General features: G+C 38.1%; 1 protein-coding gene across 1 annotated transcript; it reads left to right on the top strand.

Moving 5' to 3' along the window:
* Nucleotides 1-35,992: 35,992 nt before the first annotated feature.
* On the top strand, nt 35,993-129,387 carry MEI4 (meiotic double-stranded break formation protein 4). The gene is made up of 5 exons (XM_080387721.1): nt 35,993-40,653; nt 50,454-50,702; nt 63,613-64,172; nt 76,753-76,884; nt 119,965-129,387. Exons 1-5 carry the CDS (start codon nt 40,611-40,613, stop codon nt 120,214-120,216), a joined length of 1,236 nt encoding a protein of 411 aa, XP_080243847.1. The 5' UTR covers nt 35,993-40,610; the 3' UTR covers nt 120,217-129,387.
* The last annotated feature ends 14,792 nt before the right edge of the window (nt 129,388-144,179 follow it).

Below are 144,179 nucleotides of genomic sequence, written 5' to 3'. Positions count from 1 at the left end.
GCTTTAGTTGTTTAGAATGATCCCAAAGCTCTGCACAAGTGCAGCTGAGTTTGGTTTTAGGGGAAGGTTCATTTTCCACTGAATAATTATATGATGCTTGGGTCAGAAAATAAAGACTAAACCCTGGATTTGTTCCTCCTAAACTGAGAAGTTAGGTGTCAAGATATAATAGGATTGCAACCAAAGAGGTTTTTCAGCCATTGCTATGCCTTTCCAGCTCCCGACATCCAGGGTAGGGACCCTAACCCACCTATCTTCCCCAAGATCTCTTGCATTTGATTGATTCCCTCTCATGTGAGGAATGCGATCATCTGTACAAGAAGACCTCACCTCATCCTCACCTTTGGGCTAGTGGGGGGGGAAGAAGCAAGAAGGGGCTGAGCGAAATGAACACTGAAGGTTGACTTTTTTAATGGGCAAGTCTGAGGATAAACTAAACTGGAGTGGGTTGGAAGGTATCAGCAGGTTTTAGGGAGAGGGATTAGAAGGGAAGTCAGCCCTGTATGTTTCTTCAAGAGTTTGTCAGCTAGTCGCGCTCTCTATGGGATGCTGGCAGAGAAATGGCCTAGGGGCAGGAAATAGTGTGTAGGCCTGTACCAGGAGGTTCATGTGGGACAAAGATCTAGCCAAAATATACAGGATCAGCTCTGTGTAAAGTTGCACGGTGCAACCTTTCATGGCTGTGGGTCCCTGCTGTGATAGTTCTGCATGGTCTAAGATTTGTTTCTCCACCTCCAGGGAATTTCCCAAATAGGCAGCTACTTCATAAGCAAGTCCTAATGGGGACTCATCGTATTTTACACTTAATGCTGCTTTTGTGTGGTGCTTACTACTATATGGACAATGATTAAGTGTTCTTCTGAAGGAAAAGTGCTGCCTTCTGTATCAAAAAAAATCCAATTTCCTTATGAATCTGGATTTAATATTTATAGATCCTCACATTGTTTTCCTTGTTTAAAAAGCATATTCCTCCTCCTCCTCCAAAATCTGTGTCAGAAGCATGAAGGAGAGAAGCACACTTATTTGTAAGATTAAATACCTTTTGTCTTCCTCACCACCCGTCTTCACTTGGATCAGACAAGGTAGGTTAGGAGGTCTCTGTAAAGCACAAAGTTCCAGTTCTCAGCTTGGTACAGGCTTCTGCGTTTCTTCCTAATCTTCCTTACTACTCCCATCTGCACCCTTAGAAAGACTATATTTTGGGACAGGCTAATCTGAGGACAGTATTCCTAGCACAGCAGATACATCCTGATTTATAAATGGGCTTATGATCTTTATATTCTTCACACCGACCTTTTGTAGCCTAATACTTACTTCCTGATTTTCATCTCTGTTGAGCAGTGATCCTTCGAGAGATGTGATTAGTAATTTAGGAGTGCATCCAGACTTATTGTAGCATTGAATTTCATATTGCCAGCTCACTACACTGCCTATTTCTCCACATTAGTCCTTCTGGGTTTGCTTGACTTACATAATTTTGCTATCTTTCTGTTTATCACCCTCCCCAGAACACTGCTACACATATATAACTGTGAAAACCTTATGAATATATTTACTAAACCTCAGCAGTCACCTTTTTTTGACTCAGCCAGTTTCTAGTCCATGGCAACAAACTGCCTCTCACCTTGTTCCCGCTGAACAGTCTTTATCTGTTCGATGCGAGGGATTTTGTCAAAGGCAGTTTCAAAATCTAAATAAATAATGTCAAATAATTTTCCTTCTCTTATAAAATGTTGTCCTGGAATTTTCAAAGACTACTTTGAAATAGGTAAGAAGATATGATGTCCCTTCTAGCATATGAGTCTATGGTTATGAGGCTTTAGAGGACATATAATTATGTTTATAATTATCTCCATAACCAATTCACAAAGTAAAAATTCAAGAGATTAGAATTATTCTAAGAAAAATATATATTTCTCAGACATTAACACTGTATTTGATAAGAGTAAATACTTTTGAAAATCTAATGCTTTTGATTTATTTCTCAATAGAAAAAACAGTAGGCACTGTGGAATCTTACCACATTCAGAAGATAAGCTTCCCCTCTGCAAGTCATTTGTGCGGTCATTAGAAGGGAGGCCACATGGTGTTATGCTGATCTTTTAGAACAAGATATCCATATGGGAGATCTCAGTACTTCTGATGTGTTCAGTTACAGCAGTCTTGTTTGGCAGAAAAAATACTTCTGATATTTAGGTGAAATCTTGTTTGTGACCCCTCCGTTGTTACATGGGCCTCTCATTTCTCTTCATTTCTCAGAGAATGTATTAAAGCACACTGGCATATATAAAACACCCTATAAAACAATGACTCTTGATGCTTTAGTGCTGATTTGGCATTTTAAGTACTTAGACTTATTTATTAATTTAAATAAAATTTTGTTAATGAGTATAAGCCTTCAGTTTGAACAGTCTTAAAGACTAATAGAATGGCTTGTCAGACTAAATAAAAATCAAATTGTTAAGTAGCAAATTAAAACATTAACCACACTTTTCCTTCAGTTTACCTTTAAAATTCTGTGTCATTTTCACAAGGGGCAACAATTGTCCATATTCCTTGTTTAACTGGTCAAAACATGTCACCCCAGTATGCTGATCTCTACAGGTCTCTGCTGTGTTCCTGTCCAATTACCATTTTTCCCCATTTTGAATTGCCAGACCATCTTATTACAAAAAGCTCTACTCCAACTCATTCTAAGCAATGAATAATCTTCTGCACATCATTTCACTTCCTTTCAAATGGGATAAGCATTCCTAAGATTTGGAAAGGTCCTGGAGGCCCCAGACTGAAGCACAGCCTTTGAGAGGGCAATTCAACCCATCTTGACATAAGCATGAAAACAGATAATGTGCATTGCCTTTGAGAAGCACCTACCTCTGCCCGTTTACTGTTGAAAGTAAATAATTCTACACTGCTCAGTGCAGTGCTACATACAGATACCTGAGCTTAGTGTACAAGCAGAGGCACTGTGGCCACTCCACCATCAGGAATTAGTCTTTCTAAAAAAGCACCAATGTGGCTGATCACAGGATCTGAACAAGCACCTCTGCTTGACAGTGGTATTCAGAAGTGCCTGGTGATCTTTCTGTGGCAATACACTGCACTGAGTAGATGTGCCATAAAGGCACAGGCAAATGTCAGATGCAGATGGCAAGTCCAGGCCCAGAAGCAGCCAGGAATGGGGATGTGTTTTGGTTTTGATGTCACCCACAGAAACATCAGGGTCTTGCATAAAACCTAGGATGATATACTAATACTGGAAATCCTAAAGGGAACCTTCTGTGTTTAAAATTATTAAAATGGAATCAAAGAGAGAATATAATTTCTCTAGCAATTCAAGGATTTTGCAGTTTTAACTGATTATACAGATTTCCCTCTTTTATGAATTAAATTCTTTCCATCTGAATGTGTAGATTTTCTCTGTATGTATAGAAAGGCAGCTTAAATCAACCTTCATTTTTTATTCTAACAGAGTACTGCTCTGCATAAATATTTCATTTATTCAGAAGACTTCCTGAAGAAAAACAGATTTTCATGATGGAAGGCCACTAGAAGAAAATCCAGTGAAGAACATGACTTTTAGTAAGTTAAGACTGCTACTTGTTTATTAATGTTGTCATCATGGATGTCTTGACAAGATTAGGTGCAACAAAAGTGGAAGCCTCTCTAATCTATCCCCATATGCCATTTTATTCAATTACAACATGCTTGCCTTTTTTTCTCTCTAGAGCATAGGTTAGCTGTTTGCTCAAGCCAATACTGGATGTAGTCTAAACCTGCTTTTAACCAGATGGCTGTACAGATAGCTCTTTTCCAATTTTTTTTTTCAATATTTTCTTCTTGGATCTCTTATCTATATTTATCTTGAGGTTTTAGCACCATATGTCCATTTTATATACCTTTTAATTACTTGGACTTGCTACACAACATTTTCTTTTTGAATGACTCCACAAAACAGTGAAATAACAGCATTGTTACAACTCATGGTTGTTTTCAGACTAATGTCTTTTTTCACAATCTATTTAAAAATAATTCTGGTACCTTATCCAACTAATGCTGCTTCCTCTGAGATGTTCCAGAGATATTCTCAGAAAAAACAAAAGGTTTGTCCATTCATTGAGCAAGATGTTAATGAAGACAGAGTTCTGCATCTATCACATTCCTGCTTTTAGATATGCAAATCTCATCATCAGATGGCAAATTTAAGTCAGCTTGTTTCTATATAGCAATACCATCATTTTCCTTTATAATGGAAATCTGTGTGAATGAACACTTGATTTTGCAAGTAATTTTGGTGACTGCACAAATATGTTCCCAATTTGGGACTGTATTTTCCACTCAGATGTTTAAATTTACTTATGTAAATAATGTCATGGAAACAGTCTTCTTTCTTTTTTGTAAATTTAAACATACTGCATGTACAACATCTCACTAGGGATGTCTATACATAATGGTATTGGCTCTAGTCTGTGTACTGAACAAGAGTTACCAATACAATAGCAAGAAAATATTTTTCATATGTGTAACCAATTTCTTCAGCAAAAATCACAGCTTTTATTGTAACTAGCTATTTGTAGTTAAGTGGCCTGAACTGGACCTAGATGAAATTGATGCAATACATCTTCCTGGATGTCACATGTGGTGAGTCTTTATTTCAGGGAGACCTCTCAGTCTTTGAGTCTTTTGTTCAGTGCCTCCTTCCATGAGCACCATCATTGCTCTCATCACCTCCAAGCTGCCAGTATGATCATCAGTATACATCTACATTATTTTTCTCAGTTCAGGCAATTTTCTCTGTGGTATTTTGAATGAAATTGAATTTTTTTTTCTCCTTTGGAGGTGACAGCTCTTAAACTTTCTCCTTAATTTGTTGCTATAAAAATGGTACCCACTGAAAAGTCAAAATTTATCATGCTGATGTAAAAACTGTTAAATATGTCGAACACAGCTTAAATAAAGTCTTTAAACTTCCAAAAGACTCTATCAGAAAAGCTTCTTAGAGAAAAAAACCCTCACACAGAGGAAAAACTAATTAATTTTGGCAACGGATTCACGAACAGGAAACAACATTCCTCTCATATACTCAAATAAATTATACTTTTCTACTCACTACATTGGAAAGCTGTCATCTTGCCAAACAATATAGCTCTGAGGGCCAAATACCAGATTCTAAAACTAAATAAATACAGATTGTGGCACATGTGCTGGACAGTTTGTTCCCAGATTGCTGGTAATGTGATGTGCCTTTCAGCAGAGAGTAGTGGGCTCAGGTGGTGCCTCCACAGGGTTGGGAGATGGTCACCAGCCCCAGAGGATGAGAGTGGGTGAGTCATGGCAAGAAGGCAGGAGCTGTAGCTCATGAAGATAGTACTGAAAGGAGCAGGGACCTGACTCACCCATAACTCAACCCCCACAGTGGCAGAAAGAAACTTTTTAGGGATCAGAGGGAGCTGGCTGCAAATCAAAACTTACTGTGATCACAGTAACCAAGCAGAGAAACAAGAACTTGCCTGTAAGTATATGATGGGTGAAGGAGATTTTTTCATATACGTTATTTCTGCTCTGCCTTACTAGTCACTCTAAGTTTTCTCTCTTTAAAATGTTTATTGTTTTTGTTTATATTTTAATAAAATCTGGCTTTGAGTTGAAATAGATTTTTGGTCTTTGGGTTTACATCCTAAGGCAAAGGTCAAGACATGCATCTCAGAGCTTTACCTGCCTTTCCTCTCACACTATTGAACACACATCCTTTGCTTAACAGCATGCAGCACTTGAATTTATCAGAATTGGATGCAAACGAATACTTACTTCTTGTCAAAATGCCAGGGTTTCAAAACTTGCGTTGTGTCAGACAAAAGAAATATTGACACTTTTTTTACATGGCAGTAAAATTTCACAGCATCCCATTCTTGTCATTCTAAGCTAAACGACACTTCTGGACATTTCCAGATACTGGGTTTGGGTTCCCTGTGAGCATGACTGAAGCCTTTAGTGTCAGCTTCCTCCAATTTACTCTGGGTTTTGAGCTGCTGCACTGACTCCTGAAGAGCTGGTCTTTGTGCCTCCACTCTATTTTAACTCAACTGATGAAACTTAGCCAACTCTGCTGTGTAACCCGGCCCCAGACTAAATATTTCATCTCCCAGTGGTAAGCTGAATTTTATTTTACCTCTGAATTTTAACCTCTGCTTTTGGGTTTGGACATTGTCATTTGTTTGGGTTTTAATTTTGAAAAATTCCCAGTCGGCTGTACACATAATTTATAAAAATACTGGGTTTAATTTAAGCAAGAAGTTCCCAAGGAAGAAAACCCTCAAGTTATTTAATAGTCCTGTATTTTTTTATCCTGGCACTATGGGGCACTATGGTTGGGACTGATTTATATCTTCTTGCATGGGCTGCTTTCGCAATTTGAACTTATTCTTAGATCATCCAGAAGCTTGGGAAAAATCTCCAAACATCCTAAGTAAGTGGTTTTGACTTGCAGAAATGCCTTTTTCCCCGCCCTGTTTCACTGTAATAGTATTGTCTTTGTAAAGTACTAAGTTATGAACATGGGTCTGCTCTTAGGTATGTAATGGTGACCTTAGATTTCAGTACTACTATTATTTTGAGTACCTTCCTGTAGCTAGAGACGTACTTCAATTCCTGGAAAACCCACTGTTTTTAAATTCTGAGTCCCTGTTTTGCTGTTGGTGCTCTCTCCTTATCTGCCCTTTCACAGCATTTCCTTTCTCTCCCTCTAGCTTTGCACAATTGCCTCCGCTTACCACAAATACTACTCTGGAGAGCTGGGCAGGGTCATCTAAAGAGGTTCCTTGGTATTGTGGGAAAAGCACAAATATTCTCGGGTCATCACAATTTGTTACATGCTTATTTATTTGCAGCTTGAGATCCTAATTCTTTAGTCTGAATTGATTCAAAGTGAGTTAAAGGTCATAATCATTTTGGCCGGGCAGTTCAGATGATTTATAAGTCCTGTTTCTCCAGTTTTAACCAGGGTCAAATACTTAAGAGAGCCTTTAAGTCTAAGACGTTAACAGCTTCCTCATCTAAGCACAAGGGAATATTTTTGGTATCCATTCTTTTTATTTTTAAAAAAATATTTTTGAATTTATAATGAAGACTATACAGCAAATTATTAGATTAAGTATTTTTCTGTTTATTTTCTTTCTGCCTTTCTTCTTTTAAAAATTGAATATTAAAATTGTGCAATTGTATGTCTTTCCCACTAGGACTTGTTTTACTTCTATATTATTTTTCTCTTCTTTTAAAAATTGAATATTAAAATTGTGCAATTGTATGTCTTTCCCACTAGGACTTGTTTTACTTCTATATTATTTTTCTTTTGTATCCATAATCACAGTGAAATTCTATTCTGTCCAAACATATTTTCTAGCTGATAATTTCATGACTACTACACCAATCTTTTATTACATGTGTTTACTGTTTTGTTCAAACACTAATAGTTTCTATAAGTCTACATGCCTTGCGTGTTACTGTTTACTTCTGATTAAAAGGTAAACGAGACCATCCCAAAGAACATCCTGTTTTCTCATTCACACACATATATAACTCTGTGTGTGTGTACACACAGACATACACAGACATACATACATATATATATATATATATATATATATCTCCATCCTAAGTCTAAAGCAGAGGATTTCATAACTGTTCCATGGCCATGAGTGAATATTCTGAAGCTATTAAATAATGCATTTTTACACCGATATTATGTCAAGTAGTCCTAGTTTTTGTGACATTTTCCATTCTAAGTGTCTAGAACTCTAAAACCACTGTATATAATTACATAATTATTTGTGTATAAAATGTTGTGAATACTATGTTGCCCACAACTCTGTTTAAACCTGGGGAAATGCAGACAAATAATTAAAAAATCTTTTGCTGTAACCCTTTGTTTCAATGTGTTGATAATTTGACTATAATTTTTATGTTATCTTTTATTTTCACAATATCAATTTATACTAAACTCTAATTTATTGTATATCAAACTGTTTTCTTGGAACCTCTGTTACCAATGTCTCTGACTGAAATAATGTATTTTTAATATTTTTTATAGAAAAGAAATTGTATCTTTCAGAATGTGAAGCTCTGAAAACTATCCCGATGCATAAAGTGCCTTTCAGTGGACAGGTGCTTCAATTCAAGTAATTTCTATCTGTAATGTGACAGGCTTGCAATAACGGGATTCCTTGTCTGGTCTCATTTGAAACCCCAGAGTTAACCATGAAAACCACAGGAAACAAGACTTAATTTGACTATGTGACCTTGCACCTTGATCTAGATTAGTTGTGTTATGGCTTCTGAAACCCCAATCAGTTTATTTAACAGCCACCCTGTAATAAGCACCTTGTAAACAATACCTCTGCCTCAGTCTACCTATTTTTATTTTGAAGGTAAGAGTTGTGAAGATATGGAATGGAAACTAAAAAAAACAGTAAAGCAAATACACAACTAGATGGGAAATAGCAAGCACGTTGTCACACAAGCCAGATGGCTTATCCTGTTTTGATAGCAACTCATACATCTAATTTAAATGCAGAATAACTACCTACAGAGTTACGCTACGTATTGCTAGTTGAGAATTGTTTTCACAGTTTTGCAAAGAAAGCTCCTTCGTATTTCTTATTCCACAGGAATAGATGTGTTCTCTTGTAAACAAGGTGTTTTCTGTTCTTTTTCTAATCTAATGCTAAGAATCTTAATATATTTAATCCTCACTTGATTTATTCATCTGCCTGATTGGTTAAACTGTGATCACACATGTAGGTGTCTTTGGGATGTGCTTTCTCTTGGTTTTTTATGAACTTGCAATCCTGTGTGCTGGATACTTATCAGAAGTAGTCATCTTAGTTAGGACTGTATTCAATTATAGGGCTGTTGTGTTTTACCTTCCCTATTTGTGTAAGGTGATTTCATCCAGAATGTTATTTGGCTTGTCCATTATCATGCAAAATAGTATTTCCAAATAACTTTCTTATTTTCTTATCTATAATTTGCTTTCTTGTGGCCCTTTCTGACAGCTTCAAAATTTCCTGATTTGAATTCCCATGAACTGACTCTCCCTTCAGCATAAGAACAGGACAACTTGGACAATATATCTAAGTATTTTGAAGCTGCTGGGATTGCTGATACTAGCTTTCTTTCCCCCAAGCTCAGCTTTACCTCCCTGTCTTGCCATCACTTCAGCAATCTTCTTTCCTTTGGACATCTTGCAGAGCAAGCATCCTGTGAGTAATATGGGGCTTTGTGTTCCTCTAATGCTGCTCCTCTTATCCTATTTCTTATCCTATTTCTCCACCCTGGAAGACTTCCAATAGTACAGTTCTGCCTCTAGCATGGCAGTTGTCATTATACTTAAAGAGCAGAGAGGTTACATTTTAGCTCTTTATACTTGTAAACGAGGCTATCTTTGCTGCACTTCTTTGTAGATTTTTTTAAATACAAGGAAACTTTTGCAGGCTCTGGAAGTCGTTATACAAAGGGGTAGACTCCACAGGCTTCTGCACTACAAGCAGGTTGCCTGTATGCCAATGAAAGGTGAGATATGGGGACACACAAATTCTAATTGCCAGGCATAAATCTCTGTACTTCAAGAGCTATAATCTTGCAAGTTCTTGAACTCCCAGACCTTCTGATAGCTGCAAATAGAGGTTTTGACACTACTTTTAACATCCAACCCTGAGAAGGGGTAATTCTCAGGAGCACAAAGGAAAATGCACATATATGGGTGCTGTAACTGAAATATAAGGGTATGGGCATTTTTGCAGCTGTCTTCAGTGATAATCTAAACTGATGCAATGAAATGTATGCACAGATGAATCGTTAAACCAGTCCCTGGCACATTTTGAACTGAGTGAACTAGTAGCCTCCTGAGCAGCTCCACAGCACAGGCTGGCCCATGCCAACCAGCAGTTTGGAAGTGGCTGCTCTGTTTTGGAGGCTGAGAAAAATGAACAGAACAGGCACAGCCAGTCAAAGCTGGTTGGCCTGGGGATTAGTGGGAGGACCCTGGGACTGGTGCATTTACTTGTATAGACATAACCATCTTGTCTGCGGAGTGCTTGGGTATGCATTGCAGAACTGCAGCTGGACTAAATCCCCGGGGAGGGGTGGGGGAGTGGGGTTTGACAACCCCAATAGATGCAGTTTAGCTTTTTGATGGTAGAAGCACCTGAAATGGGCATGAGAGTGCCTGAGAGCCAGGCTTTTTGCAGTTATAGTCCATATACAGTTAACAAGTAGGATCTGCATGAAGGGGCAGGGAGTGGACCTTATAGAGAGTCCCAGTATTTGGGCAATGAGCACTAGGAACCTCAGGGACAAATCACCACAGAGAGTTCAGAAAACATCTGTAGTACTACACAGAGAGGGAGCTTTTGGGTTAACTGCTGGCTGGTAGTAGGACTAGCACTGTAAATTTTCTTGCTTCGTGAGATTTTTACTCTGTTTAAGAGGAAAAAACCCACCCTTTATGGACCACAGTAAACAGAGATTCAACCAGATTCCCCTGTAAACAGTGACAAGGAGACAGCAAAGATAGCCAAGAAGGTGTGTCATACTGGCTAACTATACAAACCAAAATGGGAAGCACTGTAATTTCAGGCATTATACCTTCTACATGGTTATTTCACCTCTGTTACCCTTTGCACCTAGGTAGAACAGGATTCTTATTACTGGGATTGCAATTTTTCAGGTATATGCTGGAGGACATGTATAAATAATAATGAAAAGGCTCAGTTGTTACACAGCCACATGTACAGGTATAATAAGCATAATGGAATAACAACCATAACTGGGATATAGGCTCCTGCACCATGATGGGTTGAGCTGATGGTTGAGTTAGTAAAAACTGGACAACATTCAGTAGTGCAAAATGCAAGGCCAAGGATTAAGCAGTAGTTTCTAGAGTTTCTTCAGTAAATTACCTCACCTGTTGGAACAATAAACCAAGAAAAAAAATATTGATAGCTGGTAGCTATCCTGTGACAGACTGATGTGATACAGCCATATAAAAAGAAAACATACCCTCAAGGACAGGGAAGTACTAAAGAGTACTCCAGCAAGAGTTTACCTGGAGTGTAATTTACATCTGGTTACACAAGTGAATTAAACGTGCTGAAAATCAGAGAAAGACTCCAAGATAATTAGGGTAAAGAAAGGTTATGAAACGATCAGAGGGCTGGAGCACCTCTTCTATGAGGACAGGCTGAGAGAGTTGGGGTTGTTCAGCCTGGAGAAGAGGAGGCTCTGCGGAGACCTTAGTGCAGCCTCCCAGTACTTAAAGGGGGTTTATGAGAAAGATGGAGATTTTTTACCAGGGCCAGTAGTGACAGAACAAGGAGTAACTGTTTTAAACTAAAGGAGGGTAGGTTTACATTAGATATAAGGAAGAAGTTCCTTATGATGAGGGTGGTGAGACACTGGAACAGGTTACTCAGAGAAGTTGTGGATGCCCCATCCCTGGGAGTGCTCAAAAGCCAGGTTGGATGGGGCTTGGAGCAACCTGATGTAGTGAAGGACGTCCCTGCCCATGGCAGGGGAGTTGGACTACACGACCTTTAATGGTTACTTCCAACCCAAACCACTCTGTGATTCTGTCTTCTGAGAGGAACTCAACTTTCACAGTCCAACAAAATGTTGCGTGTCTATAATATTGCATGTTATTACACCAGATAAAAGCTATTTGAACTAATAGCCACTGCTGGCACCAGAACAAATGGATATAAACTGGCCATTAATAAATTTATCCTGAAAAGAAGGTTTCTAAGCATCAAAGCAACACCATTTTTGAACAGCTTTTCTAATTCCAGCACAATATATAATGTGGTTAAACAGCATGATTGCAACCTGGATTAAATGATGTGACCAAAATAGCAGAATTCTGATGCTTTCCTGTGGCTTGAGGGAAACATTATACAAAGTTTTGGGCAATAGAGGTATAGATCCGATATCTCCAGATAAAATTTCTGAATTCACTGCACACTGGAAAACACATTTGCTGTTGCTGATTTTTTCTTGCCTTAATGCTTAGTTTCTGTGCCTGTTGTTTGTGAACAAGATTTTGTGAACTTGACTATACATTGTTTTGCTGTTGTTACAGATATTTACATCTCGGTTGTTAAATATACATTAATCCTTTTAACAATATAAATAAAATATTTTATTATTTCAGCAATTTGATCTTTGCATTATATTGTTAATCTTTTAGTCATATTGTTACATTTCAGTTTGGCGTGCTGATGTGTAATGTCCATTCCCCTCTCCTTAGGGTTTTATTGGTTGCTATAGTTACTGGCCATTGCTCCTCTCATGCCATTTATGTAGGCTAAATTCTTAGTGCCCCTACATCTGTTATGACATACCTCTTGTTGTTTCTGTTTTGTGGGATGGTAAGGTACCCAATTTGTTATGAGGAAGACTTCCAAAGAGGTAAGTATCGCTTGTCTGCTTATTTGCATGACAGCCTGGACTCACAGGGCTGAATCCCTCCCTGCACTGCCTCATCTTTTAAATCCACATCAACAATAATCCAGCAAGGTCTTGTACATGCTGTAACAGTCTATCTTGATATTTATTATTAATCTATTAAAACATTTGGCTCTTTTCACACACAGTTGGGATACCAATTAAAAGTCCAGAAAAACTATACAAAGTTTCTCATGTAATTAGACATTTCAGGGCATGCTATTAAGCCATCTGTTCACCTGATTGACTGAGTATGACTGAGAAATGAGATGTTTCCTTTTGTACTTGGGGTTCCATCTGCCTTGATTCTATATTTGATTAAAGCAGTGTGGGGGCTGAATTTATTTATAATGGTCTTAATTTGTGTAGTCGGTTAAGTATGGTTTATTGGGTAGGATGTTGAACTATTTAGCATTTGAGATGCCCTTTTTTGTTTCAGTGCAAATAACTCTCTTGAATTTTTTTGTAAGAGAATCTTCATTGCTTTTTCTTGTTTATACTCCCCCATCACCTGTTTTTTTTCCTTTTCTACCAGTAATCCAATTTTGCCGTGGAGTAAATTGTTACAAATAGAAAGGAATCATTGACATTTAATGTATTTTGAATGTGGCTAGTAAAGCCAGGCAGATCTGAGCAGTACAGCAAAACATATGCTGTAAAGTTATGAGAATTGGCTTACTGTCTCCTCTGTAACATCTGTGCGGTCCCACTGAAGGCAACTTAGAATATGTCAGAATGCTGCACAACATGGAGATACCCAAATTAATGTTTAATTTAAGTATTTCTGCTATTCTGCTAGCCGTGATGTGTCAAAACCATTAGGAGGAGAGTTCATTCCCTTTGTATCGGTGCAGCTTGTGGTCTACACTTTTCCCCCTAAGTGCCTCTAAATCCTGACAGAGAATTGACATGCAGCAATACTTTTGTTTAACATTTCTGATTGCTTCAGCTAGATTTTTGCACTAGCACAATACATATTTAAAACCTAAATCTGTCTCTAAATTTGTGCAAAAAAGATCAAAGGTCTCGTAAGCTCTGCATATAGCAAAGTATCCACAAATCTGTGCCAAGCCAAGCCATCTGGTCATTCCGCTTTGGTTACAGCACTGTGTTTTGTAACATCTACTGTGCTTTGATGTTTCATCCACTTTAGGTACAGCAGCAGGTACAGTTATAGCAATATTCAAACAACACATTCATTCAGTCAGTCAAATGCAATATTCTATGAAGATTTAAACCTGAAATATGAGTTCATAATACACTGTTGCTGCACACTTAGCACTGGTAATGTCATTGCTCTAGCATCGCCCTTAGGCATGTAATGCCTGGAACGTGCCCAGGCTGGATGCCTTCCTGTTGATTTTAGGAATGGCTATCAAAATCCATAAGTAGATTTTAAAAAGTATTTTAAGATAACTGTAGGCACTTAGGGTAGGATCATCTCAGCAAAATTTAGACAAAGTTAGTTATCAAGGACTGAATTAGTTACCTTTGGCTCCCTTTAGTGTCAATGGAGAATAACAGGAATTTCCAATTTGCAATTATTTTCACTGACTTAGTGAAGGTGTATAATTAGGTAACTCATTTGGAATTAGATGAATCACCTAGGAGTCCATATCTCTCATCGCTATGAAGAGCTCAACCTTGACTTCTCTAACTTCTAGCACCCTGAAGTTAACTTCGTACCTTGCTCAATGTGTGTTTCCCTGGCCTGCAATGTGACAAACTCCTCATTTTACATGTACTAGTAGCTGAGCCTAGAGATGTCCTTCCTCTTTCCTGAGGAGAAAAGGCATGTGTTTTTCTACAAAGAAAATATAAGTGCAGCCACTATGACTGTGATGCTACAGCTCTTCATGATGCACACCACAGTGAACATAGGTAATACAGCCATCTGGAATTTGTTACCTACTGAGAAGGAGATGTGCATACATTTGGGCATAATTGGAAAAATAATTTAACTTCCTTTTTAAAGCATTATCCCTGGAATAAAGGGATTTATGTATTTATTTATTTTATTAAAAATAAATATTTATTAAATACATATGTATTTATGTATTTATTTATTTTAAGTGACTGAAGTTGCTTAAGGAACACAACAAAAGCTATTAAAACTTTGACAGATGTTTTGCTCTGGTGAAATGTGAAACTGTCAATTTTAACCCAAATAACATAGAGCTAGATTGAGCATGTCAGAACTTTTTGTTACGATACTTTTGCAGACTGAAACATTTATATTTTTTCCCTTCAGGAAGTACTTTGTTTCAAAATTGTAATTGTTCTACAATCAGAATACTGGAAATAGGAACTCTGATGGAATTTTTTTTTCTTTCCCCCTAGAACAGTTCTTTCACAAAGTATCTGAAAGCATCAAGATTTGGGGAGAAATTTATTTAATCATCCAAGAACTGGAATTTTCATCCTCATAGGAGCTCTACTTAAAGGGTCATCTTGCAAAGGTGTTTTCAACTTGGGAATGGTCATGTTGGCTGTCTGCTCCCTTGATGATAATAATGTACATCAGTTCTCAGAGTTTTCATAAAATGGAGGGTGGTATATCACTGCAGATTATGTCATTACTAGATAGTAAAAATATTTGGATTATAGATGGTTTTATATAATTTCCTATGCTTTAAGACCTGGATCTTCCAGGTGTTACAGTAGTGCCTGTCCTGTCTCAAAATTTAATAATCATCAGGAATCCTTAGCCTGTTCCTTATCATTTTTCCTCCATTTTCTTGCTTTATAAGAATGCACATTGTGTTACAGAAGAACTGAAAAAAAGATGTGCACGTGAAAGTCAAAGTTTGAAAAATGGCTATGCTACAAGCAGGATGGAGAAAGGTGAATTTTATGGCCCTCTTGGCTTTTCTAGGCCCTGGCTACCCAGCCTCCACCCCAGTCTTGTTTATAAATACCTACAAGGAACATGTTTTCCTATAATTGAGATTGAGCCACCAGAGATTTAGTAAAATCTCTGGTATTCAGTGGTGAGTGTAATTTTCCATTTCAATACTTTGCCTAGAGTCACAACGGTTCCTTTGTCTCTCAGCATCTAAATGAAGGTCAGGTTTTTATCGTATGCAAAAATTCCTTAGTGATACCTGCTGGTTTGTGTGCTGCAGAGGAGGTTACAGGAGATCACTACAGCTTGATCTGGCTGCAAGAACCTGTGAAAAGTTTAATGCTGTTTTCAGTGACTATCCTGTCCATGGGATTGCTCCTCCTGCCCCTTCCCGAGCAGAGGGAACTGCATATAATGTCCTTTGTCCCCACTCTGGCACACTCCCGAAGCCCTGTGTCCCACACACCTCGGCCTGTGGAGCTGTGAACAGCCTGGGTGACGGGTGTCTGTTGCAGTTTCCTGCAGGGGTGGGTCTGGGCTGAAGCAGCAGTAGCCACAAACGGGGTGCTCCCGCTTTGGGGAGCAGTCGTCCAAAAGACACTTGGGCAGCTTCTGCATTAGTGGGGTTAGTAGTGTTTGGTTTCGTGCGGGTTTTAAATCTTGTTTTACAGGAGACAGGAATGAAAATGGATATGTGAAAGCTCTCCTTTTAAGCACAATATTTTAGACTCTGTGTTCGAGCTGTATTTTAATCAAATACAGAAAGGGTTTGTCGTACAGACTGAATGTAAGGGATATTTTAACAGGCAGAAAGAAGGATGAGGAAGAGTTTAGCAAACTAATATAGGCCTGGAAAATAAGATTTGATGACCTTTTAATCACTGGCTTTCTCAGTATGTAGAGGAAGGTCATTTATTTTCCCAGTGCTTCAGTTTCATTCTGTACTGTGGGGATAATAACACTACCTGAAATAAGCCTCATAGGGAGAAATGTTAAATACTGACACTTGCTTAAAGGTTTTGATCAAAGAATCACACTAGCTATTTACTTTGGGCATGTAAATGCTATGTGTAGATACAGAATTTCAAAGTAAAATAGGTCATCAAATCATGACAAGGTAAGGAACTCCTCTCGGGCTCTGACCAGAGGGTACCAGAGGACCTGTGGTATTTTATGAAACATCTGTTCCGTGCGCTAAAAGAACACTGGACATTAAAAAGCCTTTGACAATCTTCAGAGGAAAAGACGAGTTATCACCTTTAAATCTGACATTATGGATAATTACATTTTCCTCCCTTAATCTCCCTGTTGTCCCAATTAGGGATGCTATTTCTCACTCCCTCTCCCAAAGTGTGGCGCAATGCCACTATGCATTATTGAACAGCTGCTTTACTTGACCCCAGAGGTGACTGCTTCTTGGCGGTGGATGAAACAAGCCACAGATTCCTTGACTACATCACAGAGATATTGTGACTAGCTTAATTAGGTAATGCTCAAGAAGTATCGTGAGATACTTGGATTAAAAGCATTATGCAAGGCCAAATTAATTATGAGTAATAATACAATCTTGATCTAAAGATTAATTTGAATAAGGGATAAAATAATAACAGAATCTCTGAGTCATGTACAGAGTGCTTTGCTTCTCCATATAAAATTTCTCCCACATCATTTAAAATGTTTCGGTGGAGCAGAGCAGGGCAGTGCTGCTCAGAAGTGACAGGAATAGACACTTGCCAGATGTGACTCATCGCTGAACTCCAGCACTCATTTCTTCATTCACGTTTCAAGCACAAGACACCCTGTTCTCTACGACAGAGTTGCCTGCAGATGCCTTAATGGGACATGAAATGATGAACCTGCCAGACAAGGGGGGGGGGGGGGGGCGGGTTATTTGGCTTTGTTTTTGAAGTTTGGGGGATTATCTTCATTCCCTGTGCAGATCCGTGGTGACATGGCACAACCATTCTTGTCCCTGGGTGAAATCCTGGCATTTCTGAAATCAAGGAAACATCCCCTTTGACTTCAGCGTCATCAGGATTTCCACCACGTACGTGTTCCAGTGCTGTATTCTTTCAGGTAAGGAAACATGGAAATGCTGGAAATGGTGTGATTTTATGTAGCCATGTAGTCAATTTCCCTACAAAAATAGAAAAATCAGACTGAACTGAACTGACTGATGTCTTAACAGCTGAGTAGCCATCACTGCAGCTTTTTGCTTGGTAAGATTTATACGTTTTGCGGATATCTAGAAAGTCTGGTATCAGATGTATTTTAATGAAATTTGAACACATGGAGATTGGTTTTCTAAGTCTAAACTTTTTATATTGTTGGGGTAGATTCTTTTGATTAAATACACATATCTACAGTATATTTAAGACATCTGCTCTAGGATGAACTGAGTTGCTCCCTAGATCTGCGCTGACTCTAAGAGGAGTCTACAGTAACTAACTACATTTAGCCACATCAATTTTATAATTTTATACTTACTTTTTAGTAAATGCTTTAGGATTTTAATGAAAAATGGCTGGAATATTGAATTATTTAATGTTACTGAGCTAGTTACTACAGAAATGTGAGCACAGAATTGTATTTTAACTTTAGAAGCAGTGTATCTCTGCAAACTTCTCACTTTGATTACTACCTAATGAAATATTTGAACTGAATAGCCATTTTCTTTTCAGGTATTGGACAAATATCTCTAACAACTACTCTTCACACGAACTCCACTTATAAGGCCAGATTTCCACATGCAGACTTCCTTGTTATGTAAAACCTGAGCTGACTGACTAAAGCCGAGCATATAAATGCCATCCTGAATATTTATTTCTAGGCCTTTTTTTTTTTTTTTTTTTTTTTTTTGTTTACTTCTGTGTTTCATTATAATGAGATACATGGGTTTGTGTATTGGGAATTATAATTACTCGTGTCCATAGAGCAGCTCAACGGAGAGTATAATTATTGCTCAAATATTGGCTTAAGGCAAGAATTAGACTAGAAAGTCTGACATGGTCATGGCTCTTACATTTTAATTTGTTCACCTCCTGGTAGCACCTAACAAGATCACCTATGCCTGTCCTAATATCTCAATACACAGAGATTAAACTTCTTCTCCTATACCCCTTTTTGTGAGGAAGATAGTCATACCTGAGAAAGAAGTTCACCTTCCTCACAAACGCACAGAGCTGTCTGAATTGCCACCTGGTGCAGTATGGGGATGGCACACAGGGCAGCAGAAATGTCTCAGGCCACAAAGACATGACAGACAGTGCTGGGTGGACAGGGATGGAGGGCATTCTCATTTTGGGGAGAATTCCAGCAATATTTTGGGACAAGCTATGTATCTGCCACAGCTGGGGAGATCTCTTCAGGCTGGAGGTGACATATCCATTGCTCATGAGCTACATGTAGATTAAGGATCAGTTGGACGTGGCCGCTGAGGACTTCTTCAAGACAGGGGCTACAGCAGGGATGGCCAGAGAGCCTGCACCACATGCCCTCTGTAGGCACTGTGCATGCCCATCTATTCCCAGATGCAGCTTGGTCCAGAATTCAAAAGCACTTTTAGCACAGGAAGACACTGGACTGCCCCTTCCTCACCTGTGGAAGAGGAGCAGAGAAAGGCTGCTGCTGCCCAGCACAGGTACCTGCTCCTTTGCTAATACAACTGTGCACCACTGACACTTCTGGTTTCTTGTATTTTCTGTCTGTTGCACAGTTTAATTTCCTGAGAACTCTCATGCTTCAGTACCACAAAAGTCTCCAGGCTTTAACACAGCATACCTGGTAAGGTGTTAGGTTTGTGCTATATGTTGGACTAAACCAAAAAAATCAAGCCCTATCAAGCAATAAAAACCTAAAACATCTCTTCTTTGCCTATTATCAGTGAATTCTGGGCCTCCAAATCACTGAAAAATATGTGGTACTCAGGCTTTCCTGGGCTGGATTACTCTGAGTTTGCATGAAGGTTTTCCTCTACAGCAGAGGCCTGACCATCTCCTCAGAGATATATTGCAGGGCATGTATGCAGAAGCTTGTTTGGGGAACTACAGACCTAGCTACAATGCTAGAGTTGGCCAAAATTTCTCCATAAGGCCTTGGTAAAGTACATGAGCCTACACAGAGATGCCCATCCCGTTCTCCATGCTACAACTGGGTGAATAGAGGAGCTGCTTTTTCCTCTGCACTCATACAACTCATTACAAAACAATAATAATTTTCCAGAAATTTTTCCAGAAATTTATCTCTGTTATAGAAATGCTGGAAGTGGTTAAGAGGTGACTGAGTGAACCAGTTGTAAACATCATTCGTTCCGTTTTAAATGTCTCTTAGTAATAAATGTTCACAAACAAGCACAAATTAAGTTCATTCTGCATATTTTAAATTCATTGTACCTGTTTTATTTCTAAGTCTTATGTCTCACTATATGATTTTAAGTGGTTTTATAAAATTGCTTTAAAAGAGATGATTCTGTAGAATTTGTATACACTTGATATATATCTTTGCAATGATTTGGTTTTGTGCATCCTTTCATTTACAGAATAAAGACTGCTTAAACTTTTATTAAGACAACTCAAGTAATTTCCTTCCAACAAAGTGAATGAAAAACACATCATTAAAAGAAGATTTAAAGATGAGAAAAAATCCTTTTCATGACAGCACAACTCTTGAATAATAATTTCAGCTCTGACAGTAACTTCTTAGTTATTTAATGAAATCTTACTAAGCAGCATTTTATCCCATATGTGTCAAGATTTTTTGGTGAAATAACTTTGGTCCCAACATGTGCTTTGGGGGCAAGAGGCACTGGGAAAACATTTTTTGAAAAGAATGTAAGTAAATACAAAAAATTAAATTTTTTCAAATAATAAAAAAGCAGGGCATTTCAAACAATTTTTTCAGTTGTCTTTGAAGGTAGCTTCGGTGGTAATAACAGCAGTTCTTCGCTCTCTGTCAAGCCACGCATGTGTGCAGGCAAAAGTGTGTCACTGTCCTTTCCTTCCCCACCCGCTGGTTATGACCATTTGTGCTGATACACAACCTGTCTCCTCAGCTCTCTCCCCAGCATCACTAGCTGTGACCCAGCTGCATCTCTCCACCCGCCTGCCATGTTCACCCCAAGCCCTTCTTTGCCATCACACCAGCCCCACGCTCGGCCAGCAAGCTGGAGTCCAGCGGTGCACAGTGGAAGTGCACATCCCCCCATACCCTAACACCTCGGCACAGGACTGGTGTCAGGACAGCTTGGGGTGCCCATGGCTGCCATGGTGCATGACAGTGAGCCATCCTCTGGGATGATGCCCCTTCCGTGCAAATGCTCAGGTCAGCATCTTTGCAGCTGCTGCTCTGAGGTAGCACCGCCCTGTCAGCCATACCCTTACCCCAGCAGGGCAAGGCCTGCAGTAATGCACTGGGCCGCTGAGGCTGCAATTCCTCTCACCGAAGCCCAGCTTTCTAAAGGTTAGAGATCTGGATACCGGTCTGTTTCCTTTCCAGCTAATAGAAGGAGACAGGAACAGCTGCTGTCAGAGCCAAAGCTCCAGGTGGACCTCACTCCTCTCCAAAGGTGTCTGTCCTCCACCTACAAGGACATCACTTGGCTAACGCTAACTGCATGTGGCATTGCCAGGTCTTGAGAGATCACAGAGACAGAGCCTGACCTTAATGTGCAACATAATGATTTTAGCATTAACAGAACTATTCTCAGCAAGCAAGGTGCTCTACGTAAGATCTGCACGTGGTCCTCCCAGCATCTGGTCCTATTATTTCAAATTTCTTTTTCAGATTATAAAATACAAGAGCAATACAAACAAAAAGTGTTCCCAATGATGAAGAAATGTTGTTAGAAGCTAATAAAGTAACTTTCTAAACCATTTTATACCAGCTTGCCAATAGCCCAAGCCCAGACTGAGCTAACTCAAAAGGACTATAAATACTGAATTCTGAAAATTAACAAAATAAATAAAACCACACTAGCATTAGCCAAACAAAATTAAAGGTGGAACCAAGAAAAATAGAAGCAGATTGTTCGCATTTCTCAAAGATTATGGCTGGAAATATATTTATGCCTATAAGTACAAAGGGGAAATTGAAATTGGTAGTATTTGTAGATCAGCACATTTAAAGTAATATTACGTAAGTAATTTCATTGAGTATTGATCTACTTAAAAGCCATATAGCATAGAAGAACAGTGCTCTTGTTACATGAAGTGCTTCATAATAAATAAGCAAACTACTGAGTAAATCCATCTCATTCATAACCTGCACAGAAGATGACAAAGATAATCATTGGGACAAAAACCATCAGCTAAATCTATCAGTGTTCATTATAAAGTCCTTCCTTAGTGCCAAATTAATCTTTCTCAAACTTTTTTTCTCATGCCACTACACTTTGATTCTTTATGTTAAAAATGTATCTGAATAGAAGGCCGAAGACACATCTTTCATTTGCAAAGTCAAATTCATATCTTGCATTTGCAAATAAGAAATAATTTGAAATTTGATTAAATACATATCATCAAATGACATGCCTGGCACCAGGTTGTGATTGTGAAACCCTTCCAGTAGAGTGGATGATTTTTAAGCTCTCTTTTTTTTTTTTTTTTTTAAGAAAAAAATTACTGGCTTGCTTTCTAGCACTAGCATTTACTTTTAACAATACACTTTCTGAACCTTAATTTTTTTGTGATGGAGCTGTTTTGACTGATCTCACAGTTCTAAAAGTCAGTGAAAATCCTCTGTAACACTGAAGTGAAAGCCTTGATCAGGCATTGCTTTTTCTTTTTAAAGCTGAAACAAATATAGAAGCATGTCTCTTAGTACTTTTACATCAATCTTCTGCTCATGAACAATGAACTCAGGAGTGGAGGGAGAAGATGAGGGCTTTCTCTGGGACAGGAGAGAAAGGCAGGGGAAAAAAAGAATAAAACCTCCTATAGTTTCTACTTAAAAACCTTATAAGAACAGCTCTGCCTCCCCCTTTGTGTTTTGTGGATGGAGGGTTTTGAGCTGATTAGTGACAGAGGTGGGTTAGCATAAGGACCATTTATTAAAATGAGGAAAAATAGCTTTTCAGGTCAAATGCTTCCACATCCTTTGCCTTTTCCAGTGGTTAATCAGTACTGTCTTCTGAGACATGACTATTCTGAATCCTGTTGGAAAGAAGATTATTGCTGTAAAAATGTTCAAAAGACAAAGATTTCAGAGTATATATTATCAATTTGTATGAGTCAAATATTTGTTGGCAAAATCTCACTGGGATTTGCTTGATCCTGCAAAATGTAGTTTCCAGCTCTAGCTCAGCATACTCAAACCAGACATATACAACTCAGTCCCATGTATCAAAGTAAAGGTTTTTAGCGTGTTGCAAAACTCATCCCTAGTTGTTTCTGTTCCAGTAACTTTTCTGTATTTTTATTGTAGAAAGTTCCTGTTAGTTGATACAAAATTCCTTTCTCACACTGCATTCATCCCAGGAGATGTGAAATGAATTGTCTGAGTGTGAATCTGTATAGGCACACACACATAAATCCACACACATGCTCTAAGATGTAGACAGCATCAGTCGGCCTCCTAATGTCTACACCCAAACTTAAAAAGAGGGACTGTTCAACACAAGAACATGTAAATGCCCATACTGAACTGAAAAGGTGAGGATATTTTTTTAAAAAAATTCCTCTTATTGCGACCACCAACATAACTGACATAGCTCTCCTATCTATCATCAATTAATTTTATAATTGCTGTAGGTGAAAACTAGATTTAAGCCAAAGTCTTGGAGTCATGAAATTCCTGTTACCTACCACTTCAATAAATAGCCAGCTTCATCAGTTCAGGCTTCAATTACACATGAGGAAAATATCAAAGAATCTAAAGATTTTCTTTGATCTGCTTATAAACATCTTGAGATCAGTGGCAAGAATCAAGGTACAGTAATATCACCGGTTGATTCAAACAAATTAAGCATCAGTGAAGAAAGTCATTGAAATGCCTGAAATTCCCAAAGTTCTTAGAAGACTGGATTTCTTCTAAGATATATTTTTATCAACTAACTAACTTGGCAGTGCTCAATAATGCTGAGAAGCTATTAAGCTAAGCGAATTATAAGCTAAGCGAATAAAGTTAGTAACTATCAGAAACTATCTGGGTTTTGTTAGTCAGCTTCTTGACAAGCAGTTGTAACCAGCAGCCCTGGTGTCCAACTGGGAAAACTCTTGGCTCTAGATAGATTCTTAGAGGAGAAATTTCAACATCAAAATAAAAAATGGTTTCCATGTAGCTTTAGAGTTTCATTTTGTTTCCTTAAATTATATAAGGGGGTGGAATTTTATTCTTTCATATACCAACCAGGAGGTAGGAAAATTTAGCAACAGCAGCCTGGATAGATGGTTACACATAACATACAGAGTATTGCAATAGGATGTGACATGCTGTGCATTGCAAATGACATAAATCATTAAACACTCTAATGTTAAAGGCCCTTAAGTAATTTATGCAATTTACTGGCTAGTCCACAAGTCAGTATTTCAAGATTAATATTACACTATTCTGGGTTGTTGAACAAGGTTGGTGGTTGGCTCCCTTCTTTTTCCACCACCTTATTTTGTGGTTTTCGTTAGCAATATTACTTAATGCTTTATTGAACCTCCATTTGCCTGTTTTCTCACTATGTAGATATATTTCTGTTCCCTGTAGCCATGTACCTGCAGAATAACATGCATAGTATTCTCTTTAAAATGTAGTGTCATTATGAATACTTGTTTAAGCACACAAAAATTGCTTGCATTCAGAGGCCAGTAAATATGGAGTTAAGCCAATCTCAGGTGCTATTGTCAAAGTCTCATTTTTCTACACAGGTTTGTACATTCATCGAGTTATATGATTGCAGCGTTCATAATGTCATTTCTGCTGGTTTTGTAACATCATACACTCTACGTATCTTAGGAAAAAAAAGGGAAAAGAAAGAGAGTTGCATTTTCTACTCATCCTTGTTCAGCACACAAAATGCTACTCTGAGCTACTTGAAGTTCAACCTGAAAATTTTAGCACTAAATGGTTATTAAAATACACACAGAACACAAAGGAGAATTCTATTAACTCAATTAAAATGGAAAGACAGATGTTAAGCACAAAAATTCCCACAAATTACTGAAAATACCTTTAACATCCTCCTGTCCTATAAGGTAGCTATGAAAATAGATTGCCTCTTTGTTGGAGGAAATACCAAGCCAAATGCTATTACTGCACCCTCTCATTTTAAAAGAAGTTGCACAATGTCAAAATGTTTTATTCCTATAATTTATCTGACATTTTATTTTCAGCATGCCTCTTTCTGTGTAAAGAGATTTGTTTTCATGAAATGAATGGAAAGAAAGAGGACAGTAAGATTAAAAAATGGAAGTCAGGGCAAAAATAAACCATCTGTAGTCATGCATCTCCCTGTAGAAAAGCCAGTATCCTTGACACTGGGATAACTGGCTGCTTTGCGTGACAAAGGGCATAGAGGAGGCATTAGCTCACTCAGAAAAGGCTTTCATTGGTGATACCCAGACTTATGGGGTCCTTGCAGCAGGAAGCCCACCTGGAGACATCTCTGCATCCCCTCACCTGGTCACTCTTGTCGCGTGAAATCTCTGAGGATGTGACCAGCATGATGTGCCTTGTCCTGCTTGTTTAGACAGGTAGGACAGGAACAGCATGTCTCACCTGAAGCTGGTGCAAGCAGTGTTTGTCTCTTTTATATCATAATTCCCTTGCATCACCCACTGATTCAAAGAATGCAATTAGACTCACCCTAAATGAGAGATCGCTTTGTATTACCTCCATGAGCGATGTTATTGTAGTGTAAATTACTGTCAGTGAATAGAGCATGGATAAAGAGAGGCATTTTTCTGGTGTGCATTCCTCTTTTAATAGTAATAAGCAAAATCACTTCTCTTCTTAGACAGGCTGGGGAATACAAGCAACTGCAACTGTTCATTAGCTCATTTACACAAGTACGTTTTGCTAAATAGTCACATATTCTTGTATCCTCACTGCAGGAACAAGACAAGATTGCTGAAGCTCAAAAGAAACAAAGACAAGCCCAGGGGGACTGCAGATATTTATTTAATCACAGGACCATTTACCTGACTTTCTTAAGCTATTTGCTTCTTGAATTCAAACCCATCCATAATAAGGACTAAGCAATTCACCAAACTTTGAGAATTAGACATCAAAAGAAACCCGTTTTATCTGATTAAAATGAAAGACAAATTTTGCAGTCTCTGGCACATTAAAAGATAAAAATCCTCCCCTCCTTTGCCCTCCCTCACACGCTTACACCTTGTCTCCAGGATCAACATCACATGAGAAAGAAACTTGTCAATTATCAAAACTTTTAACACCAAGACCGGGATTAGACAGAACACAGAAACATGTTTCAAAATTAATGCAGTAAAGAAATATGGCAGTAAGAAAGGCAGTCTTATGCTTCATTTTAGTACTTCCTCATTTTCGTTATTGGTTTGCCATATCAGCATCTCATTAGAGTCTAAGCTACAAAGAAAGCTTCAGGATAATAAATCTTGCTTTAGGCACCAACGTTTGACGGGAAAGGGACAATAATATTTTAAAGTCAGTGGAACTGTGTGTGGGCAGTAAGGAAGAGGGGCTTATCTGTAGATTTACTGTGAAACAAGTACGCTCCTTCAAGCTCTAAATCCCTCTCCTACTCACAATTAAAGGCATAGATAACTTCTTAATGTACAGCAGCTGACAGTTCAGATGATGGAAAGCCAATATCTTTCAGTCTCTGTTTACTTCTTACTCTGTACACAGAAAATCAGCCGTATGCAGAATCCATTTGGGACAAAAAGAGCTTGACTAGCAGTGTAGAGATCATTTCCAGTATAAAACCGTTTCATCCATCAACTCTCTCCAGCAAGACGCGACTGGATATTTCACTTGCAGGGCAGAGGAGGAGATACTGAAGGAGGAAGCAATCAGTTCAGTGAAAAAGGGAACACTCCTTTCAGGCAGAATTTCAGGCTTCTAAATGACTTCCTGAAAGCCTCTGCATGGCTTGTTGATGGTTATTTTGTTTGCTTATTTGTCCTCAGAAAGGTAATTGCCAGAAAACGTGATTTCAACTTATGAGATTTTGTTCATAGGGAAAGCAGTGCAAAAGATGTGGGATATTAACAGGTACAATGAATGAAGTCTTGAAGACTTTTTTCAGTTTATACAAAACTCTAACCAAACCTGGCAGAAGCTTTAGCACTTCAGAAACCCCGGAATTTGGCCTGCTGTGTTTAGCTGTGAAGCTCTTACCTCCACTTATTAAACAGAGGTACAGTATTTATTTGTACATTTAAATTGAGTTTATTTCACAAGTAAAATTTATCCAACCCACCAACAAAGGTTGCCTTTAATGCTCATTACTGCTCGCTTCTAGCAGAGAAAGCTACGAAACAGATCCTGCTTGATCAAAAGCATCTTATGGCTCTCCTCAGCCTCTCTGGAGGCAGGGAGGCTTGCCCACCACAGGCGCAAGGAGCTACTGCCTGGGGGACTTGACTGGTATGACACTTGGATTATCAGTTTATGCACTTTTATAACTCTGCCGAACTTTTTTAACTCTGTGTCCTTGTTCTTTCTATTAATCTGTTGTTTTACAGGATGTAACAGGAAGACTGACAAACTAAATTGTGCAAAAAGGAATACAAATGAGAAGTTTGGTGTGCCTCCAAAATATCTATAAAAACATCCCTATTTTTATATTATTTTTCATATTTCTGTATCCTGCCTTCTCCCCTTCTCTGTTAATTTTCCAAGAGATTCCTGACTGATCCTTACTTGTCATAAATATTTTGCAAGGAATTTATTTAATTATTTAAAGAAGATGGCTAGTCATATCTCACTCGTGCTAGCTATACAGTGACTAACTGAGGAGACGTACATCTGCCAACATTTGTGGGTCCAAACCCAGGTGCCTGATGCTTGTTACTTGCTCTGCATGCAAAATGGCATGAATCAGTTTGCACTTGCAGTGCCCATTTGCCTAGGTTATCTGCTTGCCTGGCCCAGCAACTACATGGAAAACAGGTAGGTAGATTCCTGCTAAAACCTGAAAAGCAGCAGGTCCTTCTGTTGACCCCAGAAGGAAACGTACCAGTTTCCCAGGCCCTGACCCAACGGCGCACCACTCTAAAGGATATGTGGAAAGACCTGAATGAAACCAATGAGCAATCTTTCTTGAGGAGTCTATTCTGTGCCTATATTGATATTGCAAGCAATTTACCTGAAGAGACACATAATCTACAATCTTCAGAAGATCTGGGTATCTTATATAGTGTTATATCTCAATGACAGAAATGAAGTCAAAATCACTGTGTTGCTTGTGCTCCTCCAGGATTACATTTCAGTCTCAGTGAGACTGGCAGCTGACTAGGGTAAACAAGAAAAGATGGCAGATACTGATCAACAGTGAAATTGCTTACTTTTTATTCACTGACCCATGATCGAAGTGATTGAAGATCATCCTCCTAGAAAATGGTATCAAAAAAGCAGGTTCAGCTGTTTTTCACCTCACTGATTACTTAGGTGTATGTCTCTGCAGCAGCATTTTTATTTTTGGAAAGAAAGGAGCACTTCTTTGATCTTAAAAATTTATATCAGTACCTTTTTTATCAGTTCAATCATTCCTGTGTAGCATATTTTTGTGCTTAAACATACTGTGCAGAGACTTGCATCAATAAAACCAATAAAAGGAATTGTAATAATTCTTAGTTCTTTTTTTCCAATTTCTATGCAGAAAGTTTCTACAGTTCCTTCTATCCAGTTTCTGAGTCTTCATGTTAATTTCACCTGCTATTATTATTAGTGACTACTTAAACAAGGAGACACTTCTTTATAAAGCTTTGGGGTTTTTTTCATGGTAGACATCAGAAGATAACCTGTTTGAAATGATTTTAAAACGAACTTTAAAATAAGATGCTACTGTATTGGGTCTGGATGAGATGGAGTTAACTTTCCCCACATCAGACCTGATAGTGCTGTGGTTTGTACTGGTAGCTAGAAAGCCGTTGATAACTCACCAGTGTTTTGGCTAGTGCTGAGCAGCACTGGCCCAGCATCAAGGCTGTCTCTCCAACATTCCCCCACCTCACCCGGTAGGCTAGAGATGGGCAAGATCTCGGGAGGGGACATAGCCAGGACAGCTGACCCAAACTGACCAAAGGGATATTCCATACTATATGACGTCTGCTCAGCAGTAAAAAAGCTAAGAGAAAGGAGGCAGGGGAGGGGTATTCATCTTCTGGAGCAACCAGAAAGGCAGGTCCTGCTTGAAAAACTTGATCTCCCTCTATGACAAGATGACCCACCTACTAGATGAGGGAAAAGCTGTCATGTTGTCTACCTAGTATTTAGTAAAGCCTTTGACACCATTTCCCACAGCATTCTCCTGCAGAAACTGGCTGCACATGGCTCGCACAGGTGTGTCCTTCACTGGGTAAAAAGTGGCTGGATGGCCAAGCTCAAAGAGTGGTGGTAAATGGAGTTACCTCCAGCTGGCGGCTGGTCACAAGTGGTGTTCCCCAGGGCTCAGCACTGGGGCCAGGCCTGTCTGATGTCTTCATCGATGATCTGGGCAAGGGAATCAAGTGCACCCTCAGTGAGTTTGCAGATGACACCAAGTTGGGGGGGAATGTTGATCTGCTTGAGGGCAGGAAGGCTCTGCAGGGGGGTCTGGACAAGCTGGATTGATGGGCCGAGGCCAGTTCTATGAGGTTCAACAAGGAGAAGAGCTGGGTCCTGCACCTGGGTCACCACAACCCCACACAGCGCTACAGGCTTGGGAAAGAGTGGCTGGAAAGCTGCCTGGTGGGAAAGGACCTGGGGGTGCTGGTCAACAGCCACCTGAACATGAGCCAGCAGTGTGCCCAGGTGGCCAGGAGGGCAACAGCATCCTGGCTTGTGTCAGACACAGTGTGGCCGGCAGGACCAGGGCAGTGACTGTCCCTCTGTACTGGGCACTGGTGAGGCCGCCCCTCGAACCCTGGGTTCAGGTTTGGGCCCCTCACTGCAAGACAGACATTGAGGTGCTGGAGCGTGTCCAGAGAAGGGCAACGGGGCTGGGGAAGGGTCTGGAGCACAAGTTCTATGGGGAGCAGCTGAGGGAACTGGGGGTGTTTAGCCTGGAGAGGAGGAGGCTCAGGGGGGGCCTTATCGCTCTCTACAGCTGCCTGAGAGGAGGTTGTAGGCAGGTGGGTGTTGGTCTCCTCCCAGGTAACAAGCGATGGGATGAGAGAAAAGGCTTCAATTTGAGCCAGGGGAGGTTTAGATTGGATATTAGGAAAATTTTCTTCACGGAAAGGGTGGTCAAGCACACGAAGGGGTGGAATCACAGTCTCTGGAGGTGTTTAAAATCAAGTCAATGCTGTGCTTAGGGACATGGTTTGGTGATGGACTTGGCAGTTGGACTTGATGATCTCAAACGTCTTTTCCAACCTAAATGATTCTATGATTCTATCAACCGCTACCTGTACTGGAGCCCTACTTCCCAGGAAGTGGCGGTACATTGCCTGCTGATGGGAAGTAGAGAATAAATCTTTTGGTTTTCCTTTGCTTCCACATGTGGTCTTTGGTTTTGCTTTATTACACTGTCTTTATCTTGACTCACAAGATTATTTTCTCTGTGTCTTCCCCCACTCGAGGAGGGGAGTGATAGAGTAGCTTGGTGAGGACCTGGCCTGCAGCCAAGGTTAACCTACCACAGCTACCAAAAATTTTTAACATCTTCAGACTCAAAGGTGCATTTACCTTCATAATTTTTGTAACAACATAGTTTTTGTAGTGTTTACAACCAGTGTATTGGAGAGTCAGTTACTAAGCAGAAGACTGCTTACTTTTATTTTTCTCTCTCTTTGAAACTGTTAAGAGGTCATTCAATATACTGTCACCAAAAAGCAACATCTGATCACTGTGTAAGACACTTCAGTGTCAAGTGGTTCTAGAAATTAAAAATCGATGCTACCTTTATCAGACATGGAAAAACAATGAAAAAGATAGAAAAATTTCCAATGCACAGGTTTTCCCTTTGTGGAGGTTCAAAATTCTTTTAAGATCTTCTTATTTCATTGTTTTAAATTGAAAATGAAAATCCATGTGCTTATAATTTTTTTTTCTTTTTAGGTTGAACTGTTTTAGTCACCTAACAGTCCATTGTTCGTGATTTTGCGATATTAATAACTCAACATTACCTTTCAAGGATTTTCTTTGAAAACTCACTGTCTAAGCCCTTGTAAAAGTCTGATTTGAGTTGCATTTATGATTTTATAGTGATGGACCTGTCAGTTTTTCAATTATAAAGTTTTATTTTCAAGGACATTACATCATCTTTGAATTCCTTCAGGGACAACTGTATGATCCTTTTAGAGTTTCCTGTATTTGACAAGATTTTGAAAGCTACTTAGATATTTCACAGGAGCTTTCTTAGCTCTGCATTGGAAGCTTACTACATATAACTCATGAAACTGTAATTTAAACATAGAAAATCAGTATGGGATGACATTTGACACAGTACTCAATAGCAATTTTTTTTCAGTTATGAATTGTGTAGTATCTTTATTTGGGAGTTTTCTTAGAAAAATGTAAATACTCTGTCCTGCAAATGTGCAGAGAATTTAGGACTGTGGAACAGTGGTTTGGACACATGTTCAAACCTACCCTATTTAATTTATAATCAATTTTGTCTAAGCACCCTGTTTTTGACAACTGAATTAACATCTCTGTTGCATCAGTGTCTTTGAAAAATATAAATAGTGATGTTGCATATAGCCACAGGCTGACTTACAGCTGTCATGTCACCAAAGAAGGAGAAAAGAACACCATGTAATTTTAACCCATTGAAAGAAGTCCTCCAGGAAAAGAGAGAAGTAAGGCCCTGTAAAATTTAGACTACAGCTAATAAGCTTTGAAGCCAATATAAATGGAAAGCAGCCACTTTTGAGAGAGAAAGGCACATCAGCGGAAACTGACTTCCCCTTGACGCCTCCAATTTCTCTGCTGCTTCAGGTTCTGTCAGCTTTGCTAAACTCCTCTCCTATGCTTTACTGAAGACAGTTTCTTCATCTTACTACCTAAATCTAAAGGGGTTTGCTATCTTCTCCTATTGACCTATTTCAACTGCTAATGGAATGTCTAATGGCCAACAGGTGACCTATTTCCTATGGAAGATGAGCTTAAGTCACCCTGAATATGATCACTAACACTTGAAACGAACTCTGGCTAAAAGCCATTACCTAGAATAGCAAACACTGTTTGTATAATCTGGTTTTTTTGCTTTGAACATAACAGGTAAGAAAACCTAATGGAAGATCTTGGAAACAAATATGCACTGAAAAAGGCTAAACAACACCTATGAAAGCAGCTAGGTTGAACAGGATTGGCAAGAATTCTGTCCAAGTTAGTTGCTAATTAATATCTTTGTTAATCACTTGGGTCAAATGGGATAACTGACTTTATTAGATAGGGTGCTAGTAAAGAAGCTGGAGACAAAAGTTTTTTTTCTCACTCTGTGGTTGATTTCCTCTGTCAATCTGTTCAACAAAATTTAAGAAATAGCACTTTCTTACCACAAAGATGCCAAGGAAAATAGAAGGATGCTCAGCCATTGCAGTAATGAAGGGCTCAACAGTGCCTACAAACTGAAACAAGACACAATGGAGAAAACAGATGCCAGCAAGCAATCTCTAAATAATATTCTAACAGCCTTTCCCACTGCTGCTGTAGGAGAGACCAAACTGAACTAGATGGACCATTGGTCTCACTCACTGTGGCATTTCTTATGTTTTCAACTGATACGTGCTTCCATGCTTGGTGTTACTTGCTGCTGGACTTAACAGATAGGGAGACCCAGGTGAAATCATATTGATTGACAGCCTGAGGAATAATCTGTGGGACACTGGGATCATCTCTCTGGCTTGGTATCAACTTTAAACTGAACTAAATTCCCAGAGCATTCAGACAGCCTATCTAACACATTTTCTAGAAATACAATAAGTGAGGACAAGCTGGACTTCATGATTATTGGCAGAACAATTTCCAGCCCTGGAAACAGGTTTAGAAGTAATTATTTCTGTGTAAGAGAGGGATTCTTAGTATATGAAGAAACACCAGTGACAACACAGGTTTCTTTGAACTCTCACAGTACTTCAAAAGCTCTGAGCAGTCATGAGCATTTGAAGTATTACTCCTTGAAGACATTTAATAGCAAGCAACAGTGTTCTGAGGGCTACCTAAATAAACATTTCAACTAGAAAACAAAGAAGAAAACATCTTTTCTTACTTTTTATAACATCTCACTTGCAAGTGCCATAGTTATGGTTGAGAAGGTATTTCCATTATGACATTTAGCGGTTAAAGAACATGATCTGTTGTGCTAATATTGTTCATATTTGTTCACTACCCAACTATGAATTATAATGAAAGTACAGTAAAAATCCAGTCGGGCTGGTTCTGAGTTATGGAATATAAGCAAACAGATTTTTGTATCATTTGAAAAATACTTAGGTTGCCCTTTTACACTCCAATTCAGGTAACTTTTAGCTTGACATATACCTGCCTTTGGCATGTTTGAAGAAATCTGTTTTTGAAATAATCAAGTTATGCATCTTAAAACTGCCTACCTCAATCACAACTGTGCCACATTGCATATTTATTAAAGGACACATTTTCCCTTGAGAGAAATATGTGCATATGTGCCTGACTCTCAATGAAGTCATGCACATATCTGCGTGTAGAATGTGGCGATAAAGCATAAATGAAATAGTAGAGTTGAAGAAGGATTGAAAATTATAAAAGCTATTGGAATATAGCTCCCCTCCAAAGGGAAGGTGCATGGGAATACAAGAGGATTATCTCCATAAATACATTTCTTGGTCCAGTTTCACCCTAGGTTCTCAGATCCATGCAGAGCAAAACTTATGATTAAACTTCGGTTATTTCTTGACCTTAGGGAAACGATATGTAAAGCACACACATCAAGTATCACATGCATTCCACAGAACTCAGATTTCTTTATTCTCAGATATGAATTATCCAAGTAACTTACATAAGAATTTCACTCTGCTGGCTTGCTGCCTTTTCTTTCATTGCTTCTCAAATCCTTGAGACCACGAGTTATGCAACCAATCAAGGTTATAGTAAAGAGCAACTGAATATTACAGTTGAAATGAAAAACTGCATTGATTTTATATAACTGAAAAATAAAATAGTGAATTATTTCAACAAAAAGTCTAGAACTTACTTAGAACTAAACCAAACAGAATTTAGTTAGAACTTAATTCAGTTCATTTTATGAACCATACTTACACAGTGGTTTTCATGGATTTAAATGAAGTACATTTCCTTCTAACAAGGGTTTTAGTGATATTTTAAGTCATGACAACTCGGTCTACTTTCAAAGTTACACATATAAAATTTAGGTTCACCATTGCAGCCAATTCCTTCTAAACATTTGTTTTCTTAATAATTACACAGTTGGCAATCTTGTTCATTTTTGTATTATTATTATTTTCTTCTGATGTCTTCTGCTAATTCAGTGGAAACATGATTAAAGACAGGACACATATTCTAGCAGATGGGCGATTGCCTCTTAAATCCTCCTATGGAATGAATAATTGCAGGCATGGGCACCTGCAGTTTTCCTCCCTTAAAATATGGACAGCCCAGCCTTTGTGGTTCTAACCTGTGGCCTGAGGCCCACATACAGGCCTTCAGATTTCTGGATAGCTGCATCAGGATATAGCTCATAGTGATTTGATTTGAATTTAAAATTGTGTCACTTGAGCCATGCTGTGCCAGATTTTAAATGGCATCTTCATTTGTATCTACTGAGGCTCACATTCGTGTATCACCACCATTTTATTTCAGGCATGGGAACCATGGTAATGTGACCCTCTCATGCTGTAAGCAGATGCTCTTCTCCTCTGCAGCCCAGCTGCTGGAAGAAAGGATTTATGTCAGGTCCACTGTTCTTCCCTGATGGGCGCCAGGAGCCCCAGGAAGCACAGGATAAGAGTTTCAAAGCAGATACAGTATTGATTGCAGCTCCCTTGATCTGTTAAAATTATGTTCAACCCTTCAGCTGCAAAGCTCAGTAACCACTGAACTAGGACATGTGGTGGAATTTTTCTGAGGGAAGGAAAGTTACGTGTGGAGGAGACAAAGTGTTTTATCTTTGGAAGCCAGTTGCTATAGTTGAAACATATTAATCAGATGATAACAAAAAATAACTTTCTCTTCCTCTTCACAACAACCTGTTTTACTTTGTCATTGGTATCTAGCTGTATGTCTACCTATCCAGCTGTCTAAATGTGTGTATATATATATGTATTTATGTGTGTATACCTCTATATATGACCTATTCTATTTATACTACATATTGCATTAAAAATTCATTTTACTAATCTAAAATATTTAAGATTTTCTGAGCAGTGTTTTTTATTCTCCAATCTGCTTTCCAGTTTCTACATACAAGGAATTCTGGGTTCCAAGATCTACATTTTTTAATAATTTAACCTGAAGCCTACATTTCACACAGGAAAAAATGAATGACTCAACGGTTTAAGCTTGTTAAACTCAGTGGGCCACATTTACAATTAGAACAAACTGAAAAAACTCCTTTTAAGTTAATGAAAGGGTGACAATTTACATGGCTGAGCAGATGGCCCTCCCTCTCCTCACCTGTGAGAGCTGTACACTACAGTTCTTTTAAGGGGAGAAGTTACCCTAATTTTGGAGACTAAACCAGACTGCTTAGTCTATAAGAATAGGTCTCTTAATCAATAGTTGCACGCGTGCCTGCATGCAAGTGAGTGTGTGTAAGCACATCAGCTTCCACAAACAATATAAGCTTCCATAAAATGAGGAAATGTCTACGTTGTCCTTTGTGGACTGAAGGAGGAAGGGTACTTTGGTGCCTGGTCAGTCATGGATTTCCTAACACACAGGGCTTCCCTGTGCTTGACACCAGCTGTGTGGCACAGCCAGACTGATACTGCACAATGCATGACCTGGACAGTGCCACAGTATCACACAGATACGCTGTCTGGTCCAGAAAACAACTTCTTTGTTGCTATGTGGTGCAAAAAGATTGTGGATGTTTTTTAGCAGGAGACTTCTCAGCACTACTACTAAGAGCCTGGGAAGAATGAGACTGACAAAGGCAGATGCCAAGCAAGGAGCTTCTTGAGGGAATCAAAATTCTTACCCGTGTGTAAGACTGAGAGACCACATTCAATTCCCTCCAGTGCAGATCACAACATGTATGTCCACATACATGTCACAGCCTCCAAAACCTCTCCTTATTTTAGGTCTGGAATAGTCAAGTTTTTACAAAATACCATAGTAGCTACTTCAACCAGTTTCTGCCCGATAACTCAGTGGCCAGAGTGTTCAGCTGCAAGGTGGCACACACATACTCCATTCCTGAGTCAGTGTTCAACCCCACCTCTCCCATCCTGCAGCCCAATTCACCGACTATAGGCTACCTTCAGGTGGTCAGGGTGAAGGTATGGGCAGAGCACTGTTTTGCTTCAGGTTTGGTTTGGTTTGGTTTGGTTTGGTTTGGTTTGGTTTGCTTTGGTTTGGTTTGCTTTGGTTTGCTTTGGTTTGCTTTGCTTTGAAGGGACTTCTGGAGGTTGTCTAGTCAGTCCTATGCCCCACTTCAAGTAGGACTGTCACCATGACCAACATTGCAATTGCAGCTCTTCCATCAGAGGATGAGACAGCATATTACATAGTATCACATATGACCCCTCACATAAAGGTAGCTTGGTTTCTTACCTGAAAGTAAAGCAAATTCCAGTTCTCACTGCAAAAAAATACACATTACCTGGAGCAGATATCAAAACTGGAGCCTCACCTTTCTGCCAGGTAATTGCTTTTTCACCTTATTAAAGCTCCCTGTAGCCTGAAGAGCATTTAATTCTACCCAAAGCAGAGCATTTTTTGGCAAAAAGAACTGAGACAACCCTCTTTCAGAACACCTCTGTTATTGCTGAGTGCAATGCTCCTGTGGGAGACAAGGTGCAAATTCCCCCCAGAAAAAAGAATTTACTCTGTACCCTTCAAGCTCTGAATAATAAGCTACTGGTTAGACAGGCGAGGCACTAGAAGCACTAGCACAAACCACTGTGTCTTAAACCAGCCAGCATCTGGCATTTTTTGTCTGTGAAGTGTGATTGAGTATGTTCCAAGAGGTGGAACTAATTTCATCAAAACTTATGCCAGACCCATTTGAGTCAATAGAAAGAAATGAACATTGAAACCCGTGATTCAGCTGACAACCAACATTTGCACAGAGGAATGTCAATCAAAATGTCAGGATTAAATCAGAAAAATGTAGATATTTTAATGCACTCTATTTTCTATATGATGAGGCATTTAGGGAGGACTTATCAGACAGTCTTTAATTCTAGCCCCGCGTGCAGAAATGTATTCTGAAATTTTTATATTCTAGGATAGCTACTTGATAAAAATTACCTCTTCCTCTCTCTGCTTCTTTATAAACTTCATAAAGAAATCCTTGTGGAATCATAATAAACCCCACTAAATTAAATGAAAACTCTTTTTATATGCCCTTACTTTAATTTTTCTTTGCTCCCAGATGTCTGTTGTCCTATACAGGGAAAAAGAAAAAAAAAAAGATCTCGCAATAGTGCTGTGTTAGTCTTAGATCAATGATGATATGCAAATGTAGAAAATTGTCTGCTATATTGTCACATTCATTTTTAAACCTCTCTACACTAAAGTATGACCATCAGTCTGATTACTTGCTAACACGCTTTTACCCTTTTTCTTACCTTGTGGTATGGGAATCTTTTAGTATTGATTTCCAGATGGTGAGACTCTTTGAAGGAAAGTTTTTCTCTTTCTTTAGTATATACTGTATAGAATAGAATGGATTCTGTGGTCATTACTTTGATGTAAGTGGTAACATTTAAATAAAACATTGTAAAGTATCTAATAACAGAGCATACTGTCATAACTGATGGTATGTTGCCTTGTAATGGTAGCAAGTTTTGTTTGTTTCCCTTTCCTCCTCATATTATGTCTAGCTTTTTATGTTACTTTTGTAGAATGAGGTTTTCATTGCCTCAGATGAAGTGTTATCTTTTTTATTTTTTTTCCCTGATGGTAAAGCTTAATTTCTGAACAGTAACAAAGAAGTCATTGCATAACTCCCTGAACATCCTAAATCATGATTTGTTTAGAATTGCAGATTGTGATCAGAATACTTGAGCCATATTTCTGTCATCAGAATTACATACCAGAGCCATCACAAACACATTATAATCTATTTTGAAAAGAGCATGATGCCGAGTAACGAAGAATCATGATGCTAAAATTTTTATTTTTAATTAAATACAGCACTGTAACATAGAAGAATGAAGGCTCAAATGAGAAGACACCGATGTTTCTGCTCATGATTTTCACACACTCTTCTCAAGATGGTTTGTCTCTTGCCCAACATCAGCAAAACACAATTGCAAACTACAACAGTTGAGACAGCATAATTCATACGTGTTTTCAGACACTTCCAGCTCTCGGGTAAATGAGATCCATTAAAATATAAAGATGTCTGATGAATTCTGACAGATTGTAGCCCTCCAAACAAAAAGGTTTCTTTCACGTTTGCCCAGATTGTTGATGCTGTAGGCATCCAGTAAGAGCAGGGCCTGCATGTCTGGCAGCAATGTAATCCATTTACCTTTAACAACCAATTGAAGCCTGTGTTTTTGGAGTTTGTTTTCAGCTGACCACTGACTTGTCTGCAATTATTCAGCATGTGGATTGGTTAAATACTGAGAATTCATGACCTCCAATGTGATTAAACACCTGCACTGCTCTTATGTTTAATTATTAATAAAAGCAGCTAATTATTTTGTATGACCTTTTGCCACAAATATGTCCTTTGACTTTTCTTGAGATCAAAAGGCATCTTTAGAAAGAGATCAAAAGGATCTGCAACTACTAGAATCAGCTTCCTTTACGATCTACAAACTGCTTATTTCAAATCAAAGCTTGATTTTACAATTGGTTCACTTGAGGTGACATACAGTGCTAATCATCTCACATTTGGTTGTAAAAATAGAAAGTGTGTATCTTATTTTTTATTTATTTGATATAACATTAATTTGTGCACATGCATGAATGCATGTGCACAAAACCACACACAATTCATTTATGAAAAATGTCAGATTATGTAATAAGAAGGGAATATTCAGTTATAAAGTTAATACAAATTCTATACATTATTTTTGAAAACTGTTTTTCAATACAACAGGATCACACATCTCAGTGAATCCGCAGTTGATTATGTCCAAATGTTGCTGCTTTTGGATAAATAAAAAAGTCCTTAGAGATGCTCTGTTAATGGGGACTGGGGGAATCAGCTCTTTTTTTTTTCACCTTGAAAATATTGGGATGCTTCAATTTATTTTAAAGGCAAACCTAAAAACTTTAAGAAGGTGTACATTGATTGGTATTCTTAAGGTTGCATACAATGAGTTCTTAAGTTTAAGACACATTCCTCTTAACCAATGCTAGCTCCAAATCAAAAAAGGGGCTGTGCATCTAAAACTAAATTTATGCAGCTCTTAGATGTTCAAGTACAAAATAATCAAGCTAAAAACATCCCTCCAGGCAGCTCTTTAACAGTCTCAGGGTTGTTAGGTGCCTCTCAGTGAGCCTACAATTGCAGCAGGACTGGTACTCTCACAAATAGTAGAGCCACTTTCTTTTTCAGAACAGTAATAATGCTGCCTCTGCCTAATTCTGCTTTTTAGATTCAGCTCCCTGTATATAAATCCCAGCTTTGCAGGTAAAAGCACTGATGTCGCTGAATCTTTCATTTCAGATGAAAACATGGGAAAACATGAAAGTTTCGATCTACATAATGACTGTCCACTTTGCAAAGCATCTGCATCACTTACTTGCACAGGAGACGCACAGAAAATGATAAACAAAATGTAGCTGCTGCTATGTCACTGTCATAAAAGGCTGGAGAATGTTTTGGTTTGTTTGGTTTTTTCCCCCCTGGGCTTCACTGAGAAATAAGTAGCGCTGTCAGAATGAAAATAAACTCTAAATTATTCGATCTAATTTATTTTTATCATTTTAAGTCTAAAATGAAAGTTCCAAGGTGTTAACAGTTTTCTGTAGTTGGGACGGTAAATTTATTTTTCAAATTAAAAGAAATCCCAAGTACACTAGCTCAGCAGTCTATGTGCACTGAGTTCAAAAGTTAATTTTTTGAACAAAATTTAGCACCTTAAAAATAAAGCTGTTTAGATTATCCAAGAACAAAAAACAGGGACAAGAATTTTTAAAGTATATATTATTTGTCACCTCTGCATACGCCTGTGCTTAGTAGGATCAGTCCCCCTCTACTCGGGGGCCTGACGCACCGCGGCAGCCTGGCTGCAGCTGACGCGCCTGGCCTCCTTACCCATTCCTTATCTCTCCTCCTGCCCTTCCTCTGCTCCTTCCTCAGCTGACCAGGCTCTGCTTCTGGCCAAGAAGTCTTAAAACGGCCTTTTCAGCACAATTTGCGTAAAGAATATGATTTTACATCCAAAAATAGTGTCTCAATATAACTGGTGAGCTTTGGTCGCAATGTTTCAGCCGGAAGGCCGCCATGTCCAAAGTACGGTCAGAGAAACACTGTTCCCACGTTTTGCGATCTCACTTGCTCTCAGGATATCCAAACATAAGAAACGTTTAGGGAAACCTGAATGCATCAACAAAATGGCTCAAAAGGCCTCCACGCAATTTATAGCCCCTAAAAATGCTGCGGATTTGAGAGCGTCAGAGCACGTGTGGGGGTCCCTCCCGGTGGCTGAGGCGATGGGGGCTCCGCCACCCCCGCGGGGCCACGCCGGCCCACGGCGACGCTCCCCGCCCGCTCCGGCGGCCGCCCCGGGGCCTTCCGAGGCGCCCTGCAGCGGCCACCCCGCTGCCCCCTTCCCCCACCCGCCCGCGGCAGCCCTCGCCCCTTCAGCACGGGGGCGCCCGCCCTCGTCCCCCCCCTCTGCTCGCCCCAGCCCTGCAGGCGGGCGCGAGGGTCCCGCGCGAGCCGGCGGGCGCAGGCAGCCCCCGCAGGAAACACCGGCGTTTGGCCGGGACAAGCACAAGTGGGAGCGCAGGGCCTCTGCCCGAGGGCTCCCGCCGAACCGCCGCGCCGCAGGCCCCCTCTGAAGGCGGCTGCCGGCCGCCGCCCCTCGCCATGGAGCCGGGGAGCGGCCCCAGCGGAGGGGCTGCCGCTGCAGGTGGGTTGGGGCCCGAGGCAGCCCCGCGGCCGGGCAGGTGGTAAGGGCGGCGGGCCGCGGCCTGAGGGGAGGTCGGTGGGCTGCCTCCTCCGCCGCGGCGGCCGCCGCCTTCGAGGACACCCTTCGCCTTCGTAAAGCCCGCGCCGCCGGCTGGGCTTCGGGGGTCGCCTGGGGGTGCGGAAGAGGGTCCCGGGGCGGGGCGGGCGGCGGGGCCAGGCGCACCGCGGGCGGCGTGGGGCAGGCCCGGCCGGGGCGGCCTCGCGTGTGTCGGGAGGGGTGTCCTGAAGGGAAGGTCAGTTTCTTTGGAAGGAAATGGCAACCTTCACACGGATGTTGCACCACTCTTTTATTATTAATGAAGAAGATAAGCTACGAATTACTTCTGCCTGTATTCATCCAGTTCTTAGTTTTCTTTTCTGGTGTTTTACAAACCTGAAGTCGGTTTCCTGCTTATTTCACCCAAGTCACGAGTAAGAGCGCTGGGTTGTTGTTCAGTGGTACTGGACAGGTGCTGGAATTCAGTTGATGTTGTTAGTGCTTTGCTTCTGAAAATAAGGTCGCATTAAACATGCAGATACAAGAGAAGAGAGCTATCAAAAAGTTACCAAAGAGCAGTTATCAATATTTTTACCTGAAACTGACTATTTCCAATGCCAGTGAATTGAAATGGTTGTTTCTGATCACCTTGTCCTTAGGAATTTAGAAATTGGTGACTGATGGAAAAAAGTAATGATTAATTTTGTCTTATTCCCCAGTTGTTCTCTTAATTTGAATAAACTAGTAATTAAGCAGAATTAAAGCGTAAAAAATATTTCTCTATGGACTTGGGTGCAAATGCTCGGCAAGGCACTTCCACGGTTAACTGTCTTTTACAACTTCCAGTGCTTCACAAACTAATATCCAGGCACTACATATTTAAATGTGATTATAGTTATGTTAGTATCTATAGTATATGTAAGACTTTGTTCTTCATTGCATACTGTATGCCTTTTATAGCACTAGATTCCTAGTGTTCCTACCAGTTTCTCTATTCCTTGTCTTGTGTTTCAAACATTTACTTTCTTTTGAACAACCTCATCTTTCGTTCTGCCAATAGAAAATTTATGTAAGAAACCTAAGAACAAGGTTTTTAAAATACAACTGATGCTTTTTGGTAACTTATGTGAAGGAAACTTGTTCACTGAAAGATACTGATCTTGCAGTTTTAAAAACCTGTGGAAATTGAACTGTTCAGATGCTGAAAGTGTGAAATTGAAAAGGAAATTATAGTGGTATTTTAGTCAATGGATTTTAACACAGGAAGAGGAGAGACGCAAAATAATCCCTGTATAATCCTCCAGACTCTTCATGATTGCCTTTTTTTTTGAATTCTGCTTTGAAATTCTACATTGAAGAGCTAATTCAGTCATTGCAATAGTAAAATGTGGGAGATATGGCTGCTTTCTTGTTGTAACTTGGCAGTATATGAAGACTGGGATTATTTTCCACAGTCCAAAATGTGAACTGTAAATTTAGACTTTATGTAATTATTATTAACACATACGAAACTCTGTAAATAAATAACGGTCTGAACTTCATGCTCTATCTCATAAAGCTGTAATGAAAAGTATATCCTCAATTTCCAAACCAAATGGATTTACAGCCAGCGGATTAAGTGATCACAGTGTTGTTTGGTAGGGGAAGAAATCTCTTCCAACATAAGAACAGGTAAATTTGCACCATTGCAAGTGCAATGACAGCAGGCTTTATAGAATACATTCCCTTTGGTGCAAATGTATGCATGTCTTTAGTAGTGAGAATAGCAGAGAAACATAGTAATGTGTACCAGATTCATTAGATCTCATTGTAAGTGGCACAGCAAAAAAAGCCAGTTGGAGAAGAAAAACAGAGTGCAAAAGGAAGAACTCTCAGCTTGTAGAGAGAACATATACATAATTTAAAATGACCAGAATTCTCAGGCTTACATTAGTGTTTTTTATTTGGGCTGTACTAATGGGAATAGAGCAGAAGTGAATCCTTTTATCTTTTTGAGGCTCCTATGGTGCATAAGCTGTCCTTGCTGTCAATACTTTGTAATGTTTCTTTAAGAAGATTGACAGAGTTGAACCCTTGAGTGACTTGGGATTCTTGTATGTTAAATCTGATATGGTATGTCTTTTCTAGATGTGTCACTACAATAGCATGATAGAAAAAAGACCGTTAAAAAACCCTGTTAAATAATTCTGTTCAGAAAGCAAAATGCCAGAATAGTCTAAACCTAGAAAGAGTTAATCTAAGCATATAGTATTGGGATTATTGATACACTCGTGGTATCTTTAATTGGGACTTTACACATTTTAAAACGGGTGGAAATAATTGCCTCGTGATCTCACTTTGTTGAGGGCCAAACTGATTGTTTTACACTCATTTAATTCTGGACATACTTACTTCCCGTGTGTTTTACTTTGCACTTGTATGCTGTTTTGTTTCCATGCATGGACAATGTTTAAATGTTTGCAAGGTTATTCTCATAAATTTTTTCCGTGATTTTTGGGGGTTTCTTCTAGAAAGCTTCCCCCCTTCCCCCGCCCCGAGATATTCAAAAGATCTATGATTACAAACTTTTTTAAAAAGTGCTGATTTTAGCCTTGCAAAATTTCTCTTGTTAGTTAGGCATTTAAATGGTTTTTTGAAGGTCTAAGCTTTAGCTGCCTGTGATGCACCAACTCATCTCACTGAGGTTAGCTGTCCACAATACACATATGTAAGTCTGATCTAATCATCTTAACCCTCTTTGTAGTGCTGGGAGGAAACAAGTGTTTCTGGGTTGTGACTTAACTTCATCACAAAGTAGATGTACACATCACTCGGCTTATTTTTAACGTTAGAAATCTGTGTTTCTGTCCATTGATAGTGAAGGAAATCTAGATGGCTAGCTCAGCTGTAGTCTTCTAAACTGTAGATTTCTGTAGTTAAGAGAAGATAAATCCTACCTCTAAAATGTTACTGAAATCTTGAGGGATTATGCTTGCTTTTGTTCTTAAGTGCTACAAAATGGTTATAATTGGGGAATGTTAAAAAGTTCTAAAATATTTTTTCGATTAATCATGTTGCTTGGGTTTGGAGAATTTATATGACTTGATTTTAGAAGCTAAAGTTATGTAAAAGTTAAATTGTTTGAAGAAATAAATCATGGTACATTTTGATCAGGTTTTCTTGTGCTTCTGACATAACATATTTTAAATATTATTTTCAGTATCATTTTAGCATCTTGAGTCCATTTTAAAAAGATGCGCTGGAGGCTTGTGGTAGTAAAAGCAAGTTCTTCCCTCAGTCAGCACGTCCACGTTACATATCTTTGTGTATTATGAGTATAGGTTGTTTTAAAATGACACTGTGGAGTAGCCTTGGTTTAATATACATCTTTACAATAAAAGCTCCTTAACTGGAACACAAGGCATACTTTAGTTCATCTTGAATATGCAGCTGTCTCATTATCATTATTTATTATATACACGAAAGACAGCGTTATGTTAGGCACACCAATTAAATGAAGTTTATTTTATTGTTGCTTAATATTATGGCCTTATGTGTCTGCAGCTCAGCCCAGTTCCACTAGAGCACTTGCAGGATTTTGTGGTCCATTATAACGAGTCAATATCTTAGTTGCTATTGTATAGTGCAGAATGAGGTCACAAAGATAGGGGTATTTTTTTCACCTTTATCTGCAGTGTGTAATTGACAGACTAGTTAGTTCCAGTAAAAATCATAGCAACAAAACATTTTTCCTGTTGTGTTTGTGCCTTTGAAGACAGGCCATACACTTCAATTTAGAAGGAAAACCATTTTTTGTATATTTGTTACATACTGTTATTTAGGACTGTGTGAAGAGTTTTAGCTGCGTAGTAGTGGTGAATAGCAATTTGTTTCTGTCCCAACAAATCCTTTCTGTATGTCCCATCTATTTCAATCGTGAAGAAAACTGAGCCCTTTAATGGCCTAGAAGTTAAAGTCTATTTGGTGACTTACTCTATTGAAATGTTCAGTCTTAGATGATAATGATCTAAGTAACAAATGAATGTCCTGTTGTAAGCAATAAGGTTTTGTCTGTGGCATTTGCAGAAGTTTCTTCTGTTGTTAGCCATGAATTTCATGGGCAAACATAGAGATCTTGCCTAAGATCATGCCTAATTCAGTGACCTAAATGAGTATTTCTCAAATGTTGAATTACTTCAAGTTTAGGTTTTGCTTTTATTTTAAGGTACCTTATACTTTTAAATCACACTAGAACTTAGCCGCATTTCCCTCATCAGTCTGTGACATCTCTGTTTCCAAGGTCAGTCAGAAATCTGTACGTAGCACTCAGAAAGGTAAATTATCTGCAATTATTCACCTCCCTTTACCTATAAACACCCCCAGAAGACTTCTTAAAGGCTCTAGAGCTGAGGGTTCACCTGTGCAAACTGAGTAGCTCATCCCTTGATGGCTGGGTGTGGCACGCTGCTGGTCCTCGGGGTGGAGGAGCCCAGAGCTGGCTGGGAGAGACCAATGGATGTGGGCCCAGGAGCTGGCGGAGGCTCATCCCACGATCACTGGGGTTTTTCCTCAGGGAGCGATCCATTTTGATCTGACTGCATACCTAACTGTACCCCTTTCTAGGCTAATCCTGTTTGGGAGGCCAATTCCTCTAGCTCACGTGGACTAATGTGCAAAGAATAATGAAGAGATCACCTCGGCGCTTCTGTTAAAGACAGAAAATTGTTAGCCCTGTCAGCCTGTTTTTGACACTAGTGTAATTCTGGCATGAGGTAGAAAAATCCAAATAGCGTTCCGGAGAATTTTGTTTCCTCTTGAGACTTAATTTGGTGTTGCGTGCCGCAGTGAAAGCAACTGCTGTGAGTTCAGGGGCTGGGCTGCTCAGTTGTGTGTAGTTAACTGTGAAGAAAGAAACAATGAAGAAATAAGAGGCATAAAAGCATCTTCTGACAGCTAAGAGAGTGCTAGGGGAGGAAGGGATGCTTTTGAGCCAGTAGTGGGCTCAGGGAATTGTCTTTGTTTCTTGAAGATGTCATGTGTGTGTTCTCAACTTTCAGACTTTGCCAACATGTTATCGGTATGAAAGTGGGGACCACTAACTAGCAAGGTGCAACCTGGTGTTGCAGGTTTTGGAAACAGAAAATTTTATAGCTTATTAAAATTACTTTAGTGTAAATGATTTAAGTTTAGATGTAAGTTTCATGGCCTTAATGGATGTTTTAAGTTTTTTAATAACAATGACTGATTTGAATTGTTTAGGCTTTTAAACCAATAATATGAAACCTTTGACCTTTGGAATGGAGTTAAATATATGAAGTTTCTGACTCAGAAGAAAATGAACTAAAAAGGTGATCATCTGAAGCTAGTGGGGGTTTTTTGGGTTTTTTTTCTGATTAGCGGGAATTATTTCCTCTTCACACGTTGCAGGCAGTGTCAAAACCAAGATGAGACTTACCATAAAGATATGTTGCTGTAGTTAATGATCTAATATGAGCTGCTGCATCAAATGCAGTTGCAGAACAGGGGGACTAGCAGGTTAAGTGGAGTAAGGTAGTGCTTATGGATCAGATTTACCCTGTTTCTTTGTTACCCTGGTTTTACTTATATCTAAGGTCCTCAAAGGATTTTACACCACCTTTTAGTTCCCCTTGGTAATCTAACACAGATCTGTACAGGAAAGTTCATGACTACTCAGCAGCCTTCCACAGCTAGGACCTCAGTAGGGCTGTGGATCCTCAGTACCCTCTCCCTGCCCGAGAGTCAGAAGGCTAGAGAGAGAGGGAGGTCTCTTTTTTTCTTGTCGGAACTCTGGAGATCCAGTCCTCTTTGACGATGGTGTTACCCGATCCTGTCCTCTGAGTATGCTTCCAGTATTTGTTTGTGGATTGAGGGGTTTGCACAGGAAGCATGTCATTGGATGGTATCTGTTGTTAGGATGCTGTGCCCTGCTTCAAGCAGAGTTGACAAGGGGTTACTGGTTCCCTCCTTAGCACTGAGTAAGCACACGAATGGAGCTTTGTTAGTAAGTTCTTACTCTCACTGAGTAATTTGGGTACCAGCTGTATTTTGGTAGATGATTCTTGATCCTTTCAGTTCCTGTCAGATGTATTTTGGCATTAGCAACTAGGACTGGTGACTTCCTTCTGCTCTTGGCCTGGTACTGTTTCCAATCAAGGAAAATTTCAAGTTTGGTTCTGACCCTCTTTTCTGTCTAACAGTTGGTGTCGTTTCTGTGCTGATGTGAGCAAAAATATTATTGATAGAACTCTGTAGCTGACAATATGCTTTTAGTGGAATGTATTTTTGGTGGTCTTTGGTGCAGCACTTCCTGAGGGCAAGGGATTGCTGTGCAATTTTTGCTAATGCACAGCTGGCCAGCATCCCCGTATTTCTAACAGCATCATCTGGTGTTAGTTTTCTGGAAGATTTTTACAGTGGTTTCTGAGGGAGCAGCTGTCCCTTTAGGGAGCCGTGGAAAAACTTGAATCAACTTTTACAACTCCTGCTTTTAATTCCACAAACCTATCTTTTCATGCTCACAAAAGAAGAAAAGAGAAGAGCAATGGTGATGGTGACAGTAATAGAAAGGAGTTGAATTTTTCTATAAAATCTTTATGAAATCCACTGTTTCTGGAAATACATGCAGGTACACTATTTGTCATTAATTTCCTGGTCTTAAGCAAGAGATTTTGAGATTCCCACAGACTTACTTCTCCAAAAACTGCTTTGGTTGTATCTTGTTCCTAAGGAGAACCAACTTTGTGATCTGGGCTGCTTTTCTTTTTCTTTTTTTTTTTTTTTTTTTTTTTCTTTACAACATCCTTACAAGTAATTATCCCAGAAAAGGAGTGATTCTTTTTCTCTAGGGTAAGAGTACCTCATTAAACTCATTTAGTGTAGGGCACTCCTATTGGCGCAAGTGTGTATAAGATGTTAAAGAGGAAAAGGCCTCCCTCAAAATTCAAATTTCAGTAGATAACTGTATGTCCTAAGTATTAAGGTGGAATTCTATTTAAGAATTTGATGATTGTGATTTAAAGCAAAATTAGGTAAGATACCATGGCTTATGTGATTTATTAGGGGTACATCTCTTTTGGAAAATAGCATTTTTGCATGTTGAGGGTGAAAGAACCTTTTGCTTTTCTATGTTTTATTATTAGCATGTGCACTAAGATTTTTGCTTTGCTTAAAATTTAGTAGTCTCCTTTAAAACAAAGTAGAAAAGTGACTCTCTTTAGTATGGTAATAAGTGGTGGAAAAGAAGTGAGGTAGCATTTCTGTATTTCCTTGAGATGTAGAAGTTCAGTGTCAACTATTGCCGTTCCAGTTCCTTGTAATACTTGTCTACTTACTGGATTATTTTTATTGGGGATTTTTTTGAGACTAAATCCAGTGATTTAGAGTTATGGTCTGAGGTGTGTAAAATGCATAGTGGTAAAGTATCCATGGTCAAACAGCTAACTTTGGATTTTCTTTGTAATAGTATGTCATGTGAGTAGAAATAAACAAAGCATGACAGAAAAGAAGGTATTGATGGTGACTCTAATGATAAAAGTCACCTGAACATTCATGAAATGCTGAAATTAAATACCATCCCCTGACCCACATTGGAATGTTGGTCCTTCTGCAACTTCCTTGAATGTAGTTAAAGGAAAATGCTAGTACCGACAAAGCATGTTACAAAGCACAAAGCAACTCTTTTATTTGTCCTTTCTTTAAAAGGAAGGTGAATTGGAAAGCTTTTGCAAAGTAGTCTCTGGAGATATCAAAATGATAAACCAGCAGTGAAAGCCATTTTTTAAGACATCTTTCTGCCTGCCTGATTTTGTGTCTCTGCAAAGGAACTCTTAAGAATGGAGCTTGGCAGACACTGAGTAATATCTGGGTGAAACTTCTGTTAAGAAGATGAGATTATCTGGGGAGTACCTTTCAGGTTCAAAGCCAAAGTTTTTGGATACCTTACTGTCACTACTTACTCTTCTTTCAGTGTGGTTCCACGTATTTCATTTTATTCACAGCTTTGAAGGCAGTTCAATTACTTGCATGGTTCTGTATTTGTAAAACATTTCCTTTGATGTATAACCAAACAAGAGTCTTACATCAGTTTGTGGTTCCACAGAGGTGCTGATCCTTTGAGGCTGAGAGAATTAACTTCAGCTTTTCACTGGAATTTTTAGATATGAATGGAAAAGTTGTGCAAAATAGATTTTTTTCTAAGTAAGAAGTTTTGCAAAAAGTACCATTTATTTAATGCATAACTGCTTTAAGCAGTGGGTATAGATAGTATAGTTCCGTTTTGAAGGGCTTAGTCTTTCATTAGCATTAAGAGCGCACTGGTGGCTTAGACTGGGTGGTTTTGCCCTGACACAGGGCAGGAATGCAGGGTTTCAGGTGGAGAACAGTAGCTTAAAGCATAGCTGTAGGTAGATAGATGCCAGGGAATTTTTGCAGTATTATCACTTGTGCTCTGTGTATTTCAAAGTGTAACTGACCGGTGTGTCTTGAATGGACAGTGTGCAAGGAAGGTACAGGAATTGTTTGTGCATTTCAGAAGTATTTGAAAGGTGAAAGAAGTATTTAAAAGGCAGCTCTTTCCTGAAGTGTTTCTGATGGATAAATAAATAACGTCATGATTTATGACTTACTGTCCAAAGCTGAGGAGAACCAAAGGAAGGAATCAGCTGAGTGATAGGCGATCTGGTGAAAGTATGACATAAAATAGCTTATTCAGATCTGTGGTGTGACTGTTTCAGAGATACTCAACACACCTTATTATAGTTTTCTTGGATAACAAGAAAAAAATAGTATTATGAGCAATATTTAGATGTCAAGGCCAGGATGAAAGCATAGGAAGTATTATTATTATTTTTTTTTAATTATTGTGGAAGTAATATTTTTTTCAGATAAAAAATACAGCAAACTACTGAATGAAAATGGTATGGAATTAAAAAAACCCAACAGTTTAGCTAATTAGGTAGGCTGGATATTATTCGTTATTTTTATTTTAATTTAATTTTTTTCCTAGGTCCTGTGCTGTTCCCCATGACATAATCATCTGGATAAATATTGTCTTTTTCTGACTCCTATTATGCCTTTTGCCCCATCCTCACTGCTTGGAACAAAGCTGATAAAACTCTTCTGCATTTACCTTACTAGCCATGTGCATCATTTTCAAGCTGTCTGCATAGACCTTTCTGCAGGCTTGAGGCTTAATGCAGACTTAGAACTGCAAGGGTGGCAATACCAGGTGTCCAAACCCAGAAACTAACAACAACCTCAGAAGTTTTATCTTTTGAGCATTGGGACTTTTTGGCATACTTTCAAGAAATGGCATGTATTGTGTTTAAGCTAAGGTTAAAGAACCCCATATACATTCTTCAGTCATGGGCTTAGTTTTTTTCTTTTTTTTTTTTGAGGTTAGGTGTGGGGTGTTTGTTTTAGTGTTTTCATCTTTGTTTTAGTGGAGATAACATTTGCATTTAAAATTTGCAAGGATAAGCCTATTTGAAGTGCTTGCTGTTTCCACACTTATTCTCAAACACTGCCTGAATTTTACTGTTACAGCTGGAGTGCAGCTCATGTATGTTTTATTCTCACATTGTGCACAGGTGCTTATATTTCTACATATTTTCTTTTTTTCCTTGATGATTTAGAAGTGCACTAGAAATAAAATAATTGGTCTCACTGTTGAACACTTTTCAAAGCCAAGAAAATACTGTGCATAATTTCCTTAACAAAGTCATAGTGAAGTTACTTTTTTGTTTTCTGTTTTTCTGATGTAATAGAAATAAAAGGCGGAAGAAAAAATCAAGATTGGTATTTGAAAATTTCAAAACTAGCATTGGCTTTTGCAATTATCCACTCAAAACCACCAGGGAAGAGTTGCAAAGAATACACTGAGCACCTTGCCAAAACTCTATCCAAACAAGACTTTGGATGGAAGTCAAAAGTTGAAGCGCTGGAAGCTGAAGTTCTTCGATTACGTCAGGAACTTCTTTTGAACAAGATCTGTCCGAGATTCTGCTTGGAAAATGGTAAGTTTCTCAAATAATTTCTGACTGTGTTGCAGTAGCAAGGAAACAAACAGGTACCTTTTCTTGTACCTAGATATGAGAGTCTTCAGTGTACAGCTTTCTATTTTTTCCAGAGCTCTGAAGTAGTAGAACACTTAATTCTTGTAATGGAATTGAGCTGAGAATTTGATGCTTACTCAGAACTTACATTTTAAACCTTCAGAATCGATTTCTCATATGGAATAATTCCACACAAAATTGTCAATACAAAATGTTACTTTATAACCTCAGAGATACTGGTTTTATGTAAGAGTATTGATGTACCCTATTTACATTTGGAACATGTCTTAAAGAAACACTGCATATTTTTTTTACCACTTTAAAGATGCCTAGAATTGCAATTTTAAGTCTAATGCACTGAAAGCATGAATCCCTAATATTTATAATGGGAAGTTTGGGCAGGCGAAGAACAATATATTTGCTATTTCTGTTAATGTACTTAGACTATGGATACTGTGAATGTTTATTCTGACATATGATAAATTATTTTAAGTCTGGTATTGTAGGATTCAGGAAAGCTGTTAATTAAGTAATATGTGAAGAAAAAGAAAAAAGGAGCTCAAAGAGCACTTTCTGTGATCTGTACATGTGGAGTGAGTCATTCTCACTCGGAGATCAATGGCACAGGATGAGCTTGGAAATCAGGCAGTGGAGGATGTCTCCACGCTCTGGGGAGGTATTTCCCCTGGGAAGTGAAGGTCAAAACGCTCTGGGATGAAGGAGAGAGACAGTTCATTGTTGATGTGATCTCTAAAATAAAAGTGTATAGCTACTTTCTTCATGAACTGAGATTTGTAGATGGTTCCCTGATACAAAATTTGGTGAGGCTTTACTGGAATGCTTTTGTAATGAAACTTTATTGCCTTGTGAAAAGATTTCTAGATTCTAACTTTGATTGAGAAGGGTGATGTATTAGATTTTACCTAGGAGCTCTGATGTTTGGTTTGGTTTTTTGGTGTTGTTTTTTTTTTTTTTTTTAGTAACAGACCTTTTTCTCTAGAGAAGTGATTTAATGACTATTCATACTTAATTATTTGTACTTCTGTTCTCTGCAACCTGTTCCAAACATGAAATTTATTTGAAAGTAACTTTCAAGCTGCTTTTTGCAACACATGTCTTAATGTTGTAAAGAACTGATTGCATATGATGCATATGATCAGGAGAGATTTATTGACATCTAATGTCTGGAGAGGATATTCTAATTGTGGATTAAGTAGAATGAAATTAAGTCAATCCATCTGCAACTTCTGTATTACAAGTCCAGCTTTTTAAAGATTCTTTGCCCCCAAGCTATTGAACCAAGCAATACTGATATCTCACTTGCTAAAGGTCTTTTAATTGCAAGGTAGGCAGAGAAGAGCAGGTGTCCCTGGCAAATAACACCTTTTCCAAAGGATGTTGATTTTCATTGCCCTAGTCACAATAAAGTTTGCTCACAGACCTAAAATATGATAATCTTGTCTAATTTTAGATGTCTACAGTTGCACTAAATTTTCTGTGCTTCATTATCTGTACAGGGAAATAGCACACTTAATCTACAATTTATGGTTCACCTGACCCATTGCAATACCATATCCATATTAGTTGATGAATTATCCAAAAAAGACATCCCTCTCCATTCTATCAGAAGTAGACAGACTGGCTTAGAGAAAGTCCCATTATTCCCAAATCACTTCAGGAAGCTGCTCTTCATAGATCACTCTCTTTGTTTTCTATGATCTTAGCAGCCTGTTCAAACATACCTTGGGTAGCTGAACTAAGTCTCATTTTCAGTGAATCCAAACTTTAATTTCAATCTGTGTTTAGCTAATGGAATCATAAATAGTAGTGATAAGTACATGGTATCTATAATCCTTCTATATTTCTTCAGTTTCTCCAGGGTACAAAACCAACACCCTTCTAATTTGAAGGATTAGTGTGTCGCTGCTTTTCTCTTCAAATGTTTGTGATTTATGAATATTTATGATTATAGTGTTGATAAATCTGTTACAGAAATCCTTTTGACATTTGAAATATTTATGGGAGTTCACATCAGCCTCACCTGCGTCACATGCTGTCCAAGAGGAGTAGGGCGTAATTTCTCTCGTCCCATTCAGTTTCTTGTAATCACTTGGGTGTATGAGAGCAAAAATATGTGGAAAATCTGAACTATTATCATAATTTCTATTTCTTCATGCAGATTTTCCTTAACATTGAAAGGACACTTTCAAGCTCCTGGAGTCTAACTTTGAGACAGTTATTTTTTTGTGATATTTCTTTCTTTCAACTGTGAGGTGGGGTTTTTTTGTTTGTTTTTTCTTTTGGTTTTTCTTTCTGCTTAAACCTTGGTATGCAGTGTAACTCTTCTGATAATAGGTTTGCAACGTATGTTGTTTTGGAAATATTCTTCATCAGACAGAAGTAAATGCTGAATGAGCATTCGTAGTTACAGTTACATGGGAGACAAATGGTCAGTCTCTTGTTTTTGAGTAAAGAAAGGTTGTTACTGATACCTGACAGGATATCTGTTGGTACGATGTGCACTCTTCTGGTGATTGAGTTGATGTGTGTTAATTGCAGAACACCTGTGGCTGACATTTAAAGGGAGATGGTGTTAGAAGCAAACCCTATCTGAAATAGGGGCCTCTCCACCGCTGGCAACATCTGCTCTGGGAAAAAAAAAATTCCTCTCTTGTGTGTTGTGCCAGTTTTGAGATTTTTCAAGCCCATGGAGATTAGAAGCTAAAGGGTGGCTGCTGCTGAGATAGGAAGGCACAAAGAGTTTGAATCTTAAATTGAGAGGAAAAGTGATGTAAGTGGTCTTCCATCCTGTTCACCTGAAAGCTACTGTAGATCCATCAAGCCATTGTTAAGGTTTGTTGTTGATGATCTATCGCCCAGGTTTACTACCTAATATCACACCAGAGAAATTCTCTTTAGGGCCAAGGCTTGTTCTTACGACCAGGTAATCTACAGATATCATGGATCCTTTTCTTCCTCCACTCATTTCTCCAGTCTTGTTTTTGGAGTTGGTGTTCTGCTTAAACCAATGTAACCTTGTAAAAGAATTCAGATCCTCAGCTTTTCTATGGCTTTCTATGGCTTTCTTGTGTTCTGCTTAACAACTCAATAGATGCAAGAATACCAGAGTTTCACAAAATCCACCACTGGAAAATCTTGTGCAGTAGGGATCAGATATTGCATTTGTGTCTGCTGCTACCTATTGAGAGCTGAAGAGTTTTAAGTCCTTCAGGCAAGTTTCATTTTGCAGTTGTATCTTCCCTGCTCTGCTTTCTCACTCCCTGTTTGTAATAATAATAGTAGGTCTTTCAGAGGCTTCAGGAATGATTAGAGACTGCCCGTGAAGTTATATTTCCTTGATGTGAGAAATTTGTGAGCTCTTTGAAGCTATGATGCTTGTTTTCCTTCACTGTATAAAGTTGCACACAGTATTGGTGCAAGCACATGGAGGAGAAAGACCAAAGTATCCATTTTTAAAGATACGTTGTCTAAATTATTTTTGTCCCACCTGACTAGTTTTTTGTCCTCAGAGACCCTAAAAAATTTTGGGGTTCCTTGCTTAGTGGGAGGAGCATGCGTTGCTACAGGTAAACTGTTTGATAATACGGGTTGTTACAGTTTAATGTGTTGTTTATAAAACTGCAGTGCTACATACTCACTGACTGTGCTGTGCCTGGAAGTTCCTTTTTTGACTTAATGTGCAGCTGTCTGTCTGAATACAAGGACACTGATATTCCTTTTACATGGTGGTGCTTTTGTCCGTACATTAGCCATCCAAAGAGGAGGAGAAGCAAATCTTTCTGTGATTGTCTGTTCATTATTTTTCACCTTGCCACTATTGTCCTGACAATTATGCCCATGGGTAGAAAAAAAAAAAAAGATTTCATACTCATCAAAGTTTCTTGCCTTTCGTTGATTCGGATTAAAATTTCACAGAAAGGAGGAGAGAAGCTCGTTGGTGTTATTCCAAGAATAAGAAAATAAAATATTTGAACAGTCTGTTGTCACTTGTCAGTTTGCTTTAGAGCTACATGAAAAGACAAAGGATCTTACAAAGCATTGATGAATTGATAGATTCATGGATTGAAGCACCTGTCCTCTAAGACAAATTCCTGAGCTGTTATCAGCTCATCAAGTCAACAATCATATTGTTTCTTGGCAGCCTTGTTTAGAGATCTGAAAAGCCTGCAGCTGTTACTCCATCCTAAGAAGGCATAAATGCAGTACTCTACCCTTTTTTGCCAAGCATGTATTTTAGGAATGACAGTTTAGAGGATAGATGTTTATTGCCTTGGTTGCTTTAGGCTGATACTCTTGAAGGGTTCCAAATCAGTTATCCCAGGTATATGTTTAGCAAAACTTGTATCGAGTGTGTATTCTCTCTTCCTTAGCTTCACCTTCAATCTTGGTTCATATTATTCCCTTCTTACGCAGTGGATAGGAATTTACTGAACTGCTTGCTCCTTTATTTTTTTTTTTTTTTTAATCAGATTATTTTCCCTCTTGCTTTTTTAGAATTAGTTTATTCTTCCTTTTATAGGTGATTTACAGCAGAACTTCGTCTGTCATGGCCTGAAGTCCCCTCCTGTGTTCTCAGCCTTCACAGTAGCATATGGCTGCCAGCCCACCCTACCATAGTGTGTCTGTGTGTTTTAGAGAAATGCTGAACTCTTGAGTTGGAATGTCATTAGTGTGAATGTCTGATTTTTAACTTTGTCCTGAGGCTGTGTTTAACTTTTTGGGATACTGTCCCCTAAATTGCGCTTCCTATGTGAAGACATTTGAAGCAACTTGTATCTCTTTTTAGGGGATACGAGCCAGAGGCAAAAAGAATTTTGTATCTCCTGCTTCGCTCCTTGTGAACTTGGTGGGTTTCTTGAGGCATTTAGTTCTACATATGGAAAAAGGAAGAAGTTTCTTTTGTAGATTAGTATGAATAAAGACACTTTAGTCTCTGTCATGGTTTACCCTCAGCCAGTAACTAAGTACCATGCAGCTGCTTGCCCCCCATCCCCCCCGGGTTGAATAAATAAAATAAAGTAGCAATAATAATAACAACAATTACAGTAATAACAAGTATAATAATAAAAATCATAATGAAAAGGAGGGAGAAGAGAAGAGGAATAAAATCAAAGGGAGGGGAGAAAAGAAAACAAGTGATGCACAATACCACTGCTTGCCACCCACTGACTGATGCCTGGCCAGCCCCAGCCAACTCCCCCCAGTTTATATGCTTAGCATATTGTTCTACAGTATGGAATATCCCTTTGGTTAGTTCAGGTCAGCTGTCCTGGCTTTATCCCCTCCCAGTTTCTTGTGTCCCTCCAGCCTTCTTGTTGGCAAGGCCTGAGAAACTGAAAAGTCCTTGGCTTAGTATAAACATTACCTAGAAAGAACTAAAAACATCAGTGTGCTATCAACAGTGTTCTCACACCGAATCCAAAACACAGCACTGCACCAGCTACTAAGAAGAAAATTAACTCTGTCCCAGCTGAAACCAGGACACCCTCCTTTCTTCTTGCTGGAAGGCTCCGACTTGCTGCAAAAGCAGAAGCATACAGAATTGGAACCAACTAGCTCATCAGCTGAAGTAAAAATGATTGTAAATGGTACACAACTCCAGTTTACTGGCAGCCTTGTTTTGGGCCACACAATTCAGCTACCTCTTACCTTTGTACTTCACTGTAAGTCATGGCTTGGGTGTTTCTTGCTCAACAGGGAGAGGTACAAACTCTAGGTTAACTGCCCCAAAACTGGGCAGAAACTGAGCTTAAAGCCCCAGCATTTCCTTGGTAGGCAGAGAAGGGATCAGATAAGTCCTTGTGATGAAAGCAGGAAGAGTAATAGCCAGTCAAAGTCTTTTCGGAATAATTTGATTTCAGACCTCTGAAAGGGCAAAACTCTCCTCCATGATTTCAATAACCTAACTTGTGATGTTTCCTCGGCTGGCTTACATTAAAAGGAGCAGTGGCAGAACATAATTGTAAGCTCATTTTCAAAGAGCAATCTATCAGATGAATTCAGAAAGATCAGACCGAAACATAAACAGATTTCTCAGTGAATGTTTTGTGCAGCCTCATAAAGGATTCTTCCTCGTTAGTGGAGGGAGCAGCAGTCCAAATCAGACTGAATAGTTATGATAAAAACATATTAGTCTATTAGGAGAAATTACTTCCCTCCCCAGAAAGAACATGAAATGATGTGAAATGTTTACAGCTCCCCTGAATAGCACTTAGCAAAGATTTTAGTTCCTATGGCACGGTAGCAAGGTAGAAGAATATAGGCTAGAACTTCCAAGTTATCATGGTGTATTTATCTGGAAGCTATTTATTCAGCTCAATGTGTTTGAATGAGCTGCTGTTACAGATTGCTGTGTACAGATTTCCTCCCCCCCGCCCCCCCCCCCCCGCCCCCCCCCATCCCTGGTATTTGTCAGGAAGCAAGGAATGCAAAAGAATGACAGTTGCAGAGCAATTGTCAGCCTATGAGGGGTAGGTATCTTTTTGGCTTCTTTCTTTTTCTAGTTTCCTTTTTCCAAGGTGAGAAGATTCTCCACTGGGCAGCAGTCAACACTTAGTTTGATGTTGCCATGGGAAACAGATCTGATTATTTTTGTCTGGTGCTTAGGGATGTGATGTTTCTGCATAAAGAGATTCTTTTTCCTTCCCTCTGCCCACCTCATCTCCAATTACACACACAAGGTGGCTTTCTGTCCATACAGATCCATAAGGACAGCCCCATCTAAGTATCATCTCAGCATTTTCTCTAAGGCGTGATGGTGTCAGACAGTACTTCAAAAATGTACTGTCCTTTGACATCTTAAGTATGCTAGTATACTCCATGCTTCTACCAGTGGTACTAGTGCAGGTAGACAGCATTGCAAGTAACGTCTCACAACCTAAAAAGTATTTTGTTTTTCTAGGAGGGAAGTGAGGAATTGAGAACAGATACATGAGATGACAAAAATGGAGTTAAAATGTGTTTAGCACAGATTTATGGGAATATGGTTCTTGGAATATGATGATGAGATAAATCTGTTCTCCGTAATTGTAGCGACACAATGGGGAACTTTATGAAAGCTGAGGCCTTTTCAGGATAATTAAATAAGTTAATTTGCAATCTGGAAAAAGCACCAGCTGGAGTGTAATGATTCACTGAAATCTCACAGTACTGCTCCTTCCATGGATAACAGGTCTGTTTTGGTTGTGGAGACCTTCTCCCTTTGAAAGCAGATGCTGTCTCTCTTATCAGATGGCATTGCTACAGCTGTTCTAAGCACATACTTGGGGCAAAGGGACTTCAGAAGCCTCCTTTTCTTTCCAGGTTTCTGTATAAGGAGCCCATTCAGAGGCAAAACCAACCCAATTGTCCCAATAAGGGAAAGGTTTTGTTGTTATTTTCTAAATTCCCTGTATAGATTAAGTTCCTGATAAGATGCATACTGATTTTTAGGAATAAGTTTCATAAAAGCAAGTAGGATTCATGATTTAATGTAGATTAATTTCCTTTCTTCTGGGTAACAGAACGATAATGCTGGGGAAAACTGAATGTGTATGGGAAAAACAGGTTAAGTGTGGCCATGGCAATTAGTATCCTCTTGCCTATAAGTCTACAGTGGGGAGCTAAGCATCAGTCAAATTTTTCTCTGGAAATACAGAATCACAGAATGGTTGAACTTGGAAGGGACCACTGGATGTCATCTTTTCCAACCCCCTTGTCAAGCAGGGCCACCTAGAGCCAGTTGTGCAGGACCATGTCCAGACAACTTCTGAGTATCTCTAAGAATGGAGATTCCACTACCTCTTTGGGCAACCTTAACCTAACTCAAACTTATTGAGTTCCTCAAGCAGATTTCTGTTTATGGGCTTCTGGATATATAAACAAAAAAGCCAAATATTTTTACCATGTTAGATTCAAAAAAATAGATGTTTTTAGGAATGCACACTCTAGCTGATTTCTTAGGGAGTCTTCCTCATTTCAACCTTCAGCTCATTACAGTTGCACCCAGATCGTTGCTGTCTGCATTGGCTGATACTTGTCTCTTAGCAAAGCTCAGTTTGTTGGACAATGTAAAGTGTTTTTAATAAAAATAGTACTTCTAGTTTAGTACTACCACTTTGGACAGGTAGTCTTCATAGGTAGCATTAATTCACTTAATATTTTGAAATATCCCGTATCTAGCTTAGGACTCAAATTTCAGTCATCTCATTGAGGTGGTCAATACTGTAAAGCATGTGTTAGGTCTTTGGTCGTGAAAGCTGTTTGATGAGCATTAACTGATCCAAATCTGTGTGTCTGTCACCTGCTAATTCATCCTTCCATATCTGTACTGCAAGTATTCTTTATTTGACTGGAACAACAAAAGATTTGTCCTGTCTACAGAAATCCCCTAAAAATGAACGTGTATATCCCCCAAATCTTTCTCAGTTTTTACTGAATTCTAAACGTTTAGATGCTTTATGTAAGCAAATTCCCTAATAAATTGAAGTATATGCTTCTAAGCCTTCCGAGAAGCATTTAAATCCTGGCATTGAACAATTAATTTGATAATTTTAGATACTCAGTCCTGTGTTAATTTCTGTGAAGTTATTCCTAAATGTGACAAAATATGTCAGCATGAAATACCTTAGCTTTAAACAGAAGAGCTTTCTCTTCCAAGCTGGTTATAAAAAAAACATGGAAATGCAGAAGCAAAGAGTGGGATATGCAGCTTCTAAAATTTCTCCATTTCGAGAATTCTGGAAGCTTTTTATTTTCTTTTCATTATTTCAAAATGTTCAAATTTATGAACATTGTGCTTTGACATATAGAGAAGTTTGGCTTCGTTCCAGATCAGGACAACAATGGTGTGCTAAACACGTAGGAGTTCATGAGGGAGGAGAGTGCTGTTTTTTCTCAACCAGCCAGCTTGGTTAGTAATGAAAACAGTAGAACAGAGACAGGCTTAATGCAGAAAGGGTAAAGAAAACAGTTAGTGTGTGTAAGGAGTTTTTTTAAAGAAGGAATAAACTTAATTCATCATTCATGGAAAGTGCACTTGCAACAAACTAATCAATGAAGATTAAATGAAGAATAACTGAGTCCTAAAAATTTCAGAGGTGGAGAAGTGAACACAACAGGAAAAATATGAATTATTTCACATATGTTTTTATTTCCTTTTAGAATTTATTGACTGAACACCTACTTGGAAAGCAGAATGCAGTATCAGTGAAGAGGTTTCTAAGGTTGTCTCCTTTGTAATTGTCTTTCTTTTAGAAGTGGAACTGAGCCTATCCATTGTAACTGAGTTTTAAGAGAGCTTTAAATGTCTGTCATCGTTGGTTTTGATTTTCAAGTGATAATCCATGCATGTGGTCACAAAATGAGAAAATATAAACAATACCTAATGCTTGAAATTGAAATAATTTTTTCTTTGCAGAATTCAGATCTTCATTTTGTTTCTTATATCTGCCACCTTGAAGCCCATTTTCTGTTCTACAATCCCTGTTGATGGTGTAACTGCAGCTATATTAAGTTTTTCAAAAGTCTTGAAGGCCATCTTATGATTCCACAGCAATTTCATCATTGAACTGGGACCCCTTCCTCAGGTTTGAACTACATAGAACATATGGGCCTCCTCGTTCAAACATTGTCCGATCTGTGGCAGCCAGTAGTGCAGGTGTCTGAGAAAGCATCTTCCACCACCCCTGGATGCTGCCACATGGGTATTACAGGTGCTGCCTCTCTTACGCTGCATTGGGTAGAGAGCCCTTGTCTCTTCACAGCCCCAGGAATCCTTGTGACCATACTGCTGGCAGCAGGCACTTGGGAGGCAAAAGGTGTCTTCCTGTCCTGATGAAGCAACCGGCTCTTCCTCCTCCCTTTGTTGTCCTTGAACTGAGTCTTGGTGTCTGTATTAAGATGACTATTCAGAAGTGACAGAATTCATTTGGGACATGGGGTGGACTTTGGTGTTTGTGAGATCTCTGCTTCCTTAGGACTAGCTGAGAACTCCACACTCTAATCATAAGACTGATTGGCATCTTGCTCCGCCGATAAAAGCCTCTGTGTTCTGTGGTCCCACAGCTATATGTGCATTTGAGTTCTTATGCTTCACGGAAGTGCCTACAAACTTTGCTCACATACTATCACCATGCGCAAATCACTCCTCCCTTGAACCACTGCTGGTTTTCAGGACAGACATTTTCTGCAGTGGTGGGTATGTGTAGAGGGATGTTGGTTCTCAGCCTTTGCACTCCCAAGGCTGCTCTTGTGACCATATCTTGCTTTGTCTGGGGACCGTTCAGTTCTGATTTTCAGCTTAGTATCTTAATGTAGTAAGGAGCTACTAAATAGGAATTAAGAGTTTAAATATTTTCTAAATCTGATGTGACGTATTTAAGGAGGCTTTAAAATTGCCTATAACCAAATATTTCATTACCTACATAAAGGCATTGTAAAATTTTGTGGTTAATGTATCATGCACACTAAATTTTCCTATTTCTTGTTCCAGTGTATTTGTAGTCAAATGTTCTTGAAATTACTGTTTGAAAATTATTGTTAGTGTGAGGCAGGCATAATGCTGTTCCCTTTCTTTTTTTTTTTTTTTTTGTACTTGATAACCACATGGTGTGAACATCAAGACTGCTTTCTCATTTAAATAGTAGGTAAGTACAAAGTGATTAGTTTACCTTCTTTAAAAAAATAAATGATAAGCAGTTTCTAGACATTTTGAGGGAAATAATGAGTATTTCCTGGTGGGTCATTTATTTCTTCTTTTAAAAAGACAACTTCCACCTCCCCCCAAATAACTAGAACATATAATTGAGTGAACATTTTTAAAGCATCTTGTGTTATTCATTGAACTGGAAATGTGCTGCTATTAGAGACTAACAGGGTTTTCTGGAAGCTTATCATGGGACAGGAGGTGGGGTCTCAATAAGTAGGAACCTGAGCATACATGAAACATTGTCTCCTGCTGATAGGAGTGTTTCATTGAATATGCTACTTGTATTTGGGGATGGTTAAGTTTGGCTCCTACAGATGTTTCAGTGTTATTCTTCCCTTCCCTTTTTCTTGTCTTTCCTTCTCCTTTCTTTCACCTCTGCTTTTTTTTTTTTTTTTTTTTTTTTTATTCTCCCCTTCAACAAGATGATTGGCAAACATACGTGTTTTCTGACATTCGTTCTTGCTTTGCTTCTTTGACTCCTGGCATTAGACCCTCACGAGCAATTCTCATGTTGCCCCATGGATTTAAGAACAGGAACAAAATACCCACATACTGAAACTCACAGTAGATGGATTCCCTAGAAGGGCTTATCTTCCTTAAACAGCACCAACACCAGCTTTCAGGTTATTTTTTCTTTTGGAATTTTTTGCTCAAAAGCCTAGGGAGAGAAGACATGAAAGATTGATGCCTTTTTTTGTTAGTCAGACCATGGGAAGTGCATTTTGCCTCTTTGCTTGCTTTCCAAGTTTAGGTATGCAGGGCATTTGGGTACAGTGTTAATATAAAAAAATCCTAGGCTGACCTTAAAAGCTCTGCTTTTCCTACCTCCTGGAAATGTCGGTTGATTTCCCTACAGTTAGCCTTTCATTTTGAGTCAGCTGTTACCAATCCTGTTCAATTTTGAGTATGTCTGAATGTTAAAGGTACAGAACTCAACAATAACAAACATGTTACTAGTTTTAATGTCAGTAGTAGTACCCTCATTGGATGATCTTGTATGTTCTTAGAGACTGAAGTAACAGGATTCAGTTTGAAACTGTATATTTAATGACATCTGTATAAACTTTTTTGAGTGATGTTTTGTTAGTGTACAGAATACTGTAGATTGCTGTCTAGTGATGTTTTCTGTGTTAAAAAGGCCTTTTTTAAAAAAAAAAAAAAAACAAACTTGCCGTGAAATATAACATTTATTTCCATCAGGCCAAATCATCTATAAAAACTTCCAAAACATTAATTTAGGAATACAGACACAGAGGGCTATGGTATTGCTTTGGATCCTTGTGGAAAATATGTACAGTATGTGCAAATCTCTTAAGAGTGAGAGGAGAGGCAATTTGTGGCGGTGCCCCAGTAAGCAGGGCACAGCCAGGAGTTGGTCAGATGGGGTTCTAGCCTTGCCTCATGGCACCAAGATGTTTACATGTGTTGATCTTGCATTTCACTGCTCTAATTCTCTTGCTTAATTGTAATCTTTTGGCATAAGTAGCATGTAGCACAGAGGGAGTCTGTCACCTAGGACTGAATTTATGCTCAGAGGCACTGGTTTAAATGTATCTAATCTGTAAGATAGGATGAAGGAGATTCTACAATGGTGTATGGCAATAATCTAGTACTGTGAATGCAGTGCATACTTTGTATAATGTAGTTTGTGTGTCATTGAAGAGGATGGTGTGAGATAAGTGGTGGCTGGAGACGTTTTTTATTCTGAATGTTATTCTTTGTTAAATAATAAAAAGCTTAAATGTAATGTTCTGTTCAACTTTGACTCTGTTAGGATTCCTTACCTGACCTGTGAAGAAAGTGTAAGGAGTAAAGATGATCTTAATTGATAAAATTATAGTAGCAGAGCTTCACTGTCAAATCAGTCTGAGTTCTTGAGAATAAAAGTAGTGAAAATGTTTGGGGGACTAGAAATTTACATTCATTTCCATGCATGAAACACCTTGTTCACAAATATACAGTACCTCCTGAAAGTTTTTACTTTAATTTAAAAATGTCATCTTCTACAGCTAAATTCTAGTCATGGGAAGTTCTTGGGGAGCAAATATACGTATATATTACATACTTTTTCCATGGAAGCAAAAGGAGAAAGGATATATGATGCTTTGCATAAGAATGTCTTTAAATATTACACAAATATTAACTTTCACATTTGTGTTTCAGGAAAACCAAGCACCTCTGCTGAAACTCTTCTGGATCAGGAATATATAAACTCTATGAGTTACCCAAGCCAGCTAGAAGACTCTGGATGTGATGTCTGTAATGACTATGCATTTGATTCTTTAGGTATAGCTTCTGATTTTCACCAATCTGAGCATAATGTCAACACTTCTAAACATTGGTTGGAAGGAGTTCCCCCCGTGGGTCTTTGCTGTATTAGCAAGGAGGAATCTCTGACTGCTCCACTGCAGTTTTTGCAACATCTGCTTGAAATAAGAAAGCTGTCAGAAGGAAGAATTCTTCAAGCAGACTTCAAAGAGCTTGAGAATGATTCTTTCACCCTGTGTGATTCAGTGTCTCGGTTGCTTGATGGACTGATTGTTTTTTATAACAGTCCTAAACTTCCAGTTTCAAATTTTATTACTGAAGCAGTTAGTGTTTTGATCAGTTTAATAACTGATACTAAATTATCTAATCATGTTTTGAAGAAGTGTTTCAAGAAGCTGGAAGAATTTGAGAAAAATCTAATTCAGATTATTTTAAGAAACAGCAGTGTCAATAGGGTAAGTTTAAAATATCTTCCATCTTTCTCACCCTATTTCAGTGTACTGTAATATTCTTCTGGTTTTATGCACTTTTAAATATTAGTTTGTCTTACTATATTTTGAAGAGTACTTCTCAGAGGTCTTTGTGATTGTTCCTTTTTGTGATATGAACAATAAATGCTCTAAAGCATTTGAAAAAGTTCTTGCTTATGCATGCAAAATCTTCTAGTCTGTTCCTGAGTATTTAACAGTAAACTGTTAAAAAGGCAGATATGCCTCTGTTTTGGTTAGAGAGCATTCAGAAGGAAGTCTTCATACACTGAAGCTTTTCCAGGACTAAAGCTTTGTGTCTTTAATACCAGGGTGCTTTGTAGTTGTGTCACCATGGTGTGATACTTAGCTTTTAATTAGAGGTGTCCCTGGCCGGTGTTTTGAAAGAATGTGAACATCCATACCATTTGTGTGGTGTCAGGAATAGTCATGCAGGTGTGACTCCTTTTATTTTTTTGTGTGATTACAGGATACAGAACAAAGAAAACTTGAGCAGGCATTCATTAAGTATTTCTTCATAGTTGATGATGTTCAGTGTTTCCACCTATACCCCTCCTCTACCCGAATGGGAAATTAATAAATAATTAAAATAATGATAATTGCAGGAGAGCAACCAAGAGGTTATCCACAGAGGGATTACTTGTTGATTGGAAGAATCTGGTGAAGCTTAAGTGAGAGGTGTCACATTTTAAATGAGAAGTAATATCCTGATAGATCAAGGATGTTTCAGTCTGCAAAGTGTTTTTATAAATCATTCAGGAAGGGTGGAGTATGTCCACATAATTTGTAAGTAGCATCTTTTCTCTGAATAACTTCTCTGGAACAGATGGCTTTTTATAAGATGTTTTATATCTTGTTCCACCAAAATATTGCCTTAACAGTCATTCCTACCAGAAGCCATTACTTCAATCAAACAGATTCAAAGAGTTTAAAAATTGTATAAACCAATTATTAAGGGATAATCATGGAAATTTCCAGATTTCTAGGGGAAAAAGGGAACATGTGTGTAGTTGCAATGTTTATAAAGATTTATTGAAAAATCCTTTTTAGAGGTTTGGTTTTCTTTAAACTGAATTGAATATGGAAATAAATATATAGTATTAAGAATTGGTAGTGGAAATTGTGTAATGAATTCTTCATGTGCTGCATACCAGATATCTCCCGGGGACACTTTATGCTTCAGTTTTAATCATCACTGTTTAGTCAAGTGGTGATTGAAATATCAAGGTTATAGGTTTAAAATAAAATTGCCATTAATTACAAGGCTGTCATGTGGAAAGAGTGGCAAACTGTATGAATTTTGGTTCGAGGAGGATGCTTAAATGCCTCCAGTATAAAAACATTCAGAATGTTGTTGTATCTAACCTAACTAACCATCAAAAAGCACTTGTACAGACAGCCACCAATGCGGCTGTATAATTTGACACAACTTTTCCTTTTGCCGTCCTCACTATAAAACTGTCAGGAGCTGTCCAGGAGGACAAAGTGCTGAGAGAAACACCTTCAAAAAGTGAACAAAGAGAGAAATGGCTGTGGATTACACTTAATGCCTCATCTTCAAAAGCAATTCCAGCATTTTGCAGAGCAAATTAAATAACTTAAAAATCCTTTGAGAACTGGAAAAGAGGTAATTATCTCTACGTTAGACTTAAAGGAAGAAAAACAGCAACAGAATTTCTTGCTGTAATTGTTGAGTCCTATTGTTTCAGATGTTTATAATTATGAAGCCCTGGAAGCTGTAAGAACCAGCAGGCACTTCTCAGAGCTTTTCTGCCTGGATTCTGTTGCCTGAAGCTGTGCATTTTGGATAGAATGCTTGGCCTGAAACTCCAAATTGACATTAGTATTGAAAGGGGGGAAAAATAACTGTCATTTAAGATATGAGAGGTAAAATAAAAGGAAATACTACTTAAAATGTAAAAACTTTTAAATTGAAGAACTACAAATAAAAGTAGCCTCTTGAATTTCCTTTTTTAATTCTTCTCCTGTCCTTCCATATTTGGAGAACAGCTCAGAAGTCTGCACATCTGTCAGACACACAATCTTTTGAAAGAAGCCTTCTGGAAGTATCTAGAAGGATCCTCAAGTCATGGCTGCTAAGGGTGAAGCATGAATGCTCTGAAGATAAATCATCTGATCAAAGGCCTACTTCTGCACCTTCTACTGGCATGGTCTTGCATCCCTGTATGGCCGCCACAGAAAAGCTTGTGAAGATCCGGTGTCTAATGCCAGTACAGATGAGCTGTTGCTCTTGTGCTGCAAAATCTTTGATAGTAACTGCTATCATGGAGCAAGCGCTTTGTCACCAGTTTTTGAGCCCTCAGCACTGAGACTCTTGGAGGTTTGTATGGGGGTGTTGCTGTTGGTGCACTGCCTTTCAACGTGCAAATTGTTCATTCACGTTGAGTCACTCCACTGTCAGCAGAACCACTGTCCTATTTATGCAGGTTCTTTGCAAATCCTGCTTTCAAGCAGACAGAAGCATATAGTGAGAAAACTCTGTGAGACCGTATTCAGTTTGTGGAGCAACTGGCCCTATTTTTCAAATGGACGGTTCTCTGCTACCTCGCAAAACGTGGGAAAACATTTCCCATAGAAAACTTCTGTACGAGCTATGGTATGCAATTACAGCTCCAGTGGAGTAGAAACTTTGTCTCTTCTTAAGAAAGGAAGCACAGGAACATTTTTTTCCCCTTAATCTACCCATTTGGGATTTGATAACAGCTATCTCCATCCACATCCACAGGGACATAATGAATGTGCATCTGTCCTGCTCCTAGATGATTCACTTACTCACTGGCATGGAGATGTGCCTGTTCTGTTGAGGTTTGTTTCTGTTGTCCAGAGTGTGTTGGAACAAGGGTTCGTTTATCCTGTATCAGAAAAATGTAACGGTCAAGAGGCACTGGGGATTCCCAACTCCCAGTATTGTTCAGAATAGCATGTGTGTGTTATGTTTCTGGTGAAGGTTTTGCACAGCTCATTGCAGTATGTCTAATTCGTCAATGATGTGCCAGAAGATTGTGGCCTTCACCCTGGGTTCTGTACAAAGATCTGTGTCTGTTTCTTGGGCATCTTGTTTTAAGGAGTTAAAACACTAAAATAGAAGACAATGGTACATTGCCTTCAAGGTTCTGGAGTAAAGTTGAGCTGTGTAAGGCTCTCAGAAGAGGCTGCTTTCTGGTGCCTTGTTGCTGTTCAGCAAATACCTCATGCATCTGCCGCACCTGATCATAGTCTCTTTCAAAAAAGACCCAGAAGGAAATGGGATGTGTTTCATTGAACTGTAGTGGCTTGGTTCTTCTCATGTTATGTTTAAAGCATACAGTTTAAAACTGACTTCTGTCAGGAGTCATGAATTACCCGCTCCATTCAAACAAAGCAAAAAAAAACTTATAAAAACTTTGTGCTATTTCCTTCCTTTTTTTTGACCCTTGCGCCCTTTGGAAATTGGCTACCCTACCTTTAAGAGTATTTGATTTGAAGTTATTTTGCATTAGCTGTGTCTGAATTGATACTGAGACATGAACATATTCTCTAGGAACTTTTCTTATCCTGTTCAGCACTTACTGCCTATTCTCATTTTTCTCTCTCTTATCTTCCATCTAAAAGTTTTTATGTAGAATTTTGCAGATGCTCATATATTGGTGTGTTTAGCAGAAAAGCAAATGCAAGAATTCTGGGTAGTGGTTTAATGCCTTTACTGGATGTTTGCCTGAGAAAGGTTTCACAATTTTTCATGAAAATAACAAGTTGAAATGTAGGGTAGTGAAAAGCAGAAAGATAGAAGTGTTTTAATCCCATTGGCAGTTACATAATGAAATGTATGGAAGCGTGCTTGTGCAGTTGAAAAAAGTACACATCAATCAGAACCATGGTTTTGAATCTTTTCTTATCTAGAATACAATTTGTATGATTCATTAATGACTGAAATTGCCTTGAAGAGAGTAATCATAAATTTACTCTGATGGTTTTAATACATGCAACAGTATGTATTTAATACATACTCTAACTAGTTGTGAGCGACAATAGATTCCCCTGGCTGTGTATATTTTGCAGTATCTTTTGTCAGCAACTGCCAGAACAGCACTTAACTCATCAGTTTACAAGAATCTTTTCTGCTCAGGCACAAATGAGATTTAAAAATAGTTATTCATGTCTCCAATGGTGGGCTTCAGTTTTCCTAAATTAATTGAGTCCCAAGGGCAATATGGCTCCTGAGACATGGTGCATTTTCATTGGCCGAAGAATTTTGCTTATGTAGTGGAAGAGCAGTTTATTAGTATGAATGTTAAAATGTGTTACCAGGGTTTTATGGTCTAGTAAGAGTCAATGTTTGAATCTTTTGATTGTTGAATTAAATTTTCTCAGCAATCTGTTGTCCTATCTAGAGAGCTGTTTAAGTCAAATGGTAATCAAAATCCATTGTCCTGTAAAACATTACAGTCTAAAGCGATCACCAAACTGACTGACTCTCATTTACTTCTGTAAAGTGTATCATAGGAGTAACTAGACAGGAATGAATGAAAGAAAATTTTGTCTGCTTCAGACTTTTGTCCACCTTCCCTCCTCAGCTGATATACATCATGCACTAAAATGACAATTTTTGAAGAGTTACAGGATTGTTAGTGGGATATTTTTTTTACCATTATGGCAAAAAAGTTTTATTCATGGTTTTCAACCTGCCTGTATTGCTGTTGTCAGGGCCTTTTCTTTTCCTAATATGAAATACTGTCATTGCCTGTTTTTATCCAATTAACTAGTATTCCAGGTATTACAGATTTTTTCCACTAGGAGGAGAAAAAAAATGGATGGAATAAGCCGTTGCTCTTCTCTTGATTTACAAATTAAATATATGGGGGCCCTAAATGCAAGAATATAGGAAGTTCTCGTTTTTGATGAAAGGAAATATATATCAAAAGCTGTTTGTTTCTATCCTCTGCCCCCAGTCTGTCTCCAGTGAATGCCTTCTGTCAAAGGTCTCTTAACTTTCTGTAGCATTGCATTAGTGATGTTGTTTTGCTTCTTTGGCATCTCTGTGATATTTGCAGCTGAGACCATGTGAAGCAGCAACATCAAAGCTCATCTCTCAGTCCTTCACTTATGCCTGTGTAAAAACGTTTTAGTTCTATCTAGGCCTTGTTTTCTGTTGTTCCAGATCTGTTATTGAACCGGAGGACCTAGAATTGTTCTGCTTCTTTGGTGTCTGGGTACCATAGTAGGTGGTTATTCAAAAGGATGATGCGGCCACCTTCGTTCTATCACTTTGTTACTTATCCCAGAATTTTAATACCATACTTATCCCAGCATTTTAATACCATTCTGGTCACTTCCAGGTGGGTGTCTAGGGCCATTCCTGCTGTAAGGATTGTCTTTTGCTTCATGGAAGAATTCAGTTTGTTGCTTTTAACTGAATGGTGCTTTTTTATATATTTTTTTTAATTTATTTTTCTTTGGGGAAAAATTATCTCCTACATCCTCTAGTTTGCCTAAATAGGATGTGTTTGTGTTACGGTGGTAGGATAGCAATGATAAGTAAGCTCTATAGAGCCAGTTGGCTACAGCCGGTTGCAAAGACAGCTGAGTATTCCTTGCCTAACTTTTTAGTGTTCAACTGCTGCAGTGAAATCTCTACAACCACAAACAAGGTACCTCTGTTCTTTCCAAGTATGTATGCCAGTTATATGGCACCTTTAAGTGTCATTCCAAGTAGCTCATACATTGTGGGTAGAGGGAAGAAGAGTGAAGGACTGGGAAATAATTGAAATCCATTTTCATTTACAGGTACTGTAAGTCTTAAAGCCTTAAATAAGACATTGATTTACATTGCTGAATTTCTTTAAGGATGACCAGCTTATTCTTTAGTTTAAAAACTTAAAAACTAAAGAATACCTGTTTTCTGTAATTTATCCAGTGACTTTTTCTAAGCAGTCTTCAGATTAAAAATTTGAATCCATAACTCTTCTGCTCTGAGTGAGCTCACACTTGTTGCTTAGTGTCTTCTGCATCCATTAACATGGATTGCAACTCAGCATCAGCAGGAAGATAGGCATTTCTTCACTCCTCTGGGCTTCTGACAAGGACTATTTGAGAAGGAGAAATCAAGAGTAATATAAATTTTAATCTCTCCAGCAGGGGAGACTTTGTATCTAGAGCTGCTTCTTCATAATCAATGGAATATTTACAGTAGGTATTAAAAAGGGCAGCAGTAATATCTGAGTTGTCTTCAGTGGCAGCTGTTGTGAATGTTGTTTGTTTGACTTGGATTGATACTGTCTTCCTGTTGGCAAAATTTACTGAATCCAGCCTCTTGGGTGAATTAGGTATTTAAATGCCTAATTCATGAATCTCAAGAAGATGCAGACATTCTTGATCTCTGCCATGGTAGCATTGCTTAAAGTAGAGTTACTGGTGAAAACTCTGATGCTAGCAGGATCCCAAGTGTCTTCAGTAGTTAGATGAATTTCTTTATACGTTAGTTTCTTGTGCTTAGTCTTCAAATGAACTGATGACTTGGGTGTTTGCATGCCCTCATGAAAGTGTTGCCTTTTCTGTAAAGGTGATTGGGGTGAGGTGACATGAGCAAAGTGTTTGGTTTTAGTGTATGGAAATGGATATTGCCATTAGAGGTAACTTAAACATGACAGTGATTTGCAGCCCTGAATTCCTCTAAGGGCATCCAGGTTGTGTTTTAGTTTTGGATTGGGGGTTTTTGGTTGGTGGGTTTGCCTATTTTTGTTGTTTTTAAAAAAAAACACTGAAACTCACAACGGGGTCTGTTATATGTATTTTGTCCCATCAATTAGGTGTCACTGTTTGAATGGAAGGTGCTCAGAATGGGAAAGACAAGTCTTTACCCTATGAAACTGAAAGAAAAAAGTGAAATAAGTTTAGAATCGAAGACTTAGAGATTATATTATTGTAACCATGGAATTTCTAATATAGCATGCTCTATGTTTGAAAGTGAAGGTTAAGAGGAAGTTACCTTAGTAGCAGTTTATCTCACTAACATACAAAGCTTTATAACAAAGTATAAAGAAAAGAAAAATGAAAGATTTAGAGATAAATTATATAAAGTTCATCATGACTTTACCAGAGGTAAATCATGGCAGAGCAACATAAGATCATTCTTTGTAAAATAAACCATATTTGCAGATGGGAGATTTGGTAGCTTTTATCTGTCTGGTGTTCAATAAAGCATTAGTTATGGAACTTATACTAGAAAAATATTAATGAAACAGAAAAAGATGTTCTTTAATGCTTTAATGTTTTGTAATTGCATAGGAAAACAGGTGGAGAAGCAGCAGCAAGTTGTGCTTTGTGCTTAGTGTTTATACTTCACAAGAAAAGGAGGTGAAAGGTTTGCATATGTCAGTCAATCAGAGGATGTACTACTTAAGGGTAGTCCAGTCTCTGCTGGTGTGCTGGATCTGATCTGAGTCTGTTCTCCTTACTTCAGCAGTAACATCCTTCCCTTGTGCAGAGAAGGAGAGAGTAAACACCTAGGAAATAGTCCTGGAAATTTGCTTCTGCCAGAGGGCTTAGTGGGGTGGAGAAGCAGTAAGGGACAGGGGGAGTAAGAAGGTGGCTGTAAGTGCATATCTCTTTCACAGCAGTTTCTGTGGTATCTCATCTCCTCCTTGTTGATGTGGCAGCAGCAGCTGATTTGGCTTGGTTTAGCCTGTGGACAGGAGCAAGCAGATTCACTGATCATTGCATGTGTCACTAGGGAGCTGTTATTGAGTTGGATAAAAGCATATATGGAGCCAGAGGGACCCCGCTGATCAGTGAATGAAGGAGTGACTTTTAGGCAGCCATGAAGAAATAAACCTAAGAAAGATATTTTCAATCCATTAGCAGAAAAAAATTGCACCTTCACACTCCCTGACGCTCTGACATGCAAGTTTCATGGTCAGCAAATACGACTGAGAAGACTTCATGTAGTACACTTCCTTGGAGGTCTTCCCTCCTCACTCATCAAATTCAACAAAGCTGTACTTAAGCCAGTACAGGTTGCATGTTTCTTTCAGTAAGTACTATAATATCTACTGCTAGCATTTCTGGCTTTTACAGCATCATTCACCAAAGTGTTCTGGTTTTCAGAATATTTAGTAGGCTGACTGCGTGTGATTTCTTTCTCTATCTCCATTCTCTGCATGGCTTGCAGGTGCCGTATTACAATAATTCTTTCCCAGGTACTACAATATCTTCATTTAATTTTCTTTGGTTTTTTGGCTTTTGTCTTTTCTTAAAGAAACCAACCCAAAATAAAAAAAATGTTCATCTCTTTTGCATTTTAGCTTGTTTTTTGTAAACGCTTTTGGTGCATGCAGTCAAGCATGTTGCAAACAGACCTGCCTCTGTTGTATGTCACACAGTTTATCAGAATGTTTTTCAGTTAAAGCTCTACAAAAAGTTCTGAAAAGGCAGCCTGCAGCAGTGAAGCTAACTGATGGTCCTAGCAGAGACCATCAGGTTTGGAAGAGTGGAGAGAAGCATGAACAAGATTATGAAGGCATAATGGCAGAATAAGGGCTTGAGATGAGGCTTGCAGAGCAAAGATTTGGGATACTATGTATGAAATTCCAAGACTTGAAGACAGGCGAAATAGTGCAGCGTAAACAGGAGGAGAGATAAATGACAACCATCAAATTAACAAAGGAAGCAACATGAGCGAACAGGGATATTAATGCTCTCTGTATAAAACTGAAACTTTTCAAGTGACATTGATTGGAAGTCAGGTTGGACTAAATGGGCAAAGGGCAAGGGTGATGTGAATTCAAAGGCAAAAATACTGTTTTGTTTTTAACACCTCATGATTTGAGGGTGCCTGTAATAATTTTTTGCTTTAGTCCTGTATTCCCAAATATGCCAGTCACTTGGGGAGGAGAGCTGTTGCTTGGCATGAAGCTGTAAACTAGTGAAACAGAAACTAAAGTGCAGTTTTCATAGTTGCAGGGTGTAGTGAATTGTGCAACTCCTGAAGGAGTTAATCTCACAAGTTTTGGATAACTGTTATTAAGGAAAAGTCTAACATATTCTGATAAATGAATTCAAAACAAATAATTTGTGAGTAAGGATTTTTGTCCTAGTTTCCTGGGAAAGTAAGAGTCACAGGAATGTGCTGCTTATTTTGCTTGTCAGTCTTTTCCTCTACTAGTAACTTTTGAAATGGATAGCCAGTTTGAAATCATTTGCAAAGAAGTGGAAAGTCAAAAATACCTTCCAATAGGCTTCAAAATCAGTGGCTGGATGGAGGAAAGGCCATATTAGTATGTGTGAGGCAATAGAACATTTCAACAATCCACGCATCCTTCCCAGCTACTGGCACAGCATTGCTCTGTCTTACGCTGCATCCCAAGGAACATGGGATGAGAGCAAGAAACTGGGCTGTGGGAGGAGGGTTAGGGACAGATGATGCAGCTCCTGAACAGTGAACCAGGCTGCATTATTTTCTTGTTTCTGACTGTCTGATTTTTGCAATCTAATTTTCTGACAGCTTTTACCTGAGAATCCCTGAGGAGTATAGATTTTATTTCATCTGTACCCTTAAGGTAGCCCAAGGGATTAAAAGATTTCTGTTCCTTTTTTAATGCTTGATAGATCTGTGAGATGAACATATGCTTTTATCTTTAGGGAAACTGCACACTATTTGACCTATTATCAGTTTGAATGTTTCCAGAGTTTAATTAGCAATACATGAGCATTGCTCTGAAACAATTCTGTGTGCAATTTATGGATTTATTGCTTATATGCTAGAAATTTTTTCTGTACACATTTAATGCATACAGTCTATGAGTGTTATTTTAACCTTAGTTCTTCGTTGTCTCCTTATTTTCTTAAAATATACTGAGGTCCACCAAAATACAATATTAAATCCATACTCTTTAATAAATCAGTTAACAGATGGGATTTTTCAGTGGCATCCACACCCATATCTCAAGTAACCTAAGTACCGTCATTATAAAATCCCTATTTACTTTCCTTAGTAGAGGGAATTTAAAGATCAGGCTTTAAATTTGAAAATCCATGTTATCTAGTCCTATGAAATTCCAGCTAGAAAATGGTAATTCATGCCAAACCAGGAAGGATTCAGAAATTTTGTGACAGATCCTATTTTGATTAAATCTCAGCTGCTAGCATTAATAATACTAACAAAAAAATTCATTGTTTTGCTATCTAAGAATCTTGTAAGCAAATTGAACAGACTTTTAAAAAGAACAACCATAATTATGTTTGTGTATAAATATACACATTTAGTGCGTTCTTTGGAAGAGATAGCATTGAAAAACTACTCAGGGTTGTCTCGTTTGCTTGCTTGCCAAGGGCAAATTAGCAAGTATACTCAATGTCACTTTCTGAAAATATAGAACTATAAAATATGTATCTATCCTTAATTTATAAAAAGAAGTAAAAATGAATGGGGACTTCAATGAAAAATGTGCTATTTTTTAGCGTTGATTAAAACCTGAGTAATGATTTGAAGCAGTTGTACCCTTTTGGAACATGGGTGCTGTCAAGGGAGCACTATCCAGGTGTTGCAAACTTTGTTTCTGTCATTGTTTTAGTAGATACTGTGGTAGATCTTTCAAAACTGTAAATGTCTAGATTATTTTTAGGAAGAGGAGTCATTATTTTCTTTGGAAGGGTGTACATTTCTATTTTATGGAAGTCTGATTTTAATTCATAGATCCTCAAAGCACATATAGTTTCATTCATTACATTATCCTTTCATGTGATTTTAAAGGTTCAGAAACCTATTTTTATCTCATCTTCATTCGTGTTTTATCTTCATAGAATCTTTAGTATATACATTTATGAATTATTTCAATCTCACAGATTTTCAAAGCTAAATATGAACAATTTTTGAGTTCTTTCTAATATGAGGAGTTTACTTTTTATCTCTTCAGGTTTGATTCTGAACGTAAGACTTTTTTGTCTTTTATAGTTTTCTTTTTATATTCATTTTGGGATTATGTGCTGAAGTGAGATGATGAACGGCAAAGCTTTATTAAAGTTTGATTATTATGACTGTGAGTAAGAGATTGTCTCATACTGGCCAGATGATAACCAGCCTGATCAAACTCCTGAGTGTAAGAGGCTGGTAAATAGGCGTTACATCAACTGGCAAAGCAGTTTGACCATCTGATCAGGCAGAGAAGCAGTAACTGTAAATAGGAAGCTATGTAATTAATGGTTTTTACAGCAAAAGTTTTCAGTCCACCTCATTGTCTGTTTACCAAGCCCAAAATTTTGTCAGTAACAATTTTACAGGAGACAGTGTTGAAAACCATGGTAAAGTCAAGGTAAATGACACTCGCTGCTTTCCCCTCATCCACTCAGATGGTCATTTCACTGTAGAAGGCCATCACATTGGTTAGGTATGGTTTACCCTAAATAAGTCCATGCTGACCACTGCTGGATCGCCTTCCTGCTTTTTGTGTGTTCAGAAATGATTTCCAGGAGGATTCGTCCAAACTTGTAAATGTTTTCTTTATTCATTTATGTGTATGTGTGTGTGTGTGTGTATATGCATGTGAGCTGGCTAGAGGAATAAACTAGTTTGTTCTTAGGCTGTGGTGGTCTGGTTTTGAGTGGTTAAGGCACCTTAGTTATTCTTAGATATACAAATTTGGGTCAGGAGTATTATTCTGTCAGTGAAAAATACTCATTTTCAAAGAGTTACTGAATATTAATGTTGTAAACATAAATTTATATAAAATCATAAACTATAGTCATATTTAATGTGTATTTTTCTATTGAAAGAACTCCAATATATTTATATATAGAAATGAAAATTTCTTCTGGTAGTATTTAATGAAATAATGTGTTTAATTTGTAGAGGAGTATGTTTCATTACATAATAGTAATAGATTTCCATTTCAGGGAACAAAGAAAACAGGTGGGTTTTTTTTAATAGGAAAGACTGTGGAAAAAAATTACTAATATAATTCTCATGTAAGTTTACATGACTTCTCCCATGGTTCAAGAGAAATTCCCTGGTTACAGCTTGTTAAACAATCATATTGAAGTGAATCGTTTGAATTTGAAAGTATAGCATATCTTCTATCAGTTAGCATTTAATCAAGTTTATTCCAGATAACTCTATTGACAGAAAACTCCAGTATAGCTCTTAGCTTGCTCGTGTTTGTGTTTCAAAGAATTTATTTGTTCATTTGTCTACCCGTGACAAACAATTACTGTATGTACAGGGCAGTCACCACTTTCTGTGACAGCAGGTGGGCATGATGACAGCTAACACTGACAAGCTGCCTCCAGGGGAATTCACACTTTTGAAGGAGTTTGTTCATGTCAGTTTCCTGTAGTGTTAATCTTTTGAGAAAGGAATTCCTAGGTGATGGACATGGGTTTCTCATAGATCTGTAATGTATGTAATTAATAGAGTTTTAAACTCCAGAATTTTGAATTTTACTTTTTTCTTGAAGATTTTAATATGTCTATCCCATTTCTATTTAAGGTAATTGTTTGGAGTAAAAAAGATGGAGACTTATTTTGAGAGATTGAATTTACTGTTATTTCTCTTTAGTTTCAGGCACTGCATGCTGTATCACACACACTGGTTTTGCTAGGAAGGAACAACATACTAAGAAGTGCTTTAATATCCCTTCTACTAGCAGAAGTACATCAGTTTGCTGAGCAGCTGTTGCAAGCTCACCAGGTACTGTCATCTTCTCTTTTGGAGAAGGGCCAAAGAGTGGTGCTGGGGAGTGTTTTGTTTGTATCTGTTTCATAAAAGGTAGTAAATGGATCTTATTGCTTATTTTTAGCATTATTAAATCTCATCTGTTTAACAGAATTAGTCATGTCTCCTTTCAGCAGAGTTTTTGCCAGTGGCAACGCAGAACTCTACAGTGCTCAACACTGATGAAAAGCTTACATTGAGTATTGCACTTTGCCGAGTTAGTTACTGCAGGACTACTTAACCTTGCCATACTGTAATTATTTTAAGTATTGCTTTTGTATTCAGTGCATAAAATTTATTTCTAAAAATTTCTAGTTTGAACTCCTCTTTGGCTTTACTGTATGTTGGAAAGAATCATGTATTTGATTTTACGGTCATAATAAGTGTGATTACACAGCTGTATAACTTGCAGTTGAGAAAATGGAACTAAATTAGTATCCTGTGATTTTTAACCATAAAAGAATCTCTTTAAATACAGAATTGATTTTGATTTTTTTCTAATGGCAAATAATTTAATACTGGCAGTATAGTTTATTTATAGAAAGATAGTAGAGGATTTGATTCATATATAAATATAGAGAAGTTAGTAATTTAATCCCTGAACAATTATTATACCATGGATGGTATAATAAATTGCTTAAATGGCAGTCTCACTAGCTTGGCTTGATACCCCTAGTTGATGGTACAGCAGTTTTTCTTCTTTTTTTTCCTCTGGGAGCTATCACTCTACTTGATTTCCCCCGCCCCTTAAAGAAATTGAAACCTTCAATTATACTTCCTTGAGCAACTGAAGAAATTTGTACCTAGCACTGAAGGGAAGGCCCCTGAGTGGGACACAATTTCTGGGGGGACAGAAATTTGTACTCATTTATTGAAAAGAAAAAAAAAAAAAGATGTTTTTGATCTTGTAAATCTATTCTGTTTCTTCATACTTGGTATATATGGACTGACATTTGGGACAGTAAAATGCATTTGTTACTCGAGCTTTTCAGCTTCAGGACCAAATCCCTTTTCAGGTTAAGTCTTTGCTACCTGCAGCCCTCCAACTCATTTTAATCACCTTGCATTTGTGCTTACTGCAAATCTTAGCCATTATCAGTCCACAGTACTGATTTTCAGATTTTCTACTACCAAGAGACACTTAATAAGGTTCCCTTTCACCTTTTTTTTTTTTTTTTTTGAAACAGCCCCTTTTCTTCACTCAGAGAAATAATTTAATTCTCTTATATTCAATAATTCAGACCTATCTTTATGGAACAAGAGTTCCCTGCTCTGTTTCTGCTTTCTCCAGCTAAGTTATCCACGTGCCTTCTGCTACTGAGATGTAGTAGATCTTCCCTTTTTCTTTTTTGTAACTGATACAGTTATTTATTTATTTATATCTTCCTCATCCAACGTTATAAGCGTTTGTTGGAAGATTAATGCATCTTGAGCAACCAACCACAAACTGTGGTCTGGAATAGGACTTTGATACAATCTTACTAAAGCTTATGGGGCTTTCTTCTGAGTCCTTTTAAAACACTTTGCATTTAAGTGACCACCAGAAGAATAAATGAGCTTCAGACACTTAGGAAGATACTCCACTGATTAATTTTACAGTAACAAAGTAGTCCTGAAAAGTTCACCACCCAAGACAGTGTTGGACTTTTTCTGGTTATAGCGGACAGTTCAAGCGGCTGAATTTGAAGCTGCAGGATCTGTGGGTCTATCTGTAGCTGACACTTTGTAGAACTATAAGATTTTGAAAAGCTGTAGTTCATGTGGGAAAAGTAACTGAATTTCTGTTTTGCTTAGCTTGCTGTGAAGTCAGTGTTTTTAAAGTTTGTGCATTCTTGCATTTGGTCCAAATAGGTGTCTTGCGTTCATCCACAAACCCTTATACATTCTGTATGTGATAATTATTTCTGGAAATACTGCTTATCAAAAACCTTATTGCAACAGGACACTAAACAATACAATATCAGTTTGAAATATACCAAATGACAGCTTTAAAAATAATTCTTCATAAATACTTAAATTAGAATTTGCAGAACGATAATACTTTATATAATCAAACTTCATTAGCTGGCAAGTATCCTAATTGTGTTTTGTTACTTAAGCAAAACTGCTGTTAATTATAAAGTGTTTCATGCCTTCTGCCTAAGACAATCAGATTAGGGACTCTGGAATGTAGTTATGATGAGAGGTGTGCAAATACCTATTTTCATTTTGTTTTGTTGTTTGTTTCTTGTTGTGGGCAGATAGGAGAAATAAAGATCATCTAGGCATGTATTCAGGTTAGCTTGCAATTAACTTCTGAGCATTTGGTGAAAAATAGAAATTGAAAATTTAGCTTATTCATCCAAGCAAATTTCTATGTTTTATTTTTGTATAATATTTTTTTTTACATTGAAGGTGTTTTCCCACATTGACTTGACTGAAAACAAAACTGTGTTGAATTTTTCTAAATTAATTATCTAGATATCACATTTTTAATTTCCTCATTAAGACTTGAGCTAAGCTACAGATAATTTATAAAACGTTTGCATTCTAGATTATGCAATTTTATATTCAGTCTTTTCTTCAACAGGAAGTATGCTCAGGTCAGGTTACGTATTGTGGATATGTCCTTTGATAAATATTGAACTTTTTTTACTTTAAAATTCTGACTTATTTTAGTGAGTTTGTATCTGTGTCCTCTTGAAAGAAGCTTATCTCTTTAAGACCCACAGGTTTGAAGAGCTATATATGCCCCTAGCTTTACAAATTAAGAAAATAGGTTGATTGTAGGAGAGTGTATCTCATGAACTACACCAGAAAAGTACAGATTACTTTGCATATTTTGATATCGTTCCCCAATTGGCTAAATACCTTTACTATTGGAATATGATAAATTACTGTGAAATATGTGAATAATAGATTTTTTTTCAATATTTTGGACTAATATTCCCACATGTTAATACAGAAAATAAAAGTAACTAAGGTGCCTGTAAAATAGTATAGTTATCCTGATTTTTTTCACCCAGTTAAGATGAATTTTATGGTAGTAAACTCTCAAGCACGTTATTAGTTTGCTTTAATTCATTTAAGTACTTCATCATGTGCTTAAGGTGAAGCTCATACTTCAGCACATTGCTGATACCAGGACACTGACTTCCAGGGAAAAGTATAATAATGTAAACTCGGATACCTTAATTTTTACTGATGTGGGATGTCTACTTTTAATTTTTATGAGGAACCTTTCATGCTTCATAAATACATTTTATAAGAATACAGTAACTGAAACTTATCTTACTATGGAGTAGAAATCTTCTGATCCCAAATCGGATTCCTATTGCAAAGCAGATACGATTTTAAATACTAAGATTTCAGAATGGTACTGGGGTTGTTGGATTATTTTTCAAATATTGAGCCCCTTACCATGATAGCAGATCTTCCTTTATGATAATTGTTTCAAAGACAGATGACCAGAAATCAAAAGCGCATATTAGTTCAGTGCCCATTTCTAACCCCCAGGTGATAATTCCCAGAACTCTGAAAGATTAAAAAACAGAAAATAGATTTGAAAAAAGAAGAAGGAAGACAGACCGCAAAGTTTTGGAAAGCACTGTTATTCAGTAATTGCTGATACATAGCTTGTCTAGCATTGTATTTTTGTAACACACTATTTTCTGCACACTATTTTTCCGTTTTTAAAACTTTAAAACATTTCTGTGACAAAAGCTGTACAGTGGATAATTGGTGTGGTTTTTTTAAAATCAAAACACCAAGTTATATGTAATTCTTAAGGTTATATGTAAGCATTAAGTTCAAATCCACATGTGTGTCCTAACTCTTCTCCTGAAATGAATGGTGCAGTTAGACTTAGACACAGGATAAGGTGGGATTCATCCTTTTTAATTTAGATGTATATAGTAGACACTGCTGTCTGCTTCTCATAGAAGTCCACCAAGCAGCTAAGGTTAACAAAAAAATTTGCCGATGTGAAGACAGTCACACGAGGCTCCGTTGAATGTTACATAGGTTCTGGAGATTTGGGCTCATTACAACAGAATAGCTTTGATTCAAACAAGCCAAAGGAGTTAGACATATGGTGGGATTTGTCTCACTTCGGATTTCTGTGGTGTTTCCATCAGATTTGCTTACTTTAAATTTTCTTTATAGCCAAGGGAGGAAAAGAGGCATTTCTTTTCTAGCCTATTTTGGATGTACATAATTATAGTAATTGGCTGTTGTTTGCTTCTCTCTTCTGACTATGAGGAAGGAAACTTAGGTTGATCAGTTGAAATGTAAATATTTATGTTGTAGACATCTAAAGTTAAGGGAGGAAAGTTCTATCATATCTCTCTGAAGATCTCTTTTGGATGATCTGGACGAGAGCTGTTAAGCCAGGAAAGGCCTGATCCTACAGAACGGTTGTAACAGTTGTGCAAAGCTTACTTCTGTCTGAACACAGACAGACTTATGTAAGTAACCTTATTAGATGTTTCTAATAAGTTATATTTGTTAAGATAATTAATAAGTTAACTGAATTCCCAGGTATTCAAATTTAAGCGTACACATTACTGGAAGAGTTTGGTGGTGAACTAGGATGCAGGATACGTGTGTTGGAGCTTCTTGTGACATGCTTTCAGCTATGGTGTGTCTGACGCATATGCCTTTAAACAGGCAGCTCTGTTAAACTAACAGTCTATGCAGGCAATGTAATTAGGAAGAAGAAGATCAAGGAGGAGCATGGATGCGGTATGATTTTGACCATTTTCTGAGATTTTTGTTGCCATTCAGCACTGTGTAGCGAACAGTCTTGTCACTGAAATGTCAAACTACATGGCAACGCTTCTATGTGGAAGCAAATGAAGGGCTGAAATATTCCTGGGGCTGGAGAGCTGTTTTTTTTCTAGCAGACCTGCAAGTTAGAGACATTGCAAATTTCAAGATGGACTAGCTTAGCTGGTAATCAGTCCATCAGGGAAAACGGAGTTTGCCTGGAGCTGTGTTCAGATAGATAACAGAAAGATTTAAAGTGCTAAGAACTGAGCTATTGATGTCAAGGCTTGTCTTCATGAGTCTTCCTCCATGCAGCCATTCTGTATCCAGTGGATGCTCTGGGCAGGTATGGCAGCCACAACATACTTTATTCCAAATGCAAGTGTGTCCAATGTGATGTAGAGAATTCTTCAGATAAGCTCCTTTCCAAGAAGTCTACTTCATTTATGCAGTATGTCTAATCTCTTCAGCCATAAGTTTGAGTATGTTGTAATAGAGCTTTTTCATGCATTAGAAAGAAAAAAAGCTACAGTATTTTTCCCAAATGTGGTAGGAAATGGATAAAATCATTAATTAGAAAAAAATAGCTGAAAATATTATGCAACTAGATAAGATAAATGCACAACAGTCCACTGTTGTTCAAAGTACTAAAATGGCTATCCGGCATATTTGGGTTTTTGTAGTTTCTACTCCTGACTTTTACAAACGCATCAGACTACTAATACTTCACCCAGGTAAAAGAAAAGAGATTGATGCTATGTAGACCTTGTGAAAATAATTAAATGTTCATTTGGACATGCATTCATCATTTTAAAGATGTCATTTCTTTCCTTATTATACTGATAAGCAGAGATTGTAACATATTTCAAATTGTGAATGGGTAAAGATGCTGCAAAATAGTGCTCTGGGTAAACATAGGATTTTTTTTTATTCCATGTGACTGCTGATGCTACTGGTAGCAAACGAAGTAATGGCTGGATAGAATAATCAGTGGATCTGAATTTTGTCTCATAGATAATGTAGTTGGTTTGGAGATGCAGACTTGTGAAAACATAAATCTCTGCCCTGAAAGACAGGAGCGAAAGAATCAGTTTAGACTCGGTATATGTTGGAAGGATGCTGTGCACCTTTGAAGTGTATACCTGCTTTTGCTGCATATGTCATCCCCTATTACAGATTAGAATTAAAGAAGCGTATGTGTCAGTCAGAGCTGGAAAATGACAAATGGTTCATGCAGTTTCTCCCTTCCCTCTCATACTGTCATAAAATGGTAGCGCTAAAGGAGAAAGGAGTTTAGAAGTGTTCTTACAGAGCTAAATGGTAGCAGGGCTTTGATGTACTTAGGTGCTTGGCAAAATTGAGAATGACATGTAATCAGAAAACCTCAGGTGTGTTTGGGAGCAGAAGCAGCAAATATTGATTGCACGAGGAGAACCCTGTATTACTGTCAGCTAGAGAATTATTACTCTTAATATTGATGAATCATCTTGTTCATGGAAACGTAATACTGGAAAAGGAAAAATGCTTAATTACAGAAATCAGAATATATCACACCTCAACAAACAAATAAGTAATATTCCTGGAAATCTTCTTGTTTCAAACTGTGCACAAAATCCAGGCTTTAAGAAAGCTCCCAAAATAACACAATTAATAATTAAAATTGCCTATGTGAATTCTTGATACACTAAAAAAGAAAGGGCAACGAAAGCTTCTCTCAGTTGATGCTGTTCTTACTTCCTTATTCTCAGTGTCAGTTCTGAGAATTGGAAAGAAAGAATTGCTTTCTTTACACCTTGGTTAATCCTTTTGCATGCATGAAGGCAGAATGTGTATAAGGAAGAAGCATCTGATTTTTGTGGCATATGTGGTATACCAGCTAATCTGGAAGACCATTTGATTATTACTTAATCTGTGTCTCCAGATAGGTAGTTTTAATGTGCCTGTTAACCTTTCTTCACGGAGTTTTCTGGCTTACTGACAGTGATTTGCAAAATGGAATGATGTTACAGAAAATTAAGCACAGCTTCCTTAATGCTTTTGGATATTGGAGTTGTCTATGTGAATTAGCGTATATCCTGTATGTGCTCTTAAAAGTTCAATTTACAGGCAAGGTAACATTTTGTTAGATTTACCTTTTGATTTTCTTTTTTTCTTTTTGAAGAGTGGCTTAAAGGCTTCATTACAATGTACTTTTAACACAGCTTCACTAAATGCTTTCTGGGTTACAGTGTAAACACACAGTTCCCGTGTCAATGGCATTGCAATTTATTTGCTGCTTTAGTATTTCATATCTTAGTAAAAAGGAAAAGGGAAGAGTTGTAGCCATAGAATTTCTAACTAGAAATTACTGATATAATGGATTTTTGTTTGCAAGAGTATTTACAGGTGATAATTAAAACTGTCTTTAAAGAAAAGCCTGGTTAAATATAGTAAAATATAAATGGCAACTGTGACATGGTAATGGATACTAGTGAAATCTTCACTTCATCTTTCTTTCAAAACATTGTTTTCATTTTGGAGGACACATCAATATCTTTGGATTTCCTAGCTTCACACACACTTGCCTCTCTCTAAACATGTGGGACAGTCCTGTACCTAATGACTTAGAATATCGGCTTGCCCCATTGGGACCTCATTTATTGCTTTGGGTTTTTCTGGTAAAAATACCTGTGAAGCTGTATTTGTCTACTTACAGAGCTTATGCACAGCCGTCGCTACTTTATATCACAGAACCAGAAAGATAACTGGTGTTTGTTCAGTGCTTTCTAAAATGTTAAACTGCTTTTCCAAAACTCATTATATAGCTCACTGTGAAACATTAGAACCACTAAGCACATGCACAGTGGCATTTCTGCATCATGCTGTGGTATGCCATCAGATACGGAAAAACTGCTTCTGTTCTTTTTTTGGTAAGCAATGGTTTTGTTTTGCATTCTGTGCTGGGACTGAACTCTGGATTTTCAAGGGAGCATGTGGCTTAGCTTAGGTTTTAAGCTGGGAAGGATGGCTATAGTGTGTTTAGTCTTAGGTTTAAGATTAGACAAGGATTTAGATTTAGGATGGCAAAATAAGATACTCACCACAGAGGGAAATGCTTGAAAGGCTGTGCTTAGGAGTGTTTGTCATGACAAACCAGACTACACTTGCTCTGCTAGCTGACTATTAATTACATTAGAGTTGGTGTTAGATCAAACTCCCTGGTTAAGTCCTCAACTGAAACTATCACAGGCTATAGTTAATGGTGATAGTTTGGATTTGAGTGAACATGCATATGAGCTGCATTGAATGCCACCACATCCAGAAGGAGCCACTGTCCCACATTTGGCTCTGAAACAAGCAGAGTTTGTCTTGCTAGGATTTAGCTGATGTACAAGTCATTAATAAAGTAGGTTTATGTCTGGGATGAAAGAGACTGGCTATGGAGTTCATTTCGTAGCTGAGGTTGGAATTATGGTTTGCATGGCTGAGGCATGCAGGAGCTTATCTTAAACTTAGTCTAGGTTTTGGGTGATGGCACTCGACATGACTGGTTAAGGCTTGATCTGCCAGGGCAGGAAACTACTATTAACGTTGTTCCCAGAGGTCGAAGTTGGTTTCAGTATGTGTCAGCAGCAACTCCTATTTATTGTTAGATTGACAGGACTTCTGCTACAGATTTAATTTAGGTAGACAGGATGTGATGAGCTAAAGCTGATCATGTTTACGAAAGGTATCACAGAACTAGATATAGGGTTGGTGTGGTGAGGGCTCAGGAGTCTGGGGTTTCAGTTTTAGGTAGGCACTGATGATGTAGCCTTCTCAATTCACAACTAATCTGGTGGAAGTAATGTATTGGTGGGCTTGGGTGAGTGTAAGAATGAGAAATGAGCTTATTAATTCCTTTGGGATTCATAGGGGATTTAGAGATACAGGAATGGGATGCTGGGATAGGTTTGTGGTGAGGGAGAAAGGCAGCAGTGGCGGAGCGTGTTTAGATCTGAATGTTTGTGACGTGAGTTGCTGGATTGGTGTTAAGGCAGTAAGCAAGGCTTGGATGTCTAGGATTTGTGCAGCAGAGAATGCTTTGCTGAAGTTGGAGGTATTCCAGAAAGACAAGCAGAAGTATGCTTGGACAGGATATGATTTATATGGCTTGATTAGAATTAGGATTAAGGCATTGCTAGTTGCAGTCATGGACTTGAATGAAATACAGGCAACCAGGTACCTGTGCTAGGCTGAACCACAACTGTAGTCCTGATGCACACACACAGAGTCACAGAATATTTTACGGCAGCACAATCTGTATTGCATATCTTCTAGAATTATTTCTTTCGTGCAGAAGTATACACTTGAAATGCACGTAGCACTAACATTACAGAATTAAAACTAGTTTTAGGAAATAACATTCTTGAATGCACTGCAGTTTAAATTCCTGTTATGTAAGAATGGATTATTTTCACTTGATTCCAATAACAGTTCACACAGGGAGAAATGAATTGAGTCAAATGCATAGAGAAAGAAAACATGGAAAATAGAAGAAAAGATGTGAGTGTTTGTATTTCTCCTTCAATGTAAATGATGGCATCCTAGGTTGCATGATTACAGTGCAGCCTTTGAAGACTTGCAGGTTTTGCATTTCCTGGCATCTGTCAATCCTTGAATTGAGCTGGCAAAGCGCAATTAAACCTCTGCATGTATTGTCTTGAAACAAGATAGTTTTGCATCTTATGTAATCCTTATAATTAATTCTTTCATAAAAGTGGCTCCTAGTCTCTCTTACTTTTCAGAATATTAAACTTCTAGCTGAAGTTGTTTTAAAGAACTTTCGTATAACCTTATTGTTTAATCAAAGCTTTTTTACTAAGCCTGGCTACTGTATTTAATATGGAATACTATAGGGAATTGTGTATGATAAATATGAGATAGAGAGTGTGGTAATAGAGGTAAAAATCTGAGTAGTAGTTCTGCCTATAGGAATAAATCATAAGCAGAACTTAGTTTAGGTTAGCTTATTCAGTTACTCATTGTGGGGTCTTCCTACACAATTTGATTATGTGAACTAGAATTCAGTCCTGTTGATTAACTTAGGGTGAATTCATCAAATGATCATAGAATTACAGAATGGAGAAGGTTGGAAACAACCTCTGGAGATGATCTATTGCAACCTTCCTGCTCAAAGTAGGCTCAGCTAGAGCAGGTTGCTCAAGGCTCTGTCTAACCAAGTTTCAAAATTTCCAAAGATGGAGACTGCACAGACCCTCTGGGCAGCCTATTCCAGTGCTGATAACCTTTATCATGGAAAAAAATATTTCTTATGTTTAAATGGAATTTCCTGCATTTCAGTTTTTACCCATTGACTTCTGTCCTGTCACTGGATACCACTGTGAAGAGTCTGGCTTTGTCTTCCATACCCCTGCCCCATCAGGTATTTATATACATTGATGAGATCCCCCCGCAAGCCACCTTCTCTCCAGATGGAACAGTACCAGCTCTCTCAGCCTCTCCTTGTACATTCTTGTCCCTTCATCACTTTTGTGCCTTTTCACTGGTCCCATTCCAGTATATCCAGGTCTTCTTTGTGCTAAGGAGCCCAGAACTGCACCCAACACTCCAGGTGTGTCTCACCAGTACTGAGCAGATGGGAGGGATCACTTCCCTCGACTTGCTGGCAATACTTCCTCTCGTGCAGCGCTGGACACAGCTGGCCACAAGGACTCAGCACCGGGTCATGTTCAGCTTGTCTGCTGGGGCCTTCAGGTTCTTCTCTGCCAAGCTGCTTTGCAGCTGTCAGCCACCAAACTATATGGTGCGTGGGGGTTATTCCTGCCCAGGGATAAGATTTTGCACTTACCATTGTGACAAATCAAGATTTCTCTTGGCCAGTTTCTCCAGCCTGTCAAGGTCAGTCTGAATGGTAGCATAACCCTCTGGCGTGACCGTCACTTGTCCTGCTTTTGTATTACTCTCAACTTGAAACTTTCTGAGTTTGGAGATGATACAGAAGTCCCATTGTCCAGGTCATACATGAAGATGTTGAACGCTACTGGTGCCAGTGTCAGCCCCTGGGGTGCACCACTAGTGAGTGGCCACCAGCTGGATTTTATGCCTCTGATCACAGCCCTCTGACAATGGCAGTTTGGGCAGATTTCAGTCCCCCTCACTGTCTACTTACCAAGCCTGTAAATCTGTGTTGACTACTCTCAATAATCATTTTGTCCATCATATGCCTGGAAATGGTTTCAAGGATTATTTGCTCCATCACCTGGCCAGGAGTCAAGCTGACGCTGACTGACCTGTATTTTTTGTGTGCTCCTTCTTGAAGACAGAAGTAACATTTGCTTTCTTCCAGTCCTCAGGAACTTCCCATGATTGCCATGACTGTCCAAAGATAACTGAGTGGCCTGTGACAGTCACAGGTGCCTGCTGCTGAGTCCCATGGACTTACGTATGTCCAGTTTCTTTAAATGGTCCCTAACTTGATTTTTTTCCACAGCAGGCAAGTGTTCCTTGCTCCAGACTTTTCCACTGGTCCTGAGGACATGAGAGTCCTCAAGGCTGGTTTTACCAGTAAAGATTATGGCAAAGAGAGCACAGTGTCCTTTGTCACCAGTTTCCTTGCCACATATTTCCTCATAATTTTGCTTCTGATGTACCTGTAGAAATCTCTTGATTCACTTCACCTTCCTTGCCAGATTCAACTTGCGAAGGGCTCCTAACCATCTCCCTGCACACTCAAGAGTGGCTTTGCATTCCTCTCAGTTCACCTGACCCCTGTTGTGTGCTTCCTTTTTGTTTTTGTCAGGAGGTCCTTGTTCTTTCATGCAGTCCTCCTGTCACCTTTGTTTTCCTGTACATCAGGGTAAACCATTCTTGAGCCTAAAGGAGGTGATCCTTGAAAATCAACTAACTCTTCTAGATCCCTCTTCTCTCCAGGGTTGTAGCATATTGGATTTTCTCAAATAGATCATGAAGCAGCCAAAGTCTGCTCTGCTGATGGTCAGGGTGGCAATCCGGCTTTTTTATTCTGATAAATTTTCAAGCAATAGGTAAGATTATAGTTGCAAATTAGTTGAGTTCCCTAGAGAAGTGTTAAGTCATATAGAGGCAAGTCACTTTTCTACCTAACAAGGAGTAATCCTCCTCAGGAAAGCTTATAGGAGCTTCAGTAACACTTTCAGAGTTATGAACCAGGGAAGATAATGATTATCATTATATGAAACTAATTCATAATGAAGCCCACTAAGTTTGTGGGAACATAAGGTGAGTATTGAGACATGCTCTGAATGCCGCCTGTTTCTCAAACACTCTATGGAAAACCTTTGCATATACCTAAGAAGGTGAAACAGAGGCTGGGATCTTTTCTGGGGGATAACACATGACCCACTAAGCTAGCCTTTAGTCTTCGGAGCCTAAAATATATTTCAGAGAGACCTTAAATAATAGCTAGAATAAAGTATATTCAAGTATTTTTAATACCTTTACTGTAGTATTATTATAATTATTGTTATTATTGTTATTATTAAGGAAACAAGGAAACTAATGTGTTGCTTTCCTAAAAACTATTTGTTACAATTTACAACTTGTCTGATTTTAAGAATGGTCTTGAATAGCTTGAGGAAGCAGGAAAGCAAAATTATTTCTCTAGAAACCTTAATACTTGGGTCTTTTATGAGCTGTTTTGCTTTTCCATCATGATGTGTAGATTAGTTAGGAAGTTTGCTGCTTAAACTGTAAACTTGACAAACCTTTGTATCCACTCATGTAAAAAAGCATACATTCTTACATGCATGCTCCTGGGGGAGGTATAGTACTGTTGTTTCAGCAATGCACAGGGAATGGGGAAACCACCAAGGATTAAATCTAGAGCAGTGCTTGCCCCTAGCAAGAGTGTCGTCAACATGATGGTTCCTTCACTGGGATTAATTTGGATTCTCATTGCCTAGTCATTTCTGTCTGGTACCATTATATTAATGCTAGATCTTTCACGTTACCACACCTTCCTTCCAGTCACCTAAACCCCATCACAGTTCTCTTCCTTTTACTTCTGTCAGCCCTGGTTTCGTACCAATCCTTGACGGTCTTTCACAGATTCTTGCCTCCAGAGTATCCAGGAGGAGGTAGCACCAGAAGTCTGGGGATAAAAAGGACAAGGAGCTTTTAGGCTTGAAAACTCTTTCTCATTCAAAATAAGAAGTAATTTTAAATATTCGCTAAGTTTTTTTCTATAAAGCAAATGGTGTATGATTCCATTTGGTATTTCCAAAATGGATAGCATTGGAGTTGTGATTCTGTCAGGTAATGCTGTATGGTTGGAAGATCTTATTGTACCATATGCTGAAAACAGAATAAAAATTTCAGGTATAACATGTGAAAAGAATGCTTTCTCATTAACAAGATAAAAGAAACAATGCTCACACAGTGCAATTCATCCACACTGTAGATCAGGTAAATAATAGTGTTTTCTATCATAAGAGCTTGTTTTCATCTTGTAAATTTCGGCAAATGTTAACTGTTCAGGCTGCATTTTTTTTCTATAGATGTCTGCCTCAGGCTATTTTTGTATGTGCTTTTTACTTTATTTTTGTTTCTGTGAGTGCATGTGTACAAATTTAAAGAGGAAGGCATAAATGTCCACAACTTTCACGAAGCCAGTAGGAACTTTGCTTTGAATTCATACAGTTCTGTGTAATGGCAGGCATCATAAAATCATGTCCTAGTCAGCCAAGATTGGCATGAGTGGCTACTTTATATATTTAAAAAAATCTTTCATAAAAAGGTGAAAGCATTACCTCTTTCTCTAAAAGCAGTTGTGAAGTTGTAATATTTTTGGTATGCGTGGAATTATAGCAATGTTCTATTTTTTTGTATTGATATAAAAATGCTGATTCTGTATTCAGCAGACTGAAGGCTACACATTTTATGCCCATTCATATAACAATAATGAAAAAAGTACTGAATAGGATTTCCTCTAATTGAGCATCATCCATCCTCTATAGTTACAGAGGGAAGTACCCTTGCAAAAAAAGGAAAAAAAAAATCACAAAAAAACCAAATAGTAAGTGATCACATAGTTAAAACCTGTAGGTGTAAGAGAGTCAAATCAGGCTCGCAATGTCATTGTACTGATTTAAAATTGTCATTCCTAATAAAAATTAGGTAGCTAGTACTACATAAAGAAACTGTATAAAATAAATATTTAGTTTGCAGTATTAAAGAACATAGTTTGAATCATAAACCTTAATTTCCTCAATATTTCATGATTCTGTTAATGAATCCTTTGACCAACCTTTTCGATATGTCCTGCTACATGGTGGTTGCTCAGGAATTACTCAGCTGTACTTAGCTTAGAGGAAGGTATACTTTGATTGGTGTCTGAGTGTAATGAATAGGTTGTACCTATATTTTCTGTCTGTAACATAGGAGCTGATTCCAGTTTGTGGGGTTTTTTTTAAGATGCAGTTTTCCACGGTCACAGATTCTTAAAATTAATTAGTTATCATATGAAAGACAGCTCCTTCTAAACTATGCCTGTCTCTTTCTCTGAGTGTAGATACCACTTTAGAAAAAGCAGAGGAAGGTAACTTGCCGGGAAAGTATAAAGCTGCTGAGTCTTTCCTTATGCATGATTTAAAGCTAATGAAAATGAAGAGGATTTTTACTCCCATCGTGGTTTTGGAAGAAGCATGTGGAGATTAAAATGCTTACAGAAGTCTCTTTTCCATGTAATTCTATTTTGTTATGTGCTATGCAGCATTACTACTCGCCTTTAAAATGTAACTTTAGAAATTATGGAAGACTTACTAATATTTTGCTCAAAATTAATCTGTTTTCCATAGATAGTGTTGCTAAATAGGCAAACTGTAAAAGGTGCTTTGGCTTTGTGATGAGCCCAACATTCATTACAATTTTGCTAGTATGTAACTAGGAAAGCTGTGATATAAAGAACCAGTTGACCAAAATATCAGTAATATATTATATTTAATAAAAAAAGAATGATTGTTGGTAATTTGTGTTTTGAATTTATTTTTAACATTTTTGATGTTAAAAATTTTGATTACTTAAAAATAGAGTAAATCATAGAATAGTGCATTTTCAATTTTATAGGTAATTTGCATGGTATTCTTTGTGTCCATTTTTAGCGTATTTTAAGATATTGTTGAAGAAATGTGAGTTTCCATAAAATAATCTAGAAAAGAAAGGACTGAAGGGGAAGAACGGTTGTAGTAGTCTTCCAGAGTGTGAAAAGTGGCTATAAAAGGAGTAGTCCTTCCAGAGTGAACAAGAAGTGTATTGTATTTGGTGATTAATGCTAGATATCAGACATTTTTCACTGAAGATCTTCAAGTACGTTCATGATGAGCACCTTTTGGGGGTGACCTAAGTATACTTGAACCTGCCTCAGGGTGAGGGTTGGGACTAGAACACTTGAGGACCCTTTCAGCTATAAATCTGAACTCTGCATGCCTATTTATATCTTAAATTAGCACTGATAATTATAGTCAAAATTTGAGTTAGTTACAAGGGAGGGAGAAGGAGGCAAAACTCCACTGCAGATTTCCTCTGCTCCTGCGTTTTTTTGCAAGAAATTGAAGTACTATTGGAATTAAATATGTGGATGCTGATTTTTGGGAGATTGGTATAATGAGGATTTAATAATTAATGCTAGTAGGTCAGGAAGGAGGTTTTACAGAAAATACACAAAACTTGATTCATTTTAGAAAATTACTAACATGTCCCACAATCAGGATTTCAAAGTGCAGTAGGTTAAAACTCTTCTTCAGGCAGTAATAAAACTTAAGCAGGGATTTTAAACAGGTTATTTTTGCACAGAAGTGACTGGTTTGTGTCAGAGGGAGACTTGGGGTTTTCATATTTGGAGTCCTGTGAATTCTGTATTTCCCAGGTACATTACTTTTGATGTCCCCACTTATATTCAGTATTTACTGTAACACCTGTGTATAATGTATCTTATCTATAAAGATAGAGAAAACAGTAATTTTAGGAGAGGTCGTAGAAACTGGGAGAAAAAAAGTAGATGGAGACTGGACTGCAGCATTGATTGAAACATTATAGAGTTGTGCTCAGTTACAGTGGTGCTATACATACATATAAGGATCTGAATAATGAGTAGCTTACAACTGTGTTCACTTGAATCACATTTCAAATGATACGTACTGTCCTGGGTTGTTTCATGCTAATGACAAAACTAATAATATTCAAGAGCCTTTTTGCTCACTTTTAAATATTTCTATTTATCATAAGAGCTGTTCTTCAAAACGTATTTTAGCATACTTTTCACTTTCAGAACACACTTCTTAACTTCCTTGCAAACAATTTTAAATGCATTTGAAAGTTACATTATATTATTGATTCGTGTATTCTGAAGTCAGAGGGAGTCATTTAGTCCAAATTCCTTTTTATATAGGCAATAGATTTTTCCCGAATCTGAATTTAAGAATGTGTTATTAATACATCTCATCCGAAAGCTGTTCATTGTTTACAATTATTCTTCTCCTCATTCTTTAATAACACCTTGTGAGTTTTTGCTTTCTGTATCTGAATTTTATGCCTAGAATTAAGTAACAGTTTGAAAAACAGAAAAAAAGAAAAAGGAAAAAAATCCCTGTTCAAGACTGATAGAATATGCTGAAATAGTGTTACAGCTGCATAAAGTTATATAGTGTAATATATAAAGTTATATAGTAAACTAGATAAATTATGAATGAAGCATAAGCAGTTGTCCAAAGAATTAGATTTATGTTGAATCAACTTGAATCAATGGCATTAATGAAATATTGATCTGTTTTATTATTATGTATTTGTTAAAATATTTATTGGAGGAAGAAATCCAGCTGGTAGAAACAAAATTTTATTAGAACTCATTTGGAAGAACCATTACAAATGCTTAGAATACTGCAACATTTTCAGTGTCAATTAAAGTAGTTGGGAATGATCCAGTCCTGGCTATGCTGTGATCTGATCGCATTCGGTATGCTGCTAGTCCTGTTAATTCAAAAGTTAAAGACCAGATCCAGAGCCTGTTGAAATTGCTAGAGGACTCCATCTTTCAGTCAAATTACATTAAATGTTTGGATGTATAATATCATAGCATTATACAGTTGCTGAGTTCAGGCACTTTTAAAAATAAGAGGTAATTAAAGCAAAATTGAGAATTTGTTAATGTAAGCATAATTGAGTTTCCTTTTATTTAGGGATTTATAGTTTTTTCTTCTACTTCACATAACACTTTGTATCAGTAATTTTTATTATAACCCTGTGTAAGGCATGATTTCTTCATTTTTTGTTGTTTATGAAACAGAAACTCTTACATAATGCTACCTGCACTTATCAGTGATGTCTGACTTGGTTGTCTCTCCTACCTGATGCTCTGAAACAGAATTCTCTGTATCTGTCTCCTTAGTCACAGTGTAGCACATTTAGCAAACCTGAAGTACTCTATTTGCATTTTCAAACTTCCTAACAACCACTTCTGTTACAATCCCTGTAAGAAAGCAACACTTGCAGTTATACATATTCAGTTACAAATGCAAATGTATGGTTTAAAGAGGGAAGAACAAACGTTAATAGTATAAGTTGTCTGTACCATTTTCTGATTGTTTTCATGTCATCCATATTTTCTTTCTTATATTCCTTTGAATAGTTTTAAATCGCAGCATAAGATATTCAAAGTAATTGAGTGGAGATTTTGAGGGGTTATCAGGATACAAAAAATGAGATATATGATTGCTCCAGCAATTCTGTCATATTCCTTCTTAACAGTGTTGGAACGGGGATGAAATTTTACGTTTTTAATGCAAACCCTCAGAAGATGTAGCCAAAATAAGCTGTACTAAACATAGCAAAGATGAAAAATACATAGCATAGTTGCCATGGCAAAGCTTTTCTTCTTTCTAGTGGCAGGTAAAGCAACTGGGAGGGCTCTTGCTTTTCTATATGACCTTGGTACCCCATCAGTCTCAGGTCCTGTGGGACAGCACCCCGAACAACTTGTGCACAGGCCTGCAAGCAGCAGTTCTCCCTTTAGAGCCAAAGGACCATTTGCTAACTCTGCACCTTGCACTTCTTTTATCATCCTGAGGTGCTTCCTGACTCATTCTCCTGCCTGAAAAGTGAAGGCTGAATGAACAAAGCAGACATTTTAAATATGCTTGCTGGCAGCCTTAAAAGACACTTTACTGTCACTGTTTCAGGTGTGAGAAATCTGTTCGGAATAGCAGGTAGCATACAACATTGCTTTTAACTCTACACACACCACCACCACCACTCCTCCACCCAAAAGATACCAATTTTTCATTTGTTGCATTGTCTTTAAAGATGCATTCCTCATGCGCACTTCTTTCTTCTAATAAGCAGTGCAGTATTAGGAAAGAAGACAACTTTTTTTTTTCTCCTCAATCTGTATCTGTATACAAGTCTGAATGCACTGTGAGCAACTGAGGGTGGTGTATCTGTTCAGAAGTGATGGCTCCCAATGAATTCCCACATGTGCAGGTACTGGTATAGCATAACCATGGCAAATTTTATTGTAATCTCTGCACAAGGCACTGATTATTTTTTTAAAAATTGCATTTGGCTCAGCAGGAGGCAGATTTCTAGAATTTCACTCGCAAAGAGAGATGCCTGTAGCCATTCGATCATTAATATCTTATTTATAAAATACCAGCCTGTGCTAAGTTCCAAATTCCAAAAAAAGACTTAAAAAAATCAAAAATCTAAAGCTAAGAGTCTAGAAGACCAGCTTATTTCTAAGGAACATATTCCCATGTTCCTTTCAGTAGGAATTGTAAGGAGAGTCAGAATTTGCAGTCAAATGCATCATGTGAATTAGCAAGATTTTCAGGAATTTTTAGCTATCAGTGTAGTTATAAAACTAGGTTGACAGTGCAGTCTGTGGATTTTTTATTATAATTGTGTTGAAATTGAGGTGTATTGATTTAATTGCCCTTGCTAATTTTATTAAGGATCTGCAGGAGTAGCATGAGCAGTTCTTTTATCAGATTCTACTTGTTTCTATCATTGGAAAATTAATTTATTTTTTTTCCAAGACACCTGAATAGTTATGTGTAAAGGCATTACATCTGAAAAACAAACTCAGATATAGGCATCCAGTTGCAGTTGACATATTTCTAACAAGACCTTCAGGGCTTCGTTGCTGTAGGGAGATACTAACAATTAATACAAAATCTAGTAAGTGCACGTCTGTCTGCTAAGTTAATAAATAAAACATAGATGGGGTTTATTAGTTGCCAATTGTATCCAGGAACACAAGCAGTGAACTGTGATGCTTTAAATAAATTGGCATCTTACAAATACTATTTGAGAAATAATTACAGTCCCTGAAATGATTAGCCATAATAATAGATTTTACTTTTCCACTTCTTCATGCTATTTTAAAATTAATTGTGTAAAAGTAAACTATGATTTTGTGATTTAATCAAATATCTGTTAGGTGCCAAGATATTTCTGGGGTAGAAGAAAGGTCTGCTTTCTTTGATACTCCTTATTTGCAGTCCAAACCTTGAAATATTATGTTTGCATTTAAAAAAACACTTTTTACACAGGAAACGTCATATTTTTTTTCATATTCATCGTGAACATAGGGGACAGTACTGTGCTGCAGTTAGTTCATAACTGTACTAGCATAAAAGAAATTCCTTAGCAGACAGGCCCCACCACCTTTTGGTAAATACATTATCCTGTTGAAATAGATCTTCCAAGCAGTGATCTAGGGCTTAATATGTATATACGTTTGATGTTTTAGTGTGGGTCTTGACATAAATTCATAGTGAGAAATGCTATAAAGGTTCTGGAACAAACTTGAGAGCATCTTTTAATAAAGTGTTAGGCTGTTGCAGATGATGTTTCACATTTTCAGTTCTGTCCACAATATCATATGGAATAGAAATATTCTTTTCCTCTTCCACTTCAGAACTGGAGGAGAAACCACTCGTCTATTTTTGATATTTTTTTTTCATGACTACTTAAAATCTTCCTAATTACATTTAGTAGGGTATCTGGGTTTTATCTGTTTTACTTTTGTTCCTAACATGCTTCAAAGTTCTTAGTTTTGTTTTGTTTTGTTTTTTCACACTCTGCTAGTTACTGATATTCTATGATCCCTTTAGCTTCTCTCATCAGATACTTGCATTATAAATTTTTACCTTACCTTCAGTGCTATTAATTGCCTCCTCTTCTATTCCTTAGCTATAGATTATTTAGTGTTTTACCTTTGCTTTCACGTTTTCTTTTAATAGGTTCACTTTTACATCAGCATACTTTTCCATTTGTAATGTTGATACTTGGAAAATTCAGCTGACATACTGGCAGTTTACAAGGAAAAATAATGACTTCTGTAGTTTATCATCTTTAAGATAAAGCTCTGTATCTTTCAGAAAAGATGATAAATTCATTTTCTGGGGAAAAAAGTCATGATTTTTAACTTGAACTTTCAGATCAAGCACTGTGGTCTTTGTGGGCCCTTATAGATTTAAAATGGAAGACTATGTAAAAACATAATACATTATTTAATACTTTCAGATACATGATCACTAAGGACTTGGAGTTATTTTTAAAAAGAGAATTTCTACTCTATGTTTCTTTGCTGTAAGAACTTTTAAGTCAAAATATTTTTTCTGAAAAATATGAGCTTGTTTGTTTAGTTTGGGTTTACAAGCTCTTTCCTTCCCTTCAAGGCCCATTGTGCTGTAGAAATGCCACTGAGTGGATACAAATTTGGAATTAGGAAGGGTAAAGTAACTGTATCATAAGATGTGAAACAGCAGCAGCAAAAAGAAAAACCTTTGAGAGTTGATTTCTAGGTAAGCAAAGCAGCAACAGAGAACTGGGTTGTTTTGGTTTCACGGACTGTGTAGAATATCAGCCTTCTGCAATCTGATGTACACACACAAAGTAGAGTAATAATACCTGTCACACGCTTAAGGAAATGCTGCAGATAATACACAAACAAGGACGGTCTAGTTGTAAATTCTAAAATAACTGATTTCTTGCCATCTTACTGTTTCTGGTTCTTAATTTGTGTGCCTGCTTGTAGCTAATATTTGAGCAGTAGATGTGATTTCCTAGTTAGGGTATACTTCTCAAAGTGGGCTAGTGAGTCACTGTCACTGTCTGACTTTTTGCTGTCAGCCAGTTTTTGCTACCCTTCTCACATCTTTTTGCAACTCTGTCAACTTTGCATTTTTAAAAATCGTTCCCTGTCATCTCACAATGTGGTTTGCTCTAAGGCTGTTGATATTCCTACTTTCTGAACTTCTTAGTTTTGGCAGACTCTGTTTAGAAGCTAAACTGATATTCATCTTATTTTTAGTAAATATTCATATTTTTGTCTTGTGTGTTTCTCGATTAAAAAAAAAACAACCAGACATTCTTGGTACTGGAAGACTGAGTGTTAGATCACAGAGGGACATAACTGAAAAAATATCACAGTGCTTCCACTTCTATGCCTAGTTCCCAGTGTGAGATCTTTCAGTAAGCTCCTGGTACCATGCTGGGAAAAAGATGAATATTCCAGAATAGCCTTGACAGCAGTAGACGTGAGTGGGAGACAGCTTATTCTAAGAAGTAGGAAAATTTAAGAAATGGGTGTTTCTTAATATTTTTTTTCTGTGCAGCTCACCTGTAGTATTGCAGTTTATAAACCCTAGGTGGTTTGCCTTAGTTGAAGCGCCTGAATCATTTATTTCAAGTTGGAAATGGGAAGGAGATTTGCATATGTCCTTTGAAATGAAGTCAGTACATAACAGTGCTTCCGACGTCCCATTTTTGTACAGAGAATTACTTTCTTAGGAAGAGTTTCATTTGTACATCCTAATCAGTGGCTTAGAGTAACAGATTGCGCTGTTCTTCACAGCATACTAAATTCTCTACCATACCACTTGAAATACCACTTATATAATTTTCACATTTGATTAACAAGCACAGCAAAACAAGTCTAAACGGGGAAGGTAATTCGTGGAGAACAGTTGTGTCACTTTCTACAACACTTGGACAACATAGAAGGGTTAGCAGCACAGGGTAACTTTTGTCAAACACATTACATTTTTCCAGTCTTGCCGTCTCATGGTTTCACATTAAAACTATTGCGTTATGCTAATTTTCTTATCGGTCATTCATATTTGTGTTGCATTTAGTCCTCTTTCCGTTTATTTACCTACTCACCCCATTAGCATCCAGAGTTTGTTCTTAAAAGAGATTGCCAAATTTGCATTAGTCTTTTAAGCATCTGTGTCAATATGCTCTAATGGTGTTTCTGTTGTGCTGTATCCTTCTAAAGCAATTCAGAACTTGATTGTCTCTAGTGAATACTGCAGCTACTGGAGTAATCTCTGTACTTGGACTAGTTAACTTTTTTGAAAACAAAGACCAAAGAAATACTTTCAGACTTCCACAAAGTCAAAATAAACCTGAAAAATGTATCTATGTTCCTGCAAAATTATTCCCACCAGTCGGTGACTGTCTTCTCAAAGCCTTTTAATATAAATGCAAGGGGAGCATTCCAAAAGAACAAGTCATTGACTGCTATTCAAAACTGCTTACAAACATGAATATTATAAAGCCAGCAGAATGGCAATTACAGTCTGTGTAGAATATTAATGTGCTACTTTGCATGAAGTAGGCCTTTGTTACGAGTTCATTTTATAGGTGAGCTAGTGTAGATTGTTTCCAATATGAAGGATGACAGGCAGTGGCATTAATGGAATCTTGTTGCACATATTGCCATCTCTTAATATGTAATTAAGCACAGTTTTAAATCCTAAGATAAATCATACTGCGTGCAAAAGCAGCAAATTAAAAAACATTCCCAAGTATTTTGTAATTATTCTTTCATCAGTTAGTATAGCAAGGTGATGCTAGCTATTGTAGATTTAAATTTTGAAGACTGAGGTTAGTGTAATTTTTACTCATAACTGTAATTAATTATTATTTTGTTTAACCCTTAAGAGTGAGTTATTTAAATTTAGCGTAATTTACCAAGTACAGAAAATAGGTTCTTAGCCATTACTCCCATGCAGAACAACTGTTCTAAAATATTATTAGGATTGTGAGATAAACTGATAGATATATAGATGATGAGTTTTAGCAATCTTGGTCATGTGATAATGTTTTTCCAGAAAATTTGTAACAGACTAGAATGGGTTTGGAAAAAGCCAATAGCTTTAGACTTGTGAAGTCATTTATTCTGAGAGAACAAAAGACTGTGATTTAAAGAGGAAACAAATGAGGGTTACAACAGAAATATATAAACCAGTATGTGATGTAAAGAAGATAAACTGAATATTTTACTGCCCTTTGTCTTTATGGGAGAACTAGGTAGCATTGAAATTTGAAGGTGAAAAAAACTTGCATCTGAGAAAGAGATACCTTTGTTGAAAGGTAGTATCTAGTGTATTTTCTTTCCTGATCTCCAGATCTTGTGCAAGAACTTCCTAGCTACTTTCTCTTTGTGGATGTTCCATGAAAATTCTTGTCATATGTGCAAATTCTCTGTAATATCTTTATTCCCTGCTTTACTTTTTCACTTTGGACTATTGATATCACTACAGATGTGTTTCTTTCTAAGGCAGTGATTTTCAGCCAATACTTTGTGCTTCTCTGAGGATCCACATACAATGGATCCTAAAGGGTGAGTAAGAAGAGTAGATTCAGGAAGTGCTGTGATCGTTAGAAGAGGCTGCAGTTTATACAGAGTCCTAAATGTGCTGAAGAATTCAAAAGCTGCAAATTTCCCTTGAAAACCCTCATTCAGTGTTTCTGAATGTTTTCAAAGTGGTTTCATTTTTTCAGAAAGACAATGGGGCACCTGCTGGCAAGGATGGGAAGACCAGATATGAGTGGAATAATTATTTCCTTGTCACAGTAGTTTCCCACCTTCAAATGGTCATTGCTTTTAGGAACAATGCATGTGGACTACTTCCATAAAAATATTGTGTTACCCACCTGATCTCTTAAGACTTTTTTTTTTTTTTCCCCAAAAATGAGGTGAGAAAGAGCATTGGTTCAGGAAGAATGTTCTCTTGGCTATCTGACTCTTCCTATTGTTACAGTCCTGCTAATAGTCAAATATATTTCTCCTTTTTTGCTGTTGTGCACTTTTGTTTGGCAATAAGGCTGTGTCTTACGTGAGGCAGTATGAACTTAGTGTTCAAATAGAGCTGTGAAATGAAAGATGTTTTTCCCAATGACAGTTTCCAATTGATGAGTAAGAAGGCAAGAAGCTGACTTCAGGTTCTACCACCTTCTTTCTCCATTAAGGAGAAATTCAGAAAGCTTTGTACAATTGCTGATGTTAACGGCTGTGTCAGTTAACTCTAATAAAGCCAAAGAAAAGCAGTAAAAGCCATTGACTTTATCAAGGTAGAAGTCTTTGGTCTCATGTTTCAACACTAGCAGAAGATGCATATACTGTGTCTAGCATCACTTCCATTCTTGCTATTGAAAGATCATGGTATATCAAAAGACTTACCCTTGGAATTGCTTGAATTTTATTAGCCCACCTCAGCTTAGACTAGCTGGGTTAGGGATTTGGTTGTATTTAGAAGCTTCTGTCTTCAGACTTGTGATGAGCCTCATGATGCCACAACTGACTTGCTTTTGTGAGTTCTGGCTTCCCACAAACATGGGGATTCTGCCTCTTACTCTCTGAAACATCCTGCTTTTCAGTTGTTCGCTAAGTGCAAGCATAGGAGAAGCAACACATTTCAAACACTTCAGAGACACAGCTAAATCTGCCACAAGTCTTTCCAGAAATTTAGTTGTCATCTTCATGAAAGTCATAATAGGGAGCATGTGTATACTCTGTATGCTTCTGAATGAGCCTACATTTTCTTCCCAGATGAGGAACAGCTCCTAGTTTGAGTCTGTGTGCTTACCTAGAGAAATGCCTTTCTCTGTGGTCATCTATCTCTTGGTAACTTCATTCTTTCTAATGATAGAGTGGATGAATCTTTCTTTTCATTGAAGATTTTCAAACTGTATTAAGATGGTTAATGGCAATCACTTTTCAGAGGAAGCCAGTTCCATGGATCGTACTTGGAGAGGCTGCGCTTTTTGGCTGTTCCACAAGTACAGCCAGAGTTGGATCCAGTGAAATAAGGGCATTAGCGTCACACAGATGAGGTCTAGTTTGAGAAGAGTTTGACAAGATGCCTACCCTCACATTGTAGACATATCCAAGAGGTCTGATACATTCTTCTTATGTATTACTTTTTCCAGTTTTCACTATAATCCCTTAAGAAGTGTATTTATACTAGATCTGTGTACATACATTTGTGTTACCACAGCCAGCTGATCCATTTAGTTTTCCTTACTGTCATCTTGAACCACTGTTATCTCTGTGCCTTTCAAGGGTGATGTTCATGAAGATCTTTCACAACAGGTTAAATTTTCTTCTGACCTTGAAAACAACAGTTTCCTGTAAAAGGAAAGAATGCTTCGCAGTTCATAGCTTCTTGCTTTTTTAATTCTTTTTCCTTCTTTTTATTTTTTTCAAAAAGGAGTGGAATTAAAATCAGTGTAGAACCCAGACAATAAGTTCCCTCGTCTGCACACAAGTGTTTGAGTTGATAACTCTGATGTAATCTCAGACATTCAAGAGCTGGGGTGAAAAAAGAAATATATAACTGATTTCCTGCTTGTTGCTAAATCCATGTGTCACCTGGGGACAGAAGGATTTGGAACAAATCACAGGGCGTATTTTTTTCTGCAAAGAGATTAATTAGTGATCAAGGAAGTTTTATAGGAAGGTGAAGCGCCCAGGGCTGACATCATACAGTTCCGAACACTAGACTGAGATCCCACTGAGGGAGCAGTAGGTGGAAGAAGTCTAAGTAACCCTTTAGGATTAAGGAAGTCAAAGTTATTCGATTCCTATTGGCCAGAGGATTGAGAACTGAAAAGAATGTTAAATGAACCATAGTTCTACATGGTGATAATCCCATCTCCTCCATTTCCAGAAGGGAATATAAAATATACAGTATTAAGGAAGAGAGATAGGCCTGTGACAAAAATAAATAAGAAATTTTTAAGAGTTCGTGGACTGGAGAGCTTAAAATCTTTTTTAAATCAATGGCTGTATGCCAGTATAGTATAGGAGAACGTGAATTCGATTTAAATGAGTTCAGTTCAGGAGCAGAAACAGTTGGGAATTAATTCCTTATTGGCTAATTTGCTTTCATCAGGGAAACTCGAACGAATGCATTGCATGGCTTCCTTAAGGCTGTTAAAATGTAGCAGTTGTCTCTTTCTTATTTGCTCACAGTCTGTAAATTCCTCTATTATCCCAGAATTTTTCCCTCTATTATAGCGTACATATTCTCTACAAGATCATTGATAGCAATGGAATGTATAAAAGGTCAGATTCAGGATAGTGACTTTTGTCTAATAAATTGAGTGTTGAAATAGGTTTTCTTTATGTTGCTGCTGTCTTTCACTCATTAGTAATGTTATGATTATTATGCTAGGTAGGCTAGGCCTTCTAATAATTAGAAATTTGCTAGGCGTCAGTTACAGCATAATAAAGATGATCTGTGCACCTTAATTTTGATAGGATTTGATTTTGTTTCATCTCTCCTCTTTTAATGAGTCAATCTGTAATGATTTTTCTGTCATACTTGTATTAATGTATTTCCTGCATTCATCGGAAATAATTTTGAAGATCTAGGTGGCCTGTGTATTTAGTTTGATTTGTTAATATGTTATTTTAATATATTTCACACTGGTTTTAATCCTGCCTAATAAATTAGGCAATTATGTTAAACTGCATTAAATTTGCAGCGTTATATCTGTTTTAAAGTAGCAAAGAGAAAAGAGGAATGCTGTTGTATTACTAAAGGCACTTCAAGAAGCATTGCTACGCTCTTGTTTATATTGCCTACTGGTAATTATTAAATAGAATTAGATTATTTTAAATAGCTTTGTGCATAAAATGAAATAGCAGGTATTTTGAATTATTACATCTGGTCCACAGTTAGGAAGATGCTTTATTTCTTGTTCCAGACTATTTAAATAATCTAAAAAAATTAAAAAATCTGTCTCAAACTGACGCTTAGCTATCCTTTTGAAAGGCTAGTCATCCTCTGAAATTTTGGAATTTTTCTGATCTTTTCAGGACAAATTTTTAATAGTTTGTACTGTTTTCTGCATTCTGTTTGTACAGTAAATCTGTCAATAGCATTGCTTTTTGCCTACTGTGTGCTCATTTGGTAGTTGGCAAGTACTCTGGCACCTTCAGAAAGAGTAGAATCATCTCTGAGAATCTGTTCTGAATGTCAGTTACCTTAACTCTGTTGGCATGATACGATTTGTTGTTTACACAGAAGGTCATGCGCTCTCTTAATGGTGGTGAGGATTAGGGACTGTTTTCTGTAACCTCTGTAAACTGTACTAAGCTCTGAAATTCTTTAGCTAAGTACCATATTCTAATTGCATTTTTAAACTCTGCTTTCTGTGGAAGCAGCATGCGGTGTTTTAGACACTGCTAATTATTCTGCTACTTCGATCCCCTTCAAAACATCCATAGTTTTGAAGTGAAAATGAAGAGATTTATCATAGAATCATGGAATGGTTTGGGTTGGAAGGGACCTTAAAGATCATCTAGTTCCATCCCCACTGCCATGGGCAGGGACACTTCCCACCAGACCAGGTTGCTCCAAGCCCCATCCAGCCTGGCCTTGAGCACTCCCAGGGATGGGGCACCCACAGCTGCTCTGGGCAGCCTGTGCCAGTGCCTCACCACCCTCACGGTAAACAATTTCTCCTGAATATCCAATCTAAATCTACCCTCTTTCAGTTTAAAGCCATTCCCCCTTGTCCTATCACTACATGCCCCTGTAAAAAGTCCCTCTCCAGCTTCCTTGCAGGCCCTCTTTGGGTACTGGAAGGCGGCTATGAGGTCTCCCCAGAGCATTCTCTTTTCCAGGCTGAACAACGCCAATTGTCTCGGCTTGTCTTCACAAGAGAGGTGCTCCAGCCCTCTGAGCATCTTCTTTTTCTTCGGTTTGCAGATTTGCTTATTTTCCACTCTGATTCCCACCCACCCCCACCCCCACCCCCAAGACCATGTTCTTATGGGAAGTTCAGATCAAATAAAAAAATATTATTTTTACCAGGTTCAGAATTCAGAGACATTAAGAGCAAAACAGTTTGTGGTAATTGATGAAATACAACCTCCTGTGTATTTCAGATTCGTGTGGTTCCACTCCTGGCCCAGAACATGGTCTGGCCAATGGGACACTTTACCTTACCTTTTGTTATCTTGAGGTGGGAGAGGGATAAAAATAGAGGAGAGCCTAAAGGATGGAGATGGGAGCACAGCAGGGAAAGGAATGGCAGGGCAAGTTGTAACTGCTAAGGAAGACAGGAGAGGTTTTCTGATCTAATTCACCTAGTAGTATGGCTGGTTCAGGCCATAAGAGGCCATCGCAACCTTAGCTGAAAGCTAATTTGAACTCTCTTTTTTTTTTTTTTTTTCTTTTTCTTTTTTTCTACAAAATTCAGTTCCACCAAGTGCAAGTATGTTCTTGACTTCCAGTGCTGTCACAGACTGACAACACTATTCTATTGCTGCAGTTGTTTATGGCTGGGTTTTTTGATACCTTGACATTTCTTTTATGCAGCTCTCATACCATGTTCACATGAATGACAGTGTGTTTCTGAAAACTTTAGCTTGCTAACTCTTATCAGGATCCCATATGGACCCCTACAGGTATGTTGATATCAGCATTCTATAACAGGTCCACCGGCAACTCAGTCATTTGCCTGAAACACTGTCTTTTAGGTTTCTCAATGCAGATGCTGTTTCATTTGGCTTTGTTCAGATCTTTTTTCGCTTTGAACATAACTTTCAGCTCCAACTGGGCTGTTGTTTCTAATTATTTATTGAAATGCTGCTTCTGCTTCAAACTCAATTGCTTTAAGCTTCTATGATATCCCTGTAGTTTGGGTGCAATAGTCTCCTTTTGGAGAGTGCAACAGAGTGCACTTCTGGTCATTTTGAGCTTTATTGGGTCTTAAGTCTTTGGCTTAGCACAGCCTTTTGATAAAACCATCTGTACTTTTGCTAGGGTGCTCAGCTGTTAGATATCCAATTCAACTGCAGAACATTATACTTCAAACAGATTCTATGAAGTACAAATAAGCCTGTACCTCTTCACTACTTGTCAATTCTAGGTAGTCTTACTGAGCTGTGTCGAAGATTTGGCATAAGAAATGATACCAAAGAGTGAAAAAGCATGTGCTTCGCTTACCATATGTAAATCTTCCTCAATTTTCTTCAGCTTTCTTCCAGGTCATTTCAAATCCTGGCATTCCCAGGTTCAGCATTTCTCAATGGCATCCTGCTAGCACAAGAAATAAGGCTCGCTGTAAATGACTCTGTGCTTGCTGAAAATGCTGGTGTTATACATCCAAATTTTGGCTTAACTTTGCACTCTCCAGCATCTTTTCCTTTAGTTAAGGCCAGTTGGGCCATTCCCAGCTGACTCATTTGAGAGTGACAGAACAATCCAGATGGCAGGTCCGATCATACGTGTTTGGCCAAACTGACTTGCATAGCAGAGAACTTGCCCCAAACTACCTTGAATGGGAGTCATGCTATTCCAGATTTAGGCGTATCGTTGGACTCTCGTTGTCTTGGTACGACCTAGTATGTTTCACATAATAATAATGCTCAGACCACAGATCTTTCTTCAGTAATTCTTCCATGATTTTTTTCAGTTGGTATCATAACTTTTAGAGTTAAAAGCACTTCCCTGTACGTAATCCTGCCCGTGTATTTTTTACATTCTTTTCTGCTTCAAAAATTGAAAGAAAAACTAGCTGGCCTTCGATGATCAATTTATAGTTTAATCCCTTTTAAGTTTACCTTGCTTTTTTGTGTTCTGTCAGGATGTTACAATTTTCACACAAGCTGTGGAAGATTTTTGGTTTCAAAAGGATCTTTCTAAATATGTCTTTAGAGTTATTTCTGCCGTGATGAATTTTAGAGGGCCGGTCTTGAACTGCCTATCACTCCTTTTCAGCACTGGTTTAACTGTGACACCAGTTCTAAACTGCTGGTCTGAAGCTCTTAAAACCCTATTTACACTACTGTGCTGCTGTGGCATTTGAAAAAAATCAAACAAACAAATCAAAAATATGAAAATGTCTGGAATAGTACTGGTTTAGGTTTTTCCAGGAAAGTGTAATGGAAAACGAATGGAGAAGTAAAATTTGAAAGAGAAACCATATTTGCTCAGTCATACCCATTTAGTTTCTGTAAAGCCAAGCCTAAAAAGACTGTAGGAAGCAATCTGATCAATTTTTTGTTTTGTAATGTTTTCTGTCAGAGTAATTGCTTCTAAAATTAAGCTTTACAGCATGTATATGAACTTCTAGATACACTGTGGTGTACTCATGATTTCATGGTATTTTTTATTTCGTATGATTTTCAATTAAATATTTTGCTTCTGTAATTTCTCACACATTTAAGCTGAATAAGCAACATCATTTTCATATAGTTAAATTCTATTAATCCTTTTATTCTACATACGTATTCCACATAGCTTTAAGTACATTAAATAAGAAAGTAGCACTGCTTTTCTATCCTGGCCAGTTTTTGTTATATTATGATATCCTACCATGCCTCTTGAGTCTTCCAGTTAAAATTTGGAAGACATTGGTGGTGGTCTCTGAAAACTGGGAGGAGGTTTAGGGGTTTGGTGACATAATTGTAGTGGAAAGCTGATGTTGTAGGCAGATGCTAGAATCATGGAAACACCATATTTTATTGTCTTGTTTCATAATCATCTCTAAGGGAAATATTCATACATTTTAGGCAACTGGTTTGTGAAAACATTATATTTATATGAAATATAAATATTTTCCTAAAGATTTTTTCTGTACAATAAAACGTAAGATTTTTTTTCCAAAACTAGAGGAAGCATAAATATGTAAATAAAACACTTCTTCCTAAACCAAAGACAAAAGTCGGTTTAGTTGAACATTGCCTTGAACAATTATGCAATATTCAGCATCTGACTTACAGAAAAGGAAAAATAACCGTATAATTAGAAGGAAACCTGTCTTCTTCAACGTTATCCTTTTATATTTATGAAAAGTATACAGAGAGTTTGATTCATTGGATGGAAGTGATTCAGAAAGCAGATGTCAGGTTTTTTTCTTAAAATATGAGGCTTGTGTTCCAACCAGCTTTGTCCTTTTCCTCACACAGGGCAGTGCCTAGAATCACTCCTCTTGCTCTGTTAGGTGTTATGTTTTGTCTTTTCATGGCTTTTCTGTTTTCTTTTGCAGATAAATACAAGCTTTGAGTAGGTACTGCGTTTTCAGTGAGTCCAAAAGCCCCTAGGTTTGCTTCTGTTGAGGCTTTTTTTCCTCTGCAGTTCTGATCCTGGAATGATGGATTCTGCCTAAGGCTTTGGAGGAAGGGCTGAACTCACTGAAACTGAAGTTTGTGGTGCATATAGAGCCATTGGTTGCAAACTTCCAGAGCTGAAACAAAGCTCTACTTTGCCTGGAGAAGGGAAGAGGATTTTCTTCTCTGAAGTAACTTGATGGCAGTGGGTAGGGCAGCAAAGTAGATTGGAAGGTAGGAGAACACAAGAATGGCCATGCTGTCAAACCAGAGGTCAAATATTCTGCTTCAGACCGCAGCTGTAGTAGACATGCAGGGAAGAGTTTGGAGATGTTTCCAGAAACATTCCCCCAGTATCCAGCAATTTTGACTATCTAAGGTGGAGAGTGACTGTTCTACGTGTTTATCAGTGGATTTCACTATCATATGGCTGTTTCCTTTCTCCTTGTGCAAGCTTTCAGCTTTCACAGTATCCTGTGGCAAGCAATATAAATGCATGTTGTGTGATAACCTACTACTTTGATTTGTTTTCAGACCAGCCATCTGCCACTTGCTAGATTCATTTGATACTTACCAACCCTAGTATTGGTAGAGATGATTTTAGTAAGTGAAGCTGAATGTGGGGTAAGGTTATCATGCTTTTAGAAGAACAACAACAACAAAAAAAAAGCCTTATGAGATGAAAAGCATTTTCAAAACCTTCTTTTAAAAAATGAATGAATTATGATTAAGTACTAATGAACATGAATCTTGCATTACTCTGAGTTGTGTTTGTTAAAGATACTAAAACAAAGTGATTGCTGTTTATTTTTTGTACATTTTCTAAAGATACGTAAACTTCTGTCAAATCTTTTGAAACCAATACAGCTGTATTTTTCAGCAGTCCATTGTTTTCTGATATGGTTTTAATTAATAGAGATCTTGCTGCTGCTGTTGTTGTTTTTCAGAACTTTATTTTATTACCTTATTGTCATTCTTTACCTATAAAAATGTTGTATGTATGATGTTTACTTCCAACATACTAGCATTGCTGTGGACTTTATGACATTTCCTGTAGGATGAGAATATTATTTCTTATGTCAACAAACAACATCTTTTATTTTAACAATAGGTTATTGCATATGGTACTCCTACACTTCCTTATGGTAAATTAAAGAAATGCACATCAGAGAATGAAGTGATGTTATGAATGTGTTATCTCTCACCTTTCTGCTGAAAAGAAGCTTGATATTTGTAAGGCTGACCCAGGGAATTGAGTGGAAATCTTGAAGGACAGACAGGGCTGCCCATGAACAGAACACAGTTCTGTCTGGGAAGGCCCATTCAGACATCAGCTGCCATCAAAGGACCATAGCATCTCTGGTCAGGAGAAGCTTCCTTACCACTTTTAAGGACACTTGAAAAGAAGAAGGAATATGAGAACTCTTTGGTGTCCTGCTCATTACTTTTCATATGGGCAGTAACTATTAAATGGGGAAACTGATGGGTTGACAGCTTACATTTTTTCTGCTTTTTTAGGTTGTTTTTCTGATATTTTTCTGATATGTTAAAATAACTTTGATATGATACTTGAAGATCTAGTTATAAAATCTGGATTTTATTTTATGTGCTAAGGCCTCAGTCTTTGTCATTGTTTTGTTTTCCACTAGTTATTAGCAGCTTATTCATAACCACAACTAAATCATCATCCATCTATCCTTTGACTCCCTGAAAGCTAAGAAAAACATGGATAGAGAAACAGAAGTCCCAATAGAACTTGGAAGATGGGGTGAAAGGTGATACATAACAAAGTATGTGGTATAGTCTGTTGTCAGTTTTTTATGACTCATTGGAGTTGAAAGTCAATGTGAATTGTTTTCAGGTTCCTTTTGGAGGGAAGCATATATCTGAGGGAGATAAAACCAGGGTTTTTTTTACTTTATTGTTAAATTGACAAGCCTCTTTGCTTTTCCACAGTTTTCTTTTTCCTATGAGTTTACAGGAATGGAGGCAATTCTTCCTCCTCAACCAGGAATGAAAACACACAACACAAACCTTTCTTTAGTACTGAAGTGTTCATAACTGAGAAATTGTGTTAATTTATTTTTGTTGGTTTCTTTCTCCTTTTCCCCTAATAGTGACTTTGCATGTGACTGTCTGGTCTAGAACTTTACTTTTTAAAAAAAGTTAGAAATATGCTTAAGTAGCCCGTTTGATTTGGAAAGACCCATACTATGATAGATACTTTTACAAGCTTTAGTTCAGATTAGTTTCTGAAAAAACTAATAAACCCCCAACATATTTCATGCTTCAGCTTGTGAAGAACTGAATGTTTTTATTCTAGAATAGACTTTAAAAAAAAACCATGTAAGACAGAAATGACAGTTTAAGTTTATGCCTTGTAGATTGGAGTAAAATAGGTTTATAAATTCAAATTATCCCAAGATGTTTCTGTATTCATTTTTTTGGTGGTTTTCTCTTAAGTGAGATTTCTTAGTGGCTCTTATTTTAGCTTGCTTTAACAGGATAGCAGGAATTATAATTTACTTTTTAAAACTTTGTGTCTTTCTTATGTAACTTGTAAGGCAATTATTATGATTCTTACTCCAAAATGGAAGCTTGAATGCTCTACTGCTGGTATGTTTAATTTCTTTCAGTATGTTTTAGAAATCATACTACTAGATAAGAATAATATTGCTTAAGATGGCTTGGGAATTTGTTGTAATTTTCTGTGTCATATGAAGGGCTATTAGCACATGACCATGCTAAATTGTATGTGGAAGAAGCATGATGCATAAATGTCTCAGGGATAAGTGTCTTCCCCTGGGGTCATAGAATTTAAAGTGTTTGTTCTGTTTCCTGTCAAAAGTATTTTCCAGAGTATCCCAATTTATCATGTCTGGGCAGAAACCATTTTCACAAGATTCTTGTTGCTTTGGAAACCTCTCTAGCGTGAGGCTAGCTGGGCCATCTAAAATGTTGTTGACATGTTGTTCAGAACTGTACTCATTGCACATGGTACACATTGCACATTTGTTCCAAGAGTTTAGCTGATGTTCTCTCCTTTGTAATTGAACTTTCACAGAGGTTAGCAATTCCTTGACCATTTCTGCACATGGTTTGCTCTTGATCTCTAAGCAGAATTGTTGAATCTTAGGGAGCTACTTGAGTAGAAAGTGATAACATAAATAAAGGTGACACAACTAGAATTTCAGATCATAGACTCATAGAATCATTTAGGTTGGAAAAGACCTTTTTGATTATCAAGTCCAACTGTTAACCAAGGACTGCCTTGGTCCATCAGTCCAGCCTGTCCAGATTCCCCTGCAGAGCCTTCCTGCCCTCAAGCAGATCAACATGCCTCCCCAGCTTGGCCATCTGCAAACTTACTGAGGGTGCACTCGATCCCCTCATCCAAATCATCAATAAAAATATTAAACAGGCCACCAACTGGATTTAACTCCATTCACCACCACTCTTTGGGCTTGGCCGTCCAGCCAGCGTTTTATCCAGTGTAGAGTACACCTGTGCAAGCCACGAGCAGCCAGTTTCTCCAGGAGAATGCTGTGGGAGACAGTGGCAAAGTCTTTACTAAAGTCTAATTAGACAACATCCACAGCTTTTCCCTCATCCAGTAGGCAGGTCACCTTATCATAGAAGGAGATCAGGTCAGTCAAGTAGGACCTGCCTTTCATAAACCCCTGGTGGCTGGGCCTGATCCCCGAGGTGTCCTGCACGTGCTGTGTGATCACACTCAGGATGATCTGCTCCATAACCTTCCCGGGCACTGAGGTCAGCTTGACAGGCCTGTGGTTCCCCAGATCCTCCTTTCTGTCCTTCTTGTAGATGGGTATCACACTGGATAACCTCCAGTCTTCTGGGACCTTCCCAGTTAGCCAGGACTGCTGATAAATGATGGAGGGTGGCTTGATAAGCTCTTCCACCAGCTCCCTCAGTACCCTCGGGTGGATGCCATTCCGCTCCATAGAAATGGGCACATCTAAGTGGAGCAGCAGGTCACAAACTGTTTCCTCCTGGATATGTGGACTTCGTTCTTCTCCTCATCCCTGTCATCCAGCTGAGGGGGCTGAGTATCCTTGAGGATAACTGCTCTGACTTAAAGACTGAGACAAAGAAGGCATTAAGTTCCTCAGCCTTTTCCTCAGGTTTGGTGGCAATGTTCCCCACACACATCCAATAAAGGATGCGGTTATCCTTGGCCCTCCTTTTGTTTCTTATGTATTTGTAAAAACGTTTTTTGTTATCTTTTACGGCAGTGGCCAGCCTGAGTTCTAGCTGGGCTTCCACCTTTCCAATCTTTGCCCTGCACAACCTCACAACATACTTATAGTCCTCCTGAATTGCCTGCCCCTTCTTCCAAAGGTGGTACATTTTCTGGGGTTTTTTCACCCTGAGTTCCAGCAAAAGCTCTGTCTAGCCAGGCAGGTCTTCTTCCCTGACGGCTCATCTTTCAGCACATGGGGACGGCCTGTTCCTCTGCCTTTAAGATTTCCTTCTGGGAGAATGTCCAGCCTTCCTGAACTCCTTGGCCCTTCAGAACTATCTCCCAAGGGTCTCTCTTGACCAGGCTCCTAAAGAGGCCAAAGTCTGCCCTCTTGAAGTCCATGGCAGCGGTTTTGCTGACCCCCTTCCTTACTTTTCAGAGAACTGAAAACTGTCATTTTGTGATCACTGCTGAGGATGTCCTCTGATCATCACATCACCTACCAGTCCTCTGTTCATAAACAGCAGGTCCAGCAGGGCATTTCCCCTAGCTGGCTCCCCTCACCAGCTCTGTCAGGAAGTTATCTTCTGCTGTGCTGTATTTCCAGCAGACATCTGGTAAGTGGAAGTCCCTCAGAAGAACAAGGGCTAGTGATTGTGAGACTTCTCCCAGAAGCTTGTAGAATATTCCATCTGCCTCTTCGTCCTGGTGTGGTGGTCTGTAATAGATTCCCACCATTGGCCTTCCATGTGATTCTTACCCATAAATATTCAACCTTCTTGCCACCACGAAGCTCTAGACAACCAAAACACTCCCAACCACACAGGGCTTGCCCACCACCTCTCCTCCCTTGCCTATCCCTTCTGAAGAGTTTACAGCCCTCCATGGCAGCACTCCAGCTGTCAGTCATCCCACCATGTTTCCATGATGACAGCTATATCATATTTTTCCAGCTCCACAATGGCTTGCAACTCCTTCCAGTTTGTTGCCCATGCTTCAGTTATTAATCACATTGAATAAAAGACAAAAATACTTTGAAAGTTTGGGGAAGGGGGGGGGGGCAGGTTTGTATAAATTTAAATAAGGAATTGTAGGTGATGTGAATTTTGCTTTAGAAACTGAAAGAGGGTGTAAATTAGTTTGAACTTTCTTGGCAGGTGAATATTGGTGCGCTTAATGAATATTATGATTACTAGGAGGGATGTTAGGGAAACATGCATTTCAAATAACAAAACAAGAAGCTATTAAAGAGAAATGCTAATCAGCTAAAAACTGAATCCTGAGTCATGGCAATTTGTAAGGTAATTACCTTTTAACCAAATACAATAGTGTTAAAATCAGAACAAAAAGATTTCTAGTAAAGTCTTTCATGCATGCCTGCCGTAAATATTTTAGAGATGCTTATCAGCATGCTATTTAAACACTAAACAGCAGTTAGAGGTAACCTCTTTTATCCTACTGTGTTCTTTCTTGTCCCATGTATATTGTTGGTTTTGTAAATCTCAATGATGCACGTAGAGATTATTTTCACACTTGTGGAACATCCACTTAAAAGGCTTCCCATGTTGTTTTGAAGTAAAATGCATATTATGCAAACATACAAGCCACACTGAAAAATGTTTGCCTTGTGTTTAGAACTTGGAATGCAGCAATGAGTAGCCTGGATAGGGAGAACGTTCAAGAACAGAATTCCTTGTGATATTTCGTCTTTGTTCATAAAATGAGAATATATTGCCACTTGAGGAAACAATTCAGTCATTCTTGAAATACATTTCTGTTAACCTCTGAGTCAGACTGGGTAGATAGAGTAAAACAGTGTTGATTTTACTGAAAACCTAGGTTTGTGAGCGTTACCTTAGACAACACAAAATTTGCTAAATGCTGATCACTTGTTGATAGGTTTCCAGCTAGTTGCTTCTTCCTTATTTTTCATTATGATTTAGGAACTTTTTTACCTAAAAAGTGATGCTTCCAAATATCTTTCCATTTAGAGACTTAATTTGATAATGATATACTTGTTAGGACAACTGTCATTTTAAAATACAGAAAATGTTTTCAGAGAAGCATCCCTCCTATATGCAGGCATAGTGAGCACAGATGTTTTCTTTTCTGTGGGTATCAGTGGCTGTATTTAGTTTGTCACTGCTTTATTTAGTCTCATATCCACCTCTGTTATAGTTCTGGAAGGAACAATCCTTCCTACTTCCAGAAAGCCAAGACAGCAAATAAAATAAATCTAGAAAAAGAGTGGGGGTAGTTCACCACGAAACAGCATATACTGGATTGTGTATATCTAAAAGCGTGTAAATCAAGCTTAGTCATTTTCTAACAGGCGTGCTCCACTTCAAACACTTTGAATTAATTTGACTAAATTGACTTGTGTTACACGGGACATCAGCTTGCACTCACTTTGTGGTCCCCTAGGCCATGAATTTGAATTTTCTTGCCAAGAATTCAGTCTGCACATGTACCTGCCTGTACCAGCAGCCTTCAGTAAGGAAACAAGGGGTGCTGGGACTATTTGCTGCGATGATGTCTTGGCTGGTGATAAACTATTTCAAGGAAGATGCATGCTCTTTGCCTGTTTCCATGTGCTCTAAAGAATTTGCTAAAGAAAAAATGGCTCCGTTTGCTTCACTGAGAAGGGGAAGGGCCATGGGGGATTTTTGCTGGAAATGGCTAGATGGCAGATTTGGTTCTGTTCTGCCCTCTGTCCTCTATAAGTGATCACAGCCGAGCAGCTGGTGGTGCAGCCCACTGCCTCTGCTTCTCTTGAGGGCAATATTAGCCACGCTTTAGCAGTTCCCGTTGTTTATTTTGGTCTACCCTTTATGCTTCTCTGAATAATTAGCATGTAAAAGAAGAGAAATGCCAACTTCTAGCATGATATTTCAGTGAAATTTGAAACAGAATTTCTTGGGACATAGAAAAGACACTTTGCTAGCATAAAAGTTACATCCTTGCTGAATAGTAAAAGTTTGCAAAGAAATGGAAGTGGCAAAAGTTGCAAGAAAAAATTTACAAGAAGCAAAACTGTTAAGAGTATGATGGATTGAGGAGATTTAGGCAGAACATTCTCTGCTAAAATAGCCATCTTCTAGAACTGTCAGGTTTATCACTTTCTAAACACCAGAGGTATATAAACACTTAACTATCCAGTTTGATTAAAATTTGTATCGGTATGTCAGTATTTTATATAGCATCATGTTGTGTATAGTTATTTGTTGCAATATACTTCTAAACTTGGTATCTTTGTGGGACTGAAAAAGCCTGAACAGATGTTAAATAAATTATAAGGATAGAAAAGGAAGAAAACTTTTTGTAAGTAATCAAACATAATGGTGCCTCTAAATTAATTTTAATTGTTTTAATTTTGTCAGAAATTTCAGCATTTCAATGTTCCATTCTAAACCAAAAAGAATTTTTCTCGAGTTAGAGCTGTTTCTGGCTTATTCCAGAAAGCATACAGATGTTGCTGATACTTTGTCCATAGTCTACATATGTATCTGAGTTACGTGGAAGCAAATTCTAGTTGCCATGGACATACTGTCTTTCTTTCCATCTAATTCTTATTTCTACTGGTTAAGTGTTGTCCCCATTCTGTAGGTCTTTTGAGATATAAAAGAAATAAAACTTACATATCTATACTAGAAGTTAACATCCATCTTCTGCATGTGAAAATTCCAGCCTCAGCAGATTACTTCACTAGAAGTAATGAGTTGTGGCTGGTGAATGGCTTAAGAATAGTAGAGAATTTCTTCAAAGCTAATATTTATTCTCTTGTTCTTGTTTAAAATTGCTGTTATTGAGGCTATTTCAATAAATTATGCAAATGCGCATGATACTGTAAAACAAGAAAACAAAAATATTTTAAGTGCAAAACTTGCATTTAGAGTATCACTTGGGATTTTTTCTGAATCTGGTTGAATAACCTTCAAAAATTACATCCACTATTCTGTGAAGGTTACTTTGGTTAATTCTTTGCTTTCAGATCCCTATTGTCCAAAATTTTGCTGAAGACCCCAACTCCAAATCTGTCCAATAAGAGAGCTGTGGCTTGGAATTTGGTACAGGGCCATCTGACCTGTTGCTTTGCAAAGAGGAAGTGCAATAAAGGTCCAGGGACCTGCAACACAGATGGCTTTTTAGCTTTCTGACTGTCATCGCTGCCTACGGTTTTGAGCAGTTTCCTTTAACATATTAGTACTGGGGTTTATGATTTCATTATAAAGAAGACAGGTTAGAGATCTTTTTCCCTGCTTTCAGATTATGTAGTCAATATGTGTGCTATTCCAGGTGGCCACCCTGTGATGTAGGAGAAGCTTGAAGAATTAATTTCAGCCAAAAGCTTTGGCACTTGCTGCATTCTGAACTCGGTGATCTAAATATATGAATTCTGATTAGCAAATTGTCAAATCCAGCCAGGAGATCCTTGTACCCCTTGTTCCCATCTTATACAGAGCTCAATCTTATTTAATTAATAATTCTAAAAAAAAATATTAACTTTGAGGAGTTTTTTTTGGTTTGACATATCATAATAAGCAAATAATTTCAAAAGTTAATTTCCAAACTCAGGTGCATGCAAAATGCATCTTACTGTGAAGAAACACATTTCCAAATACTAGGTGAGGAAAAATCAGCAAAGGCTAGTGTCACAAAAAAACCCAGTGTCCAAATCCCATATTGCCTACCCATCTATCTGATCTGTAAAAAGATTCATTCTATTAAAGAACTTTCTGAAAAACAGAATTAGTGTTATTTAAAGTTGGTATTAAGATGTTCTGGAATTGTAGCCTATATTTATAAGGTTTGCTTTACACACATACCTTCTGAACTTTCTGGATGGACTAGCTGTGTGTGCGCACGTGTGTGTGTACACGTAAGAGGTCTTTTATGTGACTGTGCACCATTAGGTAACAGTAAAGGTATTCCTCTACAAATTCTGTGGCATAAATTTGCATTGGTAGTTTCTGCATCAATTAGCGCTACAGAAGACATCTAACAAAAGAAATGGAGACGCATTTTGTTCAGATTATTAAATGGGTCGGAAAGGTTAATAAGTCTTGAGCAAGAAAGTGTTCTAGTCCAATTCCCCCTCCCCACCCCTGGTTTTATAAAACAATATTTTAAAGTGCGTTTGTCCCCTGAAAAACAATTACCTCAAAAAAATACTTCCTCCTTGCCATCAGACTTACCCTTTCTGTTCAAAGTCAGTTCGGTGAAGCTAAAATAATTTTCCTTTAGTGCAGTAGTATTTGCAGAGGAAAAAGAATTAGTTAGCTCGTGGTTTCTTTTATCCATAATCAGTTAGATAGTTTACTAAGCTGCAATCAGTTGCACTTTTCAAGACCCACTGAAAGTAACACAATTGCTTAACGGCTTGGAAGAGCCTGAGGTTATGGGGATAAGTGAAATGACATAATTTGCCTTTCTAAAACATTTTCCATTGATTTCTCATGTGAAAGGAAGATCTGAGTGAATTTACAAGGCCAACACCTGAATCAAACAGGTTTTTGCTTATAACATTGTACTTCTAAATAGAAGTACAATGTTATAAGCAAAAACATAAAGCATAGAACTGTAATTTATGTTTACAATCATACTTTATGTACTTTTATCACTGTAAAGAGTTTCAGGACATGGTACATCTGTGGATCTGGTTTAGAGTGGGATGAATTACATTCTGAAAGACCCTGGGCACTACTCAGCTGCCAAAACTCAGCCATCTAATACCACATTGGATGCCCTAAGGTGGTACTTTGGGTTTACGGCTGTTAACTCTTACGTAAAGCTCTACTCATGCATGTGCCTCGGATACCCTTGGACATCCAAAATGGCAACAGATACCTACATTCAGGCAACTTGAGTCCCACCCCATGCTTGCCTCTGTTGGCTAAAACAGGAACCAAGGATAACTGTCTCAGCTTGTTGATGCCTGCGTTTGGTCAGATGACTCCTACACTAAAGTCTAAAAAGCAGAGTTTGTAGGCCTTCAGAATCATCTGTTCTGTAGAGATTCAGGAAATCATTAATACCAGTTATTTTCTCAACTTAGAAAGTAGTAATTTAGTCTAATAAGCAAAATAAATACAATTATCTCACCAGTATTAGTTAATAGTCAAAACAATCAGTGTATAGGCGTAATTGTCCTAGAGTCAGCTGCTTGGTATTTGAAGAAACAGACTGTCTTGTTACCTCGGTTTTCCCTAATTATACAATTGGATTTAATTGGACTTTAAAAGTATGCAAATACTTACTATTGTCCTTTTATATTTTTTTGCCGTCTGTTGTGATGAGAATGACAATACCAAATTCTTGGCAGCAGCTTTTGAACTGCAGATTTTTCTTGCCAGGTTCCAGAGAGACAGAACTGGAGCATGCAAGGCTAGGGATAATATTTTTTCAGTAATTAACCTAATTTTCAAGATGTTTAGAAAAAGCAAAATGACTTTGCTACATTGAGGCTTTGGCTGTGGTATCTTAGTGTCATCCCTGAGGTGGCAAGCTACCTGAAAGATATTAGTCTAGGGAGCTTCAACACAGATTTTAGGTTCAAGAGCTACTAGCTCAGAAGGACAGTGAGCAGCCCCTGAGCCACCATCTAGCGCAGAGGCAGACAGCAGCAACCTTACCTGAGGAAGGTAAAGTGCTGTGTTTTTGATAGATTCTACTGGAATCCAAAATAACTTACGTTGTTTGTAAAAAAACCACCATTATATAATACATTTCACACTTTGGAAGTCTAGCAGTATGCTAGTAGGTTCAGGGTGGGTAAAATGATTTGATGCTGATTCATAGACCCATGTCAAAACCTAAGCCCATCTGGCTTTGTACCACAGACCCAAACAGTTGTTTAGGCTTGTTAGACCTATCGGTCCATTTTCTAAAGTACATAATTTTCTAGCAGCTATGATTTTACCTTTCAGTTCTGATCATCTATCTACTGTAATTGCAGCGCTTTTCAGAACAAGGTCATCTTATATTATTGGTAGATTTTGCTGTAAAGGGCACAGAATTTCAATTCACAGGGACAACTGCCCAAGGTTTAAGTTTTTATCTTACCAGTTATTTCCTATGTACAGCAGAGATTCTGAAAACTTCAGTTTGGAACTGCAGTTTCCAAATACAGAACAGGTAAATTTATATTAGATAAAGCTGTAAGGCTTTTGATAAATTTGTTGTTTGGTCAGTGAGCGTATTTGACAAACTGACCCTTCCACTTTGTAACCGAGTCAGATATGTAGTACTGGCTTATGTATCTTCTATTTGGATTAATAATTTGAACTTTTAATTTGCTTTCTAGAGGTGTTATTTGAATAGATGTTTGTCTATGTTTAAAAATTTCTTTTTTTACTTGTTATTTCGTTTGTCAGAAAACAGAAATCCACTAATTTTAATGATATGCCTAAACCAAACAAAGCTACTGTTGTTATTGTTGTTGTTTGTAATCATTATTATATGTCATCTCTGTGGATAATTAGGTAGCAAAACCCTCTGACTCATGAACAGGAGGTTATGTTGACTTTCCATTTGGGAGTGTGATGGAGAGTTAGGTTTTTGGCTGTTACCACAAAAAGGAAAATATTTCTTAGAAGTAATCATACTGAGAGTGTAGCTGTTCTGATTGTATAAATACTACTGTAAATGTTAACATTATTCCTTAAACTGTCTTCTGAGATGGTAGGCTGCACAAACATTTTCACACTGTGCTTATGTATTGATTTTTCTTTATTCCCAGATCCAGGCAATGTATAACATTACCCAGTATGAGAATATTTTTCTTTTGTGCATGATTCTGGAACAACTTCTTCAAAATGAGACAGAAGAAAGTAATGTTTCAAGCTCAGACTACGATGGAGAGGAAAAAATAAAATTTCTGAAGAACCTTGATCAAATTATTCTTCATCTTTCAGATGAATTCCCTTTGTTTTCTTTGTCTTTATGGAGAGTAAGTGTTCTTTTGAACTCAGCTCAAATACAAGTTGATTAAAACAAGCAGACTGCTTTTTAATAGTGCATTTATTGTGGGATTGCATTGGAAAATTTTCAAGCCAGACAGGAGAATTGTTGTAATTGGAAAATATTTACATTAAACTACTATGCTATACAGCAGTTTCAGAGATAATGCAATTTTTTTCCCAATTTTAAATACAGAAAAATATTTAATAATCCAGGTGCTGTTTTCAATAAATGCTTTTTCTCATAATGGAAAACAGTAAGTTGATGTTTGTGTACACAGTGAAAATGGCAACAAAGAAAGTGTTTCGGGTGATGATTAAAATAATAGCTATGCATTTTAAAGTCAAGACACAACGTGTGTTTAAAGCTTCCAAATTAGGAAAGTATTGCCTTTCTTTTAAGAGTTGTATAGCTTCTGTGTGCTTTAGAGACAATGGCTGGTTGGCAGAAACAAGAATATTTTAAAACTTGGTAACTTACTGCTACAAATTCTTACAGGAAAGACTTGGTTTCTGATTTATTCAAAAGAGTCATTAACCTGAGCAAACTAAATCTGGTGCTCAGTTTTACAACTCCTACATTTATTGTATACTGCTTGGCTTTACCCGCGTAGGCACAGTAGGCCTAATTTGGTCCAAATCGACTAACGATTTCAAGGATCTAATCTAAATAAATTTAATTCATTTCATGATTACTTTAAAACTTTCTGTTCAAAATTAATGAATGTTGATAAAATCCCCTTTGAATATTTGTGTTATCTGATTTTTAAATTTTTATTTCTGTGTGATGGAATTACATTCATAGTAATAATCAAAGCAACATATTGTAACAGAAATAATCTTAAACATAAAAGGCCTTTAAAATATGACTTCAGCAATACCTTAACTGATCCAGAGTCTTTGATAAACTTAGAGGGTAATTATTATGCTGAATGGCATTTTTTTCTAACAGATAAACAACATTGTAGTTTTATGTCTCCTAATAGTGCATATTCACTGTAAATATGAAAATATTTTTAGCATTAGTCCTTATCCTTCCCCTTGCATTTCATTCATCGGATTGATTTTTATGTCATAAAAATTATCTGAAACACCACTTTTTTAATAATGTAAGTGATTTATCTTGTTAATTTGAATGCATTTATTTCAGATAATAAAACTTTGGTTTCTATATATGTAAAATGCACTAGTATTTACAAAAGTTTACAAAACAAGGTACTTTGATTGAATTGGCTCCCTAAAGAATGATTCTTATACTTGTTTATACACTGGCCACTGCTTTGTTTCTTAAACGTCATATTTGGTATGTCAAGTGGTAACATTTGTTTAATTCTTTCTTTTAGCAAAATCTCTTTCAACAGAAATGTTTGATTTGCAAAACAAGTATTCCTTAATAGTCACATTAGAAAATCAGATAAGTTTAGCCAAATTAAAGAAAATAAAATTAAATCAATATGTAAGTTTGGTAGCTGCTCAGGAGCTACTGTTCCACATCCCTTCACAGCACTGAAAGCGTGATTACAAAAAGAGCAAGGAAAGGAATAAACAAAAGGAACTGCTATCTAATTAATAGAACAGTTTTCATTTTCATTTCTTAACAAAGCTTCATTCAAAAGTATTTTGTAAAGAAAACACACAGAACACAGGAGGATACTGGAGTCTGTATATAGCAAAATATCTATTGTTTCAAGACTCCTGTTATAAAGAACAGTTTCAACACTAGATTGCATACCACTGCATATTTGCTGATCTATTGGCAAAAAATATTTTTCTTATTAGTAAGGCAACTCAAGCACAAACGGGCACGTATTTTCTTCTTTGCAAATTGTAGTATTTTCTCACCAGCAAGCTCTCTAGACCACTGGAAGAACAATGGATATTTTGGAAATACATGCCTCCTTGATAAGTTTTGAAGTAACTGCTGACTTGCAACATGGTTTTTGAAATCTTTTTCACAACATACGGAGAGAAGGGATTTTGTGTCCAGAGATGGAATTAACTATGTCACTTATGCTTTGACAAGGATTTGAAACTGTTCGTTATGCAGCTTTGAAAGTGTTAGTGCAGAGTGAGAGTTCCCCATGTTATGATATTGCAGCAATTAGATACACACTAGCCTGTCTGAAAAAGTGCTATTAACTGATTACCTGGGCTCTCCATGTCTGTTTCAGTGCAAAATTAAATAGTGCAGCTGAACCACATTAATGAGCATACCTCAACTTTGGTAGGAGCGATAACCTCTGCAAACAGAATAGTTATTACACAGTTTGTTATCTTGTGTTTCTTCAAGAGGTATTTCACCAAGATGGGACTTGTCTCAAGATGAAGGTGCACAAAGGTAGACATGTGCATTCAGATGTCTGCATGTTTGGGATGTCTAAGCTATGAAGCACTTACAAAGTATAGTGTTTTGGGCTGGGTCTGCAGCTACACCCCAAAAGGACTGTGCTGCAGATTTTTTGAGAGTCCTATGTCACATTTCCTCTCTTCATCTAGATGTCTCTGGTACCCTGGAGCATCTTCAGTGACGCTGTCACTAAATATGTCTGCATAGGCAACTGAATCCAGCAGTCATGATAGCATTAGCTTAGATATGTAGCTCACTGACACGAACATGCATTTTGGTGTCTTAATGTGAGAACTAAATCCCACATGTGTGGTATCTTACCCGTTTTTAGGAGTAGGAAATCCTAGATTTAAGTCCATGCTTTTCAGACAATTTCTGCGCTTGTCCTATGACTGATAGGTGTGATTTGAGTAAACATCACTGTCTTCAGTTTTAAAATAAAACAGGATGACTGAGCCAGTCCCTGGAGTTAACTGTTAGAGGTGAAGATTTGTGCCCTGGTTGGAAGAAACCTTCCTGCAGCTTGGACTTTTAAGTCTTAAAGTACTAAATAGGTATGTCAACATCCAACTTTTACCTATCTGGCCTCCAGAGAGGAATCCCAAATCCAGAGAAAGTACCTGTGGTCTTTGCTGAGTGGAGAGTCAAAAGAACAATCTCAAACTCCCATGTGCTGAGCATAACATGTCATAGACCTAAAGAATAGGAAACATTAAAAATAGAACTTGGTCTGACCTGTCATCGCTCCCTGGAGTGTTTCATCTGAGTTACCCGTACAATTTTAGAATTAACAGTTTAAGGATATTTATTTTGTCTTGGTGATTTCGTTCTTGTAAATATATGTACTTTAGAATTTGGCAAAATGCTAATGTTCTGAAAATGCAAATTGTTCAAGCTTTGGTTTTATATGTGTATATATATATACAAACAGAGACATACATATGGATGAATTATATATTTATATGGTTGAATTAGCAGTGCTTATTAATTAGTAGCATAATAGCAGTTTATGATTTTGTAATTTCTTTACTCTGCCACATTCTCACTTTCTTAGGTGACTGTGTTTGTACCTGTCTCCATCTGTTTTAAAAAGGATTTTATGGTACAGTGTCTCTTTTCGTGAAAGTAGAAAAATTATAAGATAAGGAAAATAAATTTTTATTCTAGTGCTGCTCCATTGACTATTCTATTTGCTAAAGAATTTTACATACCTGCTAATGACAGCAGTGGGTGGGATTTTGAAGTGAACTGTCTCAGGATACTTTTGTAAACCTAATTTTGAATCTTTTTGATTGTGACATACTGATTTTTTAAGGTAATTATTGCTCGTATATGTTGGTAATAGTGGAAATGAAACTGCCTTGTTTTAATCCTGTAATAATATTTTTTTCCAGTTACCTGTGCATTACTAGCTCATACAGAGTAACACTATAGTTTACTGTGGTGCAACATTCAGCTGGCATTCATCTGAACACAGAATTCGTATTGGACAGCACCTCAAGGTCTCCAGTCCAACCTCCTGCTTGAAGCAAGGTTAGCTGTGGGGTCGAACCAAGTTGTCTGTTGCTGGTTCAGTGTTCAGTCAGGTATTAAAACCCTTCAAGGATAGAAACTGCACAACTTCTGTAGATAACATGCCCTTCTGCTAGACTGTCTTCACAGTGAGGTTTTTTTTTTCCTTATATACAGTCTGAACCTCTGTTGTTTCATTTTATGCTCGGTGTTTTAGTCTTCCCACCAGCCAGAGCCTGGATCTGCCCCCTTGCTTCCTTCCCCACAGGCACTGGAGGCTGCTGTTAGGTCCCCCTGAAACCATCTCTTTCCCAGGCTGAACAAGCCCAGCTCCCTTAACCCACCTCACAGCACAGATGCTCCAACCCCAGCCATCTCGGTGGCCCTCCACTGAACATTCTTCACTGAACATTTTTACCGGGGGCCAAAATGGGCAGTAGTAGTCCAGATGCAGAATAACAAGCGCTGAGTAGAGGGGTGTGATCCCTTCCCTTGTTCTGTGCTGCTGGCACAGCCCAGGATGCTGTTGGCCCTCATTGCTGCCAGGGCCCCTGCAGACTCACGGTCAGCTCGCTGCCTACTGGGGTCCTGAGGGGCTTTGCCCGCTGAGTTGCTCCCCAGCCAGGCACTCCCAGCCTGTACCGCTGCAAGGGGCTCTTCCTTCCCGGGTTGGATGCTTCACACTTGTCCTTCCTGAATTTCATAGCCTCTGTCAGCTGACTTTCCAGCCAGCATCAGTCCCTCTAAGCCCTGCCCTCAAGCATATCAACTGGGACTCCCAATTCAATGACATCTGCAAATCTGATAAGGGTGCACTCCATGACCCACTTCCAGGTCATCGATAAAGATGTGAAAGAGGATATATTGCAGCTTTCTGTGACAGGCATCCAGGTAAAGTACAACCCATTAACTTGATAATCAAAATTTTACCCACCTAGTTTTTAACGTATCCAAACATATCCTACCCTTGCTTTGTCAGGACACTGACAAATTCTGTCAGCAGCCATGAATGTAGACCACCTGCTCCTATGAACATATATGGGCTGAAATCTCACAAAGAAAAAATGTAACTTCATCTTCAGGTCCTCCTAATAGTTCCTCTCCTTGTGCACTTTCACTAAGCAGAAAGGCCTAGGAGACCTTGATTTGGAGACTGAGGCAAAGGCAGCAGACAAGTTCCTCAGCTTTATCTGTGTCTGCTGTCACTACACGTTTCATGCTTGGTAAATCCTTAATCTGACTGAAAACCATCTGTGAAATACTATGATGTAAATCACTTGGAAAGTCATCAGTATTTAAGTTTATTTTTGCATTTACAAGAGATTTGGCTTTGAAATTTTAGAATTAATATCAGATTTGTGTAAAATTATTCAATCTGAAATTCGGTTTAGCTTAGCCTGCTTAAAAAAGCTATTGGTTCGGGAGTGATTAATATATGTTCATATTTTATTGATCTAGACAAGGGAATTTAGTCTTTAGATCTCTTGCTGGTATGGAAACAGAGGACTCAGAATGACTGTTTCGTCAAATCAAAAAAATCTTACAGCTTCTGCTTTTTTATTTAAAAATTCCACAACCCGTGAGCATGTCTGGCCTGCAGGGACAGTGAAGTGGACCAGAACAATGTTGACTTCTCAAAGGTGGAAAGCGCTACTCATACCTTCTTTCACACTGCAGAAGTGCAGGGCATTCTCAAAACCTCCTCACTGCCAGGGCACACTGTCTTGTCTGTGGGGTAAAATAGCGGTGACTTCTGAGTAAGGGTATTAAAACCACCATATTTACATGCAGAAACTCTTGTAGCTCTTGCACCATAGTAATTCCTTTAGCTATCCTCAGCATCCTGCAACAAGGGGAGAAGCAGCTCAACCCAAAAAATAAACTGAAGAGAAGATGAAGAAGGAGGTACAGATGAGCAGGAGCCTTTGACTCTGCTGGAGGTGCTAGGTGAGATGAGTACAGGAATATCATATGGCTGGGTGACAAAACGAGACACAATGTGCAGAAAGATCAGTACTGTAAAAATCCTCATTTAAACTTTTTATAGAGATGAGGGAAAAGACAAGGGCAAAATTAGATTGTTTTCATCTAACATACATGAGCTCCATTGATTTAGTGAAGTATTTATGTTTCTGCTGAATGCAAGTAAAAACTATGTCAGCCTAATTTTCTGTTATCTTTTTGACATACAGAATTAACAAGAAGGGTTTAGCTCCACAGAAGGCTTTGAACACATGTATATACTACTCCTTTTGTTACCTGAAGAAGATGCTGGGGCATCTCTGACCTTCACAGCCCTTCGCTGTGTCTTTGTCTGGAAAGTTGTTACTTTTGGCCGTTGGGTATTCTGGGCTCTGTCTTTTATACCAGAGACGAGGAAATATGCCTTGAGCCAGAAAAAGAACAAAAGATTGATATTGTAGCTTACTATTTTTCTTAGTGACTGACTCCTTTGAACTATTCTTTTCTTTTTTTTTTTTTTTTTTGGGGGGGGGGGTGGGGGGGGAGGGGGAGGGGAGTTGGGGAATTAGGATGGAGGGAAGAGGGCTAACTGCACAGGGGAACTCACTACCTGTGTTGAGGACTGAATTTTATAGGATATCGGGATGCCTCACTAGTACCTCACTGATCCTCATTACTCATGTGGTAATGAGTCCTATCAAGATCAAGAACCTTCAAGCCTTGGAGATAACAGAGTGTCTTTCAGCTAGTCTTTCCATTTATTTTAATAGCCATCCGTAAAAACGGTCCTGAGGGCTGAGATAATTCCGCATTGACCTTACTCTGAGGCTGTCTTGTGCTCACAATACAGGGGAAAAAAAGACAGGTGAGAAAAACAAAGAAACAAAAAGGCAAACTGTAATGAGACCTCCCAGAAAGTGAGAACTTGCAGTGAAATTATCTACAAGCCTTCAGCAATGTGTCATCCTTTTAAGGGTCTAAGCAGCATGACCAAGCCATGCCTTGCAGGTTCCTTGCCGTTAGGCTGGAGCAGTAGGAAAACTGTTCACACAACCTAGTGCAGTGTCCCCAGCACCTCTGGGATCTGCAGGACTAACAGGTTTGGATCACCAATGCAGGCACCCAGAGACAGAGTAGGACAGTTCTTAATAAAACAGGTATACTCTGCTTCCTAAACACTAAGCCAGTTGCATTTTTCATGTTTCTGTAAAAACAAGTTAAAGGAACCCCTCATAACTGGGTGATGAAGATTGCTAAAATCCTTTGGTATTGATTTTTCCTGTTAATTATCACTTTTTAAGGCAAACACTTAATTTCGAAGAAAATATTTTTATTATCTTTATCTTTTTGTTATTGTATAAAAGGCTCTTTGAGTGGAAAGAATTCATAAGGAATTATGCCAGACTTTTAGTCTTTCACCATTAGAATATGACAGAATAGTCTTTTCTAGGTTTTTGGTGCAGCAATTTGTTTTACTCTTCAGAAAACAGATTGTACTATTTCATCCTTTGAAAGTATATTCTTATTTTAGAAGCTAATAGATGCATAAAGGCAGCCTGTTCCACATGGATACCACTTGACTCCAGATTTCTTGCTGCACTAAGGTATTGTTGCAAGCATTTCTGTGTAATATTAATGTATGCTCTTGAGCAGCACACTCTACTTCACTTTTTTTCTCCTAATGATTATGTAAACCAGAATCGACATCCAAAACTTTAAGTAAACTGACTATGAATTTTAGGGTTGTCATTTGTAGTTTTTTGCTCCAAATGAGAAAGAAAATCTGCTTATAATGAAAACAATTTAAGGCAATAATTGAAACAAATAAGTTAAAGAAATACATGCCAGTCATGCATATCACTGGAATTATTTTGACACTTTCTGTTTTTTCACTCATTAGTTTCTAGTGAAGTTGGAAAGGGTACTAGAGGCAGGTTACACTCGAGGCATTTCACTGCTGAGTTAATGATTCTGTTCCACACAAAGTGCCCTTACGGTTATTTTTAAATAAACTAAGGGGTTTCCTTTTAACTGGGGAAAATGTTGACAGCTGAAAAGCTTTGTTGCTTTCTGTGACTAGACTACACACAGGTATCACATCCACCCTTACTGTTCACGCTTTCCCTTGTCTTCAGCTTTAGCTAGGCAGACCATACAGTAAGAGTTTATCTGCACCTTTTTGGCAATTAACAAGAAGGGTGAAGTACTGAAATTGTGTGATCACCTTTAAAATGAAACATTCCCAAGGTGGCCTTACCTATTTTATTTTTGCAAGATATGTCACCTTTATTTTGGTTGCTGCAAGCGCAGAGACATAACTAAGGGTTAGATTTGCATTCCTTACTCAGGGTAACTTAGGGTGGGGGGGGTTGTTCCTGGTTCTGGTTTATTAATTTAACTTCAGGATGCACACATGATGCAGGAATTAACAGAAAAGCAGAGGCATGAGACCTAAGCTCCCATAGCACTCCTGCACCAAAAAGCGTAAAAGACAAAAACCTTATAGATGACACTAATGAAGAAGCCTGTGTAGTTTTCGTTTTTTGTTCTATATTTCTTCTGGATGGATTATTTTCAAAAGCATTTTGAAGAAAATTGCTTATCATAACCAAACTGTCAAATCCACTTCTAGGCTCAGTAACAGAATTCGTGTCAGCAGCACTTTAAAGGAAGATTAGAAATTACAAGTGAACAAGTATCTTACTAATTTCCAGACTGATGAACACCAGATCATTTTACATGTTGTCTTGGTAATGTGCTACCAAGTGTTGTTAAAGAGGAATACATCCATTTGAAATTCCGTGTCCGTGTTCAGACCTTATATTCTTCACTTGCTTTCATTTAACTCTCTTGACTGTCCCCTGTAATTCAGTCTTTCCAGGCAGCATCATTGGTGTTGATACCCTGTGAGATGATTTGATAATGACTTTCTGATATCATTATCATGCCTGGAGAGTAGTAATTCTAGCTATGACTGTACCTGTTCTGCCTTATATGATTGCAGCCTTCCTTGTGCACGTACAGAAACATCATACATTGTGCTGGATGCATTAGGCGTGTAAGTCCACTGACACCGCTGGGGGGTTTTGTGCATTAAGATTCAGGCGTTCATCCTTTTCACTGAAAGAAGTGGCTAAACCCTTCTAACCAGCCTCTAATATCACTGAAATAGGTGTTTCAGCTAAAATGGGTCAGTTTAGCACAGATGTGTTCTTGTGGTAGCTCATTTCAACTGAGATGGGTTTTGGGTGTGAAGAAGAGCAGTTCAGTAGGCCGTCATGATCCCAGGCAACTGCAGTCGTGAGCAGCTGGAAGTAATTTTGAGAAGTGACCTTTTCCGTCAGTTCAGCTACAGTCGGGGAAAAAAGTGTGTCTGCCACCTCACTAATTCCTCGGTTCTCCTTTCCTCTGTGCACTAAACTCCTTTCTCTCTCCCTCTGCCCTTCCCCGTCTGAATTTTCTCCTTGTGGTAGATACCTGTATTTGCTGTACTAACCACATAGGTTCAAAGAGTTATCATAAGCCAACGTGATCTGCAGGACTTCTCACAAGAAGGGTACCTCGCATTTTCAGGTACCGTATTTCAAAGGGTGGCCCCAGAAGGCAGTAGTAAGGTCACTCTTCTTACACAGTATTCAGGTGGGTCACTCACCCAGGTGTGGAAAATCAGTGATACCTGCTCAGTCTTTCAAAGAAAGGCTTCTAGACAAATATTTTTAGAAAAGAGATAATTTGTGGCTCCCAAGCACTTTCCTATTGTTTTGCATAAAGGGTTACATTGAAGACACAGCTTTCTCCTTACTCTTGCAGAGACTAACCCTGAGCAGGACCTTGCTAGTTGTCCTGGTTTCAGATAGCTCCCTGCCTGCTGTGCTGCCTGCTGCAGTTCCCGTTCTGAGGAGTGCAACATGTGCTACCCTGGTGCCACGCAGGACTCCAAGGCCGTATCTATACTAGCCACACCATCAGTGCCAGGGCTTTCCTCTGGCCATCAAGCCAGCTTCAGTTCTCATAGTCTTCTGATCAGGGTTGTCATGTCCACAGCAGCTTTTGAATGTTGGTCCTTGCCTGTGCCAGCACCTGGGCTGAGCGGGAGGGAGAAGTGCTAGATGACCAGTGCCAAAAGGGTACCAGGGATCGTTCTGGCATTTTGATTTAACTTCTCTGCCCTGACACTCTCTAATTCCCTGGTGCAGACGAAGGTTTCTAAGGTCACGCAGAGATTGAAATAGTTTATTGCCCAGATGCGCCTGTTGCCAGAAACATGCGTGTATGTTTCAGGTCTTGCCTAACATCTAGTTACGTGTGTTTACAAATCCCATTGCAAGATTTGTGCCCTTTGCTTTAAATGTCATCCTAACCAGAAGGAATTGTCACCAGAGGTTCTCAGAAGGTCTGGAGAAGGTGTCAGGGCAAGTCCTAGAAGAAGCAAGGGAGCAGAGCTTTAGACCTGTGACAAACCACAAGGCCTGAACTCCCAGGAAGGAGAATGAAGGGAACTCAGAGTGAAAGGATGCTGAGAAGCAGGGCTACTGCCTGTGCTTCCAAAGCATGTGGCATGTGAGAGCTAGACCACAAATCAGCAGCTCGAGGCAGGAGATCATCCTGGGCTGAAACCTCAAGCATATTCAAAATTACTTTCTTCCTGGAGGCATTAATTTTATTTTTTCTGTTAACTGCAACATTCTGTGTTTTATTTATTCCTCTGATTAATATTTCTTGTTGATTTCTTTACCTTGATTGTGATTTGTGAGTCCTTTCCTTATGCCCTGCATATGTTTGAGTGTCACTAGTACAAGCTTTACTCCCTCTTGCAGGTCACTTGTGGCAGCATCAGACATTGTCAATCTTAACACCATCTTCTGCAATACACACCAGGACAGCTGCCTGTGGTCAATTCACTAACACCATTACTTTTTGCTAATGCTGCTTTCATCTGTGTTTAATTTACTCAACTTGTAGCAGGTATGAGCCCAGGGGAAACTTCCAAAGAGAAATTTAAATGATGATCAACATAAGGTCCCCAAGGCAGAGAGAATGAGCCAGGCTTGGAGAGGGGATCATCAAAGATAAGGGTCCTGTTATCTATTCAGATTCTATCTCCAACACCTGTTTAAATCTTTGGTAGCACCACTGATCTTATCCTTGTATCAGCTCTGCTGTTTATTATCCTGAAGGAATTAGTAACTGTAAGTGGGAGCAGCTGACAGTAAATGAATTAAGACTCAAGGGATGGGAAATTGCTCAGAAAAAGAAGATAATTTTGTTTTGACCTTCAAAAGGACAGCTTTAGTAGGAATACTATGGAAAAAAGAAACTTCTATAAAAGTCTGTGATTATTAAAAAAGTTACAATAGGAGATAGCTGTTTTTCCATAAAGACTCTCTTGAAATCACTGCAGCTGAAATACTAAAGAAGGGAAAAGCTGAAAACGAAGATGGATTTTCTCAGTAGCATGCAAGAAATCCAGAAGGTAAATAAACACAATAAAAAAGAAAGAAATAGTAGAAGTAATCTTAATTTATTCAGTTTTAATAAGCTGATTAACAATTATTTTTAAACTGTGACTATTGTGAATTGTACATTATTGGACATTTCTGTTCACAGCACTTTAATAATGAACCTTTACAGTGCTGATATCTTAGCATGAAATCAGGAGAGGGAAATTCTCATTTACCGATGTTGAGAGGTTGGTACATTAGAGTTAGTAGTATATATTTCTTGTAAAGAAGCTATTGTATCCTGTAATTTCATTAGAACTTAATTATCAGTCATTCAATTTCTGTGTTTATCTTTTATAAGATTTTCTTTTTGTCAAAACGCAGTAACTTTGTAAGATTTTTAATACTTAGAAGCAAGGAAATTTTGAAACGTACATTTTAATTCCTAAAGATCAAGGCCAGCTGTGCCTAGTACCAACTTCTATGCATTGAAGGCTTCAGATTGCCTAGAATTTTAGGGACAATCCTCCTTTAGCACAGACACTGTATAACTTATAAAGACAAAAAGTATGAACACACTAACTTGTGAAAAATTTCAAAGGAAATATGTAAAGAGTAAGATGAATATGGAGTGATTTCAAAGTGCTGACATATCAAAATTTGCTTTAATTCAGAGTTGTAATGAAATTCTTGTAGTACTTATTTTGCATGAAATACAATCTCTGCAATTTTGCAGTTTCTCTTACCTCAGAATTTCACTTCTATATTATACATTCACTTTATTTTTGTTTTTAAATATATATATACTTATACATATACTTTGTATTTTTAATTTCTATCTTACTTGTATATTTACTTTTATTTTAGCCTTATTTCTTTTACATGCCATAAGTCGTTACAGAAATTATACAAAACATACTTTGCTAATTATGTGCCATAGCAACTTAAACTTCTGTTACTTGAATTGTTACTTTATCTTTGTTTTCTTTATCTATCTTATACTTTATCTATCTTATAAACAGCCGTTGTTCATTTCTGCTTGAAATGTGTTGTCGTTTTGTCTTTGGTGCATCCAGGTTGAAGCTGTTTAGGGTTTCTAAAGTCACTGTCTGTTAAACGAGGTCTGTGGCACAAAACACAAAAAAGTATCTGTCTCTACATTTGATTATTTGAGTAGTTCTTATTACTGATCTGATGTTCGTAAATCTTTATTCTTACATATAGTTTATACTCACAAGGCTTGTATATTACCTCTCAGATCTGTTTTGTTTTAGCATTTGTGTATACTTCCAACTTGAACTCTAGGTGTCTTTTACATCCCAGTCAACTTGTCTCATTCTGAAAATAATTATATCCAACTTAAATAGAGAGCAAGATTGTTTCAGCACTTCGTATTCAAAAGAGCTACAAGTGGCTCAATAAAGTACTAATGACTGAGGATTTCATTCAGCAGATCAGATTCCATTAAGTACAGCTCAAAGTTGTTTAGACGTGTCAACAATGAATTCTATAGAAACAAGCGTTATTCATTAACGAGTTGGAACCCATAGATATATAACTCTTTGGATAAATAAGCTGCAATTATATCAGAATATATTCGTCTGATGGTACAGCTACAAAGTTAGTCTCTTTCTAAAAGCTTTTCCTAATGGCTCACTGATTTCTATTTCCTACTTGATAAATTATGGCCTAATTAGTGTAGAGCCTTGTTGTAGAGAAACAGCTTTCACTTTCTGAAATGTTAGTCTTTTCATATTTCTACTTCCAGCAGTAGTCTGTCTAAAAATGATGCTGCTCTGCATCAAAGTTACCACTTCATTTACTGTTATAAAATTCTGAGGTGAAGGGGGATGTGGAAATTGCTGTAATTATGGAAGGAAGGTTTGTTTATTGTCTCACAGCTGCCTAAATATTACTTAAAGACAAGGCTCATCAGCAAACAAAAATTTCATTTGATGCTTTGGGGTTTTTTTGTTGGTCTTTTACATTAAAGTCCTTCCAGTACAATAGAAAAGACAAAGCTTCAACCAAGATAGTTCTTTCACCTAGACCCGAGTTCAAGCTTTTTGGTCTTCTGCTATTTAGATGAGGCAAGATCTTGAATCTGTTTCTGTCACCTTGTCTGCTTTAGCTTACAAATTGACTGTCTTTCAACTTGGGTATTCTTGCTGTAATTAAGAAACTAATTAACATGGTATTATAAATCTGATTAAAACTTCTACTAAAAGTTAAGAAACTTTTCCCAGCAAAATTTATTTTTTTAATTAAAATGTCCCTGAAATAAAGGCTTGCCTTTCAGGTGGGTATTTTTCTACCAAAAAAAAAAAAAAGAAGGTAGATTTCTTGAAAGTTCCCAGCCAGCTCTATTTAGCTGCTGGAGGGGGGAGCATTTTGCTACTATAAATCATGCACAGCACTTTAAGATAAATTGTGGAGCAATTAAAGTAGCTACTAAGATTTTATGGTATGCAATTATGTTTCTTCTGTCAGAACATCGTTAGGAGAGAACTTGTTTGCCCTTGCAAGTAGAGCTTGTTAAATGTAAAGAAAAATGCAACTGGCAAGTAATAAAGGACAGATTAAGGGACAAATCAGATTTTCAAGGAGTTTTTTATGAGCAGGACTTTTTCGTGTGCTCAGCTTTTGTTTTTCTAGCCTGCCTTGGAATAGGAGCTCAAAACCCCTACTGAAGCCCCTATAGTGGCTGACAATTTTAAATGCAACTTCACGCAGAAGTAGTAAATATACTAGGTTATAGTTAAGTAAAAAAGTAGTACATGCTGAACTTGTGTATTCAATTTGAAGTTGTGATATCCCCCGTCTTTTCAGAGTTTTAGTCGGTTTCCAGAAGGTGTTAGCATGGTTTTAGAACTGTAGGAAAATTCAGGTTGGAAAGGACCTCAAAAGGTCTAGTCCACTAGTTCAAAGCAGTGTCAACTAGAAGGACAAACCAGGCTTCTCAGTGATCTATCTAGTTGAGTTTTGACAACTTCTGAAGACTGAGACCACATGACCACTCTGGGTAGCATACTCTGCTGTTTGGTTGGCTTCATGGGGAAGGCTTTTCTCCTTACCCAGTCTTAATCTCTTTTGTTTCCACTTACCCTTGTTATCTTTCTTCTTTCCACTGTGAAGAGCCTGGCTCTAGACCCCTGATTGTCTCCATGTAGGCCCTGGGGGATGCTCTTAGGTGCCTCCTAAGCCATCTGTTCTCCAGGCTGAACGACTTCCCCCATCATGTGGCAGGTGCTCCAGCCCTGACTGCCCTGATGGCCTCCACAACTCATTCCAGTTTATCAACGTTTTTCTTGCGCTGTGGGACTTGTTATGGGCTGCAGTGGCTTTGGTGCAGTCTAATGAGTACAGAGCAGAGGAGAATAATCCCTTCCCTCGATCAGCTATCCGTGCTCCTGCTGACAGAGCCCAGGATGCTGTTGGTGCTCCTTGCTGCCAGGGCCCCTGGAGGCTCACGCTCAGCTCATCCTCCAGGCACCCCCAGCCTGTACTGCTGCAAGGGGTGCTTCCTTCCCAGGTGGGCACCTTGCCTTTCCCCTTGCTGAACTTCGTGAAGTCTCTGTTAGCTTACTGTTCTAGTCTGTCTAGGTTTCATTCACGTGATCAACTGTCATAAGAGAATGACGTTTCTTGTACATTTTATTTCTTAAGTGAAATTATGTTTTGGCGGGTGCATCAGGGAACTGCCTGAATCAAGCATACAAATGCATGCATGACATTAAGCATAGATGCCTGAGTAATTCTGCCCCAATTCAACACTAATCCTTGTTTAAAAAATGTTTAGAAAGTTTATTCCAAGTAACATATCTGCTAAACAAAAACTGAATTTATTGGCAGCTTCAGCACTTTTTTTCAGAAAAATAGGATGAACATAATACTACACTGTTGCAACGTTGATAAACATCAGGCTGGAATGCATATGAGAAGTGAGCTTTCAAAACATGAAATTCTTCTTCTCTACATCCTGATACTGACAGAAGAGTAATGACCAATAGGAGAGAAATGGTGCTGTTGGTGTTTGGTTTTGAAACGACATGATTAGACATGTAACCACGACTTTTGGGGGAACGCTTGAAAGTTAGAAATGTTTAGGCTAATGAAAAGAAGACTTAGGGGAGTCGCTGATGGCAGCTTTCAAGTACATAGAAGGTGTATTTAAATATTGTACCTGATTCTGAATTTCTGGTTCATATGTAACACCTTGAAGTTTACAAGTTTACTTGCATGAATCAGCATGGCAGAACAGAGTTATCAGATGGAGCATCCTCTAGCTGAAGCACTGATCAAAAAGGTTTAATGTAAAATACAGACAGAATTAAGTCATGCTTTGCTCTCTGTCAGAAACTTGAGCTTTCAGCTGAAATAAAAAAGAAAGTACAAATTAGTTTGAAGTATTCGTTCTGTTTAAGCTGTTAGTGTAAGAACAGATGAGAAGTTGAATAAGGTCTGTGTAGCAAAAAGAAAATGTCTAAACCACTTATTTGTATAAGGCATCCTCGTGTTTTAGGGAGAAAGTGAAGAAAGGAAGAGGAGGCCTCTCTGTTTACTTGACAGGCTGTTCCAAAGTGGTATAGCATTTGTGTCATTTTTTTCTTCCTAGCACTCCTGGAGAGAAACAGACGTATTTCATTTCTGCAGCAGTGTACTTGTTTCCCAGGTGCCCACACTGAAGGTGTACCTAATTTCTCATTTCAGGCTTCAGCTGCACAGTCTACTGTTTTGCCTGATGCTGTTTTCTTTTGGGGGTGAAACAGACCAATTCCAGTTTTCACCTCTGCAGATGCAGAGAAGCAGAGTAAGAAAAAATAAGTCAGTAGATACTTAATACCTTGAGTAATAGATTTCTACACATCTTTGCTCAGAATGCCAGTTCATTCCCCGCAATTGTATCGTCATCTCTTACTAGCCTGCGTTACAGATGAACATGGAATTTACAGAATAATGAAAAGATAAGTTTCTGCCCTAAATAATTCTGAATTTAAATTAAATTTAACACAGCAGTAAGCCAGAGTTAGAAGAGCATTTAAAACAGCAGCTGTCAGAATAATAGTTTATTTTTGCAGATTTTTAATTTTTAAATGCTTTGATTTAAAGAGTTAATGCACAGAGGGCAAATATGATGGATTAATCCATGTTCAGAATCAAAAAATCCAGAAGTTTTTTCATACTAAAATAATATAAAATGTCATTTTAAGTTCTGTGGGGTGGAGCTTCCATTTTTTCATTGAATTTCCGGATATGCGTATGCCAAACTGTGCCAGACTGAAGGCTTATTTGCATTTGTGGTGGTGTAGATTATTTCTCAAATATTCCTGTCTAATGCTTTGTGGAAGACAATCATGTGAAACTGTGTGGTGATTCTCATTTCCTTTTGTCAGCAGTGGCTCAAGATAGATGGAACATTTTATATCTAGCACTTCTGTTCTTGTCAGTAAAGCTTCCCTTTCATCACTTACTGGTTTGCTTTGGGCATGAAAGTTTCACTGGTGTCCTGGTTTCAGCTGGGATAGAGTTAGTTTGCTTCTTAGTAGCTGGTGCAGTGCTGTGTTTTGGCTCTGATGTGAGACCAGTGCTGACAGCACACTCATGGGTTTGGTTGTTGCAGGGTCATGTTTACACTAAGTCAAGGACTTTTCAGTTTCTCAGGCCCTGCCAGAGGGAGGGCTGGAGGGGCAGGGGGAACTGGGAGGGGACACAGCGAGGACAGGTGACCCGAACTAGCCCAAGGGATATTCCATACCGTGGGACGTCACGCTCAGTATATAAAAATGGGGGAAGAAGAAGGGGGAGGACATTCGACATTACAGCATTTGTCTTCCTAAGTAACTGTTACATGTGACAGAGCCCTGCTGTCCTGGTGATGGACGAACACCCGCCTGCCCATGGGAAGTGGTGAATGAATTCCTTGTTTTGCTTTGCTTGCATGCGCAGCTTTTGCTTTACCTACTAAATTGTTCTTATCCCAACCCTTGAGCTTTACATTCCTTTCCAATTCTCCTCCCCGTTCCTCCGGGTGAGGGGGAGCAAGCAAGCGGCTGTGGTGCTTGGTTGCCGGCCAGGGTTAAACCACAACCATCAGTTATCTTCCTTTTCTGTGTGTCACGTTGTGATCAACCACCAATCTCTATCTATAGTGGCTGAACATAGTCACCATGTTACGTGTCTGTTTTGCCAAAGAACAGCTCAGGAAAATGAGGTTAAACTCAAAAAATTGCTGCACAAGCAGATCCTGGAGTTGCCCTCTGACTGAAAAGTGCTAGAGACTGGGAGTCTTCATCTCCTTGTCCGGAATGTGTTGTACCTTTGGGCACCAGCAAAGTTCCAAGCTGTGAAAGCCACTGAGAGATCATTCCCTTAATGACCTTGCACCAGGAGCTCCCAGCACCTTCAGTTTCTCTCAGTGGCCCAGTAGCGCGAGGGCTTTTTCTACATGCTCCCATCAATTCATGAATCCTGTAGACTGAGGCTGCGTTATGTGTGTTTTACTTTTGCTGTCTCACAGCCTTCCTCTTTCTGGGGATATTTTTTAAGACATAAGAGAGTGTGAAAGTCCATTTTTCAAGGCCTTGGCAATATCAACATTGCATCTGGTTTTTAAGTGTCTTTCTACTTTTGATAGCATCACCAGGAAAGGAGAAAAGATTGAGTTCTATCATTCGTGCTTTGTCTGGAAAGACAGAGTATATGTGGATTCCCTGAAGTTTCTGAGACTTATCTAATTCAGAGGACTATTCTACCTGTGTTATACCAAGATATTCATATCCCGAAAGCGGACTCATTCACTGCTTCCTTTGTCAAAAGAGGTTTGCTTTTTAACCACAGGAAACAATCCCCAAGGTTGTTTCCACTGGTAATTGGTAAAGATAAATGTATGATTGTCTTCTGCTAGAGACGCTTAAACTGGATAAATGAATTGTATCAAGGTCCAGTATGAGACTACCAGGATGGAGACTATCCTCAGCACTCCCTGGGATTCAATAAAAACTCTGTCTCCGTCAAGAGATAGCCCTAAGTGCTACGCTACGTATATGATACGGGAGGTGTCAGTAATGTTTCCGTTACTGACACATACCAAGCTGCTGCTTCCACCCAAGAGCAATTTATCAGGCATTACTGTTATCGATTTGTTAATAAGTTAAGATTGATTGACTTTATTTGATTTTATTAAATGCTTTCATAAAATCAATTAATCAATTAAAATATAGAAGGATAAGAAAAATTTTTAAATAAAACTTATAGCTGCACAGTAAAAGCTGTTATGAGATCTTCTGTACATCCTGTACCAAGGCTAGAAGAAGGGGCTAGAACCATTGTTAAAACTTAGGTAATAACTTTAGGGTTTGAAAGGTTTCCTTGTATTTAACCAGTCTTCTGTATGTAGAGGTGTATTGAAATGTCAGAATATGAGATTAATGGAAACTGGGGAGAGTCGACTGGAACAGCTTGTAGGTGCCTGCCAAGAAATCGTGAACTTCAGTAAAAGGTAATTCCGGCAGGGGGAGATCGCGACCACCGACTCATATACCACCTACCCAAATCGTACCCTAGACCCATTTCTAGACCTTTCTAAGCTTTACTGCGCAGAATCGGATATAGGAGGAGAGTATGTTCATGATTTACGGGAAATATTATGATTATGCATGAATATTTAATGAATATGTATGAATAAGTTCTATATATGGAATCTGATTTTGGGACCTGGTGTGCGTTGATCGCGAGAGGACTCGCTCACGCACCCGGCCGTTAATAAAGAAGTGTCTGCTTATCTACATCACATTGGTGTCGATAAGTTCTTCATTCCGAGATTTCGGTAACATTACAATCTTTCAGTGCCTTGGGTAACCAACAAGCACTGGCTCGTTTCTGCCTGTACTTTCTGGGGTTCTTTTGGCTGGACTCTGAGCCCTCTATGTCAGGGACAAGTTCCGAGTCATCCACAGTGTGTGTTTACCTACAGGCAACGACTCCAAGGTATCACAAAAAGGTTATTCAGCGTATTCATGCTCATATGCACTTCTGTGCTTTTCCTTACAGGCACTTTAAAAACTGAATTGCACTTGAGTGAGTGTTAGTGCAGTCACGGTGGGGCTGCAGGCACTTGCACCTTTTGTTTGGGTCTGATTTAAGGGAGCAACAGTTTTGATAGACTAAAAAAAGACAGTCTGAGTGAAATTATATTTTCCAGTGCCAATCTCTCCGCAATAATCATAGTAAATTGCTTGGGAAATCTACTACTCACATCTGTGAAGCTGTCTGATTCCGTTTTGGACAGTGTATCCTTGGGTCCTGTTCTAGCACTCATCTATTTTTTGGCCCAGCCTCTTTCCCAGTAGCATATAGACTGGTAGCATGTTGGCCAATCTTCATCTCAGCCTCTGAACACTCTCTTGTATTAGTCTTTAGGCTAGTGGCTTTTCTCACCTTCTTGGTCTCGGCTTGTGATTGACCATGCAGGTCCTGTGTTTTCTGGCTCCGCTGCTGTCTTGGCCTCAAAGTCTTCCTCTCATTTGTGCCTAACAACCCCCACCAAGAACAACACTGTTCAAGCAGGATCTCAGACTTTAAACATCTGCTTTTCCTGAACTACACCTCCAATATTTTTTTATTATTATTTTATTTAGACTATTATCTAAATAATTTTCATTAAGATTAAATAAATGCTGCTGCACTTGTTAATTTTTCAATAGTTATCTCTAATTTTAAATCATCTGTTAGTTTCTGTGAGTGAAGCAGGAGGAAAACCTCATTTTGGCCATGGTGAGCTTCTAGGATTTGAATGAAGGGAAACTACTTTAATCTCATTATTTCTCTGCAATTAGCAAAAGTTATCTCACTGCCCATTTGGGTGAACTCCCTGAGTCAAAGAGCTACATTAGGAACAGACCTTCCAATTTGTCAGACGGGGCATTGGGTAGGAAGGAGGTGGATGGGCAGGTTTTTAGCTTTTGTTTTTTTCTGGAGTAATGGATGTAATACATCTTCCTGCAGTGTCTCTGTGCATGACTTTTGTTATAGTTTGGTGGGGTTTTTTAGCATCCTGGTTTTGGCTGGGATAGAGTTCATTTTCTTCCTAGTAGCTGCTAGAGTGCTGTGGTTTGGATTTAGTATGAGAATAATGTTGATAACACACGATGTTTTAGTTGTTGCCAAGTAGTGCTTGCTCTAAATCAAAGACTTTTCAAGTTTCCTGTGCTCTCCCAGCAAGGAGGTGCGCAAGAAGCTGGGGGGGAGCTGACCTGAACTAGCCAAAGGGATATTCCATACCATAGAACATCATGCTCCGTATATGAACTGGGGGGAGTTGGCCAGGAGGCGCTGATAGCTGCTCGGGAATTGGCTGGCATCTGTCAGCAGGTGGTGAGCAATTGTATAGTTCATCATTTGGATGTTAGGGTTTTATTTCTCTCTCTTTTTGTTGTCTCCTTTTTTCATTACGATTGTTATTATTTTATTTTATTTCATTTCAATTATGAAACTGTTCTTATCTCAATCCACAGGTTTTACCTTCTTTCTGATTCTCCTCCCCATCCCACCAAGGGCAAGGAAGGCAGTGAGTAAACAGCTGTGGGGTACTTGGTTGAGGCTGCAGTTAAACCACAACAAAAAAACCTTTTTTTGTCTTATGTTAGTCTCATGATTTAGTCTCTGTATTAATTCAGTGACTTGATAATTTCAAAATTCAGGAGCAAATTATTGTTGATTCATTAGTTGATTCACTCAGTCTTTGTTTTGATATATTCATTGTTTATTTTTAATTAGCTGAACAATTTACAGTAATTTAGCCCCTTCACTGTAGTTATTATTCACTTCTTCCTTTAATCATAATCCTGAGACAGAGAAGTGATCTTTCAAGTTACATCGTTAACTCCAAGATTGTCAATAACTTAGCAGATAATTTCAGTTATTTAAGCCATTTTTCTAAATTACTACTTTTGTCGTCCCCCCGCTCCCCCAAATGAACTATAAAGTCAGTAATGAGAAGCAAATATGTCATGTGTTTTGAGGGGAAGATATACTGTGGTTAAATACAAAGCAGAGAGCATGGCCCTGTGTCAGTCAGGGTCTTCCAGTGCCCTCTGAGTTCCATGAGATAATGTGTGGCATGTCTTGAGGAAGTTGTGGAAGTAAGATATTCAACATTTGGACTCTTCTCCAAATTTAGCCTGAAGGCCATCATCTATGAATGTCCTCAGCTTGACCTATCTAAACATCATCCTGAGCATCTGAACAACCCTGTGACTTGGGTCAAGCAGCAAGGAGCTCTTTGTGAGGCAGAAACGGGTTTCTGAGAGGTGAATTCAAGATCAATTCATTCAGCAGAGCTAGCGATTACTGGAAAATGTCACTACCCTTTTGATCAAGTGCAAAATTTGCCTTTTTTTATATACCTTTAAGATACGCCTAGAATAGCACAGATATTGAGCTCTTGCAGGAAAGCTCTCTTCCCTCCTGTCACCCTAACAGCCTTTATTTTCACTGGACCTCATCTTTCTTGAACATATGTGGTCCTATATGTGCACGGGACTGCAAATATGGTTTCACCAAGGTCATGTTGGAAATTTATACTGCTATATTCTGTTAGTAATACTTCCCCTGATACATTTGCTGTTTCACCACAGTGTCCCATTGGTGGTTTATTTATCCTATGATGGATGCAAATTCCCGTAACATACCTCCTCCTCTGTGGTTTTCAGCTAATTTTTAAGACATTATTCCCAAGTGTATAGTCTTCTGTTCTACTCATTTCGGTACATTCTTTTGTTTTGACAGTGCTTTCCAACTTTGTGTCTGTTGTCCATTCATTTGATTATCATATTCCATTAGCTATGGAAAATACTTACAATCATAGAATAGTTTGGGTTGGAAGGGACCATTAAAGGTCCTCCAGTCCAATCCCCAAATAAGATTGGTCCAGGAAGCAAGCTTCAGTGTAGAGTATCCTCTGACCTTTTAGTCCAGGCTGCTATAATTTTCTTCTACCCAGCTGTTCATGGCTTATTTGGATTACACATAACTATGCTTCTTTTACTATCTGTGACTCAAAAAAAAACCAAAAAAACCCCAAAAAAACCCTACTCCATCCTTAATTACCATTTTGCAACAGTGTTAATTTGGAAAGTACAACTATCAATAGATGTGGCTTTACTTTAAAGAAATGTCATGGGAGGCCAAATTGGTTAATACGCTAGGTACATTTTTCTTACTATTGTGCAAGCACATTTGCTTGTTTATGCTTTTTGAGAAACCTGGCCTGACACAAAATTGAACATTGAAACAGTTCTGTGGTGTACTCTAGGCATATTATTCCTGACTTTATAACATTATATGACAAGTTTATTGGAAGCATTTAGGTGAAATGTTCTGATTTATTGCCTTCCCATGGTAGATTCACTGCATCAAAATGCGGTGAAATTAAATAGGATTTTCATGAAATTATGCATGCAGTAGCATTTTGGTATGAGTGAGATATCACAGCTTTAATTTTATTTTAATGTGTGCTTTGATCCTTTACTCTTGTATCAATTGTATGGCCTTTTTCAGCCCTGGTATTTTCTTGTTAGTATTTCAACCATGCTCCAACGTATTTATGAAAAATATTGGGGGGTTTAAAGTACTGGGACTTTTTGTAGGTGTTTACATTTAGTGGGTTGTAGACCTTTCATAGGAGGGCATGCAATTAAAAATGTATTAACAACATATTTCATGTTCTGTGTGAAATAAGAACTGAGAAGTACATCTTGTCTCCTCTTAACTTATTTTAAGCAGAGCCCTGATCATTAATGTCAAGAAGGGGCAGCCCTGCTTTTCTCACTACCAGTCAATGGGACGTGCATACACAAGAAACGCAATACTGCAACTCCTCAAGGGCCTCAGGAAAAAAAAATAAAAAAAAAAATAGTAAAGACCACAAATGCCATCGAAGGCAAAGATCTCCAGCAGGCTGGGACCAAAAATCATGCTCTGGGAAAGGAAGGAGTGTTCTGGTACAGGGTATTCTGTAAGGATAAGGGTGGTTATTTACTTGGAGGGAATAATTAGGTGTTCCCTGGAGACACTGTATGGCATTAAGTTTCTCTAATAGTGTGATAGTTGAGGGGTTTGGAATAATTTTTACATAAACACACAACATTGGTTCAAAAGCTTGCAATCGATTATATGATTTAAACTGTATTTTAATTGCATGAATTTGTTCCTACTAGACTGGGTTCAAAATAACTTTATGTGCTTAAACCCACATAACAAAGATAACTTAAATTTTTCCCTTTGGGTCCCAAAACTAACATCTGAATTTGAAATTAAGATCTAAATGTAAGCTTTAAAGACTATTGATGTAGCGGTGGTAATCTGTTCATTTAAAATTCTAAGTCTCTCCTCTCGTCCTTGCTGGAGAACAGAACCTGCGCTAGTTAAGCAGTGGGCTTTTTTTTTTCTTCTTGATAATACTGAAATAGATTCAGAAAATCCAGTCTGAAGTAAGAAAAAATTCTTTCTTTCAAACTTTTTTCTTCCTAGTCTTAGAAAAATTCACCTGTCAACGTCATTTACGCAGTAAACCTAGGGAAAACAGTAATATTCAAAAGGTTTGGGTAATTTTTGGTTCTGAACATTTCTAGCATGTGCCACTTGAGTTGTGATTATTGGAGCAAAACTCATTTGCATTGAAAGACCAACATATTTTATTTAGCAAACTTTGATAGGAGCAAGTTTAATGGCAGAA

The sequence above is a fragment of the Falco punctatus genome, assembly GCF_963210335.1.
Source record: "Falco punctatus genome assembly, chromosome: 5".
Taxonomy (NCBI): Eukaryota; Metazoa; Chordata; class Aves; order Falconiformes; family Falconidae; genus Falco; species Falco punctatus.
The sequence above is the reverse complement of the archived record's forward strand: the minus strand, read 5'-3'. Positions and strand labels throughout refer to the sequence as shown.

Excerpts from the sequence above, each read along its gene's own strand:
- MEI4 (XM_080387721.1), top strand. The coding sequence starts at position 40,611 with ATGGAGCCGGGGAGCGGCCCCAGCGGAGGGGCTGCCGCTGCAG. Across the intron at positions 40,654-50,453 it reads CGGAGGGGCTGCCGCTGCAG|AAATAAAAGGCGGAAGAAAA; the intron begins GTGGGTTGGGGC and ends CTGATGTAATAG. Across the intron at positions 50,703-63,612 it reads GAGATTCTGCTTGGAAAATG|GAAAACCAAGCACCTCTGCT; the intron begins GTAAGTTTCTCA and ends TTTGTGTTTCAG.